Raw genomic sequence first — 103,224 nt, forward strand, 5'->3', positions numbered from 1 at the left:
AAAAAAAAATTCATTTAAAACTTTTTTAGCTTAAAATAATTAATCAGAACACAACTAAGCTGTACACAATTTCTATCATTATTACCAAAAGAAAAAAAAAATTGTATAATAATTAAGATAAGACTTTAAAAAAGTGCCTGTAATAATCTAACCAAACGGATAAACATGTGATGTGACTTAAAAAAAAAAAAAAAAAGGATAAAATATGTGTGTTGTGTTATTAAATAACCACACCCAAATTTTATTCCCCATTCATTTTGGTTTTGTTAAGAACTGAGAGAGGTTAGTCAGGATGGACAAAATATATATATATATATATATATATATATTTTTCTTTCATTTTATTCTTTCCAAAATTATGGTCTATGTCACTTCTTTTATTGACATATATTTTATTTTGACAGTTTTAACTACTCCTGCAAAAATTATTTTTGGCCTTGACCTTTTCAATTTCCTCAATTGGAATCAATAGAATAATTTTGTAATTTTACATACACAATATTTCTCGGTTGAGTTGTCAAATTATTATCAATCATCGCCTTATCCCACCAATGACATTATTTATTTTCAATTATTTATAATTTACCACAGTTTTTATTTCCAAAAAAATTGCGAGAAAGATTTGTAGTTTTGACTACTTGTTTCCAATAATGTACCTTGGATAATTTTGAGCCATATTGCACATCATTAGATATTAGCGCATTAAATAATTTTGCACTTACGTGCATAACGTTACAATATATATATATATTATTACTTGGCAACCAGAACCAGAAACCATTGCTCTGTTTTATATGCCATTTCCATAAGTTTTCATCTTCTTTTGCTAATCTAATCTGTGACTGTGAGTGCTCTAATCTTCTTCTTCTTCTTTTTCTTTCGGCACTGCATTGGTTTTTGTGGGAAGAGAAACTTTGTTCTTTTTCACTGTCTTTATATTAATCTGAAAAACGTTTGCAGAGAGAGAGATGGGGTTCACTAAGAAAGAGTTCGAATTTCTGGGTGAGATCGGTGTGGGACCCGACAACCTCGGTGGCTATGTCGATGGTAAATGGAAAGCAACTGGGCCTGTCGTCTCCTCTGTTAATCCTTCAAACAATCAGGTTTTGCCTTACTCATCAGATTTTAGAGAATTTTATTTTATTTTATTTTATTTTATTTTTTCATTATAAATATTGCATATTTAAAGAAATTTATAGGGATGGATTTGAATTCTGGCTGAATATGATATATAGATTTTTATTAGTTACAGATTTTAGTCCTATGGGTTATTTTCTTATTGATCTGTGGGAATCAGTAAGTTTAAGGTTCAGTGGATTGTCCTCATGGAAAAATGGTTATTTATTTATTTGTTTGATAATCCGTTGGAAACATCATAATTTTACCTAATCATTACTGGGTCATGCTTATTATTTTATTGTAGCAGTTTTGTTGAAGGAACACTTGGGCTGAAGTTTTTGTTTTCAGCTTGGGAGGAGGAAATTTTGGTTTTTTTTTTTTTTTTTTTGTATTATTGAATAGAATTGAATTGAGTTTGAGCTTGATTGTCAAACCCGCAATCTCATTGTATTTGTTTGATCATTCAAAAAATGTTCAAAATTAAGAGATAATCCATGAGAATCTTTGTGTTTTTCTTTATGCTTTGTGGGTTATTAGCTATTTCTGTACCATGTTCTGATTCTTTTACATTTGGATCTAGGAAATTGCTAGAGTCACTGAAGCATCTATTGAAGATTATGAGGAGGGAATGAAAGCTTGCAATGAAGCAGCCAAGAAATGGATGAGTGTCAGTTGATTATGTTCTTTGCCAATGACATCAAAACACCTGAAATTGCAGCGTTCAGTTAGGATGCCTGGATATGTTTTGTTTGACAGTTGATGTTTTCTTTCCACAGATCCCTGCACCAAAGAGAGGTGAAATAGTTAGACAGATAGGAGATGCACTAAGAGCTAAATTGGAGTTTCTGGGTAGGCTTTTGTCGCTTGAGATGGGAAAGATACTTCCTGAGGGAATAGGGGAGGTTCAAGTATGATACTATACTATTCATTGGCTAATTTTATTCATTCTGTAGTGTTTTGTTGGACAATGCTGTTACTCTCATTGTTTTTAAGGGCAGGAGGCAAAGGTTGGGGTTGTGCCCTGAGGCATCTTTCTTGAATGTCACTTTTAAGTAGGCCTTGGCCGCTTTTAGGGCTTTATGCTACGGATAAAACTTAGGTACAGTACCTTAGGTGCTGTTCTTTAGGTTTCCATTTTAAGATTTAGCCATGTGTTTACTTAACTAAAAAATACATTCAATTCCATGAAAAAAAATCCACATGGCAAAATTTTAAAATGAAAACCTAAGAAACAGCGCCTAAGTACTGTACATAAGTCTTACTCTTATATTACTATCTAAATTTTATAGATCTGGGGTTGGAAATAGCAATGCCTTATTCTTATTTTGAGTTGTTCTACACCCAACAACTTCTGATTATGTGGTTTACTTAGTAGTTACTTACCCTCTGGTTATTGAATAGGATTTGCTTGCTACTATCGACAGCTTTATATATCTACATAGTTCATAATTTTCTATCTCACTTGTATACATGATTAGGATGAGTAGAGGAACCATGAAGAGTAACTGGGATCAATTCAATAATGTGTGTGTGTGTTTTCATTTAGGATGTGCATTTGTCTGCTTCATTTTTATTTACTTGTTTTTATTATCTTATATCTCTCACCCTCTTTCTCTGTTTTTTAAACTCTATACCTATACAATTAATTGTGTCAATTTCATCCGTCAACTTTCAAAATCAAGTCAATTTTATTGTTAATCAAGTTAATTACCAAGGATAAAATTGACTTGATTTTGAAGCTGGAGAGATGGAATTGACTTGATTTTGAAACTTGAGAGATGAAATTGACTTGATTTTAAAAGTTGAAGGATGAAATTGATGCAATTAATAATTGATGGACTGTGCTTTGAAAGTTGAAGAATGAAACTAACACTATTAAATGTATAAGGAAGAAATTTAAACCGTGAAAAATGTACAGATGCCAAATTTGTAGTTTTGGCTTTTTAAAAATTCTCTTATTGGTGGGCATCCCATGGTCATATGGTGCATAGAGAGTTGAGCTTTTGAGAAAATTTAGTGATCTTCAAGATATTTTTAGATGAACTTATCAGTTAGTGTTTCTTGATCTTTTTTTAACCTTTTTCAGTGACTCTAAAGCTGTATTCCTTAACAGGAAATTATTGATATGTGCGATTATGCTGTTGGTTTAAGCCGGCAACTGAATGGATCTATCATACCTTCCGAACGTAAGCTCATACATCTTCTGATTGCTAATTTGAATGGTTCCATCAATTATAAGACTCTTTGTGATAGCTGAATAAAACTTTTAATAGCTGAGCTTAAATGTTAATTTACCTTTAATGGAGTCTGCAGTTCAAGAATGGTTTTGTTTTAGTATTGTTGTCTCTCTTGAGCTGGTTTCTTTCAAAGATTCTAACTCATATTTTCTGTTTTTCTTTTTCCAGGTCCAGATCATATGATGTTTGAGGTGCAGTACTAAATCAGGCATTGGAATGTGATTATATTGAATATTATGTTAAATTTGACTTTGTTACTCCAAATTAAGGTGAGCATGCTCTAACTGCAGGTGTGGAATCCACTGGGGATAGTGGGTGTAATCACTGCTTTCAACTTCCCATGCGCTGTTCTTGGTGTGTTCTTCTTCTGTCACTGTCACTGAAAAAGTTATCTTAATTTTGTCAATTCATGAAATGATAAGGATCATTTAGAGCTACTCTGTTTAAATAGTTTGACTAATATGGGTCTAGCATCACCATTGGTTCTCTTTGTGTATATTTACCGCCTTTGAGGTATACTATGAGTATAGCATGAGACTGAATAAACTTTGCTGGATCTGATTATTTACTTGTCCAGGTTAGCCATGAATGCAGGGGGCAATTAGCTACTAGTTTACATTGAAAGGATTCATTTAAAGTATAGTTTTCTATATTCCTGATGAATAAAAAAATAGTTTGGATCCTTTTTGCTAATGTGAAAATTTAGTTTTACCTTGATTTTCGAGTTTGCATATCTAGCTATTCTTTGGGTCAGTTTGTCTTGACCTCTATCATTCACGCAAAACAATACTTTTGCCTAGATTTTGAGTTTATTTTTTATCAGGCTATTGGTTGGGTGCATTTGTCTAGCTTTCCCTTTTATATAGTACAGAGTAGATGTAAACTGGCAATGCCTGTCTGCTATAATATGCCATGTTATTTTTTTCAATGTTTTTACAACATAATACAAGATTAACATTTAGATGGATGGATGGGGAATTTTTTTATTGATTAGACATATACTATTTGTGATTGTAAAACTCCATGTCTGTTTAGATGTGAAATTTTTATTCACGTGCCTATGTTATGACACTTGTTTACTGCCTGCCTTTAAGCCATTAATAATTTGTTTTCTCTGACGCTTTAGGGTGGAATGCCTGCATTGCTTTAGTATCTGGTAACTGTGTTGTGTGGTAAGTTATATGTCCAGACTTTAATTTTTTATTTGTAGGTTACTCGCACCCAGTGGGTTTTGATTATTGAACCCATGAGTGCCATTGAGCCAGAGCTCATTGATCTATCTCCTGATTTAAAGGCTTACTTACATTCATTTTACTTATTCTTTCAGCCATGATTTTCTATAATACCAACATATTTTCTTCTGAAATTCAATTGAGAAGATAAATGTTTAGACCACTTTTCTTAGTTTATTCTATTGCATCTTCTGCACTTGAATAATGGCTCAAACTATTTACAACGTTTTATAAGAAAAAAGTTCAGTTAATGATCCTTGTATCATAATTCTAACATGATATCCAAATTTTCCATTGTTGAGTTTTTTTTACTTCTTCATTCTTCAAGATATCACACAGTTTGAATTCCCAACCCCCACCATAAGTGTGTGCTATTGCTACTATTTTTACATGTGCTCCTATTATTGTTGAATCCCCCCTTCCAAAAAAAAAAAACCAAACATGACCAACTTAAATATGATGTTAAGGGCTTTTTTGCCTTTATTTTCTTGAGAAGGGAAGCGCCTGTATTAAACAGGTAGATTGATTGATATATCTAGTACCCTAGTAGTTTATCATAACATTATTTTCTAAAAAAAATCACTTTTCAATATCTTCAGTTCCTTGTCATTTGAGTACCGAAGTATGTTTGATTACATTCCTATTTTACATAGATTACAGGAGTAGTTACTTACCATGCTATGCATGTCAGGAAGGGTGCTCCAACGACTCCATTGATAACTATTGCTGTGACTAAGCTTGTGGCAGAGGTTTTTGAGAAGAACAACTTGCCAGGTGCAATATTCACATCTTTCTGTGGAGGTGCTGAAATTGGTCAAGCAATATCGAAAGATACACGTATAGCACTGGTCTCATTCACTGGAAGCTCAAAGGTAAATTTATGATTTGTTTGTGCCCCTGCCATTAGCATCACTCTTTTATGAATATATTCAAAATAGACATAAAGTTCATCGATTCTTGAAAGTGAAACCATGAGCTTTCTGTGTGAGATGAGTTGAATTGTATATAAAAGTTTTGAACCAAGAAACATATTCTCAGTGGTTGGTACCCATTATGATTTACTAATGCATTTTTTTTAAACAACTGTTGGTGTAAAAGAGCTATTCCTTGCAAAGTCTCATGCATATTAAAACACAAATGATATATATATACACACACACAGTCCTATCTTTGATAAATTGCTATTACATAAAAGAGTAACAAGCATATAGTCAAACCCTGCCTCCCAGGTGCCCATATATGCCACTTATTTAGGGAAATTTTATTATATGTTTAAACCAGTTTTTGGGTCAGTTTTTATCCACATCTTCTTCATCTAAGCATGTCTCCTGCCTTCTGAATTATAGGTAGGTTCAATAGTCCAAAAAACGGTAAATGAAAGGTTTGGCAAATGCTTGCTTGAATTAAGTGGGAACAATGCGATAATTGTCATGGATGATGCCGACATCGACCTAGCTGCGCGTTCTGTTTTGTTTGCAGCTGTTGGTACAGCTGGTCAGCGCTGCACAACATGCCGCAGACTGGTAATATATTTCTGTTTACAATTTAATGACAATTCCAATGTAGTCATAGTTAGCCCTTACAGCAATTATTTTTTTGGTTAGTATCCCTTACGGTAATTTCTTTGCTTACTTTGGGTGTAGTATCTTCATGAAAGCATATACCAGAAGGTATTAGATCAACTAATTGGAGTTTACAAGCAAGTCAAAGTTGGGGACCCCTTGGAGAAAGGAACTCTGGTTGGACCAGTACATACTCGTGCCTCAAGGGACAACTTTGAGAAAGGGATTTCAAACATAAAATCCCAGGCAAGTATTCTGTCCCTTGTAATTGACTATTGCTAGCATCTTCAATCATTTGACCTTATATGATATACTAAAGTGTTTTTGTTCACATAACTACTTGATACTTGTATAATCAGGGAGGGAAAATCCTGGTAGGTGGATCAGTTATAGAATCAGATGGAAATTTTGTGCAGCCGACCATTGTTGAGATCTCCCCTGATGCCTCCATAGTGAAAGAAGAATTGTTTGGTCCTGTTCTGTATGTTATGAAATTCAAGGTAATTTCTTCATGAAATTACATCCATTTGCATGTATGGTTTTGATTGAGATTCTCATCAGATCAAAGTTCTCATTTTGCATTTGAAAACTTGCACAGACTCTAGATGAAGCAATTGAAATGAACAATTCTGTACCACAAGGATTGAGTAGTTCAATCTTCACACGCAAGCCTGAGATTATATTTAAATGGATAGGGTGAGTGCTCATAAAATCGATCTTTACTTTCTGTTTGAAAGACTTATATACTTATACGTTTGAGCTTTGCATGTTTTTATTTATATTGTAGACACCAACAGGTATTTTTAACTAAATTAGTTCGTAAAAGATTGTAACTTATGTTTTGAAGTTCTAATTGCTGATCACTGTTGGAAACTAGAGATGTGTAAAGTTTAATGTTACAAGTTACTTTTCTACTGAGATATTCAACGACAATTATAACCTCATTAAATAGTGTAAGAGAGCATTTTGCATCCAATTCAAAAAATTTCTATGAAATGTAAAAATCTGAAAATATGTACTTATTCTATAATATCTATGTATTATGTATCAATTGTTGATGTATTTAGAGTATTATTGTAGGCCACATGGCAGTGATTGTGGTATAGTGAATGTAAACATACCTACAAATGGAGCTGAAATTGGTGGTGCTTTTGGTGGAGAAAAGGCAACTGGTGGTGGTCGTGAAGCAGGAAGCGACTCTTGGAAGCAATACATGCGACGATCAACATGGTAATATTTTACTGATTGACTTGCTTGGATGTTTGTGCACGACCATTCTCATTCTTCAGTTCAATCTTTTTGTATTTTTCACAATGACCTAACCATTCTTCTTCTTCACAGCACAATCAATTATGGAAGTGAACTACCATTGGCTCAGGGAATTAATTTTGGCTAATAAGTTGGCCTTGCAGTGAGGTATGCTTGCTCTGTCTTCATGATCTAAGTTCAACATGGAGGGTCAGGATACATTCAACAAAATCTGCTTTTGAGGTTGTGCCTCTCCTGCCATTTTTAATGTATTACAAAAAAAAAAAGGAGATTTCAGATGCCTTATGTACTATGTAGAACTGGTCTTATTTCCATTTACAACAAATAAAAGCATTTTAAAATAAATTATCTGAATTTTAGCTGTATTGTTTTGCATAAGTTTTCCTATTGATATCTTCTGCGTTTCCAAAAGGTCTGTGTGGGAAATAAACCAAACATGAAAATGGCCTAGCAGCTGTTTGGGATCCAATGTTATATCACTCTCATTAGTTTGAGTCTCAGATAAGATACTTTTGGTTAACCTCAAGAGTCTTCTCCAATTTTTATTTTTATCAGTTTTTATTTATTTTTATGGTGAGGATAAAAGTCAATATTTTCGTATTAAGCATATAAATTCTGAAGTATATGTATATACATCCATTTGCAACAGTTAACTTTACTTGTAAGGGGTTATCATTGAATTGAAATAAGTAAGCAAAAAAAATAACTTGTGAGAGAGAGAGAGAGTGAAAAAAAAAAAAAAAAAGGCTCTGTCTAACTTGAGGAATAAAGAGAGGGAACAAAGATTTTTTTTATTTATAAAAAACTGCTAAATTTTGAATATGACAAGAAACGCCGAAGAAGAAAAACTACTTCTAAAATTTATCTAAAATTTAGATGTTTTTCAATCTGAAGAAGTTATGTTAGGATGGAGCAGCTTTTTGTTGAGAAGGAACAAAAACCAAACTCAAACTCAAATATGCCCTTTGCTAATAAATCTAATGGCAAATCTGCAGCCCGATCTTGTCCACTGTCAAATAGAAGACAAACTTAGAGCAGTGGTGGAGTTAGGAATTCAGTTTAGGGAGGGCAATGTTGAAAGCAAAATTAATCTAAAAAAAATTAATTGATATTAATAGCAAACTAAATACACAAATGTATTTATTAATGTAATTTGGAGATTAATCTAAATAAATAAAGTTTAAACAATCAATTTTATTTCTTCAAATAAATTATTGTAAAAGTGTTAAAGAGTATTACAATGTACTAGCAATTTTGTATACTCACTGCCTTGAATGCTATTAAAAAATAATGTTGAATTCAACATTTTTTTTCCTCTATTCTTTTAAGCAGTTAAAGGTTGGATTATAGCAAAACAAGATTGATAAAAAAAATTAAAAACTAAAAAATAAGAAAAAGAGTGGAGGCTATAGTTTTAGTGCTATATATGAATATAAGTAGGCCATTTTTTTTTTTTATAAAAAATAATGATTATGTAGAACCCACCAAATGGAGTGTGTATTTTTACAAGTTGACACCGGGAAGTATATAACTAGTAGACAATAAATTAGTGTAAGTGGTCGGCCAAAATGAAAATTGAATGTTCAACAACTATGAAATTTATTGTGAGAAATATTGTATATATTATATAATATTGCTTTGACAATTGCGAAATTTGTTGCGAAATTTTTTTTGTAAATTCATTATTTACCGTTAATAGTTTGGAAACTTGTCAAAATGTTAGAAGCAGAGAAGTCTTCTTATTTATGCTAGGGGCAAAGTTGAGATAGAAAAATTTTGTCAGGGGGCAAAATGCTTTATAGGTATATTATATAGGAGTTTTAGGGGAGGTCAAGGTGGGCAATTGCCCCCTCTCGCCCTCCCCTGGTTCCGCCCTTGATTTGGAGAAGAATCATAGCACTATACTCTTAGTGTATTTAACTAACCATAAAGTTAGGCTACAACTAATGGACAAAGAAAGTGCCTACTAACATAATTAACGACCGTTAGAATTTAGGTTAAAATTGGAAATTTTCGATGCTAAAATATTTTTTTTTTAATACAAGATAGAAATTATATTCTAACTTAATCTAAGTGTATATATGTGTAAAGTTCTCTCCTATAAACTTGAACTCCAGCCCTTACTCCCCACACCTCACAAGTATTTATACTTGTGGGGTGACCATCGTGCCAAGAGTGCGTAGTGGTATGCTAAAACATGTTAAAAACAAGATTTAGTGTTTCTGATAAAAGAAGGTCTAGGGTTCAAATTCTCTCAATCCCATCAATCGAATAAAAAAAAGTTGTGTTTATTCATTGTGAATTAAGTAAAGTAAGGTAATGAACAACGCATCTATTTGAAGATTGCGAGATTTATGAAGACTCTTTCAAGCAATCATCCAAATCAGACAAAAACTTTGCTTGATCATCGGCTTGAGTGAATTTACGTAATTTGTAAGCTTGACTTTCAAACACTTGTGGGCAAAATTGATTGTTTGGAATTTGTTGTTTTGATTATTATTATTATGTAGGGAACTCCCACAAGCAGTGCCTAATTTACAACAGATTATTTCAAGTATTCGGCGGCGTTCTTCTGATATTTCTTTCTACACGTACAAATTCTGCATTCTCTTGCGTCCTTAAGCAACTTTATGGTTACTTGTATTGTATTGTGAGATACTTGAATGTTTCTCCAATATTAGAGGAAGAAGATCAAAATGGTGCGTACTAAATTATGACCCTTTTTGCAATATGGGATAAACTGTTATCTTTGGATTAGAAATACTATGGTCTCAAGTCTTTGAATATTCCAAAATCTCTAATGCAACATGCAAGTTTTTCCACCAATAATGGCCCACTATGTCCATTATTCACAAATCAAAGTTTATGATGTACTATACAGTATACACAAGGACTATTGGATTAAAAAAGACCACAGAGAACAGAACAGAGTATAGAACCAAGATTTCTAGTCTGTTTTCTTAGCACTAATGGTTTTTCCACCAGGACTACATGGCGGCATCCCTTCATGACAGTAAAAATTGCAATTTCTCAACGTCTCAAGACGCATTTATGCACACACAAGTCATCGAAAGAAACTTATCCCTAAGAAAAAAAAAAGTCAGAAAATACCTTTCTAGTATTAGGAATAGATTAATAATGAGTTAGTTTTACCATTTACCCAATTGTTATAGCGAGCTTGAGAGAACATTTTTGAAATTTTATTTTTCCAAACCAAGTAATTTTTAGGTATTCTCGGAGCACGAAGAGCGGTATTCCCTCCTCTTAAATTTATAGTAGATTCCACCATGAATGTGAGAGGAAAAAATACAATTTTTCCATATTTCGGGAGCACCTAAGAATTTTCCTTCCAAATAATGAAAGGTTATAAACATAAGAACTGGCACCAGAAAAAATCAGAATAATAATATACATGCATTGGTGAAGGAAGGAGTTAAAATTGTACCAAACTAAAGGGACAGATTTCCACCAGATGTGTCTTTGGACCTACTACAGAATTATGAGAGAACCACAAAGAAAGTTGCCTAACTTGTACGATGAATGTGGCTTTTGTAATTTTGTATCCATCCTTTTAGTTTTAGGCCCAGGTGGGGGGTCACTGAAATAATATAATTTTCTGTAAGCGAAAAAAGAAATCATATAAATTTCTGTAAGCGAAAAAAACCAATCATGGAATCTAAAACATAATCTGACTCATTGGAGAATGGGAATTGTCTTTTTTGCATACCACGGAAGCATAAGATAGTGGAATATCTTTGAAGAATGGTACAGATAATGCCTTGTAAGAGCATTGTCATCATGTTCTGTAAATATAACATTTTAACACACTAAAAATGCTACTTTATTATTTTAACACACCATTTTATAATATGTTGTAGGAGTGTCAATGTTCGACCCAACCCGCGAACACGACACGAACTCGACACGGGTTTTTTCGGGTTAGGGTTGGACCTTAATGGGTTTGGGTCATAAACGGGTCGACTCGAAAGTGAAACGATAAGAAACGTGTCCTAAGTGGGTCAACCCGCATAACCCGCAATAGACACGTTTGACACGCCAATTTATTTGTGTCAACCCGAAATGACCCACTTAACACAACTTATTTAACTCATTTAACAAATAAATATTTATTTTATTTTAGATTTGTCAAATACCTTTTATATCCAACATATATTTTAAATTTAAAAAGAAAAGTGAGTAATTACAAAAATTTACAAGAAATATAATTGGAAATTGAAACTTTACAGACCCTAGAACTACTAATACTTTTTTTTTTTTTTTTTTTTGCATAGAACTTGCACAAATAAAATTGGATGAGCTTGTGGAAGATGTTATGAATTTGAACATCAACAAAGAATCTATGTATGATAATCGTGGTCATAGTCAGGATTAGTCTACTGTTTACTCAAATTCTTTAAATATTAATACTTAGCATTTGACAAGTTCCAAGAATATTATATATATATATATATATATATTTTAACTATGTTATTTTATTTTTGTTAAACTTAGTTATTTTGAATTTGGGTTGAAGTGTATGCACTTCTTTTAGAGTGTAAAGAACTTATTTTCTAGATGAATATTATATTTTTGTTGAACTATATTATTTTGAATGTGAGTTGAAGACTTGAAGTGTATGCACCGTTTTTTGGGATGTAAAAAAATTTATTTCTAGATGGATGTTATATTTAATATTATGCAGGTTGAAATGGGTTGTGTTACATTCGTGTCAACCTAACACGACTCGTTTATTAAGCGTGTCAAATGGGTTGGGTCAGGTCAATCTGCCTTATTAACAGGTCGGGTTAGGGTTGAAGAATCATGACACGATTATTAAATGGGTCGGGTTAGGGTTGAGCCATTTAGTCGAATACCCCCTACCTTGACACGACACGAACCCGACACGCTAACCCGAATTGACACCCCTAATATGCTGTACATTATATCTTTTATTCTTCAATTTTATACATTAAAATAATATATACAAATATTAAAATAACATTAAAAAACTAACAATATAAAAAAAAAAAAATACAAAATGTGTGGCAGTGAAGTAGTGAATGTGTGGTTGGAAGTGTCGATGAAGGGATATTTTATTTGAGGTGAGAGAGAAAGATGAATAAAAAATAATAAAAACCAAATGCCATTTACATCTCAAAATTTTTTGGCATTTAACACACTTCATGATGGTCTGTTTTTGGTGGTTGGTGTGCCAAATGTCAAATATTTGGCATTTGACACATCTGATGGGAATGCTCTAAAGCTCTAAACCATTGGCTCAAATTGCTGGTTTTTCTTCCAATGCTATACACAAAAAGAAAAAGAGAAAAAAAATTTAATAATCGAGTTAGTAAGGTTTTAGTAGTTTTCATTTTAAACTCACCGTAAATATTACTTTTTTTTTTTTTTTTTTTTACCTACCATCTAAGAAGCATGGACACAAGTATATGAACAGGTATGACAAAGTAACACGACAATTTTTTAAAAAATAGAACTGGATATGGAGTAACTATTAAGTATAGTTTTATTTATAGTTTACATATATTATTACGCATTTATTTTTAGTATAATTTTAAATAAATATCAAATTAAAAGTAATAATGAACAATAAAGCAAATTCATGACTATTAAAAGATATTTAGAATTTAGAATATAATCTAAGAACTCTTCTAAAAAAAAGAATACAGTTCATCAAATAAAAAAGTTCATAAAAAAAAAAAATACAAACCAAGAATAAATATATTTTATTAATTCTCAAATGCATTATTACTGTTTAGTACATGAATGCAAAAGTGTCGAGGCATGTCAAATGTCTAACACACTTACGATACCCCAAATGAAATTTCCATACTTCCTAACTTACTACTAACAATCTATCAGTGTGATTTTTTTTTTTTTTGTTTCAATAAACTTCTTATTTTCTTCAAAGCAGGGGTGGAGCTAGAAATTTATCTTTGGGGGGGCCGATCAAGACTAAATAATCATATTGATTCACAAAAAATATATATGTGTCTATTTATGTATGTATGACTCACTCATCAATGCTCTAATGAATTTTTGTAAAGAGATTGAAGAGAGTTAGTGTAAGACTATGAGAACATTTGCACTGAGTGATGAGTTCTTTTGGAAGAGACCGAAAAGTAGAACATTGGAAAATACATATTAAAAAGAGAAGCTAATAGTAAAAATGAGTAAGCTATAAAACTTATAAAAGTTGTGGGCTTGTTGATGTATTGGGGGAGGAGAGATGGAGGAAAGACTGAAAAAAAGCCAAAGTAATTAAGTAAATATGAATAAAACATGTATTTAAAGACACATGGGAAGCCAGTTAGTTTCATTTGAAGCGACCAGCTCTTACAACAATTTTAGCAGCTATAATAAATTTTTGAGCATTTTTGGGGGCCAAGGCGCCCCATTGTAAAACGTAGCTCCACCCCTGCTTCCAAGTGGACTTTCATTACAGTTTTATCATTTATGCACGAAATAGTGAAATACGAGTCATAGAGACCTGTTTCTTAGATAGGTAAACGACGGAAAATACTTGTACTACTACTACTAAATTACCAATGTAGTGATGGACTTGCATTTCAAGCCAAACAGCTGTCTAGTGAAATAAGAAGAAGGCAAATAGAAATGGGAAAAGAGCAGGACTGTAATGATTTTGCCCTAGGGCAACATCACTCTCAGAGGCCGTAACACTAAACAGTTAACATCATTTTAGATATTTTCTAATTGTCTTTGCCCTTTTGGATGAGAATATTTTTTTTCTTCTATTTTTTTTTTTTTTAAAAAAGGATTAAAATGTTTTTCCCCCTTTCTTTCAGATTAGTTCTTAGATTTTCCAGCATCAAATTGAGACGTTTTTGGTTCTCAAAAAATCTCAATGTTTGCTTTAGTGTATGAAGAATTTTTTTTGTTTTTTTGTTTTTTTTTTTTAGAGGGTTTTAAACTATGGCGTCTGCTCCTGATTATATCTCTTTATCATCAAACCAAGACACCAATCGATTTTTAATGGATGCGAAAATTGAATTACAAATCTCTTATTCAACTATCAAAAACTTTACCAGTTAAGTTAACTGAAACCCACTCTGAAAAATCTTTAAGATGCACACATAAACAAAAATTTAGGTGTGAAGGTACTTAGTGACTGTTTGGATTCAGCTTCTGGCGTCCACGTTTAGCTTTCCATGCGTTTCAGCTCTGTTTTTTTTTTTGGTAGCCGCACTTGTTGACTTTTTGTCTATGAATAGTGCATCCGTGCACTATTCATGGACCCACAAATTACACTTTTCAGCAACTTTTTCATTAAAAATTAGTCCCACGGCACTATTCACACATTTAAAAATTATTTTGCTACAATGTTTTCAGTTTTCAGTTTTCAGTTTCAGCAAAATAAGTTCTATCTAAACAGACCCTTAATTAATATCAAGAAATGTGATGGAGTTGAGGTAGACTTGGACCTAACACGTGATTTTTTTTTTTTTTCTTTTGCTAATAAAGGATACTGATATTAACTAATTGAAAAAGAATAAGGACAAAACCTCTCAAAATACATGGTAATAGAGTCATAAAACAACAGCTAGGTGATATCTATGGAGTATGATATTCTTCAAGACACTAACACATGCGACCCTTAATGTGAGGCTAAACATGATTGAACTATTAGAATTGAATCAGTTGGTCCCGCGGGTAAATCTCTAGATGAACCAAAAAAAGACCTTGGATCTAGTCTAAAACCGACTAGATTCTGTATCAAAAAATGTGTCATATTCGTGGTCAGATTAGAAATATTCTAGGAGTTCACACTTGCCAAACAAAATTTGTTAACTAGACACGTCAAGAAGCTTCTGTCTAGCGGAGACAGTCATGTCATTGTCTTGAAGAATAGATTGTCACATGGTCTTAAACTCGCATGATCAACTACTCCATTCACTATTTAGTCTCCGTGAATTAGAGTGTGAGGACAGTATTAGCTAGTTCTAGATTAGTTGTAGGAATTGAGATATCTTGGGATTTTGATAACTTTAAAATGTGAGAAGAAAATAAAATCTAGTAACACAAACTATTGCATAACTTTTTTGTCACACTTTTTACGTGGTAGAATGTGGTAGAATGTGAGTAATGAAGAAAAATTGATAGATCTTTGAGTAAGTAATAAGCAATCACTCACAATCTGCAATGTCAAAGTTGTGAGAAAAAGTTATTAAACGGTGGATGTGAAAATTTAGATCAGGGAATTTAGATATCTGGAGATTTCAACATCTCACAATTAAAAAAAAAAAAAAAAAAAAAAATTGGCATCTCTAAAAATTTTTGAATTCTCACCTTAATAAATTTCTACCAACCCAACACAAATCAGTGATAAGTATTAAGTACCATGCCCAAAACTGCCTTCTCTCTTTTAGGGAACTTTCTCTGAAATTGCAGTATGCGTCAGCATTTGGTTGCGGTTACCATTTGTGCACTTACCAAAGCCTTATCTGAGTACCTTCCATATAATCCATTTCACACAACTGGCCACACTGAAAATTGACTCAGAACCAACTAATTACACCAAAAATCACGAAAATGATATGCTGTAAGATTCCTTTATTCCGTCTTTCAATCAACACATACAGCCAAGCTCCAACACAATCAAAATTTATTTCAGTCCTCGACCATTTTCTTCTACACAGATTCGGATTGATTGCAAAACAACAACTTACTAGAATCTCATTCTTTCTTTGTATGAAACGAAAAGAGGCTAAAAGTTTGAAATTAATCCAATCAGATATCATGCAAATTTAAAAAGGCAATGGAGCAATTCAATTGCTTTGTCATTGATGTAATTTAACCATACAAGGATTACTCCCTTAGGCCTTAGGCAAGCCAAATTTGTGGACTTGTAGAATTTGAGAAACAGAGAACAAGAACAAACTATAACTCGGAAATTTAGTTTAGAACTGGTCTGTCAATTATATTATATACAAAATGAAAAGTCCAGCAATTTTTTTTTTCTTCTTCGAAAACATATCTCATGAGAATCAGCATACATGTTCCCAAAGCCATACGACTTCGACCAAGAAGCCATGCAAAAATGAAAAAACAGAGGAACTCTGTTTTTCATATTTACCATAAGAAGTTTCAATTATGAATTACCCAATTAACGGGACAGATAAGGGACACAACTTTCAGAGCGTACCAACCCAGAATTACGAACTCCTTCAACAGCATGCAAATCAGAACCTGAACTAGAGCGAAGATGTCTTGGCGAGTCCATGCTTCGCCTGAGAACCCTGCCCATAGCAGAGATGGGGTGCTCTGCTCCTTGTTTTAAAGAGCTAGAACGTAAGGATCTGAATTTCTTGTAGAAACTTATGTGGCGGTTAAGAGCTTCTTCAGTAGAGATAAGCATGTCTGATCTTATCACCTCATCCTTCACCGCCTCCACACATAACCCGCATATCCAGCGGCCTTGGTACCGCTCTTTGATGCGATGAATGTATGCAGGGGTACACTCCTCTGTGAATCCACAAGACTCACATTTTACTGATAAGACTTCAATTGGAGGAGGCCCTGAAGGGACTTTGGTGGTGGGTGAGCGACTCTCTGAACTTGTGATAACCATGGCTCAATACAGAACATTGAACTTTCTATCTCTCCGTTCCTCTCTGTTTCTCAGAGTGTGATATGTTGTGAGGGGCAGAGGAGAGGAAAGAGAGAAACTATCACATTTATATTGTTCATTTGTGTTGTGTGGTTTGTGTCCTGTATGGTAGCGAATAAAAATATTACCATATGGGGTTTTGTGTCATGGATTTCTTACCATCAAACAAGATTTTTACTTGGCTTTTGGATGGAATTTCCTTAAATCCATTGATGGTTCATAAGAGCGTGTTAAATTATACGAGTGATATGACCATTAAATAAATCGTGTGATTAAAAGTTTACATAAATACTCGTTTGAGCCGTCACGTAGTGAGTTGAAGAACTAGTGATAACAAAAATTTGACATATATATATATATATATCTTAACTTTTAAGGTGACAAGGTTTCTCTCTGTCTAAGAAGCTAGTGCCTTGGTCTAACTTCTTTGGCTTTGTAGAATTGGAGTGTCACTTCATTGGAGGTGTGGATTGTATCCTTGGGATAGTAAGGCTATCTCTAGGTTTGTTGGGTTCTCTTTCAGGGGATTGGGAAACAGTTTGTGGGGTAAGTGATCATGGATGAGCTAGCAAACTCTTGGAACCGCCTTACCCTCTCCGAGAGAGAAGGGCCAGGGTGTAGTCTCACTCACGAGGAAACTGTTAAGGAATTTTCCATTGCTGCGAAATTCTTGACAAGGAGAGCTCTCAATGTGGATGTAATAGCTAAAACTTTTACACCATTGTGGAGAGCTAGAAGTGGGTTCAAGATTTAGAAGTTTGAGGACCATAAAATTTTATTCACCTTTGATAACGAAGAGGATGTGGAAAGAATTCTTAGTAGTGAACCATGGAGTTTTGATAAACACCTGGTAGTAATGGAGCGTTATGAAGGTGATAAACCTTTGAATGAGATCAGGTTCGAGAGGACGATCTTATGGGTGCAAGTGCATGGACTTCCTGTCAAGTACATGAGTGTGGAAGCGGGGATAAAAATATGTGAGGTTATAGGTCAGGTGTTTCGGCCAAAGGAAAACAGGGTGTTTGATGCTGGTCACTTCATCCGTCTACAGGTATCCATTGATTTATCTCTGCCATTGTGTCGTGGTCGCCTTATATCACTGCATGATGGAAAAGAGATTTGGGTTTCTTTCAAATATGAAAGATTGCCCAATATTTGCTATTGGTGTGGCCGGTTAACTCATGACGATCGAGATTTCGATCTCTGGATTGAGAGTGAAGGGACTCTGAGCATTGATCAAAGGGAGTTTGGTCCACAGCTGAGAGCTCCACCGTTTATCCCATCAAAGAGGAATGTTATTAAGGTTCCTGGGTATTATGCTGAAAAAAAGAGAGGAAGCACGACCACCATGGCAGGCCAAGCTTCAGGCAAGCCGCCACAGCAAGGGAGGGGAAGAGGGCTGGAACGTGCGTGCAGTGAGGATGAACGTTACGTGGGAGACATTAATTCACCATTAAAGTGCAACGGATTCTCTAGAGTTAACATCTCGGCTGAAACTGAAAATCAGCAATCATGTCCAATTAATACCGTGACTGAAGGAGCATTTAAGGGACCTAATGAAGTCCAGCCGGTGCAGAATAATATTGATGATGATTTCGCTGAAGAGTTATGTTTGGAAAAGGAGTGTGACTCAGCAGCTGAAGGAATAAAGGACTCTAGCTCACGTGAATTTTTAAAAGACACCAACCAGCAACTAAAAACCTCACGTGCTGATCAGGATTCATCTAGGGCTTCACCATCAATTGTGAAAGCACGCAGCCCTCATTGCTGGACACGAAAGAATAGACCGATTAGCTCAGTGGGGCCAATTACAGAGCAAAAAGTCTCAGGGAAAAAAAGAACAAATGTTGAAGCAGAATGTTAGTTTGAAGTGCCTTCGAAACGCATTCAAGTATCGAATATTGATGAGCAATCAACTTCTTTATTGGTGGAGGCTGATAGTCAGCCCCGCCAACAACAATGAGTTGCCTAGTATGGAACTGTCGTGGGCTTGGGAACCTACGTACAGGAAGAGAGCTCGTGGAATTAATTCGGGCAAAAGATCCCTCTGTAGTGTTTTTAGCCGAAACACTTACAGACGAAGCAAGGCTAGAGTTCATTCAAAATAGTATCAATTTTGATCATCGATGGGTAGTTCCAAAAGTGGGGCGCAATGGTGGTCTGGTTCTCTACTAGAGATCATCAATTAATTTGACTATAGAAGGATCAGATAAAAATTTTATTCATGCTGTTATTGACAAAAGTTTGGAAAGTGAATGGTTTTTTACAGGATTTTATGGTGAACCTGAAACAGGAAGACGATCTGAAGCTTGGGAGAAACTTAGGAGATTGAATTCAAGTCCAGAGAGGCCATGGTTGTGTTGTGGCGATTTCAATGAAATAGTTCGTCAGGATGAAAAGTTGGGAGGAGCAATTCGGTCCCATAATCAAATGCAACAGTTCAGAGATGTGATTGATGAATGCGGTTTTATGGATTTGGGCTTTGTGGGTCCAAAATATACTTGGAGTAGACATTTCGAGAATGGTAATTCAATATGGGAAAGACTAGATAGATGTTTGGCAACTAACAACTGGTTTTTGAGGTTTCCGGGAACAAAAGTATATCATCTCAGATGTGACTTTTCAGATCATATCCCTCTCCATATTGTTTTTTCAGGAATTGATCCTCCTTCCCGGAAAAAAATGTTTCGATTTGAAGATATGTGGCTGTCACACACGGGATGTGAAGAGGTGGTGCAGGCTGCATGGACTAGTGTTGGTGATTTCGGGTTCGAAGGATCTATTCTAGCAAAGGTTGAAAAATGTGGAAAAGATTTGTGTTGGTGGAATAAAAATGTCTTTGGTAGTGTGAGGAAGGATTTGGATCGATTGAAGAAAAACTTAGCAAAAGCCGAAGTTGAAGCTATGGCTAGTGGCAACAACAATCAAGTGAGGCAGTTAAAAAGGGAGATTGAGGTGCTGTTGGAGAGAGAAGCCATTATGTGGGCCCAAAGATCAAGGGTACTATGGGCAAGGCAAGGGGATAGAAATACCAAATATTTCCATAGTTATGCTACAAGGAGATATAGGAAAAATCTGATTGAAGGAATTAGAGATGAGGAGGATAGATGGAGAGACCAACCGACTGATATCGCCACAATTCTGGTAAATTATTTCTAGAATCTTTTTACCTCAACTGAGCACACTATGCCCCAACATGTATTATCATGTGTAAACCCTATCATTGATGATGAGATGAATGCCGCCCTAAGCCAAGAATTTGATGAGAAAGAAGTGGAGGAAGCTCTACACCAAATGGCACCACTTAAAGCTCCTGGGCCCGATGGAATGCCACCCCTTTTTTACCAGCATTTTTGGGGCACAGTAAGGGAGGATGTCACCTCCTCCATCCTAGCATGGTTGAATTCAGGTACTCTACCATCCCCCCTCAACCATACGTTTATCACTCTCATACCCAAAATAAATAAGCCTAAATATGCTCATCAATTCCGCCCTATTAGTCTTTGTAATGTACTTTACAAAGTATATTCCAAAGTATTGGCCAACCGTTTGAAAAAATTATTACCATCTATTATCACTGAACACCAATCAGCTTTTACAAAAGATAGATTAATTTCTGATAATATCCTTGTTGCATTTGAGACCCTTCATAGTTTGCAAAATTTCAAGTCTAGTACTCATGGTTTTATGGCTATTAAATTGGATATGAGTAAGGCTTACGATCGGGTTGATTGGAATTTTTTGGAAAAACTGATGAGACAAATGGGTTTTAATGAAAGGTGGATTCAACTGATAATGGGGTGTGTTAAAACTGTTTCATATTCGGTTTTGGTCAATGGAGAGCCTTGTGGTATGATCCAGCCTACTCGTGGGATAAGACAAGGCGATCCTCTATCACCTTTTCTTTTCTTGCTTTGTACTGAAGGCCTAAATGGGCTAATCAAGAAAGCGGAAAATAATGGAGAAATACACGGTTTTTCACTGTGTAGGAGAGGGCCCAAACTAACCCATCTGCTTTTTGCAGATGATAGTCTTCTTTTTTGCAGGGCAACCATAGAAGAATGTGAAAAGGTGTTGGAGGTCTTGAATATGTATGAGGAGGCATCGGGGCAAAAAGTCAATAAAAACAAAACGGCATTATTTTTTAGCAAATGTACTCCAAGTGATGTGAGGCATGAAATAAAGGTGGCTTTTGGTGTTCCGGAGATCATGCAATATGAGAGGTATTTGGGGCTACCTTCCTTTGTGGGTAAAAGGAAAAAGGCAAGTTTCAACTACATCAAAGAAAAAATATGGAGGAAGTTACAAGGTTGGGAAGGTAAATTGCTCTCGCAAGCAGGTAGGGAGGTGCTACTAAAATCAATCATACAAGCTATCCCCACCTACACAATGGGTTGTTTTAAATTACCCATTGGATTGTGTCATGAAATTGAAGCTCTAATTAAAAAATTTTGGTGGGGGCAACGTGGTGATCGTAGAAAGATTCATTGGGTGAAGTGGGAGGAAATGAAAAAATCCAAATCAATGGGTGGAATGGGCTTCCGGGATCTAACCATGTACAATGACTCACTACTAGCAAAGCAAGCATGGCGACTTTTGCACAATAAAACTTCTCTTTTCTACAAGGTCTTCAAGGCCCGATTTTTCCCAAATACTACAATCATGGAAGCTGTTGACTCAAGAATGGGTTCGTATGCATGGAAGAGTATTCTTAGAGGAAGGGATGTTATTCAAAGGGGAGCTACATGGAGGGTTGGATTTGGGGAGAAAATCAACATATGGCAGCAAAGGTGGCTGCCAAGGAAACATCCTCCATATCTACCTATTTGCCCCATACAGGACTTTGAAAACTCCTCGGTGTCTTGCTTGATTGATCAATCCACGCGGCAATGGAAGGCAGACTTGGTGGATGGGCTATTCAATGAAGAAGATGCTGAGTTAGTTAAGTCAATTCCACTGAGCCAAGGTGAAGCAGAGGACGTCCTATTCTAGCCGTACACAAAGAATGGAGTTTATACATGCAAATCCGGCTACCGTTTCCTCAAGGAAGAAGCTGAAAGGGAAGTCACAAATCAGGTTCCACCTCTTCGAGATAAAAATATGTGGAAAGCAATCTGGTCGATGCAAGTTCCGCAGAAGGTTAAAATGTTTATATGGAGGGCCTGTCGAAATGCAATATCGACAAAACACACGTTGATGAGGCGCACCATCACTGAAGATTCCACATGTGAACGCTGCCAATCTGATGTCGAAGACCCTCTTCATGCATTATGGACTTGCACCAAGCTCGATGTCGTCTGGAATGACCACGCAAAATGGGATTTCAGAAACTCTACTGGTTTTCTGGACTTCAAACAACTGGTTTCTTGGTTAATCACGGAAGGGAAGAACTTGAATCTTTTCGCACTCACGGCTTGGTCAGTTTGGAACCAACGGAACCGGGCTCGGATACAAGAACCTGCCAATGATCTTCAGCAGATAGCAGTTGCTGCAAAATCCAGGCTGGATGATTTTTACATGTCAATACAGAGGCGGGATTCTCAGGGGCGACGGGCTACTCATACAGCCCAAAGCCACTGGCGTCCTCCTCCAAGGGAAGTGGTTAAAGTAAATTTTGATGGGGCGACTTGTTCACAAGAGAAAACGTCTGGAGTCGGAGTGGTTGTTTGAGACATGAACGGTTTGGTTCTAGCTTCATGTGCGAAGAGAATACATCAATCCGTTAAGGCAGTGGAGATAGAGGCTATGGCAGCTGCTACGGCTCTAACATTTGCAAAAGATCTTGGCTTTCAGCGCCTTATACTGGAGGGTGACTCACTGGAAGTGATACAAGCACTATTGGAAAGAACAGAGACATTAACACCTACAGGTTTACTGCTTGAGGATGTCAGAAGTTTGTCCCAAAATTTTGATTTTTTGCTATATTCTCATACAAAAAGAGATGGCAATGCTGTAGCTCATAGTCTGGCAAATTATGCTCTACGCATACCAGATTTTTTAGCTTGGATGGAGGATGTTCCAACGCACATTCAATCTATTGTACAAGCTGATTTGGTTCTTTTACATTAATAAAGTTTCAGCTATTTTCTCCCTCAAAAAAAAAAAAAAAACTTTTAAGGTGACATGTTATAACAGGTGCACATAAAAATAATGTCAGTGGTAAGTTACAAAAAAAAATTGTGAAAAAAATTATATCCCAAACATTGTTACATGAAGAATCAACCATGGTATTAGAATCCTCTGTCTTTTGGTATGATGCTAGAACCCAAATTAGGGACGGAGGTACCCTTACACCGGGGGAATTTTTGGTTAAAACATTCATATGGCCCCCTTCAAAATTGAAAATAAATTTTAAAAGAAAAATAAAAAATAGTCATCTAACACCCCCCCCCCCCCCCCCCCAAAAAAAAAAAACTCGAAATTAATTAAGGTTATTAGTCCATATTTGTGGTTGATGGTACCTTTAAAATATATATATATTGGTATGACAAACCCCCTAAAAAATAAAGCTGATATGAAAAATAAAAATATATTGGTATGACACTGGTCGTTTGCTTATTTGGGACTCAATATTAAAAGTTTGGGATTTTGAGATTTAGGTGTGATTCAATTGGCTAGTTCCACCTAGTGTATTTTCTCTTTCTCATTAGTGAATTGACTTCACAATTGAGCACTACTATCGATTAAATATATTTTATGCTTAAGTAATTTTTAACAACAAGATTCATAAATCATGAAATATTACTGTTGAAAATAGAATTTCATTGTTATGAACATAATGTATTTCGGACTTCTAAAAATTGTTAAATATTTTTTTATTGTGTTGATGGCTAGGTGTCAGTTGTTTTTGAAGTGGTTGTACAGTTGTATTTATACTTGTTAATCTTCCAATTTTCACTACAACTATGGAATGATTATTTTGATTATTTTCAACTATGAATATTATCAAAACTAGGTTTCACAATAAAATGAAAGTTGATATTTTAATGGACTCTATGATTTTGTACATTAATATTGAAGATGATTTTTTAACACACACTGATTTTACACTTTGAAATAGAAATTGCTGCGACATTTAGTACGGAATTAATCATTTATGATTTCTGAGATTTTAAAGAATGTAAAATTTCATTTTGATAGATAATTGCATTTCAATGTATTGAGAAATAGTTATTTTGTGTTTTTTTCTTATTTGTTGATATTTTGTTAATAAATGGGTGCTAACTTGGATTATCATCAAAAGAAAAATTGGATTTTGGTTCATACTTCAGCCCTACTTAATAGAAATCCTGACTTCGTCCCTGAACCCCAATCATGGTTGACTTATGTAAATTGACAATGAAGGGTTTGGTATGGAAAACCTGTTGTCAAGAAATTTTGTCGACTGTCCCTAACAAGAATGTGACAATTTTTACATTGGTTAAGAAGAGAGCTAAATATAACAAAATTTCCGAACGAGTTTTTCTAAGTGACTTTGTTAGGAATGAACGTGGATTTCACATTGTATTTGCTGATTCGCAAATTATAAAAAGCCCATACACATGGTTATATGCTACTGGCACTTAAAAATCGCAATTGCATTAAATGATTATCTTATTTGTCTATGAAAAATGACTACACCATCCTTTTTCTTTGAGAAATGTTACCTCCACAATATTTTTATAACATTTTCATAACAAATCATAAGTGGTTGGTTGTCATTGGTTCTAATTTGAATATATCACTGAAATTAATTTTTTGCCTCACTAATAACAACCCGTAATAACTTGCCATTTAGAATTTATTGTGAAAACATTCGCGAAAATATTATAGATACATCATTTCTCTTCTTTCTTGTTTTGGTAAAAAATGATTCATTAAATTAATTAATGAACCGGATAAAGTTAGGATAAAGCCTATCAAAGTACAAATCCAAAGTCATAATAGCACTAAACAAACATCAACAGGGGGATTATAAATAAAAAAATTCACAAAATCTTGCTGGGTTGTCCCTTTTCTAGCAAGAGCACTAGCACATTGATTGGCTTCCTGAGGGCAATCCCTAAGCTTCACATGGGGTGTTTGCCTCAGTAGGTCCTTGGAATCCATAATAAAGGAAGAGTGGGAGATGTATAGCTTTAAAAACAAGACCGGGGAAAAACCAGATTTGCCTCAGGTTCTCAGTTTTTACTGGTTTTGTGCATTTTTACCAGACCGGACAGGTGTTCAGTTCCCGATTGAACCAATTGTTTAGGTCAATTCAGTCCAATTTTTAAAACCATAGGGAGATGTTAAAACAAAGAGGGTCATCAACTAAATGAAAAATACTTAGATACTTATGAAGTATAGCGAAATTGTGCTTTATTCTCTTATATTTACAGTGTACCCCCATTATGAATTTAATGAATGTGACCTCATTATAAATATGAGAAAAGGAAGTACCATTTATCATGTTTAGAGAGCAACTAAGAATTACTTCAACCCAATACACAATTACCTTAGTATTAATAACCTTGCTTAAAATAAGACACTCCACTAAAGGAGGGATCCCTGACACAGATTCCTGAAAAAGGAGTTTGTCTTTAACCAAACAATTAAATCTACATTTTTTTTTTTCACAAGGATGATAAACCTCGCAAACAACCAAAAATCTCTTGCATAAGCACAACAAGAACATGTAGCATGGTCTCTAAGTGTCCACAGAATAGTCCACACATATTACCACTAGGAAAACCATTGGCCTCAAGCATGGCTTTAACTGGAATACTATTAAGAAACACTTCCAAATAAATAATTGAATTTTTGGCATGGTATCCACCTTCTAATTCCATTGTCCTATAAAGTTTGATAGCGGATTAGAGCAACCATTCGTTAGTCTGTAAGCATTCTTTGGATCAAAAGCCCTAGTAGGAGAAGAATCCAAACACAATCTATTGTCACTAGATGGAGGCAAATGTTGGGATTTATGCCATAAAATTCAATTTGTATGTGCTTTATCTTATGAGATTATATGAACATTGAATATTATGAATTTATTTGATGAATAGTCATGAGTTGTATTACATATGATTTAGGTATGTTGATGAGATTAACACACAAAAGATCTAAATTACAGTTTCTTATGACTTATAAATTTCAATTCATAGTCGGTGATGAAATTTGACATTTCAAATGATAAGATTATAACATATAATGATAATTTGTCTTGATTGTGGAAGTAGAGCCTTTTGATTGATATGTTAATGTATTCGGAGTACAGTGAACTAGACCGTTGTGAGTCGTTGATCTATAAAGTACAATAACTTGAACATACAACCCCATAACTGCTAAATGCTTTAACTCAAAATCCTAAGAAGGAGGTGGACTCAAATGTAAAGTGTATGTTACTTTGACATATAGAGGAATGAGATCTTATACGTCAGTACCTCTATATGGGTAATCACATGTGGCATTGTGGGAACATTATTCCTTAGAATGAAATCCATAATTTTGATAATAGATAAGAAATGTCACATTGAAATTGATTTAATAGGAATTGATTATTTAGAGTATCAAGCCAAATAATTTTAGTGAGAAGTTACTAAAATTAGATTCTTAGAATATAAGAATAATCAAGAAAACCTTAAGATTTAGTGTTAATAAAGTGACAACAACTAAATGACTTTTTTTCACAATGGATATTTCATGGAGGGGTTAAATGCAATTTTAATTAGTCAAAACATCTTGTTTAATTAAATACTCTAAATCCTTTAGTGCAATTATATTTTTATAGTGAAATAAAATATAATTAATGGTAACTTTAGACTAGTTATAAGATAATGAGAGTCCAAGGTCCATTGAAGCTAAGTGTTATTTTTTCCCTTGATCTCATCTCAAGTTATGTATATAAACCCTCATAGTGGCCGACCACATGTAGCACTTTACATAGAAAAAATTGTTGAAAGAAAAAAAAAAAAAATCTCCTAGGGTTTCTGCTACACAAGGAAAGAGAGAAAAAATAAGATTTTTCTCATCTTTAGCTTGCATGGGTCTAGGGATTTTTCAACAAATGAAGTCCACTCTCTTGGTCATCGACACTGTCATTGAGGTGAAGATCAAGTTGGTACAACTGTACAAGGATTTTATTAAATGTTGTACAAAGATCTTTTCTTTGGTATCAAGTTTAAGCATGAAAGTATGTGTTTTCTTGTTACAAAATTCAGATTCATGGTTGTATGTGGTCATGTAAAATTAGGAGATGCATATGGTTTTCCAAAAAAAAAAAAAAAAACTAGTTATATGAATAGCTTTTATTCTAAGAAAAAAAAAATTTAGGAACCATAAAAAGAGAAATAATTGAGATTCTAGTGCCCATTAGAGACCACTTCTCCAAACAGTAAAGAAACACCTCCTTGAGGAAGATGACCAGCTATTAAAATTCTTAAAGTCCCTAAAAGAGATTCATTTATCAAACCAAAAATTCAAAGAACTGTTAGAACAAACTAGGCATTTAGTACCCTTGTTGAAGACGCTCTCAAACCAAGTTCTTGAACAAGTTCATTTGGATTCCTATACTTCCTTGCACCAAGTAGCTAATATGGGATAAATCACATAATTCAAATTATTGTTGGATAATTTCAAATGAAACCCTAAATTTTAAAAGTTTCAATTATAATTATAAAAGTTTAAATTGTTTTCACTATTAAATAAAGGCAATTTCTTTCCCATCTCAAAAAAAAAAAAAAATAAAGGCAAAAATACTTTTTTGATCTCTACATTTTAAGTCATTTTTCATTTTGGTCTCTACTTTTTTAAAGCTGCTACTTTGGTCTCTAAAAATCGAAAATCCTTTTCAATTTAATCTCCACCATTGTCTCACTAACGGAAATTGCCTACGTGGCAAACAGCGTGTTAAGGAGGCCTTTACTTAAATTTATGTCCACTTTTTTTTTTTATACCAATAATACAAGAGGAAGGGAAGATTTTTGAAAAGTCAAGTACCCCTCTCTCCCTCCGCTCCTGAGTTGTGCATTGTACAGCCCAAAAGAAACAAGTAAATTATTAACCATGTCTTAATTTTAGTATTTTTTTTAACCCAAATATTTTCTTTTAAATGGTTCGAGTCAAATTAACCAGAAAAAAAATTAGGTTATGGATCAATCCATTTTTGCTTTGTATAAAAAATTTTGGGTTCAGATGAATTCCAACTCGCTTTGTCACGTCTACATCAAGTGCTGGTACATGGATAAACATCTATTCAAAAAATGTGCCAAACGCCATACAAGACACACCGTAAACTGTTACAATTTACCTTGGCGAGCATTAGCTGTATCATGGCTTGTCACTGACTCAAGAAAGGAGCACAGTATTAGAAGAAAAAAGACAAGATATCTGCGAGGACATACTTTTTACGCTGATATAATATTGGAAAAAGACAAGAAGAAAAAGGATATGTGAGGAAATGAGCCATGTGCAATCCATGCCATAGCTTCTGATGCGACTTCTAAGATCTGGTATAAAGTATTTCGGATGCATGTATCTTCACACTCACATGAGAGTGAGTGTGAGTAAGGGTGTGCATGAGTTGGGTTGGGTTGGGTTAAGGGGATTTTTTTACTTAACCCATCATGGTGAGTCAAAAAAAAATTCAACCCAACCCAACCCATCACATAAGTCTAACCCAACTCACATGGGTCGAGTTGGGTCGGGTTGAACCCATGAGTTGAACAAATTTATTATTATTATTATTATTATTAAATTGAGTAGAAAATAAAAATAAATATTAATAGATTTTAAAAACCCAAAGATTAGTATCAATGTAACTCCTTAAAGGCAAACAACACTAATGACTAAACAACAATAGTAATTTACTAGGGTCTGTATGAACTAATTCACTTTTATATAGGATAGGAAGAGCTAATTATTTTAAAAATTTTATTAATTATATAATATATTTTAAATATATATATATATTAAATATATGGGTGGGTCAGGTTGGGTTTGTAATTTTATAACCCAAATCCAACCCAACTCGCTATCAAAAAATTTTTTGTAACCCAACCCAACCCATCAAGCTCTAAAAACTAACCCAACCCACTGGATTGGTTCAGATTGAGTTGGTTTTGGCGGGTTGGCTGCACACCCCTAAGTGTGAGGATGGAATTCTATTCACACATAAGCAGTTCAACAATTAAAAAGAGAATGGTGGATTAACCTAGGAGAATTTTGGCAGAGACAAGCAGCTCAATCCAAAACACTAGAAGATTTTTTCACGGTCACAAATATCCCACCATATGTGGCCAGAGGATGATTTGCCTTAGGAATTTTACCATCTTCTAGTACATGAGATATTTCATACAGGTAGTCTTGTGGGGTCCACTCTCATGTGAGTGTGAGAATGCATGTATCTGAAACACCTTGTTGTTTTTCGCAATCTAGGGTCTCAAATCTGTGGCTTCTTGCTGACCAAGTTGGGACTTGTAGCCTTTAGCCTATACTGTAAGGTAAAGGGAATCTTTTACTGTTGGGAGGGAGGGACCAGTGGCTACATATGATGTATCAGGATTTGGTATTATATGAGATAAGTAAATAACTGCTTTTTGTTTTTTAGTAAATAAAAAAATGGGTAGAAGGGGTGACCAGCGTGGCTGCTCTATCTGGGCATGATCATAGCAGCACCTTACTTGCTCTCGAATGAGACCCCATACTCTCAATCTGTGAGAAACTCATTTATTATTTTTTGGACTGTTTGGAATGTGGATCAGATATAAGGAACACAATACACAGCTAGTTGTTGAGACTCGAACCCAAGTTCTCAGACTTGTTGGCCTAGTATTTTACCAATTAGGCCACCCAAACGTTGGTAAGTAAATAACTGTTACAATCATGGTTTTGCATTCTTTTGCACTTTGTTTGGTCATTCAATTTGAAAGCTTTGTTTGATGTCGTCTGTCTCCTGCATTAATTCCCCCTTCATATTGGAATATCGACAAGGAATGAAAAAGAAAAGTTTGACAACATCAGAGAATACTGCCATCGTCTTCGTCTTTGGCCATGTGGATGTCCCCATTGGTTATTCATCCAATAGTTCTCAAGGGGCTAGCAACATGGACCAGATAATTTGCTCGCAGGCACCAATAATCAAAAGTGTTTGGTTTTAGATTGTTGAGATTCTTGACTAAATTTAAGTACTGTTAAAACAAAGTGATGTTAGAGTTGTAAGTAAATCAAATTTAGGTTGTCTTAATAGAATTCTGTTGGAGTTGAGTTTGATCAGTCAAATTTGTTTAAAAAATGATGAGGTTTTGATATGTTCAAAGATGATGAGTTGATGGTTTTTGAAATTTACACCATAACTAACTCTTAATTGAAATTTACTTCATTGGAAAGTAGACATTTGGAGTTTCAAACGGATACGAATTTAACCCAATTTGAATTTAAAATGAAGGAGAAATATTTGTTTGAAGTTGGAACAACTATATTGTCTCTAAGAGTTTGCTCCAAGCTCTAGCAAAAATTGAGGCAAATAACAAACCGACTTTGAAGACCTAAATACTTACCCAATACTTTCCCATTTAAAACAAACCCATGTTGTACCAATTAAAAAGATAAAGATTGTCAACGAATTAAGAGAAGAAAGGTTGTCATGCAAAAATTATGCAAAGAGCAAACGTTCTTAAGTCTAAATAGTTCTAAATTCCTCTCCCTAAAGTGTTTTTCTATGTTAAATGTCTTAAGATTTTTTCTTTGAAAGTTTCTCTTTGAGTCTAAAACATTGATTTCTTGGAATTGTAGAATTAATTGCTTAACGGTTGTAATATCTTCACCAAATTGTATGAGTAATTTATGGGATTATACATATTGTTTTTTTAGAAGTTTGAGTGTTTTATAATTAGATAAATATGTGTGTAAGAGAATAAAGTGACTTATTTTTTTGAGAACTTTCTATATATCTTATAAAAATGGTATCAAAATTTTCTTAAAATGGTTCATTAACAAATGCGCTAAACACACTTACTAACCTGACCCTCAGATAAATTACAGAAACTTTTGGAATAAAGTAAAAGAATTAGGTTATATAAGTAATTTTATATAATTGGGTTAATTGAGATTTGAGAAAAACATGGAAGTCAAAAATGTAATTGTGCCCAAAAAGATAATGAGTCATCATTTTTCTTCTGTCCTTGAATGGCACCCCATGGCTCAAGACTTATGGCCCATGCCTCTCTTTCTTCTTGTTGGAAAAGTACGAGATTTTGATATGTTATGATAATATACCCAAGAATACCTAGCATTATGTTATGAAAAATTAATTTTAGTGATAATAAGTGAAATGGTTATGTTGAAATATGGATTTACCATTTCAATGAAATGGTAATATCTCATGTTTTTTTTTTTTTTTTTTTTGAGAATCTCATGAAAGAATTTAATCATGAATGTTTTGTTTTTCTTTCATGAGATTTGTAGCGGTAGCCTTAGTTGAGTTTTGGAGGAGCTAGTTTTGGTTTTAAATAGTATAACTTCATGTTTTGTTAGTTCTGTGCTTAATTTTGTGGTGATATTGTATTTAAGAGTTTATTGTTGAGAGTTGGAAATTTTATGAAATTGGAGAATTTATTTTGTGAACTTGTGGTATTTTCCTAACTTATGGGTTTTTTAACCCTTCAGAGAAAAGTTTTAGATGCTTTGAATATAAAGTCTATAGATAGAAAATGTTTGTTTACAAGTTTAGTTTGGTTTGTGTTAATATTAGGCAGTGGCGGAGCCAGAATTTCACTTTAAGGGGGACAAGATTTAAAGTCAATTTTGATAATCATGTAATGTTGTATATACACTGCTTTAATTGCTTTCAAAACATATGTAGAATTTAGCATTTTTTTATCTATTCTATAAATGGTTCAAATTTGGGTTCATAATAGAAAGTCAAAGTTTAAACCAACTGTCATCTCAGCGTACCATTGACATATCTTTTTATTTATCAATATCAATTTGTCACTTAGCTTTGTGATGAATTTGTTATGAAAATATTGAGACTGCGGCTTTATTGTTGTGTATAAAATATAAGAGCCACAAATAATTGAAATTCCATGAACAAAAAAAAAAGGGATAAACTTTCAAAATGCCGTTAATAAACATGCTGAAATTCAGGTACAAGATAAAAAATTTTTAAAACAAAAGTGATATTAGTTTTTGTCTAAAAAGTGTTGAATCTCTCAATTGTTTTCTTCGGTGTTAGAGTGTATTAAGTAGGGGGTACTTTTTGTTTCATCGTGGGACAAAGCATTTAAGAGGTCTATACATAATACTACTACTAGACTTAAGATCTTGCTTTTCTAGGGGGAGTCAGGGGGGACAAGAGCCCCCTCTTGACCCACCTGGCTCCGCCTCTGATATCAGGTTTAGGCTTAGTATTAACATGTCAATCTTGGTTCTAAATCCATATATAGGATTTGGGTTGTGATAAAAATAGTGGATCGTTGTTGTTTTTGTCTAGCTTTTTAGGTTACGAACAATGTTCATTCTTGGAGGAGATTCATGTGAAGGATTTTATTGGTTCTAAAGCCACTGCGGATAGAAGGCAAACATAGCATTTACAAAGGTTACAATAGAAAACCTATATATGTTAAGTTTTATATTTAAACTGTTGTAACTGTTATTTCTAATGATTTTTTATAAGATTGAATGCCCAGAGTAGCCTTTCCATGAAGAGGGTTTTCACCGGTTTTCCACTTCGTTGTCAGAGGGTTTTCACTGGTTTTTCACTTCGTTGCCAAATCAATGCGTCTTTTCCTTACTTTCATTATTATTTCTTTTCGATTTGATGATTATAATTGTGGTTGAAACACTTGTTTGGATTATTTATTTGTGTTATTAATTAATTAATTCACAGCATAAGTTGTTTTGGGGTCTTTTTTTTTTTTTTTTTTTTTTTTTGTCTTTCTAAATTGGTGTAAGAGCATTTAGAACACACAGGGGTCTAAATCATATTTTATTTTTTAATAAGGCTTATACAAAATGAGCCATTAATTGAAAGTCCAATACAGGGAGAGATTATAATTTGGACCAATAGGATAAAAAATGATGTGGTCCACCATGAATATCATATAATTTCTCCAAGATAGGGGTATTTGGCCATAACATACAAGATTTAAGGAGTTAAGGCATTTGATGGATTGATTATTACTTAAATAGTAATTAATGGGGGTAAAACTAAGATAAAAAATAGTCACTTTTATTTTTACATCAGCTTAGTTGTTGATGTAATAAGTATTGGATGACAATCTATATTTGAGCATTGTATGCACAACATTTGAATTTTGAAAACTATATATATATATATATTATATCTAAAAGCTGAAGGATAGCATTTGAAATCTATATATATATATATATATCTAAAAGCCGAAGCATATCATTTATTGTTGCTACACTTTCGTTGAGCCACATCAACAACTATATCATTCACCTATTTTCAACCATTTCTCTCTTATTTTTAACTAATTTTCTTCTTATTAATTTCTCAACTTATTTTTACACATTCTCCAACCTTTTCTCTCCCTTTTACCTTTTCATATCCCCACTATTATCTATCTTAATATCACTCTTTTTCTATCCTTTTGTCTTTTTTTATTTTATTTTTGGCTCTTCTTATTCTTATTCTCTTACTATAAATTTGCAATTCTCTCTCTTATTTTATTCATAGTTTTCCCACACACAAAAGGTTATCTCTCTCTTTCTCTTTCAAATTGTTTTTTTCATTTTTGGAGAAATTTTTTTTCCTGCATCTCTACTTTAGGTTGATGAATTTTGGTGTTATTTATAACTCTACTTTAGGTTGATGTGATTTAGTTTTGTATTTTTAAGTTGTCATCTTTGTTCTTTTCTAAGATTTCATAGATGTGTTATCCTATTGAATTATAAAGATAGTATATAAGAATATAATGTTATTTTATTACATAGTATGACTAGGATAATTTAGTGTTTGTTACTGTATTTTTTATTTTTTACTCTTTTTCTTCTCATCTTATTATCTCTCTCTCTCTCTCTCTCTCTCTCTCTCGATTTTATATTCTTCCTTGCAACTCTATTTCAAGTTGATGAATCATTGTGTTTTTAAAAACTCTATTTTGGATTAATAGTTTAATACGTATTGGTGTTGTATTTTTTAGTTCCCCGTCACAAGTAGTCTCTCCCTCTTATAGATTTGGTTTGATTTTTGTTTGAGTTAATATTTAGTTATTTTGGGAGTGATAATTGAATATATATCAAAACACAATATTGATTATGCATTTGAGTATGCCTATATTTGTGTAATATTAAGTGCAATTTTGTTATGATTTTTAATTTTTTATTATCATGATAATCACCTTTAAGAGGATGAAGAATTTGAATAATTTATTTGAAACTCAAAAAATAAAACATAATTTTGAAAAATGTGTACCACCTGGTAAAGGAATAATACAAACGAAACACACCCAAAATAATAGTATGATGTAGTAGTAGAGATAGAAAGATGAAATAATTTTAGAAAATGTTTAATTTTTAGGGAGAACAAATTATTTTTAATAGATTTTAGAGAAAAAATTACATTATTCTACAATTACAAAATAATGATTTATTCTCATGTATCGCGTGAGTCTATTGGTATTAAAACTGGTATTTAACAGACAAAAGGTTGATCCTGTATAGGATATTTTTTTTAAATTAATTATTGTTTGTCCTTAAAATTTAAAGTATTAGGAAATAGTAAATTTAATTATTTAACTATTATTTTATCTATTTTTATCTCTGCTATTGCCATCTTGCATTATGTAACTTGACGACCGCAGTTTTGTTTGGATATAGGTACTGGAGTATATATCAACGCCAAATCCTTACCTTCAAAGTTCCATCCAATTTAGACCACACTAATTTTGTCCAGTGTTTACCTTATAAAAAATTGAGTTTTTTGATTGACAATTATTATCCTTATCAATATTTTCCCCTATCTTTTCAAGTCCCATTGAAGCAGGATTGACTACAAATGGATCCAAAACCTAACACAGTGGCCAATGCTAGAACCTCAAAACCTTTCATCCCAGCATTTTTAAGCGTCCTGCTAGTTTGTTTGGTTGCTTTCATGTTTCAAATCCTATTCTTCTCACCCATATCCCCCAGAAATCTTGAATTGCCACCTTTATCTTCTTTTCCAACAAACAACCAATTACAGGTAAAGAACTACACACATTAATATTATTTGCCTTTTGACTTCATGCTTACCATTTAAAGCTTATAAGCGTCATGTCTTTTTGGTTCCAATAGAGAGTTACCAAACTTGGAGAAGGATTAAAGGACCCAGAAGATATTTGTTTCGATAAAGAGGGTACATTATATACAGCTACCAGAGATGGTTGGATCAAAAGAATGTATAGAAATGGGTCATGGGAGGATTGGAAAATGACAAACAGTCAAACTTTACTTGGAATAACAATAACAAAGGAAGGTGATCTTATTGCATGTGATTCTGAAGAGGTAAGATTACTCTCAAACTAGTGAAGTGCATTTTGCATAGAGTAAAGAAACTGGCCTTTCTATAATCTAAGATATAGAAGGAGGTTTTGGTTATTATGTCATTTTCATTAAATTCCTAGCTAAAGCTCATGTCTAGGTTTGAAGGGGACTTAAGCCTTGGCATTGAACCTGTGTATTATGTATAGCTTTAAAACTGATTGAAAGATATGTGTAGGGTTTGCTTAAGGTTGGTAAAGATGGCATCGTAGTCCTTGCATCACATGTCAATGGGTCCAAAATAAGGTAATTGCTTGTATCATATGATTTATAAACACGTGTGTGGGTTTGTTTTGTTATCCCAGAAATATATGTGGTGCACCTAAAAATGTGTAAAGCAGAAGTATGGTGTTAATGCCTAATACTTGGTGAGACAGGTTAACACTCTGGTGAACATTGCCTAGCTACAATGGTAGACTCAGGAATCAAGAATTGCTTAGAAAAGTAAGAAACGCGCAAACCAAATAAATCATGTGCAAACCAAATAATTTCTCGAGTGACACCTCCTCACTAAGTTTGAGACTATATAGTATGGTATAAAGTAGTTTATGCACCAGGTGATGTAATAGATTGATTCCATATACATGTGGCTGAAAACTGATCTTGCGTATACCCATCATATAAGATACCAGTATACCACATCGAATTGTAGCTCAAAGGAATATTTTTGGGTTTAGAGTAGTACTAGTATTTGAGAACATTAGTGCCAAAATCAACTTTCTTGTTCTTTTTTCTACTAGTTTGGATATTCTACCTAAGATTTTTCTTTGAAGCAGTCTACTTAAAAGCAGCCTACAACAGTCCCGTTCAATTAAATTTTCCAAGAGGGATGGAAAAATCCAATAGGTTGTCTTTTGTCGACTAAGACAATATATCCCATTTTGGGTTGCCCTTTTTTCAGGTTAGTAAGGTGGCTCATCATCAGGGCCAAAACTTAGGGTTCAAAATTAAAGAGAAAAAAAAGCTACTATTTGTAATGAAATATTATGGGATTATATATGTGTAATAGATAAATTTGATAAGCATCTATATATTTCATCTAAAACTTGAGCTTGACTGTAAGGAAATTATTTCAAGTTCTTCAACGGAATCATGGTCCCCTGGAACTCCAACACAGTAAATGCACATAATAACACCACTAATGCTTTTTTTTAAGGGACTACGTGATATCCAGGTGAACCAAACTCGTGTTTAAACCTTAAAAGAGATCACTTTGCCACAAAATTCAACATGATACATCTTTTAGTTGATGCATATCCAAAATGGCCCCATCACTGTACGCATCTAGAGAGTTGGGCTAAAAACCTAGAGGACCAAACCATTATTTGTTTTTCTATAAGAACATTCATTAATATGTACATGCATGATTGAATTAGGTTTGCTGATGATGTTATCGAAGCATCAGATGGTAGTCTATACTTTAGTGTTGCAAGCACCAAATTTGACCTCCACAGTTGGTATCTAGACGTGATTGAAGCAAAACCACACGGGCAGCTGCTAAAGTATGATCCATCATCAAGTGAGACATCCATTCTACTTGAAGACTTGGCTTTTGCTAATGGTGTTGCACTCTCAAGGGACCAAGATTATTTGGTGGTCTGTGAAACATGGAAGTAAGTACTTAATATAAAGTATGAACTATCTTATGGGACAAATGGTATTTCCTAGTGTTTCTAACGAGATATTTTGAATTTGAATCCCCCTCTCCTACTTAATATGTATACCCCCCCAAAAAAAAGTGATATGGGACAAGAAAGAAAGAAAGGGGAAAAGCTAATGACTTGTGTTAATCATCCAACAATGGCATTGACAATATGCGCATTCAGTTGGGTAACTGTCCTCTACCAATGTATATGTGGAATAATGGACTTTGCCTTCCCTTCATGGCAAGCCACACACGCATGTGTAGTGTAGTTCCTAGTCTTTCATATGACATCATGCTCTCTATGTTGTTTATAATTTTATGCTTCTCGCAACAAAAATGAGAATTTACTCTCACTTTACAGCATGCTAATTCTCTCTTATGTGGATCAGGTTTAGATGCCTCAAGTATTGGTTGAAAGGAGAGGACAAAGGAAAAACTGAGATTTTTGTTGAAAACCTTCCAGGTGGTCCTGATAACATCAAACTTGCCCCAGATGGATCTTTTTGGATTGCTCTACTTCAGGTACAAAAATTCTTGTCAAATGTGCATTGAACAAGATTTGATATACAAATTAAGGAAAGTGAGTTGATTCAAGGGAACGAAAAAAGGTAGAAAGACCTAAAACAATATTAGTGAAGATATTTAAAAATGACATGTCAGTCGAGGAAGTGATAAATATTACGATTTTGGATAGCATAGAATGACATAAAAGAATACATATCGCCAATCCTAATTAATCAATTTGAGAATTCATAATTAACTCCAAAGTTTTGGAACTACAATTTAGTTGTTGTTGATTAGCTACACACAACCTCATGGTTAGATGTTCGTGATTAGTTTTCCTTTTTTTCTGTAAATAACAACAATGATCTGTACATTGCAGTTAACTTCTGATGGGTTGGAGTTTGTGCACAGCTCCAAGGTATCCAAACACATAATAGCGGCATTTCCCAAGCTGATTAAGCGGGTAAATGGTGTGTTCAGGAAAGCAATGGTTGTAAATGTGGCAACTGATGGCAAGATAATCAAGAAATTTGATGACCCAGAAGGAAAGGTGATGACCTTTGTAACATCAGCCTTGGAATTTGAGGATCATTTGTATTTGGGAAGTCTCAACTCCAATTTTGTTGGAAAGTTACCATTGGAAGACAAAATAAGCAAAAGTGCGGAGTGAATAAATTACAAGGCGCAAGGACGTGTCCTTAATATGCAATAAGCATACTATTTTACTTATCAAAAAAGCAATAAGCAAACTATTTAGAAGGGGCATTGGATGATGTTGAATAAAATTTTATTTTCTAGTGCACAAAAAAAAGGAAAAAAAATAAAAGAAGAATTTTGTAGTTTGTTCTTGATCTTGGCAGTTCTTGACCTGCTAACCGTGTTAATTGAATTAATAATTGAATCTAGGGAGATTGGTGAAAAAGCTATAAATAGGTTGTAATATGTGTGGCAATCCCACTTTGAAAGTGGAAGAATGAAGAAGATTTAGGTTAATACCAAAAAAGAATAAAAGAACTATCAATCCACCAAAGCAAAATCCAAAATGCAATTCTTTTCTTCTCATGTGTGTCACGTCTCTAATAACCAATTCCTAAACACCGCGTCAAATAAAAGACGCACATATATATTAATTTACCTTGGGAGTATTCAGGCCATTCTTCTCTTCTCTTCTGTCTCCATGTTCCCCATCACCAAATTTACTTTCAAGTAAGGAAATGTTGCAATCAAAAATTATGACTCAACAAAATTATAAAGTTCACGACTAAAAACAAAAGCAGAATTATATTAAGATCGTGTACAGCCATTGAAAAATAAACAATATATATGAGAAGACCCTAAAATTTCCACCTATTGCAGCCTCATCCTCTTCTCTAGGTTCTTCTGAACTCTTTTAGGTGAGTGCTTTTGTGAAGTATTAGACCGGTTGTCTATTGCCTTTCTGCTGCTAACAAAATTTGAGAAGGATGGAATTTCAGGAAGCTTTGCACTGGAAGAAGCACTTTGTATTGGGGAAGTACATGCAGAACTTTCTGTTCTAGCTCTGCCATTGAGATCTTTGCTTGTGCTTTCCGTTGGTCCCTGATCCAATGAAAGCAATGGTGTTGTAGGAGGCTCTGCTTTAGAAGCAACGTCCTCCGACTGGGCATTGGCAGTGATGCCAAGCCGATTTGTTAATTCTGAAGAATTTGTGGTTGATAGCCACCTCACAGTACTCGCCACTTGTGAATAATAAAATGATTTCCCAGTCCTCCCATATTTCTTGTAGCACTCATTTTCAAGGAAACAAGCAGATACTTCCACCTCAAGCCTGAACAAAGAGATTTGAGACTAAGGATCTCCCAGGGCTAATTACTAAACATGGGTGGTTCCAAGAATAGTTAACAATTCGACTAGCTAACATGATTTATAAAAACATTAACACTGGGAGCTCAGTGAGACGATCTTCACTGTTGACCTCTGAAGAAGTTTCAGTTATTGGCACAACAATTGATTGACCAAGTGCAACATCTATGCTTTCCCTTTAAATATGATGGCCTATCAAAAGCATCTCATATATGCCAATAATTTACAAATAAAAAAATCTATATATATATATATATATATATAAGTTGGAGCATGCTACGCTCATGTTGAGCCTCATTAGCGATCATGTCATTATTTTCTTTCCATTAATAAAAAAATTATGTTATTTTCATTCTTTTTTTATTAGTGTTTTAACGATTCCACAATTTCTACTTCAGCTTCCATAACTCCCCTAACTCTCTCCCTTTACTGTTTTCAACTTCTCATGTAAACTCTTTTATGCCTAAGACTCTACATCTCCTCCTTTCTTACCTCTTCCTCTCCTCATTTAACCTAAACAATTCATACACGTTCAGTTGCCAGCACCCCTATAAAATCAAAGAGATGATATATAAACCGATAGGCATTCTATGTCTCTCTTACCTGGAAGAGGAATGGTTTTGGATTTAGCTCTAACCAAAAAAGAGCTCATTTCAGGGCAACAAAACTATATTCCTGAGTGGGGATATCGCTCTATTCCTTAAAATCATGTGGTATGACAAGCATGTTTTATATATTGGAGTATTGTATGTTTTTATTTTTTACTTTTATGTTTCTTTTACAATGACTTATTGCCAAGCAAAATAATTTCCTCTCTGTTTCAATGCTAAAAGTAATCTCAATATTTACAGTTCTATGTTTCCACGTGTTTGATAAAATGACTATAAGAAGGATTAAAAAAAGAAGAAGATGGTCATGTTCATTTAGAAGAAAAAAATGGGAAGAACAAATGTTGAAAAATACTATTATGTTAGTAAACTTCATTCATAAATGGGTTTTCAACACTCAAAAAAATTCCTAAGGGTGTGTTTCATTGAATTTACTGCAGCAATAAAGATACTAAAAAGATTTTTTTTTTTTTTTTTTTTTGATAGATAACGAAAAATTTTATTAAAAAAGTAGCCAACCCGAGTACATTGGGGATGTACTGTGGGGGCAAAAATCAAGAAACAAAATTACAATGATCAAATAAAACTGGAATAGAAGAACAAGTAAAATGCGATAAAGCCACACTCCAAGCAAGGACAGTGTGACAGAAAAAAGATTTAATCTCTAGCAAGGACCATTCACATCCCTCAAAACATCTAGCATTCCTTTCACTCCAAATGCACCACATCAAACAATGCGGCACTAGTCTCCAAAGGCCTATATTACGGTGACGCCCAAACTTACCTTGCCAAGATTCAAACACCTCAATTACCTTATGTGGCATAACCCAGTGAATTCCAAACAAACAAAACACCAAAGACCACAACTCAAAAGCTATGGGGCAATGAAGAAGAATATTAGGCAACAATAATTTTGATTCATTATCCTCTTCTCCATTAACATGTTGTAACCTCACTTTTGCAACCATTTATGTCCTAAGCATCCAGTTCAATGAAAAAGTTACAGTATCCCCAAAATTAGGAGCCCAAATTCTTTGCCAATCCACTCCAATGAAAAGAAAACAAAGAACCAATCTTTGATTGAAAATTCAAATGTTCTAGCAGTCTGATATACTTATATTGGAATGCATCATACAAAAAATGACAAGACATCCGATATACCTATATTACAAGTAAAATTTATTTTCATTATCCACATCATATCTAAATAAACTACCTAAAAGTATTGTGACCCTAATGCATTATAATAATCAAAATCAAGATCCTTTCTATAATAGTTCACTGAATATAGAAGTCATCCAACATTATAAGAATGGCTCTTTATTTGCCTAGGTAATAATACAAACATATGACTATATGAGTATGCTCTCTATTATTTTAATTACTTTAAAATGACAATCAATTGCCTCCTCCATTATATTAGGAAAAAAAAAAAAAAACTGTTTTAGGTTTTAATTATTTTTTATTAATTATTATCAATAAATTACAATAATCATTCAAATAATAGTTACATTCTTACTCACCTATATATATATATATATATATATATAGACCATAACATGGAGTCCACAAGTAGAAAGTAATATTCAACTACACAAAAATTTACATCAAGATTTGTCGTCTTTTCATTTTTCTACTTCTTTTTATTATTATTCTTCTTATTATGTCAATTTGAATTCATTATTTTTGTAAAATCCATGTTTACTCTACACTATATTTAATTATGAAGTTTCTAGGGTATGCCACATATTTGATGGTTGATTTAAATGATTTCTTGACAAAATTTTGTTTGAATAATTTGATAAGTGTTATATATATATATATATATATATATTTTTTAAAGTAATGGTAGTTTATTTACTTATGTGGTAAGAATTTTCTTTTAATGATTCACAAAATAATCCTTAAAGAATTATATAAATTTTTTACTTTTAAATAAGTTTAACCACAAAATGATTATTGATAATATTCCCATGCAACATGTGGGTTTGCAACTAGTAAGTAAATAAAAATGAAAGCAAAACGGTGCATACTTAAAGTTGCCAAGCCGCTGTTGAGCCTGCTTTAGCGCATTTAGTAATCTTTGCTTGCTTGATTCCCTCAGAGTCTCGGATATAACATTCTTATCAAGTTTATCAACCTGTCATCAAACTAGAAATAAGTAGTTTTGCAGGGGACAAGTAAAATACAAAGCAGGTTAAATTTTAAAAGCTGTTGGGTTGAAGTATAACATTGATCAGGCAGAATTTTTCTAATTAGTTAGGCTAAGCTATCAATTTCCCCTTTGGATAGCAAGGCATGCCACGTTTCCATTATAGTTGCTAAGTTTTAGCAAGAAAGTGACAGTGCAGAAGGCAGCAGGCTGCACATGCAATTCAGAACTGTAACTGCAAATATTAAGGCACAGAACGTTTCAGATTCACCTTTCTATTAGAGAAATTATTCTGGTAATATCTTTCTTCTGCACGCTGCAATAACTCAATCTTTTCATTTAGCCCTGACTTTGATGGTAACTTCGACTTGGCGAGGCTCTTGACAACCTCAGTAGCATCTGGTAGTTTAGGGGCTGAATGAATGAGATAATAAACTGAAAGTATGACACTCCCTCCACCCCAACAACAAAAAAAAAAAGATAAAAACAATATACCATCAGAATCAGATATATCTTCATCAGATCCACTTGTGTCATCATCACGATTCCAGAATTCAGAAGATTGTTCTCCATCAATCATATCTGAGGAGCTGAACTAGGAAAAAAAATGATAATTAGTTACACTCTGATATAACTCATATAAATAACTAAATTCAATCACAAAGTAAACTGGTAGATTAGTTAAAATTCAACAGTTGGAAAGATCTATGATAAACTTAAGCAAAATGTTTACAAAACATGTGATGTGATGCACTACAACAATTCCCAAAAATGTAGATAAAAAATTTGAATCACTAGTTTGTAATCTGGGAGTACAGAAGACAAAGAAGACTGGAAAATTTACAAAGTTTTAAGTCATTCAGTAACTAGAAAAATTTATGAAGATATCACACCATAAAACTTTTACGACCAAATGTTACAACAGAAGAACCTGGATGGCTAAAATTCAGTTATATCATTAATTACTTTGAAATGGTTTACTCCATGGAGCTACCTTGCAATGTAATTTTCTGGAAATTTCCAGTGTATTTTAAAAGAAGAAAATAAAGAGTATGAGTCAGGCAGGAGTTGCGTTCTGTCTGTCTGTCTGTCTCTCTCTTTTGGAGGAGGGGGGTGGGGGTTTGAATTCGTAGGAGTTGCCCTTCTTAAAAGACCAATTTTTATCATTATTGATTCAAGAAACCTTTATACCAGCCAAAAGTGGAGCTATTTTTATATCTACCACTTCTGTGTTTCAACAAATCTTAGGCCTTTACATCTTTTCTCACAACCTCAACTTAGTTTCTTTGTTGTCCTTCACTTTTTTTTTCTTATATTTAATTCAAACCCCAACTTGGTTTCTTTGTTGTCCAGACTGTAGTATCTAATTGAATCATATGACAATATAAGTAGTCACATAGAACAATTATATCCAACATGTTTCATGTATCTCTAATTTGAGGTCAAGTTTCCAAGGCACACAAAAATTTCAAAAACAGTTAAAAAATATTAAAGCACCTGCTTATAAAAATTCGAGAAAAACTACTCTTCTGCCTAACAGCACAAGTAGTTGTGAGCTCCTCCAGATACTTAGCTACTAGGTTTGGATGTTTGCAGGCATCACATGATTTTCTACATAGCGATGCGGGTACCTATGTTGGATAATGAAATTAATTAACTTTACTTGAGCACTGATAAAAAATAAATAATAAATAAAAAAACCATTTTATAGCACATACAGACACAAATTAGCCTACATTAGAATACCTGCTCGCCAAAACTCTCAAGAATTTTTTTCCTTCGGCATCTAGAACCTTCACAATACTCAACCATCTGTATATTTTTGTATTCAGCCACCATAAAACATTAATGATATAGAGATACAGTTCAGACATCACCTGAGTAAAGTCAGTCAGGGACTTTTTTGGCAAATCTTCCTGTGAACCCAAGGATGGTAGCTTGTTCTTGGCATTGCTAAGAATAAATTCCTACCGCAAAACTCTAATTAGTTACATCACTAATCCAGAAAAAACTATGTTAATTTAAAAGAAAAAAGGGATGGCAGAGTTGAAGTCAGTGAAGCAACCATTCTTTTGCGATCATCCATTCCATAGTACAACAGACTTCTTGAGGGTAATTGATCACGGCCAGCTCTACCTGACTCTTGATAGAAGGCTTCCATTGACTTAGGAATATTGAAGTGGCAAACAATTCTGACATCCTTTCTATCTATACCCTAAAAAATTACCAACCCCAGGATTAGTGGCAGATGGCATCTGCTTTACATTGGCCTCCTAGACCAACACTAGAATTATAATTTGTCCAGAGTTCATTAAAATGAATGGTGATTTAGTTGCATACCATCCTGAAGCAATATCAATAGCTCAGTAACTGTGCAACCACCAGTAGCAGCTCCAAGCAGAAGTACAGAAAGAGTATTAAAAGAAAAACATGGAGACACATCACAATCTCAGTTAAGTCATGAGTCAAAGACTCAAAGCAATAAGAATATAAAAAATACTTCCCTCAAATAAATTACTGTAGTCATATATTGCCGCTTCCCCAATAGAGAGTTTTTACAAAGTTACCATTCCCCTTTTTTTTAATAAGTACAAAGTTACCATTCCATTGAAAATCTTCCAAGAAAATCTTCCTATTTATAGCAACCAACAGATCATATGAGTATTGTGCTTAAGGAGCTTGGGACTAAGAGATATATACTCCCTGCTTGAGATTTTTTACAAAGATGTTTTTTTTCTTAGTGTTTTTTATTTGTTTTGATTGTTTCATAGAAATCAAGAGTAAAAAAGTATATTTTCAGAAATATCAACCTCCTACCCACTTGTTTAACTAGAATTTCAAAAATAAAATCTCACATAGTAGGAAAATAAAGGAAATGGCATCCTGAAAATTATTTTGGAAGGCATTTTCCTGCAAACAGTTACAAACGTGCCTTAGATAATATAGGAAACAAATCTTTCATATATTGACAGCATCATGCCTCCATTGTTTAAGATTCTTTTATTTTATGAACTATTTGGTTTAAAGTTCAATTCAAATCCCAAATAAACTCTATAGTTAATAAGACCAAATAGTTTACTGGCAAATATTTTTACGGAAAATTTTTAATCACGAAACTAACTAACAATCGAAACAAAAACAGCATCAGCAAAAAAAGTGCTGCTATGCTAATTTTCTAATTATATAATTGTATTTGTTTCCATCAAAAAAGAAATTAAGTTATTGTATAGTAAGTTTGAAACACAATACCCAAATCATTGTATTTTGTTAGACTCAATTTAACAATGAGAAGAATCAGTGAACAATAGATATTGCAGCTGTGAAATAGTGCACCAGGGTCAAAGGATATGCAAATGCAAGAAGAGAGTGAAAAGAACAAAAAAGGGACCTATTACTGTAGAGTTCAAGAGACGATCATACCCAAAAGCTACCGTGGCCACAACAACTTGTATCTTAGAAGAAATCCAATTATCTAAAACAGACGTCCGCACCTTATTATTCAGTCCTGCATGATACGCTGACAAGCGGCAGAACACACATATGTCAACCTCATGAAAAACTAAAATTTTGAGGGCAGAAACTATCACTTACCAGCACAGGAAATGCCACTTTTTGATAGATGAGCAGATAAGTCGTCACAGGTTGTCCGTTCAAGGCAGTATACTATTCCACAAACATCTCCATAAGATTTGAGAAGATCAGACAAATCAGCATAGGCATCAACTAGAAGGTCTTTGTAACGAACTGCATCATTTAGATTTCTAGTCAAATTTACATCCACCTACATGGCAACTGTATCTCACAGATCTGGCAAATCACACTGTCAAACTCATGCAGGGTAATAATGAAGATTACATATTAACTACTAACCCTAAATTTTGTACTTCTGAGATTTCCTAATTACGGGCAATCAACAAAAATCTTCCTATCTATGTTGAAATTTGTAAAAGAGAGGGCTACTATAATTATAAAAATAAAAAGCTTTGCTGCTTTCTTCTTCTCTAATCCCCACAACTCCCCTTCCCCCACCTCACCCCTAAAAACAAACAAACAAAAAGAATGCAACATATTGTAAGCCATAACCCTACTTATTAAAAAAAAATTGCAAGTCATAACCCTAATTGAGCACTTATATGTACCAATTCTTGGCGCATGCTTCACATGCATAAAATGAGTCTAGAATTGGATTGATACATGATTCGTATACATCAATCCAGTCTGGACTCTAGAGATCTTACAGTTGATTCATAGAGATCTTACAGTTGATTCACCCAATCAATAAGTTGATGCATGTAGTTTAGCACTCTGTATCTAGTGTTTAATATCACAGTATCACACTGATAATGAGAAAATAACAATGGAGACAACAGTATCACACTAATTAAAAAACGTAGCTGAAGGACATAATAATCCTCTTCAACAATCCACAGTAGCCATTACTTCTGCAACCTTAGTTTCACTTCAAAAGCTAATTTCCAGGTTTCATCTTTTGAACTTTTCTTCTTCTTCTTCTTTTTAAAAATAAGTGTTTTACTTCCCATGAAAAGTTGAAGTTTCATGAGAATTTTGCAGCAAGAAAATTGGGTGCAGGATGCAAAAACATGGATATATGAACTGTCATGTAACACCATACTATAATAAGCAAGAAAGCTGTCACATCACCGTGCATGTAATTGAGGTAAGACATCAGGAAACACATTAAAAAGAAACATAGGGTAGTGGCAATCAAACAATATTGTCTAAATTTTCCTCATCTGAATAATTTAATCGAGGAACATGAAACAAATTGGATGTCATCAAATTAAACTTGCAGGACCCACCTTCATAATATATATTAGGACGATTGAATGAAGATTTTAGGACTAAAGGGTTTTGCAGGCATAAGGACTCCATCACATCCTGCTGAACTCTGTAGAACAAGAAAACAATCAATGAATTAATATTGCTCTGTGAATTTTATTAAAAAAATAATATAAGAATATTTTAATCTTTCTGCCATACTGCAATTGCAAGTTTGAGGAAATCAAGGATTGGATACACATATCAATTATTCTAGTACCAAAATTAAAGGATTTGTATTAAAATGCAAGGAATCCAAAGATGCTCAAAAGGAATGAAGCCAAGAGGAAAGCATCTTGAAGACTCACTTAGGAACAGCCGTAGCTGTCAAAGCCAATATTGGTACATTTGGAAGGCGGCTCCTCAAAGATGAAAGCTTACGGTAGCTAGGCCTGTTCAAATAGACTAGTAAGAAAGTAGATGACAGTAGTCATTATATATATGCTTATATGTACAAAGGCACACACATAAAGGTTGTTAAGTTTGGAGGTCGTCATCTGGTTTTCATCATTTTGGATAAAACACAACAAGGTAACTAGAAATTTTGGGTATATCAAACAAATCAAAGAATGTGTTCTTATAAAAAAAAATCAAAGAATGCATTTGTTGAAAAAACAAATGAGAATGTGACATGGATACCCAAAACGATCAATAAGAGAAACTACCCTCTTCTTCTAGATTAAAGGACCATCAATTGTTACTCATTGCAGAATATGTTACAAACCTGAAATCGTGGCCCCAACTTGAGATGCAATGTGCCTGAATTTACAAAAAAGGCGCAAATTATACACAAACACCCGAAACTTCCAGCTGAAACACTCTCCAAATACACAAAAGTAAATAGGCCAATTCAGTTCACACCTCATCTATGGCAATGAGATTCAACAACCCTCTAGTGTAAATCTTAGTCAGCTTTGACATAAATCCCAGTGTTGAAATCAATTCTGGTGTTACATATAGCAGCCTAACTGATGGTTTGCCAGAATCAAGGTCCTCATGGATCTATAAAGTAAACCAGCACTGTCAAATATTCCAAATTACAATAACATACACAAAATCCAAAACACTGAAAGACTTTATTTTTGTAAAACAGTCTCCAACAATAAATCCAGAATAAGGTGATCACCCAATGCAACTAACAATCTTCTCTATTCCAGAAAAGCTCAAGCCTTGACACTTCGTTACAATTTATTTAAATTAATTCCAAGGTTCAGGACAACACAAGTGATTTTTTAAGCAAAGCAGCATATCAAAAGCCAAATAATTGAATTCACCTTGTTTTTAACATCCGATGTTTGGGTTGAAGAAAGATATTCAGCTGCAATTCCTTTCTCCTTCAATGCCATCACTTGGTTCTCCTGATCATAAGATAATGCTAGAACTCTTTAACATCTGAAACCTCATAACACATAAGATAACAACTAGTAGAACAGAACAAAAGTCAACAAAATATAAACTTATTGCTTACCATCAAGGCTGCAATGAAAGTTGAATAACCATTGCCAATGAAAGAAGTTAGAGTGATGTCCCTAGCATTCAAAAATACCAACTAAAAAAAAAAAAAAACGTTATGGAGCTCTAAGCTTAGCTTCCTCAGCTCTAACACACAAATTAAATTATGGCTGAAATACATATATTTTGTCCCTAAAACTCAACCCAAGTTCAAATTTCATCCCTCAAATTTAAAAAGTTGCAATTTCCACATAAATGTTTATAAGGTATCAATTTCTTTTACAGAATGATGAAAGTCTTTTTTTTTAGGAGAATAGCATATGACTGAAGTTATTATATTACGTAGACTCTTTTTGGAACTCAAGTTTGACAAACTTGAGTTCCAACCCAAAATCGAGTTTATCAAACTCAAGTTTCAATCAGGTATAACAAATTGGAACTTAAGTTTGCTAAACTCGATTTTGTTTTAGAACTCGAGTTTGACAAACTTGAGTTGTAGAAAGAGTCTACGTAACTAAATAACTTCACTCTAGTGCTATCCGTCTAAAATTTTCCTTACATTCAATAAATGCCGGTTGAGCTATAAGACTCTTTGAGGAATAAAAGAAAGTTATTCACTTGTAAATTTTGAAAGAAAGTACTAAATTGTAAATTTAAAAAAAATTAAAATTAAAAATTAAAGCAATGAAAATCAAGCTTACACCAAATTTGTTTCTGGGACAAAAAAAATGTATTTCAAAAAAAAGAAAAAAGAATGGCATTGAATGAATGAATGACCTATTAAAGGAGAAACAACAAGAACAATTCCAGGTTTAGCTAATGCAGGAATCTGATAACACATTGACTTCCCAGCTCCAGTTGGCATCAAACAAAAACAGTCTCTCCCAGAGAGAACAGCTTGGATAGCATCCAATTGCGTGCCTCTGAAATCAGCATAACCAAAATGCCACCTCAGAAGCTTCACCAATCCTTCCTTTCCGCATACCTGCTTATCGGAGCCACGTATGGTCTGCACCGGTAACGGTGACTTCTTCATTTCCTATCCCTGCAACCAAACACCACCCAATTTCTTTTCTAATTCTCAATTTTTTTTCAAAATTTTTTTTTTATTTTAATCGGAAAATGAAGAAGCAAAGAAAGAAAATTTGTATTTGTATGTCACCTCGATTGGGTTGTCGGTTTTTCTTTGCTTTCTCAGGAAGTGGTACCGGGAAGGAACTAGGAATCAAAACAACCAACGCTTTTACGCACTAGCTCACTCAACACGATGTCGTTTTGAAAATAAGCTGACTTTTTTTCTTTTTTTTTTCTACTAATTTAAGCTTTGTTTGGATAGTTTATTTTTTGTCAACTTATTTTACTATTTAGTTTATTTTTACTATTATTTATAAGTTTCACTGTACTTTTTAGTATTATACATGAGTCTCACTGTACTATTTTAACTAACTTTTACCTTTATCTACAGTATTTTCAATAAAAAGTTTTCAATTTCAGCAAAATAAACAAATCCCAAACAAACCCTAGTGTCTGTTTAAAGAACAACTTATTTATCTTTATACTAAAAATTTTTTACTGAAAGTATGCTAAAATGTACTTATACTTTGAAAAAAATTGAAAAAGTAAGAAAATATAGAAAAAAAATGAGGTTTTAAAAAGCTGTACATAAAAATTAAAAACTAAAAGTTGAAGTTAATGTCAAATCGGCTCTTAATCTTTTTTAAATTAAATCTTATATTTTGGGATTTTTTTATTAAAATTCCTTAATTTTGGCTTTTAAAAATTTTCATCCTTCAATTTCGATTTCATTTTTAAAACAGTTCATTTTCCATCAATATTTATGAAATCTTGACAAATCTAATCATTGATAGAAAAAGGAAAGAGAATTTTTTTTGAAAAAAATTCTATGTTGTTTTGGTTTGGTTGGAAATATTTTCCAGTTGTCAGAAAATATTTTTTAATTGTCAAAAAAATAAATTATTTTTAAATGTTTTGTTGCATTCAAGAAAATACTATGGCAAATATATTTTTTTTATTACTTTCTCACATTTTCTCATCTCACAGGCACATATATAATTTTTTTTTTTTTTTAATTGTGATCAAGGGATTGACAATGGCAGCAATTGGCCATCAGAGACCAAGGATGTTTGTAGGCGATGGAGATTTGGTTGTAAGTTTTGGGTGAAACGAAAAATGGTTTACAGAAAATGAAAGCATAAACCAATTTCTGTCATATATATCTTTATTTTACGATCAACCGGAAAACAATTTCTGGTTAAACAACATTTTCTGAAACCCAAATATCTGTAAATGTGGAAAATATTTTTCAGAAATCAATTTCCGTTGAACCAAACACAACATAACAGTCATAAAAATAGATAAAAGGATCTTGTTGAAAATAAAACCAAACTTGATGGATCAAAATGAAAAATCTCAAACTTAATGAATCAAAATAAAAACAACTACAAACTTATGTTGAGGGCCATTTGTGGAAGCCCAGGCAGACAGAAAAGCCCAATAATGAGGGCCACAAAGAATTGACAAGATAAATAGCAAAAAACTCATTAGGTCCAAGCGGCAGGAATAATGGATCACAGGCCCAACAAACAAATAAATGGGTCTTGAAGAGGCAAGCGGGCTCAAAGAAGCCAGGAAAGAAAGAAATAGCATCCCATGGACAGAGTATGAGGTAGAAAAGTGAGAAAAAGCCGCCACAGGCCCAAGGCAATGCAAACTAAGAGAGTAAGGAGTTTATGGCAGGCCCATGAACCTCAAAGATAAGAATAAGGTTACTAGGCCAGGGAAGCCCAATGAATTTAGTAAAAAACCCATGGGAGTGTGGAATTAGCAAACGGGCCGAGGAAGTCCAAAGAAAGCAATCGGGCCATGGATGCCCAAAGGAAAGCCCAAAGGGACATAGGAGCCCATGAGTAAAAGCAAAACAGTGCCCATGACAGGCCACTGAGAAAAGGGATAAACAGCTGACCCAAGAAAAAAGGTCCAACAGGATTAAGTTATTACGGCAGGAATAACAATTCAGGCAATAAAGAAAATCAAAAGTGGGCCAAAGAAATGTAAGGCCCATCATCATACGAAACCCAGCTCTTGAATGGAGCGAAAAACCAAAGGAAAGCCCACATGAAAGGCCAGGAAACGCAGACAGAGAGTCTTCAGGTCACGGCAGATGCATGAGCAGCAGGCAGACTCTTGGACAAATCTGAAAGGGAAGCACGCGCAAGGCCCAGGCACCACCAGCCTGTACCCAACCAATATAGGATATGGTGGGGTCATAGGCCAGAGGTAAGAGGTAAAGGGGGTATGGTTTGGTGGTGGGGAGGGGAGAAAATGTCTATTTTGCGGTTCCTGCCCAAGCCCTTTTGGGAGGTACGTCCTGCTGGGATGATAGACCACCCAAAAGAGGCAAGTTTGAGGGGAAACCGTTGGATGCATGCTCTGAGAGTAGAGAGAGAGCATTAATACCGTGGCAGGAAGAAATGTTACGGTATACAGAGGAACAAAACAAACCTGCCTTTGTCTGGTAAGGGTGGATGTCGCACAGTCCTGGTGGTCGGTAAGTACGCCCAAACCAGACAAAAGCGGTTAAGGGGCAAAACGGTAAAACACTAGCCACAGCAGGCGCTATAAAAAGGCTCTTGCCGTGCCCTGTAAAAGGGATCGAAAAAACAGAGCATATTTTCGGGAGTGAAAAGAAAAAACAGAGCAAGAAGAAAAGTAAAAAAAAGATAAGAAAGAAAACAAAGAAGAAAAGAAATGAAACTAAGGAAAAATGAGAGTTAGTTCAATGGGCATGCACCAATAGATCGGTTTCCCTCTCTCCCCCTTCAAATCTTACTTTCTTCCAAAACGTAAATAAGGACTCTTTCTTTTTGGGCAATAACCATTAAGGTCTGACTCCCTCAAAGCCATTAATTCTCACGACAGGATCTTTTTCCTGGGAGATTATTTGCATTGAGAAGAAGCGTTCTCTCCTCTTTGGCTTTGCTGCGGCAGACTAAGCTTAAAACTTGATTTATGCTTATTTGATTAGCTAATATTATTTTCTTCATTTTCTCTGAGATTGACATCAATATGACTGTAACCATGCTTTATTAGTAAGGAGTACATAATCATTTATTTAAATAGTCAGAATACTTTGTTTTAGTTATTATTATATCTGTCTGTCGTAACTCGTCTGTAACAGTTCTGCTTGCCGTAAGTTTGCTCCTGGCAAACAAGGCATAAGTTTGTGCACAAACCGGCCCAAGTTGAGTTACAATTGGACCGGCCCCAGCTCCCTTACTTAGAAACACTAGGACCCATCACCGCAAGAGGCAGCCCAACCCATTACCGCAGGAGGCAGCCCAATACACCTTATACAAAAAAGGCCCCCACAACTTAAAAGGTAAAATATATGATTTGGTCATTAAATGGACAGGTTTTTAATTAATTAATATAATTTGGTATCTCCCCAAGCACCAAGAGGATGGGGGGTATTAAGTTCAAACTGTCGGGACAACATATTGGTAAAGAGCAGCCGGTGAAGAACCCAAACTGTGCGCTACAGTATGAAAAGAGGTTGACTGAAGGGCTAATAAATAATAATACAAGAAAAGAGCTATATAAAATTTCTTTTAAATAAGAAGTCAAATATAAGATTTTTTTGCTTGTCAAATATTAAAAAACATCCCGCAACTCATAGACGAATCCAATCCAAACACAATTGTTACTTATTTGTTAACATATTTGGGTGGAAGGATCAGAATGACTCATTTTGACAAAATGAGCTAAATTTACAAAAATACAAAACAACACTGACCCTCAGCTTTGCTAGAATGAAATGATAGGCATGCGGCATGCCACATTTGAGTATTTAGAACATGACCGATCGCCTCATTTCTTTTATCAAGTACAAAGTTTTTCAAATCAATAACCAAGTTATATGTAAATGCTCTGGTTTAACAAGGGGGTACACTTCCCATAAGCCATGCCTCCGCTTTACACAAGCCTATTTGCTAGATTTTGTATGAAATGTCTAATTTCAAAAGCGTCAGTGCCTGTCTTTGTGATGACACCCTGCTCAGAGAATACAAGCTCATCAAACAGATGTACAACCAACTCAGTTAATCTTTCTCTACATTCACAAAAATGCATGTCTTAGAGAGAGAGAGAGAGAGAGAGAAGAGAGACCTTTTCTGTAACGATGCCAGTTATCAGATTAGCAGGGGTGACATCAAAAGCTGGGTTCCAGACAGAGATTCCAGATGCAGCAACTTGTTCCCCAAGTCCCCCACGCGTGTGTGTCAATTCCATTGGGGATCTTTCCTCTATAACAATCTCTTTTCCAGAAGAAAGGGATAAATCTATGGATGTCAAAGGTGCAGCCACATAAAATGGAATGTTATGATACATTGCACACAATGCAAGACTGTAAGTTCCAATCTTGTTAGCGGTATCACCTGCAATTAGATTAAAACACATCAGTTGAACATACTCCAAGAAGCAAAAGACAAAAACTAGTTGAATGATTGACTGCATTGAATCACCATTTGCAGCCACACGATCAGCTCCAACAATAACAGCATCTACTCGACCTTCTTTCATCAATGCAGCTGCAGCCGAATCTGCTACAAGAGTAGCAGGTATTTTATCATGCACCAGCTCAAAAGCTGTGAGTCTGGATCCCTGCAGATGGCGAAAGAAGTAAACATTCGAACAATGGAATTCAACATACAAGGGGAAAAAATGCACCATAAGTAGGCGGGTTGATAAATTCAACTCTATATCACAATAACCTGCCTTTTATCACGGACCAATTTTCTACAACAAACCTTTCATTGCTATCATAAGTTCAGACACAAGAAAATTCCAAACAAATACTTTGACACAACTCAGTTTGCAACTTTGCACCAACCACTTCAAAAATCCCTCCCCCACATTCACTCTATGCAGAAATAGTTCACCCTCTTTTTGTCGAATGGACTTCTCTTTTTCATAGGCAACAAGAAATCTTCACTGCTTGTGGGCTTTACTTAGTGTTTAATTGTTAAGTAGAGTTATGTTTTTTTCAGCTAATCTGTCCGTTAAACAGTTGTATCTATCAACATGTATGGTCTTGGACCATCAAAAAATACTTTTTAAGTCATTTATACCCCCATTTCTAGTTTCTTAAAATTGAAAAGCAAAACCACCGTTTGTCTGAATGAAACATATCCCTGCACTAGTAGACAAACCAGTCAAACTCTGCATAATCATCATGTATAAAAATTCTTTCCATCCTCAAAAGCATTTCTCTAGGATGTTAAATTTTTTTTTTTTTTAAAAGGATGTTAAAAAGTTCCTTTTATATGTTCCTTCATTTTCATTTTTCAATCATCTAAAGGATTCTAAATCCACAAGGACCACAACTTCACCTTCCAACCCATTCTTATAAGGGGAAGGAAGATCGAATGCTGAAGGCAAAACATTGGCAGTTCTATTTACATCTTCCATAACATAACCAAGTGAAGATTAATTAGTTGTGTTCACATTCACAATATTCTGATTTTGATAACCACAGCCTTCATATAGAGGGGGCACAAATCTATGCATTTCAAGCATCCAAGCTATTCTGTGATTGCCAACCTCAGTTGTCATACAGAACATGAGCAATAACATGTTTTTGATTGTTTGCATCAATCCAGGTCTTGTTGTTTGCATCAATCGAGGATTGTTTGGTTGGAACTGCAAGATAGACATCCCTGGTTTCTGATGATGTGTCACTAAACAATTACCTGATCAATCTAAGTTTACGCCACATTGTGGTAAGAAGCTTCTCCTCTACCTAATTTTATCATCAGATAATGGAAATAATCCATAATTTACAAATATATAATTATCCAAGTCACCACACTTCCAGAGATTTTGAAGAACTAATTTCAACATTCCAATAGTGTAATTCTTTCAAAAGCAGATTCTTTTGGCAAGTTTGTGAATGCTTATACAGATGAAAGGGTCCTGCAGGGAATGCTAATGAAGATTATAAAGTATAATCATTTTCAAACTAAACAATCACCTGATTGAATGGACGGGTTTCAGTGCAGTAGGCCCTTTCTAAGAATCCTTCAGTATGAACAGCACGGATCACACCAAGGGCAGTGCCATATCCAGCTGTTGCGAGACTGGAAAAATAAAATGATACTATATAGTCAGAAAAATGTTGGACAAGGCGAGAGAGTTATTTTATTAATATGACAGAAAGAAGGGGAAGTACCTGCCCGTGTTGCAATGAGTCAAAATAGAAAGCCTCTTAGAGTCCTTCAGCAGGTGCTGAAGAACTCTCGCCCCATAAGACCCAATTGCTTTGTTTGAAGCAACATCATCCTCAAGCATAATTTTAGCAGCTTCTATATAAGCCTAAAAAATTAGTAGAAATAAAGTATCATGGAAGATTAGTAAGAAAACATTTTTCAAGGTCCAATCACAATAGCTAAGTAAACAATCAGAAACTATTTTTGGACTTTATCTACTATGTATAGCACAGTGGATATTTAGTACCCGAAAAACACTCTGGGCTTCTTTGGCGGTAGCAGCAGCATTTGATATAACTTCTTTGAGCTTTGTTGCAGCATCTGAGAGGTTCACTGCAGTTGGCCGGCTAAAGAAGCATGAAAGATGAGTATATAATCGGCTATTGCTCAATAGTTGCAAAAGCGTTTAGTTAATTACAAACTCAATAGCCTCAAGTAGACTATTTAGTTCAATAATACAGAGTACATTCAGACACAAGGAAATTGATTAATGATAATTTGAACATCTTTTTTTTTTCTTTACTACTTAAGTGAAGAAGGAGATCAGTGGATGTCATTAACAAGCTAGGCCTGAGATTCATAACAAAATACCTTGTGACAAGATATTCCAACTTCTCAATAAGAAAGGAAGCAGCATTATCAGGTGTCCCATCAAAAGCCTGTAATTTGGATACTTCAACTGCCAGGGAGAGTGCTGCTGCAATAGCAATAGCAGGTGCACCACGGACCACCATTTCCCTTATTGCAGACCTGAGAAGTTGAGCAGGACCTAGCTCACATACTTTATATTATTCTGGTCGACTGGCATAGCATGATAAAGGAAGCAACAGATATAAACAGTTCATTCAAAGAGAAATGTCAAGAAGAGAATGAACCTGCCAGATAGTGTCCTATAGAATCACATTGTTGACTTAGATTTGTTAGCCAACTTGAACTGTTAAGCAATAACAGCAAATCTCACAATTAATCACCCAATAGAAATTATGTCCTTGTTACAACCATGTAGTGGGTGATAAACGTTAGGACTTAAGCTGATCATATCCTTTTTTTTAAAGATAGGTGAGAGTATTGTTAATTGGCCTTATTATATCAAATATTAAAGGGTTTACCCGGCCATAAGCTACGTCAACTTAAGACCTACCGTATGCAAACTTAGATCACACAACCTTCCATATATCTTTTTCAACATCTATTGGGAAGGAAATGCCATATTTGAATAAATGACAAAGCTTAGGTACAGTTCCTTCAGTATTTAAATTCAATCATGTAACTTATTGGCCAACGCAGTTCCTTGTGGTATAGTAATAGTTTCCAAGACCACATGGAATATATAATTGGGACCTAAGTTAAGAATTGTTTTCAAGGTTGCATTTGCCATTGGCTTAAAAGCCAGATTTTTTTATTATTAAATTTATTTTTGTTACTATTTACGAGTCTCATTACACTTTTTTATACTATTTATAACCCTATTATACTATTTAAGCTACCTTTTAGTTTTATATACAGTACTTTCAGCAAAAAAATTTCAATTTCAATCTGTTTTTTTTTTTCTTTTGGTCTCAGCCAGCTTTTAGGATTTTTGTCACACATATAGCATAAAAGCTACCAAAAACCATATATTTTGTATTACAATATGCAAATAAGCTACAGGAAACAGCGGATCGGACAATAACAAGTAAATGAGACAAATTCAGAGGTCTCTCAAGTGTTAAAAAGAGCATTAATTAATTAATTAATTTTAAGTTTAATAAAAATAAGATGATATTATTATTACCATCCATCTGTTGCGTCCTTGATATCCAAGTAAATGACTTCCAGAGGGAGCTTTCTCTGTTCAACAACAACAACAACAAAATCAAGATTTAGCAAACTGATGGTCGCCTTTTGGTTATTATATAAGCCGAAAATGAAAACAAAACAGAAACTTAAAAAAAAAAAAAAAAAAAATTGATTTAAACTGGGAGAGATGGACCTGATCGAGTAGCTGGAGCGAACCAGAGCTGTAGCAGATAGACTGAAGAGAGTTGTTGTTGCGTTCCATGGAATACTTGCGAATTCGCACGACGACGTTTCACTCTAGTTTTTATTTATTTCTATTTCTATGCATTTGGTGGGGAATTCTGAATAAGCTCTAGTGTATTTAAAGGGGGAGATGCGATTCGGGACACTGTCCAAGTAGCGGTGATTAGACGTCACACCACAACCAGTTCGGCCAGAAACATGTTGCTTTTTTTATATATACTATAAAATATGGCCCCTTGAGGATAATTAAACTAAATAAGCGACCCAACAATTTACTACATTTTTTTTTTTTTTTTTTTTTTTTGCATTAGACAGAACCGGCCAAAAACCAGTCTAATCAGTCCGGTTCCTGGTTTAGCCCATTGAACCAGTGATTTTCGGTTTTTTTGTTTTCACTTAAGTGTTTGATCGGATTGGGCTTATTGCGCGTTTGCATTTTGAGTTCCATGTTTCCTTCTTTTTTTCTCTTTTTTTTCAGCGTATATAAACAGTAAATGCACTGTTCATGTATATAAATTTATTGTGCAGAAAACAAAGTACATTGTTCACGCACTGTTCATGGGACTCACAACCACTTTATTTAGAAAAAAAAAAAATTTTAAATAGGTTTCACGGTACTATTCACACTTTTAAAAATTATTTTTCTACAATGTTTTCAATTTTTAGTTTTCAGTTTTCAACAAAATAAGCTGTATCCAAACGGACCCTAAGTGCCCATTTGGATTGGGCTTATTGCGCGTCTGCGTTTTGAGTTTCACGTTTCCTTTTTTTTTTCTTTTTTCAACACGTATGAACAGTAACCGCATTGTTCATGCACATGGATTCACTATGCAGGAGACAAAGTACACTGTTCACGCACCGTTCACATACTGTTCATCAAACCCACAACCACTTTATGCAGAAAAAAATTAAAAAATGGGTCCTACGACACTATTCACACATTTAAAAATTATTTTGCTACAGTGTTTTTAATTTTCAGTTTTCAGCAAAATAATTTGTATCCAAACGAACCCTTATTTTTTAAAAAATATTTTCGTTTTTATAGAGAGAAGTAGATCGGATTCAAGTGGTTGGGCACTTGGTCTCAAAGTGGCTATCTTGGGTTTGACTAGGAGTTCCCTAGTTTAAGTTTAGGCACCAGCACTTTGAAAAAACTCTTTGGGCCAGCGATTTACCCCGCTATGGACCCACCTGTCGCAAACAGTGATTAGTCTCTGGTTGAAAATTTTGAGAAAATACTATGGGAAACCAAAAAAAAGGTAGATCGGATTTAAGCCCCATTCACATTCAAACCAATTGAATAATCCATTTGGTTTTTAATACAATGAAAAAAAAAAAATCTATCCAAAAATAAAAATAAAAATTCTAATCTAACTCAATCCACAAAAATCAACTCGAGGCATAGGGTTAAGTTGGTTTTTATATATTTTGTCAAGTTGGTAGGTTTGATGCACATCCTTAATTGGAAGTATAGAAAATATTTATATTTTTAACTACGGTAGAGATGATGGAAAAGTTAAAGGATAAACATATATTACTATTATGTCCTATTTTTGGATGAATAACTATTATATTTTTGTTATTAAGTGTAGAAGGGTGGAAAATTAGGCTCCTTTTGGTTGGGTGGAATTTAGGGAGGATGAGAAAAAAAAAAGGGAAAGAAAATGGAGAGGAAAAGAAATTAATTAGGGTGTTTGGTTGGGTCATGGGTGGATTTGTGGAAGAAAAATTGGTGAGGCTCGGGTGTTTTCTCCCCAGGCCCATCAAAATGTTTCTCCCTAAATTGGAGAGATATCTAGAAAAAAAAAATGCATTGCTTTTTGGACCACAATGCTCTTCTGTGCAACGAAGCCAACCAAATAGAGCCTTAGGGACAATTTTCTACTTTCCTTCCCATTACTTTTTTCCTCCTCTTTTCTCTTCAATGTGGGAGGGAAAATAAAAAAAGTGGGTCCTAATTGAAAACTTCATCCATCTTGTTTTATTTTCTCTTTTTTCACTCCAACCAAACAACAAAAAATTACATTTCCCCATTCATTTTCCTTCATGTATTTTTCATTCTTTCCCTTTTTACTCCAACCAAACATAGTGTGAGAGAAAAAGAAAAAGGGAAGACAAATGCTTAGGTTATGTTTGGTAACAGTTTTTATTTTCTATTTTCAAAAACTTGTTTTTTGGGAATATAAAGAAAAAACAATTTTCTTGTATTTTTGAACTCAAAAACATGTTTGGTTAATTGAATTAAAAAAAAAAATGCTTTTTGAAGGAAAAAAAAGAAGAAGGAAAATACTAAAATATGTTGTTACTAAGATTTGAACTCTAGTGCTAACTTATTAAATAGGACAGATACATTAAATCAGACGTGTGTTTTCATTGACTTTTGAAAACTAGAAACTGAAAACAGAATTTCGCATATTTTCAGTTTCCTTCACAAATTTAGTTTTGAGAACAATTTTTGTTTTCTGTTCATTTTAGGTTGCCAAATAAATTTTTTAGTCTCAAAAATAGAAAATTGTTTTTGAAAACAAAAAATAAGGGGAAAAAATTACCAAACATACCCTTAGTCATTCCCCTTATTTGGATGTTTTAAGAATTAAGTAAAGGACAGAGGTGAGAGGAATGGTAATATAAATTGCCAATTTTTGTTTTTGTTACTATATTATGAAAACTCACCAACTAATTCGCACCACTAGTCATGCGTCTCACATGATTTCTTTCGTCCATAAGAGCTAACGAAAAATTGTCACAAGAGTTAATTAAAGGATTAATTGAAACTTCAAGGGGTGATTTTGCAACTAACCCAAACCAAATAGGGTGTTTTTGCATTTATGCCTAAAATTAATGCATATATGTGTTTGAGTTTGAGAACTTTTTTTTTTTTTTATTTGAGAACTTAATATATTACACTTAAGGAATTGTACCTAAATGCATAGGAGTGTATATGAAACAAGTATTAGTTATTCCTCATAAGGAGAGTGCATATGTGTGTAAGTGATTCAAGCTATTTAGGAGCATCTTGAGCTCGGTTTGAAATTATTTTTTATATAATTTATGTAACAAATGAGCCAAGTTCAAATGCAAATTTACGGTTTTTTTTTTTTTTTTTTAATTTGAGAAACACACACACACACATACATATAGGGGAAGGGGGATGACATAAGAGAATATACTCACACGCCAACACCTTACTGATCTGGGATAACTCGACAACACTGAGTATATTTTCTTATTTGAGAAACACACACACACACATATATAGAGTATTAAAAAAACATAGATCAAATATAAGAATATGCTCATTAATAAGCTCATAAGTATGAGACTCGATTTAATATACACACACACATATAAATGTTTAAAATGTACTAATATAAACTTGAGATTGTATTATGTAAGTTTATAAAAAAAGTTCATAAGATTCCAAATTATTACTTATCATTCATTGATGATATAATAGTCTATTTTGTAGCAAAATTATATACAATTTTATTAGTTGAGGTGTACACTATTACAAGGCCGACTCAATGTATTATGAGGTATAAAGTGACAATTTTTAGTGAGTTTTTTAAATACTAAATAAGTAAATATCAATTAAATATTATATATTTGACTTTCTATTATATATATATAAAACTGTAATCGTTTTTTGAGATGTAAAGTTGTTAATTAAGTTTTGGATAAAATATTATTTTGGTCCCTAAATTTTACCAGAAGTTTATTTTTCATCCCTAAACTTTAAGAAGTTCATTTTTTGTCCCTAAACTATTGAAAAGTTCATATTTTGTCCTTAAACTATTAAAAATGTTTAATTTATGTCCTTAAACTTTACTAAGAGTTTGGTTTTCATCCTTAAACTATTGAAACTGTTCATTTTTCATCCTTATTTTTGTCTCTATACTATTCAAAAAACTCTTTACAAAGTTTGGGGAAGAAAAAATAACTTTTTAAAGTTTAGGGACAAAAAACAAATTTTTAATAAAGTTTAGGGACTAAAATAGTATTTTACCCTTATTGATGCTCATTTTTTGAAGCCCAATAGCAGGAAGAAGCCCAACAATATGGGCAGAGAAAAGTTAGTGGATTGATAGAAAAATCATTAAGCCTGAATGGCAAGAACAATGGTTCATAGGCCCATAAAGTAAATAAATAGGCCTTGAAAAAAGCAAATGGGCCTAAAGGAGCCTAGAGAGAAAAGTAGTAAACCCATGGGCATTATGTGATGCAGTAAAGTAAGAATGGGCCACAGCAAGCCCAGAGTAATGAAGTAAAAAAATAAGGGGTTGATGGAAAGCCCATGAGCCCCAAGGATAAAGGATAAGGTAATTGGGTTAGGGAAGCCCAAAAGAGTTAGTAAAAACCTATGAGAATGCAGAATTAGAAAATGAGCTGAGAATGCTCAAGGAAAGCAAATGGGCCAAGGATGCCTGAGAAGAAAGAAATGGGACAAAGGAGCCCACAAGCAATGTAATGGGTCAAGAAAGCCCAAAGTAGTATGAGTATAAATTCAAAAACCATACTGAGTCATTGAGAGAAGAACATGCAGCAAGCCCAAAAGAGGCCTAACAAGCACGGGTCAAAAAATACCACGGCATGAATAGCAAAGTGGTACGATAGGAATGACAACAAGATTACAGAAGGAGCAAAAAATGGGCCAAAGAGAGGAAAACCCACAATCAAGTAACGCCCAACCCTTGAAAGGAGCAAACCAATAAAGAATGGAAAATTAGAAAACAGTTCACGCCATAAGAGGTCAAGGATGAGCAGCAGAATGCACAGATGAGTCTCCAGACCATGGCAAACGCATGAGTAGCAAACAAACTTTTGACGTACACAGGTTGTGGAGCACGCGCAAGGCCCAGGCACTACCAACCTGTACCCAACCAATACAGGAGTGGTGGGTCATGGGTTAGAGGTAAAAGAGGATATGGTTTAGCGGTGGGGAGAAGGGAAAGTCTATTCTGGGATTCCTACTCAAATTCTTTTAGGGGTGATATTCTGTTAGGATGGCATACCACCTAAAAGAAGGAAGGATGAGTTGAAACCACTAGGTACAAGTCATGAGGGATAATAGGAGAGAATACCCACACTGTGGTGGATAAGAATGCCACAGTGAGCAAGCAAACAAAACAGTTGTAGTGGGCCTTTTTGGTTATATCGAGCTAGGCTGCCTCCTATGGTACTGGGCCCAAATATTTTAAGTAAGGGAGTTGAGACCAGTCTAGCTGCACTCAATTTGATCTGGCTTGTGCGCAAATTATGCCTCTTTCGCCAATAGCATGCTAACGGCAGGCAGAGCTGTTTTAGATGAGTCATGGTAGGCAGATATGATAATAATAAGACAAAAAAAAGTACTTTGACTTCTTAATTAAAGTGAATAGATAATTCCTAATCAAGAAAAGATAATCACAGTTTAACAACAATTACTTTTATAAAGAAAGTAAGGGGAATAAGTGGGTAGTATATGGGTTAATGAAAAGAAGAAAGAAATCAGATTAGATCTGATCCGCAGGACCAAAACCAGAGAGGGAAGAACGTCTCTTCTTAATGTGAATAATCTCCCAGGGAAATCCTACCGTAAAAATTAATCACTTTGAGGAAAATGGACTTGAATGGTTGGTGCACAAAAGAATTCTTTGTTTCTGGCAAAGAGTAGGACTTTGAGAAAGAGAAAGGGAATCAACCTATTGGTGTATATCTGCCGCTCTAACTCTCTATCTTTTTCTTTCCTTCTCTTCTAATATTCCCCTTTCTTATCTTTTTTTCTTTCTTCTCTTTTTCTCAATACTTGTTTTCTATTCCTTGGTTTTTCAAGTTTCTATATCGTGGTCTTGGTGTCTTGTACATGGTAAGGGCCTCTTTTTATAGTGCCTATTATGACCGAGTTTTAATATTTTAGCCCTTAACCACCTTTGTCTAGTCTGGGTGTACTTGTCGACCACCACTAGTCCGTCTGTGTGCCACTCCCCATCACCAGACAAAAGAAAACTATTTTGTTTGTTTGTCTGTTGTAGCACCCTTCCCTATTATGGTGTGGATGCCTTCTCTTTCCTTATTCCTTATGGCATGCACCTAGTAGTTCCAACTCAGCTTTTCTTCTTTTGGATGGTATGTCATTCCAGCAGGACACTTCCCCTAAAAGAGCCCGAGTAAGAACCTCATAATATGTTTTTTCCCTCTCCCCACTGCCAAACTATGCCCTCTTACCTCTAACCCATGACCTTGCTGTGTCCTGTATTGGCTGGGTACAAGGTGGTGATGTTTGGGCCTTGCGCGTGCCTCTCTTCCATGTATGTCCAAAATCTGCTTGCTGCTCATGCATTCGCCGTGGTTGGTCTGCACAATCTGCCGTCTGTTTTTTTACCATTTTTTGGTTCCCTTTTCTTTTATGGCTTACGCCACTTAGGGGCTAGACCTTGTTTCACGGTGGGCTTTGCCTTTCTTTAGCCCACCCATTTTTCTGCTACCATCTCCTGCCATACCACTCTATCATTCCTGCTACGAAATTGTTTGCCCCAATCCTATTAGGCCTTTTTGGGTCTACCGTTTATTCTTCTCCTAATGGCCCAGTACGGCCATTGGTTCTTTTATTACATCATTGGCGGGCTCCTGTGTCCCATTTGTTTTCTCTTAGGCATCCTTGACCCATTTGCTTTTCTTGGGTTTCCTTGGCCCTTTTCTTAACTTTGCATTCCAATGGGCTTTTACTAAGTTCTTTGGGCTTCCCTAGCCCAATTATATTATCTCTCATCCTTGGGGCTTATAACCCCTTACTTTTTTTACTTTCATTACTTTGATTCTGTCATGACTCATTCTCACTTTTCCACATCATATACTGCCCATGGTTGTTGACACTCCATTTTGCAACCCGCATTTAACCTCACATGGAGGTAAAAGGGTAATTTCAACTTGGAAATATGCATCTTTATTCTGGTCACTAGATCATTAATCTCATTTCACCAAAATGATCTTGATGTTGTAACAATCAAATTGACTAGTCATAAGCTCTAATCGGACCATCAGATTGAAAATTATCATTAAATCAAGTTCTAAAAACCGAGATGCACTATCACAAATTGAGTCCGACTATATGTGATTATGAATAATTGATTTCAATTGGTTATAAGTATAATCAATTTGAGAACGATGATGTGTCATAATTTGATTGGTTAGGATTACATTTTATAGTAGGGTTGCACATACCTAATTAACTAGATAGTTAAACATTAATTATTCAATTAGTAATTTGTTCAATTATCTTTTAATTAGGGTAAATTTGGAATCAATTAAGTCTGAAATGGTTGTGATTGGAGCCATTTAATGTTAATTGGGAGCTAATTTAGGATCTACTAATGTTAATTTTACTGAAATCATTTTCTAACAAATGACCTCTGCTCACCATTTTATCGATATCTCTCAGAATATTTTGAATCTGTGAATGAGGTTAATTTTTCCAGAAATTAGACATCCGAGGCTTCAATTTAAGTACAAGAACGAGATAATTTTGATCAGAATTGAGTTAAATATGATTATTCGAAGTTGGCTCTATAAGCTCTTACAGCAGCTACGGGAAAACCGAATTTTGGCTTGCTCCTCACTCTCATCAATCTTTCCATTTAATGCACTAGATTTTCACCAAGGCTAAAATGAGGTCTAGGTTCATAATTTTTTGTCAACCCTCATTAAATGGTCTTCCATTCATATTTCGTCTACCACTACTATATAAATCTCCCCCTCCTTCATTCCAAAACATACAAAAATCTCCCCTCTTCCCCTCTTTTGAGTTCTAGTGAAGTTGGGTAATCTTGTCATATCTTGGTCTTCTTGAAACTTAAGGTATTGAGTGAGACTTACTCTTCCTCTCCTAACTCTTCTTTTTCTCCACCCTTAGGACCTCTACCAAGAGTCTCCTCCTCCACAATATGGATTTTGCATGAAGGTATAATCTATTTCCCTAACATGTTTTTTTATGTTGCCATGATGAGAATTTAGGATTAAAGCATGATAGTAAATATTTAAGTTCTCTTGAATATGTTTGAATGTTCTTAAATGTTCTTATGTGTTCTTTACATGTTCTTAGTTATTCATCACATATTCATGCATAACATTAGTTTTAATCTTAAATCCACATCAAAAATATGAAAAACATTTTTGTTTCATAATTCTTTCAAATCTTTGAATCTAAAATATCATAATCCATACACATTTACTATAATTTATTTTTCAATCCAAATGAAATGATTAATAAATTGAATTAGGGTTTATCACATGCACATACTTTAAATTCAACATGCAAATTGATTGATAACATATTGGATGATGTGATATGAATGTTGGTTACCATAGTCTAGAAGACTGGTTTCACTGGGTAAGGTGGGTGCCTAACACCTTCCCACCTTATAACATAGCCTCTGAGCTTAGATTAAGGGTTAGTAGATCAAATACTTATCCATGTAATTTTCAATTTTTAGATTGTAACTAGGAAACAAAGCCATGTATTTTATCTTAAATTGTATCTAGGACCAAAGTCATGTAATTTCCTATGATCAATGTAAATTCAATTTCAAATAAATAAAATGATGAATTTTTCAATTTTGGTTTTCTTACTTATTCCAATAATTAAATAAGTGGCGACTCCATTGTAAAACCTTAATCTAAAGGGGAAAATATAATCAGTTGAACCTCCATTCTGAGAGGTAATAACACAGCTCCACCCATTCACGTGGGTTTGGCCCAACATCATAAAAATAGGCTGGGGATGCGGTCTCTCACAATGGTTTGCTTTTTTTCTCTCTTTCCGGACTCTTTTAAGCCCATTTACTTCCTCAAGACCCATTTGTTTATCTCATGGGTCTGTGATCCATTATTCCTGCCGCTTGAGCTTAATGGGTTCTCTATCCATTTACCAACTCTTTTCTGTCCGCGTTGCTAGGCTTCTCGTTTCCACTTGGATTTCCAAAATGGCTGTTAGGTTCTAAAGACTTAGGTTTTTTATGTATTTAGAACTCTAATGTGTATTGTTGGTAAATCATGATCAAAACAATATGTTTAGTCGTATTAAACTTGCTTAAAGTTGGTTTGTTTATGTAAAGTTGGAATAAGCTGATGCAGGAACCATTTAAGCTTCTCAGCCTGGTTCGATCGATCAAAGTTTAGGCTCGATCAATCGAAAATCGGGTCAGAGGCGTTTTTCTGCAGAATTCCAACTCAGCCCTAATTTGTTTAAAACGTTTAGGGTTTTCTAATTTGTTCTAAGTATAAAAGGTAAACTCTAACCACGTTTTAGTGTTGCTCATATTGCTGTTTGTGTAAATCTCTTGTGAGATCTAGAAGAACTTTCCTTTACACAAACTTAGGGTTTTCAAGGAGGAGATATTATCTACACCTTGATGATCAATTCAGTTGCTGCCATTGAAGTTTAAAGAAACACAAGCAGGTATGCTTGTATCTAGTGGTGAATCCAAGAAAGAAGGAGTCCGTGGATTCAGAACTTGCACGTGGTCATGTTAGTAAGTTCTACTGGTAGGTAGTAATAAGAAGTCGAGCATGGGGGCTTGTATGTCTTATTATATGAATTTCGATTCTTTCAAGATAGTGGATTCAGGTTTACCTTGAGGATAGCTAGGTTAAATTCTCCTCAGATTTTTACTGGTTTGGTTTCTTGGGTGATCATATCATTGTGTTATTTATCTTTCCATTACTTTGCATGATATGATTGTTTGATTATGATAACCTAGATTTGGAATTTGGACTAAGTAGTAACTTGGCTAATTACCTAGGTTAATCCAATTGTGTTTTTAAGGGGTCTAAAAACTATCATCCATCAACAACAGTCTTCTTTATCTGGTAATGGGGAGTGGCACAATTAGCACAGGTAAATGATATTGGCTGGGCAGTTGACAAACTAGTGAGTGGTCGGGAAGAACACCTTAAACTAGACAAAAATAGTTAAAGGCTAAAATGGTAAAAATCAGTTACGGTAGGCAGTATATAAAAGGTCCTTGTCGTGTACAATAACATCATCACAATAGTAGCAATCACTAGGAAAGAATCATAGTACCACCATCACCATAACACTACACGAGTAAGCACTAAGAAAGAAAGAAAAGGAGTGGGGAAATAATCAAAGTAACAAAATGAAGAAAAAAAATAGAAGAGAAATAGAGAGTGTAGAATGGTAGACATGCACCAATAGGCTAATCTCTTCTCTCCCTCTAAAAGCCTACCCTCTGTTGAGGATAAAGAACTCGTTTAGACACAAGCCATTTAGGCTCGTTCCCTCAAAGTGGATAATTTCTACATCAAGATCCTCTTGTGAGGTTACCCACGTTGAGGAAGTGGTTCCCTCCTTAACCTTAGCCCCGTAACATAACTGAACACGACAAACTGATCTTTTCCTTCTTTGATTTTATCACTTATTGCTATTGTTTCTTCTCTTGTCTTTGCAATTTTACCCATAATGTGTTTCTTATTACCATATCGGTTTTTTTTTTTTCCTTCTATTTTAATTAAAGATCTTTTACTTGCTTTGCCTAACAATAACGTATTTCTTTTATCATCATTTTATTGTATTTATCTGCCATAACTCTTCTGTAGCAGCTTCGCCTGCCATGGGCATGTGACAAAAGTTTTGACAAACGGGGCATAGTTTGTGCGCAAACTAGACCAAGGTGAGTTGCAATTGAACCGGTCCTAACTCTCTTATCCAGAACACTTAGGATCAGTGCAGCAGGAGGCAATTTAGCCCAAAATCATAAAAGGCCCACCACAACCCTTCAGTTTTTGTGTTTAGATTTTATTTGCATTTCTTTTGCTAGTTAGAAAAATTTTGTCAATGAATTGACACACTCATAATAAATTTTTTTTGGTGAAATGGTTGTTGAGGGTTCTTTTTACGTTTATTGTACCTTAGACACGCGTTTTGATGTCATTAGACAATGCTTAGTCTAGATTTTTTTTAAAAAGGAAGTTGGGCCTGGCGCTCTGTGGAATGGGCTCCCAAGTACCACTCTGTTGCTGTTAGTTTGTGTGCAAACACTGAGTCCAAGTCCAAGGAAAGACGCTGCAAAGTGGGCTTATCCATTGTTTTTGCCGCAGAAGGAACTTTTCTCTAGTTTTTGCCACAGTACTGACTTTTTTGTTGTGCGGTAAAACTTTATGTTGTGCAATAAAATCTTCTGTTGCGTAGTAAAACTTTCTGTTGTGTAGTTAAACTTTCTACTGTGTGATAAAACTTTCTGTCGTGTAGTAAAACCTTCTGCTGTGCAGTAAAACTATCTGTTGTGCAGTAAAGCTGTCTGTTGTATAGTAAAGTTTTCTGTTGTGTAGTAAAGCTTTTTGCAACGTAAATGACTACTCTTCATTTTTTTTTAACTACAGGAATACTTTTCTACTTCCTGCACATAAACAAATCTAAAACCCAAAAAAAATACACATCAAACAAATGTTAGTTTAAATGGGTTAGCATATTCTCAAATATATACACATACATATATGAGTATATATACTTATATGTATTCACATATACATATATAAAATATATATGGCAAAACATAAGCTACAATGTATATGTATATATATTTATGGCAGGATAATAATTAGTTCATGTCAAAAGTAAAACACGTAATAACAAAGAAATAAGAAAGTTTCAACAGAAAATGTTTAACTAGTATAATAGCTAACACGGTAAATATAATAAAAAAGGTGCTACAACAAGATAACTAGTACAACAAGTAAAGATACCACAGCAGGACAACAGATGCAGCAAACGTGATAAAAAAAAGCGTGCTACAACAAAATGACTAAATACAGCAGATATAAGTTATAATGAGAGAAATCAAAAATATTTACAGTCGAAATCAAATATTGAATCTTCCCATAGAATAAGTAAACCAAGAAAAAACCCAAACCCCAACTTGAACAACCTTGTCATAGGCTTTTGTCATCAAAGTTGTGCATTTTGGAGAATAAACATAAATGGCTATTGACTACTACTTTTGGGGTACTTCAAATAGTGGGTTTGCTAAGAGGGAGGGAAAAGATGGTCTATTGATGCATGTCCCTATTCCTGCCGTATTTTCTCTCTTCGTTTTACCACTTTCTTTCTTTCTTTCTTTCTCTCCGTTCTTTTACTCTTAGTTTCTTACTACTCTCTTGCCATGGGTTGTTCCCCATTTGGTATTTTCTTTTCTTGGGTCCTTCTCTCTAGGCGACTCTCTCTTTCTAAGTGCCTCCCTTAGGTCCTTCCTCTTTTCATCTATTGCTACCTCTTCCTTTTATAGTGAGCTAATTCAATGAGATTTCTCCCTTTTACCCGTAGGGTTTCACCAACTATTTTTAGTTTGTTGTGGGCATCCCTTCAGGACTACCCACCAACCCATTGGTTGCCCCGACCACAGCTATTGTTTAGTACATGTTTGCTACACCACTACTCATTTCACGACAAAATTCTTTTTTGTTTGCTCTTGCTATGTACCCCTACTTCTAAGTTCAAATAGATAAGGATTGGGCTACCTCATTACCTAACTCTATGGCATGCATCAGATGGTCTCAACCATCTATTACTTCTTTTGGGTAAGATACCATCCCAACAAGGTATATTCCCAAAAGAAGTTATGGTTGGAAACCAAATATAGACCCCATTTTCCCCCCACCACCAAACCACACCTTCTGAATCCCCTTGACCGTAGGTCCACCTCCCTTGTATTGGCTGGGTACAGGTTGGTGGTGCTCCGGCTCTTGTGTGCTTGCTCCACTATCTTCTGTTTTTGTCTCCTTTCGTTCCCACGCCGTTTTTGCTATAGCAGATTAGCTTTGTTTTGTTCTGTTGCGTGACTCTGTCTTATTTCTTCATGCATTTCCTACTATGTTTGTCATTTCCTTTAGCTTGGCTTTTCTTTCCTTCACGCAATTCCTGCTACTGACACTCCTGTTGTTCCTTGTTTCTTTTTATTGTGATTCTTCATATTAATTTTCACTCCTATCCTTTTATACAAAAGGATTTGGGCCTTTGTGGGCCAGATAATGTTGACTGGATCAAAAGGGTCTTGGGCTTAATTTGCCTTGATCTGTCAAAGCCATTATGCTGAAGAACCGTATTCTACGAAAGATTTGTAATCTACTGCAGATCTGTGTTTTGCTGTAGATCGTTTTCTCTTGCACTTCTTTCTTTGGACCTTTCTTGCTCTTCGGTTTTCTTGGTGGGTCTTTGGGCCTTGTTTTCATTGAGCTTTCTTCCTCGTGGGCTTTTGGATAAGGATTTACAAAATTGGGCATCAATAATAGTTTATAGTTTTAATTGAGTTTGATTTTGATTGAGTCAATATTTTGGGGGATTTTTTTAAAAGCGGGAAAAAAAATGCAAAATCCAACTATATTTTTTCTTAAAAAAAACATGATTATTTTACAAATTTAAAGGCCTTTTACTTATGCAATTGGAGCACGCTTAAAATATTTTTTTAGTACAAGTGGATCTTTAACCTATACTTAGGAGGTGGTATACCATGCATTTGATGCATGGTGCATTTTCTCCTACGCCTTAAGCCGGCCATTCGCTATCATAATTTTTTGTGCTCTTATTTTCTCTTAGACCCAAAAAAAAAAAAAAAAAAAAAAGCTTGTCCTAAAAGCTACAAGTCGTTTATGGGGAAATACCGTGGCGGGCAGGGTGGTGTCATTATTTGTCACCATCCATACATGTCATATGGTCTTCATCTTAATCATGTTTGTTAATGTGTGACTTTGATTTAAGAAATATTAAAACACGAAAAGAATGGAATGAAAAAGAGAAAGTGATAGATAACTCTATTTGTGACTTGCTTTTTTCCACTAAACGGCTTCTCCAAAGCGTGTCGTGTCGTGTCCATCTTCAGTTTGAAAGACTTTTCCGTGTTTTTCGCTTTTCTCTTCTTCTTCTTCTTTCTTCTCCTTCACGGGGTCCTCTCTCTCTCTCTCTCAAAAAGTCCTCCATTTCCAAGCTCTGTACACCCCATTTCAGCAAAGAACTTTCTTCTTTTGGTAACTATATTCATAAATATTTTCCTCAGAGCTTAATGTGTTAAAGTACATCATACCTGGAGTACTGATTTCCGTTAATTTTCGGTAAATTTCTTTCCTTTATTGCCTTTTGCATTCCAATTATGGAAACCCAATTCTTTTATTTCCTTTTTTATTTAATTATTATGGTCCTTTCTGAGTCATAATTTGCCGACCGGTGATTTCAATGTTTCTAAATTTGCTTTACTTAAATGATAGTAATAGTAATATTCTGATAAAAAAAATGATAGTAATATTATTATTATATCGTCACCTTTTGTTTTGTGTCTGATCTCTCTTTGGTTTGCATGCTAATAATTATTATTACAATTTAATGATGGTGAACTATATAGATATAGTTTCCGATCCGAAATGGGTCTATTAAACGATGACCACTTGCAGTGAAATTTCTTAATTTTAGATCATTGCATTTTGAACTTTGTGTTGCTGTTTTGTAATGTGGATATAGGAATATGATGAAAAGAGGTTTGTATGGATTGAGGGCTAGAGAGCTCGCTATGGTAACCATTGTGCTTATGTGCGCAACTTTTCTTATATGGGCATGGGAGAAAACCCCGCTTCTTACCGCCTTCATGCCACCGCAAACTCATTTGCAGTTGACTCCAGGTTAGCCTTCACTTCTATATATGTTCAGTTTTCTATATAAACACATTTGTTAATTGTTATTATTACAATGAGTTTTATTTAACCCAACTGGTAAAGTCTCAAACAAGAAACCAGGGTTTAAATCCATCCAATTGGTGGCTTGTCTTTGTGGTAATTAGTAGGTATATTTGAACCTAAAGCATCTATTCTGATTGGTTTCTTTTTAGTGTGGATAGGATCTGATCCCATGACCCTTATTTACTATATGAGACTTTACTAGTTGAGTTAACTAGAATTCACAGGATTGAGGGCGATACTAAAAGAATAGAAATCTTCTAGCTGTTTAAATTGAGGATTTGTTGGTTTATGTTGTGTTAAAGAATGATAAAACTGAAACCTGAATCTGGATTTTGGATAATTTTCTGGAAAGGATGGGTGATAATTGTGAAAATGAGGAGTCTCTCAGTATGGTTATTCTTTGAATGAAATACTATTATTGACTATTAATTTTGCTATTTTAGTATTTCTTTTTTGTTCACTGTTTGTTTTATGCAGATATTATTGTGAGCAAACCTGTAGCTGGCGTGGTATTTTCAGAATCACAAATTATTGTGGGCAAAGATGTGTCATCATTTCCAGGAAAATTGACTGAAAATGATGAAGAACTGAATTTGGATTTAGCAGATCCAGAGAATTCTGTGCAAAGCTCTCCTACAAGGCAAGAGATAAACAGTGATTTACTAACCACCACTGATCAGAATGGGGGTAAGATTTGCATTTCTTTTTTTTTTTTTTTTTAGTATAAAAAAGTTTGATGCAAGTTCTAACGTATACCATTGCTTTGCTGATTGGATACCCTACATGTCCCTCCTTTTGTTTTTCAAACTTTTTATGTCATTAGATCAAATTACCAAAATCTCTTTTTGCTCAAGTTCTTTCTGGCTTAGAATGGTAGTATTTCAAAATGATTTTCACAAATCCCGTATGTTCTAATTGGTATATTGAAAAATCGATTGGAGAATTGTTCTTCTTGATGTCAATATTCCTTTCCATACATTATAGACATCTTGATATTTGGGACTTAATTTTTGTGTTTTATTGTGCTCATGTAGAAATCCGCACAAATGTATCAGAAGAAGCAAAAGACAAACAGATCCAGGAAGCAGAAAAAAAGGGTGGCGTAGAAGGCCCTACAAGTCCAACAGAAGTAGAAGGAAAACATCTTAAAATGGTAGATCAACATTCGAAACAAGTAGGACAAATTTTGGATATGGTAACAAGAACGGGTTCCCCATCTAGTAGCTCTGTAGTTGGGGGGAAAGATGATAGGAATTTGACAATACTTAAGGAAAATCAAGGTAGAGTATTGTTTTTATTTTACTAATTGGTTGTGTCTTATGGATTCTAGTTCCCAAACTCTTCAAACTTACGGAAGACTTGGTGAAGAATATCTATGAAGAGTAGTTTGTTTGTCTCTAGGAGAAAATGGTGTGCATGCTCCTCCATGTAGACTTTAATTTGAGTTTCCGTTAACCACAGCTTAGTGAAATGTCCCTTAATTTAAGCTAGAAATTCTGACATAGATGACCCCATTTTTTACAGTCTATTGTTAGCTGCCTCTTTTTGAGAATTGGCCTTATCATTCGAATATAGTATAACAAGTTATTAACAACCACAGCTTGTGAGGGCAGCACAGATTACATTAGTGCACTGAAATGTAATAAACATTGAGGTGTTTACATGGTTCTCTTTGACAAATTGGCATAATGGTTTTGAAAACATGTATGACATGATTGTATTATTCTCAGATTTTATACCTTAAGATTGCTGTTTTAAAACCTTGATGATATTGATTCATTTGCTCTGTGTTCTACATTTATTCATGGTTGTGTCTTTTCTTAACTTACTCCAGCTTGTAACTTAGCAAAAGGAAAATGGGTTCCGGACAATAATCGACCTTTATATTCTGGGTTTGATTGTAAGCAATGGCTGTCAGGGATGTGGGCCTGCCGGTTGACACAGCGAACAGATTTTGCCTATGAGAAGCTTCGGTGGCAGCCTAAATATTGTCAGATGGAAGAATTTGAAGGGTCTAAATTCTTGAGGAAGTATGTTATAATTTTTTATCTAAATTTGAATTAAAATAGTTAAGACTTATTACTATTTTTTTTTTTTTGATGAGAAGACTTATTTCTATTTTATTGGGTTAATGGCTATAGTTCAACGAACCATTTAATTTTCAAGGTGTGCTCTTTGTTCATTGCACAAAGTTTTCCTCCAAAATAGGTTGGAGGAATCTCCAACCCATTATATGGCGGTTCGTAAGACCATTCACATTTATCGCATGATTATATCACGAGTCATTAATTCATTTAAACAAGTCACATAGTCATGTGACTAAGAGTAGACGTTGGTGGTCTTATGAACCGTCGCATAGTGGGTTGGAAGAAATTTCCTCCAAACTGATTTGGAGGAAAATTCTGTTCTTTGTTTTGGAATGGCCAAATTAAGCTATGCTAGGAGAAACTGATCTTTTATAATCTTTTCCTTTTAGATTCAATCCATGCTTGGCCCAAATGACTGTTTTTTTTTAAGTGTGGGGTTTTCCTAGATAGATCTCTTCCTTATGACTTGCAGTGGGTAGCATTTGGTTGAGAGATATGGTAACTTAATCTTCCTAGAAATTTAGTTTTAGTGATATCACTACTGCTGGTTCTTAAACTATGGTTCTTAAACTACCCAACCCTGCCAACACATGATTATCACCATTTCCTCTCTTTACCTGGGTTGGCATGACTATGTGATTTTCTCCACCTCATACTCCACCTTTCTTCTGCACATCAAATTACTGCTTTAATTGTGTCAGGCTATTGGGTCACAGCTCAGTGCTGGAGGGCACACTGGTCAGCCCAAGTTGCAGATTCTTAGGATGGGCATACCAGAACCTAAAACACCCCCTTCCCCCCATTCTGTTCTCCACTGTCTTCTCCCACTCTCAGGAAATTCGGATCACTTATGTTTATGTACTTTTTTGCTTTGGTTCAAAGTTTACAGGAATTGTTGCTTTACTTTTTGCTTTGTTTATGTATAGCCTAAATATGTATGCTGATGTGAAGATTGTAATAATGCATTCAGGATGCAAGGAAAAACTCTAGCTTTTGTTGGAGATTCATTGGGCCGGCAACAGTACCAGTCTTTAATGTGCATGATCACTGGTGGTAAGGAGAGACATGATGTCATAGATGTTGGAAATGAATATGGAATAATCCAAGCTCATGGTAATGCTCGTCCAAATGGCTGGGCATATCGGTTCCCAAGCACCAACACCACCATACTCTACTACTGGTCAGCAAGCCTCTGTGATGTGGAACCCATTGATAAGACAAACCCCACCACTGATTATGCCATGCACCTTGATCGGCCGCCAGCATTCTTGCGTCAATTTCTTCACAAATTTGATGTTCTAGTACTCAACACAGGACACCATTGGAATCGAGGAAAGCTTAAAGCCAACAAATGGGTAATGTATGTTGGGGGTGTACCAAATACCAACAAGGATTTAGCAATGATTTGGAAGGCCAAGAATTTGACAGTTTATAGCATTGTGGATTGGGTGAACTCACAACTGCCAAAATATCCAGGGTTGAAAGCCTTCTACAGGACCATCTCACCTAGGCATTTTGTTGGTGGGGACTGGAACACAGGTGGGAGTTGTGACAAGACTACCCCTATGTCAGTGGGAATAGAAGTATTACAAGATAAGTCCAGTGATGAAAGTGCTGCAGGTGCAGTGAAGGGAACCGGGGTTAAGCTCTTGGACATAACAGCTCTTTCCCAGCTCAGAGATGAGGGTCATATGTCCCGGTTTAGCCAAAGTGCCAGATCAGGAGTGCAAGATTGTCTGCATTGGTGTCTACCTGGTGTTCCTGATACATGGAACGAAATCCTTTTTGCACAAATTTAGTCCATTGTAATAGGTGGTAAATGAAGAATAGTGTGGCTTTAGCAGGTTTTGCTCTGCCTTTCCATGGCTTGGGTAAAGATCACCACCCGAAGATTCTGAACAACATGCTATTCCACAAGATGCAGTGACACGGGATGAGACTAAGTTCTATAATGGAATTTATTTGCTGACCAATCTGTTGACAAAATTGCATCCAAATGGTTAATAGGTTTGTTCTTTTTAGTCATGTGGACTATATAAGTCCCTGCAGTCCACATGTTTGTAGATGCAGCCCCTTCTGTTTGTAGGTTAGTTTTTTTGCCTTTAGATGGTGCCCTTCACTTCCTAAATTTGGGTTTGTGGGCAAAACGCCACTATAGAAATGTGAGAAGGCCATTCCTTCAAATGAATTTTGGATTATCCTCAGATTAGTTGATGCTAAATACTAGTAGTGTGAAAAGAAATAAAAGGCCATAGTGGAGCAACGAACAGATGCAAAATTGGGCTTGAAATCAATAATCATGGCAAAAACTGTATGCAAAATTGTACTTTATTCGAATTTTATTGGTCCATACAACTTGGTGTTCGACTTCAATTGGAGAACTTAATATATTTAAGTTTTACTCAATTTTATATATTATCATTTTTGTACCTAAGAAAAATGATGCTATTAGCAAACAGGGTTCTGAAGCATTTACAACTGGCAACCTAAACAGAAAATCTGTAACTTGAGGTTAGAGAGCTATTCACAGTTGTGCCTAGTGCCACTGCCAACCCATTCATATTTTTTTTTTTTTTTGAGAAAGGCCAACCCATTCATATTCCTAACTTCAACATAAAACAAAACTTTTTTACATGAAGGGATAAGAATTGGGGCCACGGTCTCTGTAGAGGAGCAGACAACAGCTACAAACACACAAAAAATGCCTAAAAAGATGCCTTGACAGTGACTACCCTATGAGTCTCCATAAATCCTTGTGGAGATGATGAGCTGGTCAATTGATTTTTCTTTCGATGGGTCTTTGGAGTTTGAGTTTTGGACTTCGGACTTCTTCAAAGTTACCTTCGTCATCAATACAGGGAATGTGGATTGGGGATATAATATTATTCAAATGGATTGGTGCACATAGCACCAGCTCAGCTGTTGGGAAACCATGACTCATTGACTGAAATGCCTGCTCGATTGTTATTGGCCATGCCTCACAAGATATCCATCAATCATCATCGTCATGCTTTCTTTATTTGAAAGATTACATCATTTCATGTCAAGTTCAAACTATCGTGTGGATATTGCAGAATGATTTCGTCAAGTGGAGTCCACGTATGCAGCACTGTATTGTCTGTCTTTGTCACAATTGTGCCACAATTGATGCGCCAAATTTCCCTTGGCACTATAGTAGATTGTCTAAATGTTATGACCAGCAGATAAATTATTTGAATTTAGTTTTTTTTTTTTTTTTTTGAGAAATAGAACTTATTTTTATTTTTTTAAAAAAGTTTTAACTTATATAGTTCGTTCCTGATAGGGGCGGCTTAATGTATTTAGGGGGTTTAAGGTAAAAACTGAAATTGAGGCCTTTTATATATTTAAATATGATTTTTAAAATTTTAAATTCAACTATTTTATTTTAGATGCAAAATTACTACTAATTAACATGAACCATATAGATTTTTTTTTGAAAGTCTATAGACAAAAAATTTGACAAAACTTTTCACACTTATTAATGTGACAGATTGATAATTTGATAGTGATAAGTAAAAAAGTAATGTTAGTGGTGGATTTAAATAAAAACTAGTAAAAGTTTGTCAACTCAACTTATGAAAAATGTTATATATATTTTTTTAGAAGTGCTATATTTATAATATTTTTATAACAAATCTTAGGTGTTAATTTGTTATTGGTTCTGATTTAAACTCATCATTGAAATTAATTTTTTATCATTAATAATACCTTGTAACAACCTGTCTCTTAGGATTTATTTTGAAAGTGTTGTGAAAATGTCGTGGACGTAACATTTTTTTTTTTTTTTTCATTTGATAAAAAATATTATTTTATTCATTGGCTAATACTTGGACTTAATTAATACTGTGGGGTCAGAGAATTTGTGACCCCGACCCATTTTATATTAAGGCCCAAGGCCTGGGCCGAGAAGAGATACTGCCAAGGACGCACAATGGAAGTCCAGAACGGCCTAAGGATATGGCCGAGGACCATCCTGTGCTCGGCATCTCATAGTGCCCCTAAAAGAAAAGGCGAGCACAGTGCAAGAGCGGCCTAAATAAAAGGTTGTCCATACTGCAATAAAGGACTCTGCGCCTGACAGGACCATACTCTTTAGCTTTTACAACCACCCCTAACCACTCTAGGTATGGGCTGATAGGACAAGTCTCAATCCTCGAAAGTTAAGCTTACACGTGGCCAATAGAGAGAGGGCAAATGCTAGTATAAAAAGGAAAAAGAGGTAATACAGGAAGGGGGGGACAACCTGTCTTCCAAACCATGGAGTCCTAGAAAAAGGAGGATAATAAGAGCATGACAGCTCCGTACACTCCTCGGACGAGGCTCAGTGACCAACGCCACCCAAACTGTTGTCCGGTGACCAAGGCCTAGCCTTTTAAACCCACGCTCTATAAATTATATTGTTTGGGCCTTTGATGTACGAACCCAATACCATAGTGGGGTCGTTACAAATTGAGTCCCTACAAATACTATTATAATATTTCTTTAAAACCCTATTGATTAAAATTTTGGGGCCTTTTTTCTACTTGGACCCTTAAGCGACCACATTAGTTGCTTTATATATAGAGCCGGCACTGGTTCCTGATGATACTTTTTATCATCAGACTAAGACACCAATTGATTTTGGTGTAGGCGGGGATTGAACTCTCCAGATCTCTTATTCAACCATCAGCAACCTTAACAGTTGAGCTAACGGGAATTTATAATAAGATTCAATTTAGTTAGATAAACTATTTGAATTTAGTTTGGTGATAGAACATGCTATTTATTTATTATATTCAAATTAATTCTTATGCTTTTGGATAAGATTAGTTCCTATGTTATAGGATTTGTTGATGAGATTACCTCATCATGTCTTGGCTATTTATGTACCTTAAATGTACTAATGAGAATTAAGCTGCATTAAACTCAAAAAAAGTCTATTTCTTTCTTTTAATGTTTAGAAGATTAGTCATCTCGAATTGACTAAACTATTAATTTATATTTTTTTTTTCCAGTTCACAACACTAAACCTCTTGCTACAAACTTTTGAGTTAACCTAATGATTTTTAAGGTCTAATGAGATTTATGAGGTTTTGATATTGAAACTTTTGGGAGAGTAGTTTTAGATTCTCAAAAAGTTTTTGATGATTTTTTTTTTTAGAGATAATTATAATATGTTGTTAAACCCAAAAGTTAAACCGTTCTCCATTAAACCCCCAAGCAATGGAGAGATGCCAATTCAGCTACAAGGTCCTTGGCAAGTTCTTGATGACCTGGTTAGGGAAAAAAAAAAAAGGAAAAGATAAAAAAATAATTTAGAATTTATTTTGTTATTAATATGCTATTAATGAAATTAATTATCAAGTCTTGTATTATAAAATTGGTAAGGGCAATATTTACCTACATTTTCTTAGGTAAGAGTAAGACTATTACATGGATCAAAATTTGCTTCATTATCAAAGAACTTTAATAGTGTTACATCCTAAAATACTACCTACATCCAGGTTCTTACACTTAAAAATTTAAAACTTTGCTATAGTAACTTCTTACTTTTAGCATTTGCAACCATGTATCTACAAAAATACTTATTTTACATACTCAAAAACTACTTTATCTATTATACCATCCTATTTTATAACTCATCAAACATCCCAATTCTTATTTTTAAACCCTATTAATTTATTTAATCTCTCTCTCTTCCTCCCCAACTCTTTCTCTCTCTTCCACTCCTTTTCTATCTCATCCTCTAAAACAAACCAAATAAGATAAAATATATTTGTTTTACAACCATGCTATAGTAGTTTGTATATATACAAGCTTACTATTTATAGTTGCTAAATTTTTTTGGCAATAGTATCTCGAATAAAGCATGTTTTGGGCATTTGAAAATGTAAAATAGCAATTTGGAGGGTTTTACCTCAATGCTAATGCTTTACAACTTATTGTAGCTTTGTTTCTATACTTAAAATCGGTTAGTTTATTCAACTCTCTCTCTCTCTCTCTCTCTCTCTCTCTCTCTGTCTCTCTCTGTCTCTTTCAATGGTGGATGGCAACGGCTTCGAGGATGAAAAGCGATGGCGAAGATGGTGGATTGACGTTGGTTGTTGGGTTTTGCTCTCGATTGTTGAGTTTTGGCAGTTCCAATTACTATGGTGGTGGGTTGTTTGTGATGGTGGTTATGGGTAATTTCTGTTTAGTGATGCTCATGGGGTTGAATTGTTTTGGGTTTGAATTGGTTCGGTGGTGTTGGGTGGTAGTGTGGGTTGGTTTTAGTTTTGATGGTTGCTTTCGGCTTCAATTGCTGCATGGTTGGGTTTGAATCAGTGGGTAGTGCTAGAGAGGGAAAGAGTAGGAGAGGCAGTGAGAGAAGAGAGAGATGGGTTGTTTGTTTATATTATTACTATATTATTGGGTAATCTTTATATATTAAGAAGATTTAAGAAGTTAGTTATAACTTTAGGAAATATCAAAAAATGCCTGTGATCTAATTATATAGTCTTTATTCCTAAAAAAAAGAAAAGAAATAAGATTAACATCATAATTCAACAAAATTCAAAAACAAAAAACTACTGGAAAAAAATTCTCAATCTAACTTCCCACTAGATAGATTCAAGTTTTTTTTTTTTTTTTTTTTTTTTTTTTTTTTTTTCCCCCTAAAAATTCTCAAAAACTCCATTTTAATATAAAAAGTTGTCAAAAAAACCAATTGCTCATCCGATTACTTTTCCCTTTAACAAAACATCTTACATCTTATCTCTTTATTTTCTTTTGAAAAAAAAAAAAAATCACTTTTTGTTGTTCCATAATCCGTACTACTTTGATCCTATCACAAAGCCCACATCATTAACCAATCAAAATTATAAGTCCCAAAGCAAATCACAAACCCAAAAGAAACCAGTGATTCATCATTCCAAATTCCAACCATTGCACTCGACACCTACTCCCTTATTATTCTTTTCCTTTAAACAAAATCAATTCCATCATCAGGCGAAAATGGGTAATTACCCATAAAAAACAAACTATATAGTTAGTAGGGTCTGTTTACAAACTATATGTATTTTTAGCAACTCGAGCCTCAGAGGCTCGATTTTGGACCCCTAAATCGAGCCTCTAAGGCTCGATTTTTATGGGTTATTCCTGTCTGATGTGACACTTTTTCCACATGGTATCTACATGAAAATCGAGTTTCTAAGACTCGATTTACATTTAAAACGAAAATAAAAAAAAACCACAAGGGTAGCAGGAAAAGAAAACCACAACAACGCGTTCATCAGAGAAGAAAGAAAAAAAAAAAAAAACCAGAGAAGAATGTGTTCATCAGAGAAGAAAGAAAAAAAAAAAAACCCAGAAACGGTTGCGCGGCGACCTGGGTCGCGCGAGGCCTGGGTCGCCGGCCTGGATCTGTCGCGTGCGGCCTGTCTCGCCGGCCTGGATCTGACGCGGCCTGGGTCGGCTTGAGCTGATCTCCATTCCTTCTTCTTCTTCTTCTCTTTTTTTTTTTTTTTTTTTTCCTTTCTCTCTGCGTTTTTTTCCGCTGTTTTTGCATTTTGGGTCATTAATATTTTATTTTTGGGTTGGAAATCGAGTCTTAGAGACTCGATTTCCATGTAGACTCCACCTGGACAAAGTGCCACATTAGACAGGAATAACCCATGAAAATCGAGCCTTAGAGGCTCGATTTAGGGGCCCAAAATCGAGTCTTTGAGGCTCGAGTTGCTAAAAATACATATAGTTTGTAAACGGACCCTACTAACTATATAGTTTGTTTTTTATAGGTAATTACCCATTTTTGCCCCATCATCATCATCCCATTAATTAAATTAAAAATTAAATTAAATTAATGGTTATTACAAACTTAGCAAATCAATCAAAAAGTAAACTTTGGCCAAATGAAGCATCTGATCTGATCTGAGAATCTCTCTTGCATTCCTTACATGCCACGTAAACTTTAACCTTAACGTACGTGTCTCAAAAAACACAAAAAAGACAATTGAATACTAATAAATAATAAGTTAATAAAATAATAATTTAAGAATAACAACAATACTTTTCATTTCATGTTGTCCATACCATCACCACCGTCCTTCACTTTCTCCCATAAATTCAAAATTCAAATATTTCAAACAAAGCACACAAATGGTCGGTCCCTTCAATTGCTAAAAAAAACCAAATCCCACTCAAAAAAAGAAAAAGAAAAAAAGTTACTGTTATATTATAGGACTTACTTGAAATTATATTGCTAATCATTTTGTGAGAGAGAAAAAAAAAAGTGGTTTCATTTTTATTAATTTTTAATTTAATTTGATGGCCGAGGATTTTGTGAAAGCTGTGGATGACGGGTTGAAGCTATCGAAGCGCGTGTATGGAGGGAAGGCGCCGCCGAGGCCGGTGGCGCATATGGTCAAGTCTCCGGCGGCGACCGAGGGTCTGCCGACGGCGGTGATGGTTTACGCGGTGATATTTGACCCGGCGATGGTGGACAATCCGGACATACCGACCTACCAGCCGCACGTGCATGGGCGGAGGGACCCGCCGGCGCTGATTCCGTTGCAGATGAACGGGGTTGAGATGGAGGTTGATTGTTATTTGGACACTGCGTTCGTTAGAGTTTGTGGGTCGTGGAGACTGCACTGTGTTATGGGAAGCAAAAGCTGTGATTGTCTCGTAGCTATCCCCATGGGAGAACAGGTCTGTGTCTGTGAGTTTTTTCAATTCAAGTTTTGGTTTTCCTCGTTCTGGTGTTTATTTTTGAATTTGGGTTTTGTTGGGATTTTAGTTTGAGTTTCTGAATGAAGTTTTGAATTTGGGTTTTTGGGGTTACAAACAAACAGTGTGTTTCTTTTGTTAGTATGAGCAGAGCAGCTGCATTTTTGAATTGAAGTTTGAATTTTTGTTTGCTGGGGCCAGTTTGTGATGTTGAAGTTTTTTTAGGGGATTGTGCTAAAAATTATGGGTTACAAACAGTGTGATTCTTTTGTCTGTTACGAGGTGAAGCATTTTCTGAGTTGAAGTTTGAATCTTTTTTGGGGCCCAGTTTGTGAATTTGAATTCATTTTCGATGCTTGTACTTTTAGGTTACAAGCAGTGTAGTTATTTCTTTTGTAAGTGCAAAAAGTCTAGATACATAATATATCTCCCAAAAAAAATTTACAATTGTTGAAGTGACACGATTTGATTAGTGTACAATCAAAGTGATGCGTTTTATGTGAAAGTAATCACAATTTGCAATCTCATGAGCTTAAGCGTTTTTTTAAGTTAAAATTTGAAATTTGGTTTTTTGGGGTTGCTAATGCTTTGCACTTTCAGGTTAACAATGAACTTATTTCTTTTGTTTTTACAATAAGTCTAGATACATAATAAATCTCAATTATTTATATATTTTATCTTTACAATTGTTGAGATGATGGGCAGTGATTGGTGTAAAATAAAAGTGATGTCAATATTGGTCCCATTATGAAAGTAACATTAAACTAATCACATGCTGCAACATAAGCCTCTTATGTTGTGAAGAGAGTCGTGAAATTTGTTGTTTGTAACAGATGAAACGTTGAGAGCTTTGTGAATTTAAATTCTTTATTGTGGATGTATAATATAGAAGTTGAAGGGTTGTATTTGGAGAGACCACTTGTTAGACAATATACGATCCCTAAGTTTAGAAAGAAGTAAAGAACAAGTGTCAATTTGAGTTTTAGAAAGAACGAAGAAATAGACTTGGAAATTGTTTACCATTCGGAGAAAAGGAAGCTATTTTTTATCCTATTTAGAATCTTTGTCCACTTACATCCAAAATGGGAGTCTAGAAGTGGAGGAAAATCATCGTACAGTGCTTTGTTTAATCAAGAAGTTTGATATAAGATAGCTTCCTTTCCTAGGTACTCATAAACATTTTCAAGTATAGAGAGAGGGAGAGAGGGGGAGAGAGAGCGACAGATTGTTTGGGATACCTAAGAGCTGTTACAGAGGTACTGAATCATGTGGTGCATGCTATGTCCCCCCCCAAAACCCCAAACACACACACGCACACACATATAAGGGAGAGAGAGAGAGAGAGTTACACATGGTTTAACTTATAGTAATTTACATCATTTAATAATTTTTTATTGGAGGTGCATCTTGACATACCCATTGTTGGATTACATTTCTTGTTATACTCTCTGTGCTTACAAAATTTGAAGATAATCATTAATCAATATCTATCTGATTTATAATTTTTTTTAATAATAATCTATAAATTTTTAAAATTTCAATGGTAGTTTGTTTTGTTTTATTTTATATATTTATTTTGTTTTTTGTACTTTAGAATTATGCATAAAAGATGAGTTTATGGATCAAATAGTAAGCAACAATCAATTGGCATGAAATTCTATGTACTTGTTAAGAACATAAAGAAAATGTAATTTCATTGTGGGATTTCTAAAATATTAATCCAATAAAGAATTATTTGGCGATGTAACATTAAAGAAAAGCTGCACAAAGTGTAACTTGATCCTGATCCGTGGCATTGCCTTCTCTCCCTTATCATGAGAACCTGGGTTCAAAAACCCCCTCTCCTATTGTTGTAACTATCTAACTATCAAAAATATTCTTCTTGGTTTAAAATATAATCCTTTGGATGTGTACTACTTGTGGAACTCTTTGTTGCTACTTGATCCTGATCCATGGCATTGCCTTCTCTCCCTTATCATGAGAACCTGGGTTCAAAAACCCCCTCTCCTATTGTTGTAACTATCTAACTGTCAAAAATATTCTTCTTGGTTTAAAATATATTCCTTTGGATGTGTACTACTTGTGGAACTCTTTGTTGCTATATCATTACTTCACAGGTGCTGGAATTTGATTTTATGTTCTCAATTAATATATTATTTGGCTAACAGGGTTCAATTCTAGGTGTTGTGGCTGATGTGCTTGGAAAGTCATACCATACTCAACTCATTGCAACGGAAGACATAGATGGGACAGCAAAAACAGCTCGAGCCGGTGATTGTGGCTTTTTAAAACCCCACATATTTACCCTAACAATTCCACAGGTAACTAATTATTTAATAGAACAAACTTTGAAATTTTTGTTGTGTGTAAGCACTTTGAGTTATTTATTGTCTAAATTTATTAGGTTTGATTCATTTTCAACTAAAATTTTCTTTTCCTATCTTCCAAGGTTGATGGGGGCTCCAATCTATCAATAAAAATTAGTTGGTCTCAGAAACTTTTATATAGTGACGGGGAGTTGTTCTTGAATGTACCATTTACTTTCCCCGAGTATGTCACTCCTCTTCTAAAGAAACTTCCAAAAAAAGAGAAGATACAACTAAATGCGAATGCTGGTACTGGAACTCAAGTTTTGTGCAAGAAAATTAGTCATCCTTTAAAGGTGCATATTTCATTAACACTTCCATGGTAGTATGGTACTTTAAATTCATTATATTCTTAATAACTGATGTGGTTCTTTTACCCTGGCTTTTAGGAAATAAGGCGCAAGGTAGGAAACTTGGGCTTCTTATATGAATCAGAAGTTCTCTCATGGTCAAGTACTGATTTTAGTTTCTCCTACACTGTAAGATACAGATTACTTTTTTCTCTTTTTGGTCACCATATCTTGATCCTGGACAGTTGACTGCTTATCAAAAGATGGTTTCTTAGAATGTGAATGTAAATAAAAAAATCTGATCATATTAGAGATGCATGGGTATTTTCGTGAGAAGCCTTTTCACTGTGATATGTACAGATTCTATAGAAGCTTATCGTTCTAGCTCATCTGCTTGCTTTTCAGGTCTCTTCAAGTCATATATTTGGCAGTGTGCTCTTGCAATCTCCGTCTTTGGATGACAATGATCAAAGAGAGATATTTTGTGTCTATCTTTTTCCGGGAAATCAGAAAAGTAGGAAGGTTGGTCTAGTACTTCATCATTTAATGGATATGTTTTGTATTTTGATTTTCTTTTATTATAATTTTTTTCCCATTTAATCTAATCTGATAGGTGTTCAGAAAGGATATAGTTTTTATTGTTGATATAAGTGGAAGCATGCGGGGAAAGCCAATTGATGATACAAAGGATGCACTATTTGCGGCCCTGTCTAAGCTTGATCCAGAGGATTCATTTAGCATTATAGCTTTTAATGGAGAGACTTATCTGTTTTCAACATCACTGGAATTGGCAACCAAGGAAGCTGTTGAAAGGGCCATTCAATGGATAATTGTGAACTTTGTAGCTGGGGGTGCTACAAACATTTTACTTCCCCTGAACACGGTATGATTTTGCAGTTGGTTCAGTATCTTTTTATCTAGACTTTACTTATCATATGCACTTCTAGTTTTGACTTTTTTTTTTGACATTGATGCCACTTGGGAAGTATCAAAAGATAAGTTGCTCTTCTCTTTCAGGCAATGGAGATGCTATCCAATGTCCAGGGTTCAGTTCCCATCATTTTTCTAGTTACTGATGGGGCTGTAGAGGATGAGAGACATATTTGTGATACAATGAAAAATTATCTAAGAGATGGAAGACCAATATGTCCACGAATTTTCACTTTTGGAATAGGTAATGGTTTTTGTTTTATTTTTATTTTCTGCTTGGAAGCCTTGTGCTGGTTAGCTGCCTCAAGACTGTTTAGAAGTATTTCTGATATTTTCAAATGTGATGTAAACAAATCTTTGCTTCTGCTGAGTATCAGTGACATTTTTTTTTCCTGATTAATTAGAAGTTTAGAACATGTTTGGTATTTATGCACTTGCACCTATTGGAATTATGATTTCTTATTTTATGTAGTACTTCTAGTTGACTAGTTATCTGGATGTATTTCAGGTTCATTCTGCAACCATTATTTCCTGCGAATGCTTGCAACAATTGGCAGGGGCCAATATGATGCTGCTTATGATATAGGTCAGTCCTGTAAATTGAATTTGCAAAACTAAATTTGAATTAGTTAATTCTTGGGAGCTTGTTGATATGGTTAAGATGACATAATTTTGGATGTCGATATGAATGATTTATGTTACACTAAGCAATTGGAAAATTTTGAACTCTCTAGAATTCAGTGTGATAAGTTATGTTAGAATTACGTCGTTAAATGATTAAACTAACCATGTTCCAAGAGCTTAAGCATTTGGGAAAATTGTTAATTTTACATGGTATCAGTGCAGGAGGTCTTGAGTTCGATCCCTATCTCCCTCCACTCCACCTCTCATTTAAAATCCCACGTGTTGGGCCTCATGGATTAAAAAGGAATTTGAGCCCACACCGGGGGGAGGTGTTAGAATTATGTGGTTAAATGATTAAATTAACCTTTTCCTAAGAGCTTAAGCTTTTGGGAGAATTGGTAATTTAACAAGTTAAATGAGTACAGTTTTTAGGTCTGGTTTTGGGTACTGTTCCTCCATTTTCTGGCAATGTCCATTCACTTTGTAGCAAATTCTACAAGAGATTTGAGTGCTCAAATTTATTTATTTATTTTTTTTTTGGGGGATAAATTTGACATACTCAGTGAGTATGGCTGTAAGTCTTACAGCTTATATGTGAACTTTGAGCCCTTATTGCATTATAATTATACTGTGCATATACATGGATTAAATCTGAAGCTATGATGTGCAAGTGCATGGGTTTTATTTCAAAACGCTCAAGTTTAGGACTATAAGAACATCAACCTCCAAGACCCTGCCTTAATGGGACCAGCATTAGGTCATGGCCTTTATTTGCAATGGTACACAACCCAGTAGTTTGCCAATTATGTGATGTTAAGAATGATGGGAATTGAAACGAGTTGTGTTTATATTTAGGATTAAGATATGTATTCCTATTTGTCTACATTAGGAAGTACTCTTTTAATTAGATAGTATTCATTAATAAGAAACAATTGTAAATTTATGATTTTCTCTTGTATCAATAAAACCCAAGCTTATCGATTCTTTCTTCTTCTTGTTTTAACTGTCAGATTCTGTTGAATTCCGAATGCAAAAATTGTTTACCAGAGCTTTGTCTCCCATTTTTGCAAATATAACTCTGGACATTTTGGATGATCTCAATGAAGTTGAGGTAACTCCCTCTCTCGTCTTTAAGTGTTCTCAAACATGCCTCATAGTTTTTACCATGAAACTACATTATTCCAATAGTATCACATGCATATAATTAAAATTGTCTCTTCCTTTGTGCGTTGACCTTTATATCTCTAAGGACCAACTTAGGCTCTGCCTTTCTATGCTAATGATAAATTAGGATTTATGTTTGAGAATAACTTCTGTCATCACTGTGAGGAAGATCTACCATCATGCTTTCTATAGTTCTATAATTTTCTAGATTTTCTTTCCCTGATGTGTGAGGTTTATTCTCCAACTGTCTGTTTGTCTTTATTTCTATTTACTAATTATCCAAGGGATGATATAAAATTATATTTTCTATGCATTTATTATGGAATCAGTCTTAGACATAATACATCTGCTGAAAGTTGACAAATATATCCAAAATTTATTAAATATGGTAATCTATTCTTACCTGATATATCTGCAAATATTGTGACAGGTGTACCCTTTTCATATTCCAGATCTTTCGTCTGAGAGTCCATTGACTGTATCTGGAAGATACCAGGGAAATTTTCCTGACACTATTGAAGCTAAAGGTGTCTTGGCTGATTTGAGTAATTATATGATAGAATTGAAAGTAGAAAAAGCAAAGGACATACCTATTGACAGGGTAAGAAACCAACTTGTCAGTCTGCTCACCTTTACTTATTTATGTTGTATCTTTTGGTCAAGTATGGTGATTCCAGATGTTCTTACGTATACATACATGTGTTTGTGTGGTTAGCTTAATTTTAATACTCTGTCAAGAGAAGCATTACCTGATTTGGAATTTAGGCTAATTACATGATGGCAAAGATTTGACCCATGTTGGAACTGCCACCTCTTAAATACATATCTTAACTTGTCAACATGCTTATTCATTTTCCATTTAGTTTTTAAATATATGTCATGGGTTATTTTCTGAAAGTTACACGATGGCAAAGATTTGATCCATGTTGGAGCTGCCACCTCTTAAAAACAATCTATTAACTTGTCAACATGCTTTTTCATTTGCAATCCATTTTCTTTTTAGTTTAAAATATATGTCATGGGTGATTTGTCGAAAAAGAAGCTTATGTCCCTCGTATTTCTTGTGTGGCTTGTGTATTGTTTAAGGTAGTGGCGCTTTCATATTATAACTACAAGGCTTGTTTTCTTGTCACTCATTTGTGTCTTTTCTGCAACAGGTGTTTGCAAAAGAACAGATAGAACTACTTACAGCTCAGGCGTGGCTTTCAGAAAATAAACAGCTTGAGGAAAAGGTATGTAGTTTAGTGTTCAATTATCCCCTTTGTTCAACACCCCCCCCCCCCCCCCCCCACACACACACACACACACACAAAAAAAAAAAAAAAAAGTATGTAGATACAAAATGGCTTGATTTGACTTTTGAGCTGGATCAAATTGAATGCTTTTTAGCAAGTTCAATTCTAAACTAGGATTGAATAATTTGAATCTTCCTAGAAAATTTACAATAGCTAGTTTCTGAATAATAGAATTCTGATCGCTTTAATTACAACCTTCATTTGGATTTTTTCCCATACGCTTGATTGTTTAGAAATTTTCTGACAGATTAAGGCTCTTTATCTCTACCCTTAACAATACCATATGTTGAGTACATCACTAGCAAGGCTTTTTTTTTTTTTTTTTGATAAGTACATGACTAGTTAAGTCATTGACAGATATATGTTTATAGTGCATGACATGACTAGGAAGGTCATTGACCATTTCTGCCTATCCTTACTTTAAAGTTTCTGATTCCTGGTAATGAAAAGAATGTCTGGTCCCATACCCATTTTTTTTGCAGGTTGCGAAAATGAGCATACAGACTGCTGTTGCGTCTGAATATACCCATATGGTCCTATGTGAGATGGTAGGAGGAAAGACAGCCAAAGAATCATTTGGGGTAAAAGAGGTATGCATTCATGATTTGACTAGATATTTCAATATATTGTCATATTTATGCCATAAATTTGTTGGACATTCTTGTGAGCATTACCTATCAAAGTTCTAATGTTGGCTAACCTTCCCCCACTCTTATATTTCATTCCCTGTGAATATGAAGTAAATCATCTAATCACTAAAATCCAATTTTGAGATTACTCTTGAAAAAAAGAAGACTACTTATGTTAAGATCAAATGATTTCTGATGTTGATTATAGATGCATTAGCTGAACCAATAATTTTTCTATTTTCACACATCAACTTGTTTAAAAGGGTTACTTTTGTTAGTCCAAACCATTTTTTATTGTCTAATTTTGTGTACTTGCCTGTTTATATAATGGCTTATGAACTGTTTTGTGATCATTTTGAACCATTCTCAGAAAACTGTAGACCCTAAAGGCCAGAAAATGATAATCCTGGGAAACCTTTGCGTTGGCTTTGGCAACTTGATTGCAACTGCTGATAATATACCTCCAGGATCTGAAGAATCAAAATTACCTGAAGCAGCTGAAATATTCATCAAGGCAACTTCAAATTGTTGTGCCAGTTTGTGTAGTCACTGCTGTTGCATGTGTGGCATCCAGTTTTGTTCCCAGATGAATAACCAATGTGCAATCGTGTTCACGCAGCTTTGTACTGCTCTAGCGTGTATTGGCTGCTTTGAGTGTTGTGCAACTGTTTGCTGTTCTGGAAGTGATGGACGATAAGAAATTCACCCTCCCTTCCCCTTTTGGGGCTGAGAGGAGCTCATAAGTATTTCATACTTTGCTTTATACTTTATGAGAGGATGGTAGAAACTAAACTTATTAGTATTATATACTTTAGGGTTATGTATAGCAATACATGTTTTTTTTATTATAACTTAGATACTCATAGACTGGCGCGAAATACATGGGAGTTTTAAACTATTGAGCACACTTAGATTACTTCAAGTCAACAGATTTGCAGTAGACCTTTTTTGGCTGACTCTTGTGATAGTCACCACAAGTTCAAAATATATTTGATATTGAAGATACTGTTTTTCGTTTCTCAAAAAAGAAAAAAAGAAGAAGAAGATACTGTTTTTCATGGATAGGTTTTTTAAATTTAGCTGGCTGCATTTGATTTAATTTGCAGTTGCTGTGCCCCACCCAACCTGAAATGAGGCTTGAAGTTTTGGGTAGAAAGTGCTGTAAATTAATGTTAGCTAAATATGCATCAGGCTTCAGAAAGTTGAAGGGCCATGATGCGAACTCGATTAGGATGCCTGGCATTGAATTTCCGGAATATTTTTGTGTTACACCCAAGCTTTATAAATTGGGTTAAGAACTTCATTCTAACCAGGTCTAAATAGTAGGAAATCTCAGTCTAACTAGGTCTAAATGGTAGGAATTCTAATTGAGTAGAAGGGAATTTTACTTCCCTAGATTTAAGAGAAAGAAATACTGCCTTAAAAACACTATTAGTTAATAAGATAATAGACAGTGAAAACTTGAAAACTATGGCCTTAAATAAGATAAAATAGCAAGAAGTTATGCACATAGTTTACCCTAATTACTTAATAAATGGAATCATGGAGCCAATCCCAACACTGGATCAAACTTATGTCTCAAGATCCTCTCAACAAAACATTACAATTTGCACGTGGTATGTTTTTCTTTGTTCACTGTCATCATAACCATTATTTTATGTGTCCACGTCTCTACCAGAGTTTACATGAGTTTCACTTTCGCTATGATTTTCTTCTACATGTTGCTCTACTTTTTCTTCTTGGTCATCTGAATCCTCTGCCTCTGATTTGTGGTAGAAGGTCTCCTGGATTTTTGTCACACCCTTTTCCACAGGCCCTATAGCTTGATTAATGGTCAACACAACGTCCTGGACAACCTGATCACAATGTGTAGTCTAGAAAGTTAGAACTTAAAAATTGAATATCTTGTATGGAATGGCTCATAATCAGGGACAGAACTTACATGTTGGACCCCTTCAACAACAATATTTTGAACACTCTCAGTGACACTTGTTCCAGGAGCCTCTACATTAGTTTCCGTCTTTTCAAGCACGGCTGATTTCTCCTTGTCACCTTCCTTTAATTTCAGTGTTTCTTTGGTTGTTTCAGTAGTGACCTTCCCATACTCAGAGACTGGGAGGAAACGATATGGTTCCACCGGAAAAACGTACACATGAGCAACAGCTGCAATGGCCATCTGCCGTGAGAGAGAGAGAGAGAGAGAGAGAGAGAGAGATGTATGATCAGGGCTATAAAAATAAACAGGCTAATGTGACGATTTATAGTCTTCATGGTTTAATAAAAAATATTCTGCATTGACTACAATTAGGCAAAGAGCTGAAATGAAAAGAAACCGAACAGAAATTAAACAAGTACCTAATCATTATACTAATACCCTTCTAGAAACATGTATCCTTGCAAACTGGTAAACCTAAGCAGTTAAAAAGTGTGAAAAATGCCTAACCAGAACTTCATCTAATTACTCACAATTAGACTAGAAGCACTTCTATTCCATTCCCTTAGATATCCTTTTTTTTTTTTTTTTTTTTTTTTTTTTTTTTTTTTTCTGTAACATGTAGAAAGGGACTGATATTTCTACATAAACACGTGAGACCATCCTCTGTGGGACTGTGGACTCTGGTTATCACATTCTACATGTCAGATATAGAACTATTAATCTCCCTTTCTAGTTGATTTGGATATTAGATATTGTCAATTACCATTTGAGGCTTCTTGAAAGTATGTATTCAAGTGATATAATATGAAGAAGAAAGGTATCTTAGAACGAAAGGAAGTTTTAAAATCACAGCAACAGAAACAACTTACTTCCATACAAATCAAGAAATCCTGCAGTCCAGTTTGTAGTTTTCCCTCCTTCGGCAGAACTCCAATTGTATGCAATAGTGCGATACCCACACCTTGCCACCAAGTAGCAAACACAATGGCCTTGAAGCTGATGAACTTTGCAAGTGGCTTTATTGATTGAAGTCTTTCATGGGCTACATTGTAGAACTTCACGAGGCAATACAAAGCCCACATCTGGCTGAAGTTCAATACAACCGCTATATATGGATAACTGCAGGATATGAGAGTGCAGCAGATATTAGCATGAGAAAAGAGAAAAAAAAGGAGGAGGTCACAATTTCTTCTCACTTGTTATTATCTACCATTGCCATATATAGATATCAGGAAGAGATAAGAGTACAGCAGCATTTAGAGTGAAAAAAAAGGGTTGCGCATAAGAATGTTTTCAGCGCTGCTAAGATTGCTTGGATCCACAATTTAACTGAGAAAACCAAAGAAAATAATAATATAGCTATTGTTTGGGCTTGTCCACTGTTGCTTATGAAGGGCAATAAAGAATGAACAAAAATTAACTAATATGTAGCCCAACCATATAAATACAAACTTAATGACATATGTTTCCTACAGCATAATCAAGAAGAAAGAAATTTCAGTTGAAACCACTAATGAGAAAATCAAAATAAGTCAAGGGAAATTGACAAACTCCAAACATGACAACAGAATCAAATAGGGATATAAAAGCATGCATGAAGAACACTGGATAATGGCCCAAAAGAAAATGCATATCTGAGTTATGTCATTATGTGATGTAAGCACTATGTTATAATGAAACATGTACAAATGTTGGACTTGCATATAAGATACATACCCATAGTTCCACTTGAATTCCCCATCACCATAAACACCAAAGAGTTCTAACAATAATGCTAAGAAAGCACAAACTGTCTTCAAAATCATCTGGGCTATCCAGAAAACATTAGTCTAAAAGAGAGATTCAAACTGCACATAGAGAAAGTTCAGTGACTTACATATTGTACAAGACCAAATTTTTCTATTGCAAGCAAATCTTTCCCAAGAGTACAAGGTTTAAAGAAGAAGTTGCTGAACGACCTTTCCTGCACTGTACGATTCTCATCTTCCCCTTCTAACAATGGTTCGCCAAGCTGTTTCCGTGATTTATTTTCAAGCAGTTCAATGACTCTGCTTTCGCCACCTACCATATTTTTTATTTTGAGAAAGAACTTCATGAAAACACTATAGCAACATTATAACCTATTGAAGTGTGATCTTGTCTAACAAACATAGCGGAGATTAATGCAAATATGTGAGTATAGAGAGACAATTTGAGTTGTAGAAAGTTAAAGATGTTAATGTTTAATAAAAGAAAGGTAACAATCTCTTATGGAGACATCACTTTTCATAATTTTCTTTCCTATTAACTTTCATGGAGGTACTATATTTCATTAGGCTTTCTTTAAGCACTTAAAGTCAAGAATATTTATCCATTTACTCTCTGGCAAGGAAGTACATAAGGTAAAGATACATCTCATTGACCGTAAAACACTTCCAAAGATAAATGGTTAGTCTTAATCTCCCAAGTGTTTCCCAACAGTTTGTGAAATAACCTAAACAATTATCAAATTAGCCAAGGAAAATGGCACAATTGCATAGAAGTCAAATTAGCGAATGTTGCTTATGAAGATCTGGTCAGTAGTAGCTTACCCAGGCAAGCAATCAAATAGCTCCCAAAAGAATACAAGGCAAATGCTTCATAGCAGTTTCTTAAAATGTCGCATGCAAGGGATGCTTTTGGAAACCACAACGATATGATCTGGATAAGAACAAAACATTAATTTACCACCACTGTTAAATGATCAATCATCAAAATCTCAGATCTGAACCAGATATCTGGGCAATTACATTTTCTCTATTTCTTTCTTTGTCTTTCTCTATCTCCCATTTTTTTTTTCCTGGAGAGAGAGCGAGGGGCTGCGGGTGTGTGGGGGAGGGGGAAGGGGGGTAAAGCCATTTGTTGTTTGATTTTCTTAGTTAAAATCAATACATTTTTGTGAAGTAAAAATACATATGAGATTTCCAGAACATATGCTTTTCAGAGAGATAGAACCTCACTAACTCAGTGGCATAGACGGGAACCATGAAAAGAACAGCAACAATCCATTTTTGTTCCTGGATAGAAATCAATTAAGATTAGATTAAGTCAGTCATCATTTTTGTACCATTCACTATATAGAATTATGAATGCAAGTTTACATAAGCATTAAGGATATGTTTCTGTGGATAGGGGATATGACACACTTGTTATAAAATGTTCAAATTTTAGAGCCATAGCAGGCAAGATTCAAGTTGAAAAACCGTTATCCCCGTCAATTACAAGCTTAAAACAGAAGTAAAAGAAAAAAAAATTCTGATCCAAAACCACTGTCCTAAAGTTCTGTGGATAAAAAAGCTGATGCCCTTGAGCCCCATCGGTGCCAATGGAACCATCAATAAATAAAACCTATCTTTGGCAGGCTTGGAAATTTTTTTAATGGGTAATAAATTTCACTGAAAAAGCACAATGAGGGGTGCAATCCTAGTACACAGGTGGTGTAAAAGAGAAAGCATCCCTCAAGCAAATCTAGTGTCTAAGATTCTGCAGGCATGAATGTTTAAAAGGTGCTCTTAACAATATACATAAACGCATAACAAGTTATGCTCTTTAGGAGAGGCTTTTAGTCCTACACGACTGAGTTTACCCATATGCTACATTGGCTTAAGCAACACCCAATCGGTCAAACACCATAAAAATTTCAGTTTGGCTAATAGTGAATCAGAAGAAACACAAATTAATACAAAGTATGGCATTCATAGAACGGTCAGGATGCTTATTAGGGAAATGAATTAACTGCAGGATTGGTGTAATATCTGAGATGTTGGAGAATGAGAAAGATGGAGAGGATCAATGCTACAACTACAAAGCATCCTGCAGTGATGAGGGCCGGTTGATGAAGCCTTTGGTATGCGTCTGCATAGGCTGATCTAGAATTTGATGCCATTACCTGCACATCTTCCTCTCACAACTGCCTATAACTTGAATAGAAGCTCTATGCTATGACTTACCACCTATGGGTATGCAACCTGAGATATATTACAACATTAGATGATAAAGTAAGTATCTAGTAAGAAAGAATATACATTCAACAATTCGGGATGGTAACTTGAATGCAATGATGGAGAAAAATGTAAAAAATGCATGACACTGTTCCACTATGATTGGCACATATATATATTTTTCATTAACTTCCAAGTATTATAGAAGTCATGTTAATTGTAGGACTCATATCCTTCTACTACAGTACTGTAATTGCATTTATTGGATTCTGTTTCAATTGAATTTTTCATTGTCGTATGTATTCTGACTTTGTTACTGATAATTCAGCTTTCTTATTGAAGACCATTATCATTCTAGTCCAAACAGTAACACCCATAAGCAATTGCAAGAATTAACTAATTGCACAAGAATTAAGCCACAAAATTTTTCACTTTAAACAGATTCTATATATAATTTTCTCAAGTTGACATCCACATTGGAAAAAAGAAAAAAGTAACAACCAGAAATGTTTCTCTTTCCAACAAGAATAACAAACACTTTCTCTTTTCCAAATTGTAAATCGAAAGTGACCCACTGGGGCAACTTCAGCACTTAAAATATTACAATTAGCTTCAGTTATTAGAAAGCTTAACATATCTAATATTGAACCCCCAAAGAGAGAGAGAGAGAGAGAGAGAGAGAGAGAAAGCCAAATGAAGAACTAATAAAAGTAAAAAGAATGATTGAAGTCCATGAAAAGTGAATATTGCTGACCTCTGAAAAGGGTTTGATGCAGAAGAATGTAGCTTCTTCGAAATCCAAAGAATTAATACGAAACAATAACGGTCATATCCATATAAGTTATGAGAGCATGCATACATATTCCAAGTGTATTGGGCCACGGAGTAAAGTTTGCGTCCGAGGTTGACACGCTCCACTATTCGGACTTGTAGCAGTTCAAACACTGACACGTACAACTCTACTTTTCAACACTAACTGCTCTGTATATGATACATGCATGATCAGATCAGCCACCAGTATTTTTTATATATTAAAAAATGTAATCTCAAAGTGCTTGTAATCTCTTAACCAAGGAGGTTGGCCAAGTTGGTTGAGCTCTTGGTCTCAAAGTGCTTGTACTTGGCTCGACTAGGTGTGCTCTCTAGTTCGAGTCATGCTACCTGCACTTTGAAAATAATTTCCTTGGCCAGTGCTTTACCCCTTCGTGGGCTCACCCGGCACGAACAGTGATTAGTCTCTGGTTGAAAGCCTTGAGGAAACATTGTGGGAAACCAAAAAAAAAAAAAAAAAAATGTAATCTCAAATTATAATAGCTGTAAATTATTAATTTTTTTTTTCAAAAAAAATAGAAAAGTCTCTTAACACGTGTGTTTGGATAAAGATCTTCTCACCCTTTGATTGTTAGAAGTGATAATCCAAGTAAGATATGTTCATCTCAAAGGCTGTCTTTTTCAGATTTTTTATTTTAATGAATGACTATCTTTTTCAGATAAATCATCCTCTCTTCCTTTAAATGTAACTCTTATATCTAAAACCAAGTGAGACTTTAAATATTGTATAAAACCAATAAACTAAAAAACTAAAAGAAAATGTATTTACAATATAGACACTTTTATTATGTTGTACAAATGCATATTATCACCTTTTCCTCTCTCAAATTTTCCATTGGGAATTTTGAAGAATAAGATCTATACTGCACAAAAAAATTTTTACGTACTTATTTATTTATTTATTTTATATCATAAATAAAATCTCAACTTTTCATATTAATTTTACTTTTAATTAATTACTTCAACTATTGCTCCTATTGTTACTATTTATCTATTACTCATCATGTTTAACTCTCGACTAATTCTTATTTTGCCTTACTTTTGTAGTCTATTTGAATGAGCATGTGATCATCTTTTAAAAGATGAGATGTCATATAAACATGTTCTACAAACTTGTGAGTACCAATGGCTCTATTTTACCTTTTTTTAATTATTTATTTTCTTATTTTTATTTGCTTTGTATTTGGTCGGAAAACTTTAAATTTTAGTTTTGGTTTGCAATAACTATTTTTTTTTTTTTTAATTTCATTGAAACTATTTATTTCTTTTGGTGTAATTAAGATGCTATTTTGTGTATTAATTGTTAATTTGTCCTACATATTTGATATTAGTTTTGAAACATTCTCCCCTTTTGGTTATCAGGTTTTACTTTTTAGAAAAAAAAACAAAATAGTACAAGCTTTTCTCTTCTAATTAATTATTTTTACATTTTATTTCCCCTTAATGAGTGGTATCAATGATTCCTCTAAAAAATAGACGAACCTCTCAGCACATGCGTGAGCACATGCTTAGAGGCTAGTATGTACATACTTATATCCCTCATTTGGGACAATCATTTTATCAATCTAAAATACCCTCGCATCTAATGTTTAATAAGTGAAAACAATTGAGGAAAAAGCAGTAAAAATACATTATTAACTCCCCCCTAAAAAAAATGCCCCACAAAACTGTTGTACTTAACTCTTCATTAGTTTACAAATTGAAATTTAAATGTTCAGTTTTCCACTCATTTACAATTTAAAATTTCCTGTTGTTATCAAGTCGATACAACTTACAATGTTTTCCAATCTCTATCCTCAAGTCTTTTGCATATTTCGAAAAACCACACACACAAGAAACCAATCTTCCTATGTTACTCAAAGCATTAAGAGTAGCGAGAAACATGAGTGGAGGCAACCACGCAAACAGTTCCAAGGTAGTATTTAGTAAAATATTTCTTTCTATTAATGTCATTATTTAATGACATAATTAAAAATAGGTTAAAATGCAAAATCCACCCTCTAAGTTTCTCCAAAATTCATTTTAGTTCTTTAAATTTGTTTTCATTTATTACAGTCTTCTAAGTTTCAAATTTATTCAACAAAAGTCTTTTCGTCAACTTTTGTTATAATTTTTTGAAAAAAAAAATTGGAAAATATTTTTCGATCATTAATTGAATTTTTAATTAAAAAAATTTGAAGAAAATTTTAAAAAATTGAAAAATTAACCACAACATATAAAAAAATTTGATGGAAAAGCCTTAATTGAATGAATTTAAAACTTAGAGACTGAAATGAATGAAAGTAAAATTAGGGGACTGAATTGAATTTTGGTGAAACATAGAAAGTGAGTTTTGCATTTTAGCCTTAAAAATAAAAACACTCAAGGGATGGTTTTAATATTCTGTCTTCATCAAAAGTTGTTCATATAATTTTTAAAGCTCCGTTTTTTAAAAAAATTTTAGCAAAAAAAAGATCCATTATTTTTAGTACTTCACTGCCAATTTTTTTTAGTACTTAGATAAAGTTTTAGTTTAATTGTTTTCAGAATTATATTTTCCTTTATTCTGATTTTTTATTTGGCATTTTATTTATTTCATGATTCCCATTCTTTTACTTGAAGGTTGTTGATGCCCACTTTGGCAAGGAGGCCCAATAGCAAGAAGAAGCCCAACAATATGGGAGGAAAAGAGTTAGTAAATTGAGAAGAAAACCATTAAGCCCGAATGGTAGGAATAATGGATCATAGGCCTAGAAAATAGTAAATGGGCCTCAAAGAAAGCAAGCGGGCTTAAAGGAGCCCAAAGAAAGAAGTAGTAAACCCATGGGCATTATGAGAAATAGAAAGCAAGTAAGGAAGGGCCAAAGAGGCCCGAAGTAATGAATTAAGTGAGTAAGGGGTTGATGGGAAAGCCCATAAACTCCAAGAGTAAATGATATGGTAATTTAGGCTGGAGAAGCCCAAAAGACTTAGCAAAGGCCCATGGGAATAAAGAATTAAAATGGGCCGAGGATGCTCAAAAGGATGAAATGGGCCAAGGATGCCCAAAATAGCATGAATACTAGCCCAATGATAATACTGAGCCACTGGAATTAAGCAAAGGGAAAGCATACAGCAGGCCCAAAAAAGGTCCAGCAAGCACGGGTCAAACAATAGCACAACAGGTATGATAGAACAGCATGACAGAAGTGCTAGCAGACCCGCGAAAGGGGCAAAAAATGGATTAGAGAAGGAAAATTCCACAATCAAGTAAGGCCCAGCTCAGGAAGGAAGTAAGACATAAAAAATGAAGGCTTAGAGACCCATTCACGCCACAAGAAGTCTCAAGCACTACCAATTTGTACCTAGCTAATACAGGAGTGGTGGGCCATGGGTCAGAGGTAAGAGAGGGTGTAGTTTGGCTGTGGGGAGAAGAGGGAAGCCTATTTTGGGGTTCCCACTCAAACTCTTTTGGGGGAAATATTCTGCTGGGATGACATACCACCCAAAAGAGGGAAAAATGAGTTGGAATTACTAGGTGCATGCCATGAGGGATAGTGAGAGAGAATGCCCACCCTTATCCAGATGGGAATGCCATGATGAGCAAGCAAACAAAATAAGACTCTTTGTCTGGTAATGGGATGCGGCACGGCCAGAATAGGCAAGTGGTGGTGGCTGGACAGCTGACATACTAGTGGGTGGTTTGGAAGTACACCCACACCTAGACAAAAGCAGTTAAGGGGTAAAATAGTAAAAACCTATCATAACAGGCAATATAAAGGGTCATTCGCCATGCACAGGAAATAGAACAAGGAGGAAAGGGGATAACATAAAAACACCGCAAGAAAACAACGAAAGAAGAGAGTAAAAAAACAGAGTAGAGAACTTAGAAGGAAAAGAGAATTATAAAGTAAAACAGAGAGTAGGCAAGAGTGTGGTAGCAGGCAGGCACCGATAGGCTAATCTCTTCTCTCCCTCTAAAAGCCTACTCTTTAGAAAGGATTAAGAAATTTGAGGATAAGCCACCTAGGTCCATTCTCTCAAAGTGAGTAATTTCCGTGGTAAGATTTCCCTGTGAGGTTACTCACATTAAAGAAACGGTTCCCTTCCTAGACTTAACTCTGCTGGACAACCAAGCATGGCAGACTGATCATTCTTTTTTTCATTTTTATTAATCACACAACAGTGTTATTTTCTCTTTCTTTATTGTTATCATCTTGTTTATATTGCATTTATATTGCTGCGTTGCTTCTTCTTTTGATTCATTCAGTATTTCCTGTTTTCTGGTTGACAGTAGGCATATTTCCTTTTGTTGTTGTTATATTACAACTGCCTGCCATAACTTTTTTGTAATAGTTTTCTCTGCCATGGGCATGTGACCAAAATTTTAGTAAAAGGGCTTTAGTTTGTCTACAAGTTGGCTTGGTGTGTATTGCAGTCAAGCCGGTCCTAACTCTCCTACCCAGAACCATTGGGCCATAGCGTGGCAGGAGGCAGCCCAGCCCATTGTTGCAAAAAGGCCCACCACAAAGGTATTTTCATTTTTTTTCTTTCTCTTATATATTTAATTTGAATGTCGTTGATTAGATTTAATAAGAAGGCACAATAACTTTACCCTCATTGTCCATCAACGATTATACTTTTTAATTATTTAACACTATGGAAATTGCCTTCTGGATTATGCTACTGCTACTTTGATTAGATTTATCACTCAAGCTAATTCAAAAGTCTTAATTCAATGATTTCATAATTGCTAACCTTTGAACATTTAGTGAAAATAGGGGAATAGTGATTGGAAAATGTAGCACCCCCAAATTGAGATGAATATAAAATTATAACGCTAAACCTAAAAAAAAAAAAAAAAACCCTCATCACATGAACAAAATGTTTGTGATGAGACTAGTATAAATAATGTAAGTTGTTCATATGTGCACCTAATTCCAAACCCAAAAAATTAAAAATTGAAAAAATAAGAAAAAAAAAAAAAAGCTTTGAGAACCAAAAACAAGTATAAACATTGAGATGGAAAAATGATTAATTGATGAATATGACAATTCAAGAAAAATTTAACTTTGAGAAGATGCAAAAATCAAACAATTTGACATATAAAAACACATTTAATTTGAATTTATCAGAAACACTCAATATTATACGCTCACTAGAAATACATACAAAAAAAAAAAAAAAAAAGATTTTCAAAACATTATATGTTCTCGATTCTCTTTGTTATATACTTATATCAACATACAAACATATATACATATTTAGCCTATTTTTGAATCTAAGCATTTTGTAGTCATAAAAATCAAAATCATTAATAAGATTGACCCCCACCCCCCAAGGGTGAAAGCCCTTGACCTAGTTGATATTATTGATAGCATTGAGAATCTCAAGGTACTAGTGGTCCGTGGATAAGCTGACAACACTACTCATCAGTACCACTTGAGATTAGGTATTTATTGCACCAATTAAGTAGGTAATTACTTATTACTCTCTTTCACTTTACCATTCCTTTTAACAGTTGTTTAATTAAATAATAACAAAATGTATTGTTTTGATGTTGGGGAAGACAAAAGCTTAGGTAAACGGTTGTTCCCATGATAATTAGATTGAAAGTGGATCTATGTGAACAAGTCTAGGGAGTAGGGAGAGCCTTCTGCGAGTGTTACAATATCCTTTGGAAACCAATTGAGAAGGTAAATACCCTGTCTCCTTTATAGGAACGAATGTTTTGTTTAGATGTTGAGGAAGTAGAGAATTTGAAAAATTACTTTCTATTTGCTGTTTTGTTTATAAAACCAGTATTACTTTGTTTGAT

General features: G+C 34.5%; 8 protein-coding genes across 15 annotated transcripts; 4 read left to right on the forward strand and 4 right to left on the reverse strand.

Annotated features, from left to right (window-relative positions):
- The first annotated feature begins 733 nt into the window (after positions 1-733).
- Positions 734-7,778, forward strand: LOC115968409 (aldehyde dehydrogenase family 7 member A1). Its single transcript, XM_031087806.1, has 15 exons — positions 734-844; positions 961-1,103; positions 1,700-1,786; positions 1,896-2,027; positions 3,233-3,305; positions 3,525-3,547; positions 3,647-3,710; positions 4,483-4,528; positions 5,280-5,460; positions 5,935-6,111; positions 6,232-6,396; positions 6,510-6,650; positions 6,749-6,846; positions 7,231-7,380; positions 7,492-7,778. Exons 2-15 carry the CDS (start codon positions 969-971, stop codon positions 7,544-7,546), a joined length of 1,527 nt encoding a protein of 508 aa, XP_030943666.1. The 5' UTR covers positions 734-844; positions 961-968; the 3' UTR covers positions 7,547-7,778.
- Positions 7,779-16,040: 8,262 nt separating this feature from the next.
- Positions 16,041-17,391, reverse strand: LOC115968768. Its single transcript, XM_031088266.1, has one exon. The coding sequence runs from the start codon at positions 17,024-17,026 to the stop codon at positions 16,562-16,564; it is 465 nt and encodes a 154-aa protein (XP_030944126.1). The 5' UTR covers positions 17,027-17,391; the 3' UTR covers positions 16,041-16,561.
- A 17,464-nt stretch (positions 17,392-34,855) lies between these two features.
- LOC115967404 (protein STRICTOSIDINE SYNTHASE-LIKE 4-like) lies at positions 34,856-38,557 on the forward strand. Its single transcript, XM_031086492.1, has 6 exons — positions 34,856-35,231; positions 35,324-35,533; positions 35,748-35,815; positions 36,946-37,182; positions 37,604-37,736; positions 38,098-38,557. Exons 1-6 carry the CDS (start codon positions 35,046-35,048, stop codon positions 38,386-38,388), a joined length of 1,125 nt encoding a protein of 374 aa, XP_030942352.1. The 5' UTR covers positions 34,856-35,045; the 3' UTR covers positions 38,389-38,557.
- A 194-nt stretch (positions 38,558-38,751) lies between these two features.
- LOC115968597 (ATP-dependent DNA helicase Q-like 3) lies at positions 38,752-49,884 on the reverse strand. Of its 5 annotated transcripts, none has more exons than XM_031088024.1 (19): positions 49,774-49,884; positions 49,389-49,656; positions 48,628-48,635; positions 48,434-48,517; positions 48,021-48,161; positions 47,884-47,918; positions 47,468-47,551; positions 47,141-47,229; positions 45,912-46,064; positions 45,741-45,837; positions 44,661-44,664; positions 44,386-44,535; positions 44,198-44,287; positions 44,057-44,113; positions 43,818-43,951; positions 42,816-42,910; positions 42,592-42,734; positions 42,202-42,308; positions 38,752-39,525 (listed from the first exon to the last, which is right to left on the reverse strand). In XM_031088024.1, exons 2-19 carry the CDS (start codon positions 49,645-49,647, stop codon positions 39,066-39,068), a joined length of 2,190 nt encoding a protein of 729 aa, XP_030943884.1. In that variant the 5' UTR covers positions 49,648-49,656; positions 49,774-49,884; the 3' UTR covers positions 38,752-39,065. The 5 variants fall into 5 exon arrangements, with proteins under 5 accessions (XP_030943884.1, XP_030943885.1, XP_030943883.1 ...); XM_031088025.1 differs by having other exon boundaries at positions 42,592-42,719; positions 44,067-44,132; XM_031088023.1 differs by having other exon boundaries at positions 44,067-44,132.
- A 3,396-nt stretch (positions 49,885-53,280) lies between these two features.
- Positions 53,281-58,113, reverse strand: LOC115968740 (methylthioribose-1-phosphate isomerase). 2 transcript variants are annotated; one of them, XM_031088234.1, is made up of 10 exons: positions 57,867-58,113; positions 57,669-57,724; positions 56,770-56,828; positions 56,486-56,663; positions 56,142-56,241; positions 55,858-56,000; positions 55,660-55,765; positions 54,152-54,290; positions 53,796-54,064; positions 53,281-53,681 (listed from the first exon to the last, which is right to left on the reverse strand). In XM_031088234.1, exons 1-10 carry the CDS (start codon positions 57,933-57,935, stop codon positions 53,604-53,606), a joined length of 1,197 nt encoding a protein of 398 aa, XP_030944094.1. In that variant the 5' UTR covers positions 57,936-58,113; the 3' UTR covers positions 53,281-53,603. The 2 variants fall into 2 exon arrangements, with proteins under 2 accessions (XP_030944094.1, XP_030944095.1); XM_031088235.1 differs by lacking the exon at positions 56,770-56,828 and having other exon boundaries at positions 56,486-56,644.
- A 13,610-nt stretch (positions 58,114-71,723) lies between these two features.
- On the forward strand, positions 71,724-77,015 carry LOC115968676 (protein trichome birefringence-like 16). Its single transcript, XM_031088136.1, has 6 exons — positions 71,724-72,013; positions 72,417-72,574; positions 73,109-73,318; positions 73,666-73,911; positions 74,466-74,661; positions 75,689-77,015. The coding sequence occupies exons 2-6, from the start codon at positions 72,421-72,423 to the stop codon at positions 76,515-76,517; spliced, it is 1,635 nt and encodes a 544-aa protein (XP_030943996.1). The 5' UTR covers positions 71,724-72,013; positions 72,417-72,420; the 3' UTR covers positions 76,518-77,015.
- A 5,762-nt stretch (positions 77,016-82,777) lies between these two features.
- On the forward strand, positions 82,778-91,723 carry LOC115968278 (inter alpha-trypsin inhibitor, heavy chain 4). Of its 3 annotated transcripts, none has more exons than XM_031087622.1 (13): positions 82,778-83,406; positions 85,593-85,745; positions 85,874-86,086; positions 86,180-86,194; positions 86,486-86,602; positions 86,694-86,963; positions 87,098-87,254; positions 87,519-87,596; positions 88,645-88,745; positions 89,229-89,399; positions 89,956-90,030; positions 90,576-90,683; positions 91,093-91,723. In XM_031087622.1, exons 1-13 carry the CDS (start codon positions 83,023-83,025, stop codon positions 91,417-91,419), a joined length of 2,169 nt encoding a protein of 722 aa, XP_030943482.1. In that variant the 5' UTR covers positions 82,778-83,022; the 3' UTR covers positions 91,420-91,723. The 3 variants fall into 3 exon arrangements, with proteins under 3 accessions (XP_030943482.1, XP_030943481.1, XP_030943483.1); XM_031087621.1 differs by having other exon boundaries at positions 82,779-83,406; positions 86,180-86,269; XM_031087623.1 differs by lacking the exon at positions 82,778-83,406 and adding an exon at positions 83,743-83,819 and having other exon boundaries at positions 85,606-85,745; positions 86,180-86,269.
- A 450-nt stretch (positions 91,724-92,173) lies between these two features.
- LOC115968279 (protein LAZ1 homolog 2) lies at positions 92,174-97,430 on the reverse strand. The gene is made up of 9 exons (XM_031087624.1): positions 97,372-97,430; positions 96,413-96,644; positions 95,637-95,693; positions 95,229-95,337; positions 94,535-94,719; positions 94,375-94,463; positions 93,528-93,777; positions 92,665-92,898; positions 92,174-92,578 (listed from the first exon to the last, which is right to left on the reverse strand). Exons 2-9 carry the CDS (start codon positions 96,560-96,562, stop codon positions 92,378-92,380), a joined length of 1,275 nt encoding a protein of 424 aa, XP_030943484.1. The 5' UTR covers positions 96,563-96,644; positions 97,372-97,430; the 3' UTR covers positions 92,174-92,377.
- Between the last annotated feature and the right edge of the window lie 5,794 nt (positions 97,431-103,224).

The sequence above is a fragment of the Quercus lobata genome, chromosome 11 (genome assembly GCF_001633185.2).
Source record: "Quercus lobata isolate SW786 chromosome 11, ValleyOak3.0 Primary Assembly, whole genome shotgun sequence".
NCBI classification, from domain to species: Eukaryota; Viridiplantae; Streptophyta; class Magnoliopsida; order Fagales; family Fagaceae; genus Quercus; species Quercus lobata.

What these genes read in the sequence shown, in the direction of transcription:
- LOC115968409 (XM_031087806.1), top strand. Translation starts at nt 969, where the DNA reads ATGGGGTTCACTAAGAAAGAGTTCGAATTTCTGGGTGAGATCGGTGTG. An exon ending in GCACAACATGCCGCAGACTG is followed by an intron (nt 6,112 to 6,231) that starts GTAATATATTTC and finishes CTTTGGGTGTAG; the next exon opens with TATCTTCATGAAAGCATATA. An exon ending in TTTCAAACATAAAATCCCAG is followed by an intron (nt 6,397 to 6,509) that starts GCAAGTATTCTG and finishes TTGTATAATCAG; the next exon opens with GGAGGGAAAATCCTGGTAGG.
- LOC115968768 (XM_031088266.1), bottom strand. Translation starts at nt 17,026, where the DNA reads ATGGTTATCACAAGTTCAGAGAGTCGCTCACCCACCACCAAAGTCCCT.
- LOC115967404 (XM_031086492.1), top strand. Translation starts at nt 35,046, where the DNA reads ATGGATCCAAAACCTAACACAGTGGCCAATGCTAGAACCTCAAAACCT. An exon ending in TTGCATGTGATTCTGAAGAG is followed by an intron (nt 35,534 to 35,747) that starts GTAAGATTACTC and finishes AGATATGTGTAG; the next exon opens with GGTTTGCTTAAGGTTGGTAA. An exon ending in GTCAATGGGTCCAAAATAAG is followed by an intron (nt 35,816 to 36,945) that starts GTAATTGCTTGT and finishes TGATTGAATTAG; the next exon opens with GTTTGCTGATGATGTTATCG.
- LOC115968597 (XM_031088021.1), bottom strand. Translation starts at nt 49,647, where the DNA reads ATGAAGAAGTCACCGTTACCGGTGCAGACCATACGTGGCTCCGATAAG. An exon ending in AGTTGGGGCCACGATTTCAG is followed by an intron (nt 47,552 to 47,883) that starts GTTTGTAACATA and finishes CTATTTGAACAG; the next exon opens with GCCTAGCTACCGTAAGCTTT. An exon ending in AAGTGGCATTTCCTGTGCTG is followed by an intron (nt 45,838 to 45,911) that starts GTAAGTGATAGT and finishes GCCGCTTGTCAG; the next exon opens with CGTATCATGCAGGACTGAAT.
- LOC115968740 (XM_031088234.1), bottom strand. Translation starts at nt 57,935, where the DNA reads ATGGAACGCAACAACAACTCTCTTCAGTCTATCTGCTACAGCTCTGGT. An exon ending in CGCTCCAGCTACTCGATCAG is followed by an intron (nt 57,725 to 57,866) that starts GTCCATCTCTCC and finishes GTTGTTGAACAG; the next exon opens with AGAAAGCTCCCTCTGGAAGT. An exon ending in TGATCGTGTGGCTGCAAATG is followed by an intron (nt 54,065 to 54,151) that starts GTGATTCAATGC and finishes ATCTAATTGCAG; the next exon opens with GTGATACCGCTAACAAGATT.
- LOC115968676 (XM_031088136.1), top strand. Translation starts at nt 72,421, where the DNA reads ATGATGAAAAGAGGTTTGTATGGATTGAGGGCTAGAGAGCTCGCTATG. An exon ending in AATACTTAAGGAAAATCAAG is followed by an intron (nt 73,912 to 74,465) that starts GTAGAGTATTGT and finishes AACTTACTCCAG; the next exon opens with CTTGTAACTTAGCAAAAGGA. An exon ending in GGGTCTAAATTCTTGAGGAA is followed by an intron (nt 74,662 to 75,688) that starts GTATGTTATAAT and finishes TAATGCATTCAG; the next exon opens with GATGCAAGGAAAAACTCTAG.
- LOC115968278 (XM_031087621.1), top strand. Translation starts at nt 83,023, where the DNA reads ATGGCCGAGGATTTTGTGAAAGCTGTGGATGACGGGTTGAAGCTATCG. An exon ending in AATTTTCACTTTTGGAATAG is followed by an intron (nt 87,255 to 87,518) that starts GTAATGGTTTTT and finishes GATGTATTTCAG; the next exon opens with GTTCATTCTGCAACCATTAT. An exon ending in ATAAACAGCTTGAGGAAAAG is followed by an intron (nt 90,031 to 90,575) that starts GTATGTAGTTTA and finishes TTTTTTTTGCAG; the next exon opens with GTTGCGAAAATGAGCATACA.
- LOC115968279 (XM_031087624.1), bottom strand. Translation starts at nt 96,562, where the DNA reads ATGGCATCAAATTCTAGATCAGCCTATGCAGACGCATACCAAAGGCTT. An exon ending in CCGTCTATGCCACTGAGTTA is followed by an intron (nt 95,338 to 95,636) that starts GTGAGGTTCTAT and finishes GTTCTTATCCAG; the next exon opens with ATCATATCGTTGTGGTTTCC. An exon ending in TTGTTGAAGGGGTCCAACAT is followed by an intron (nt 92,579 to 92,664) that starts GTAAGTTCTGTC and finishes CATTGTGATCAG; the next exon opens with GTTGTCCAGGACGTTGTGTT.